This window comes from Lacerta agilis, chromosome 10 (genome assembly GCF_009819535.1).
Source record: "Lacerta agilis isolate rLacAgi1 chromosome 10, rLacAgi1.pri, whole genome shotgun sequence".
Lineage (NCBI taxonomy): Eukaryota > Metazoa > Chordata > Lepidosauria > Squamata > Lacertidae > Lacerta > Lacerta agilis.
Genome location: NC_046321.1, coordinates 10,290,944 through 10,406,883, shown reverse-complemented (window position 1 = coordinate 10,406,883; position 115,940 = coordinate 10,290,944). Strand labels below are relative to the sequence as shown.

The 115,940-nt window shown below is 45.4% G+C and overlaps 3 protein-coding genes across 5 annotated transcripts in view; 2 read left to right on the top strand and 1 right to left on the bottom strand.

The window, feature by feature from the left end:
• Positions 1 to 27,659: 27,659 nt before the first annotated feature.
• On the top strand, positions 27,660 to 47,449 carry LDHB (lactate dehydrogenase B). 2 transcript variants are annotated; one of them, XM_033161925.1, is made up of 8 exons: positions 27,660 to 27,907; positions 35,218 to 35,349; positions 37,343 to 37,460; positions 40,323 to 40,496; positions 41,379 to 41,552; positions 44,452 to 44,569; positions 45,610 to 45,733; positions 47,046 to 47,449. In XM_033161925.1, the coding sequence occupies exons 2-8, from the start codon at positions 35,224 to 35,226 to the stop codon at positions 47,211 to 47,213; spliced, it is 1,002 nt and encodes a 333-aa protein (XP_033017816.1). In that variant the 5' UTR covers positions 27,660 to 27,907; positions 35,218 to 35,223; the 3' UTR covers positions 47,214 to 47,449. The 2 variants fall into 2 exon arrangements, with proteins under 2 accessions (XP_033017816.1, XP_033017817.1); XM_033161926.1 differs by lacking the exon at positions 27,660 to 27,907 and adding an exon at positions 32,168 to 32,223.
• A 14,337-nt stretch (positions 47,450 to 61,786) lies between these two features.
• Positions 61,787 to 102,310, top strand: GYS2 (glycogen synthase 2). 2 transcript variants are annotated; one of them, XM_033162417.1, is made up of 17 exons: positions 61,787 to 61,965; positions 62,116 to 62,297; positions 72,067 to 72,248; positions 74,320 to 74,511; positions 75,790 to 75,975; positions 87,031 to 87,175; positions 89,962 to 90,079; positions 92,019 to 92,139; positions 92,880 to 92,986; positions 95,979 to 96,038; positions 96,321 to 96,399; positions 97,514 to 97,627; positions 98,611 to 98,737; positions 98,874 to 98,969; positions 99,931 to 100,094; positions 101,149 to 101,229; positions 101,915 to 102,310. In XM_033162417.1, exons 2-17 carry the CDS (start codon positions 62,177 to 62,179, stop codon positions 102,134 to 102,136), a joined length of 2,115 nt encoding a protein of 704 aa, XP_033018308.1. In that variant the 5' UTR covers positions 61,787 to 61,965; positions 62,116 to 62,176; the 3' UTR covers positions 102,137 to 102,310. The 2 variants fall into 2 exon arrangements, with proteins under 2 accessions (XP_033018308.1, XP_033018307.1); XM_033162416.1 differs by having other exon boundaries at positions 62,058 to 62,297.
• Positions 102,311 to 108,080: 5,770 nt separating this feature from the next.
• SPX (spexin hormone) overlaps positions 108,081 to 115,940 on the bottom strand; it is a 10,355-nt gene continuing 2,495 nt past the window's right edge. The window contains exons 2-6 of the mRNA XM_033162418.1: positions 113,348 to 113,428; positions 113,060 to 113,117; positions 110,163 to 110,225; positions 109,950 to 110,036; positions 108,081 to 108,212 (exon numbers count right to left, since the gene is read on the bottom strand). Of these exons, the coding sequence (XP_033018309.1) occupies positions 108,154 to 108,212; positions 109,950 to 110,036; positions 110,163 to 110,225; positions 113,060 to 113,117; positions 113,348 to 113,428 (348 nt within the window). The 3' untranslated portion in view covers positions 108,081 to 108,153. The remainder of the gene's footprint in view (positions 108,213 to 109,949; positions 110,037 to 110,162; positions 110,226 to 113,059; positions 113,118 to 113,347; positions 113,429 to 115,940) is intronic.

Below are 115,940 nucleotides of genomic sequence, written 5' to 3'. Positions count from 1 at the left end.
GCACATCAAAGTGGAAGTAGATAAATAGGTACCGCTCCGGCGGGAAGGTAAACGCCGTTTCCGTGCTCTGCTCTGGTTCGCCAGAAGCGGCTTTGTCATGCTGGCCACATGACCCGGAAGCAGTACGCCAATAAAGTGAGATGAACGCCGCAACCCCAGAGTCGTCTGTGACTGGACCTAACGGTCAGGGGTCCCTTTACCTTTACTGTTACATCAAGCCCAAGTTCTCAAATTCGCAACCTTGGCAAGAGTTTTTTAAACAGCTCTTTGCGTGTCATTAGCCACTTGAGGAAAACGCAAAACGCAATTCATTTTGTATCATGGAAGTCTGGCAGATCCCTATTCTTCTTTGCTAGATGTGTTGCCAAAGTGTTCAGGGCACACGTGGAAAAGAAAAGAGAAATTGTACAGTCACCAGCTAATATAAATTGTTTGTGTGCGTGCTCCCCATCGCTTCCGCCCGCACTCCAGCCATAGGCGGTTACAAACTCTTTACTGTAAGTCTGCTTTGACGTTCTTAAGAGATGCTCCCAGGAGGAGATTTGAGAGTGGGCTCCGTGCCTGTGACGTCTTCCGAGCGACTCTGAAACAACAGCGTGTTTCACCCGCATCCCAACTGACAGGCCGGCGAGGCCTTCTGACCTGACACCTTATCAATTTGCGGGAATGGCTGCACGGTGTGATTACATTTCCATGAGCTTATAAAGCCGGCCGAGCCAATCCAAAGCACCATTAATCTCCGGGGAGCGATACCGCCGAGGCAGGCCGCTTGTGGTGCCAAGCTTTCTACAAAAATAGATCACGGAAAGAGAATTGCTCAAGTAGGGAGCTGCCTTGCCCCCAAGTTATTAGGAACTGCTGGATCTGAGCGCAGCTCCTCCGTGTGGCGAGCCTAGGAGCTACGCATGGCACATTCTCTACTGGGGAATCATGCCACTTTCATGCGAAAATTTGTCACTATTTGCACCCAAAACGATGCTTGTCAAAGTTCTTTTTATTTTATTTTATTTATTTATTTTAATTTTATTTTGATTACCAGTCACTACAATCCGCGTTCAATAATCCATAGATATGGTATTGTACATCGGAAAATATATATATACATAAATTACAAACATTTGCAACTTCTTCTTTTTCCCCCAAAAGAAATTATTGGATTTTAATAACAATAATACACAAAACACAAATACATACACTACAAAAACCACACAAAATACACACAAACAAAACAATTATCCTCTTTATAATCCTACGCCTGGGACTTCCTCACATCCTCTCTTTGCGTTCATTTCTAATCTTCTTTAGTAACTTTGTAACATTGTAAAATCTACTTTCTTGCATCTAATCTTAGTCTTACAATTATAATCCACATATCTTAAATCCTAAATCTTATTCTTATCGAATAAAATATCAAATTCCACATCTCCACTTCTTTTATCCTCTCTTCACTTAACTTTGTTATGCTGTAGCCTATAATTCTTCTGATTCCAATTTCAAATATATATATAAAAAACACATATTGACAAAAACCTAATTATTTCTTCCATCTCATAGTCCGTTTCCCCTCTGGTGTCGGAGTACCATGGTCAGCCTTTATAATTCAACTTCACCCACCTTCCTCCCTTCACCCTTCCCTCCACCCTTTTCTCGATTTCCTTTAATCCATACTGTGTTTTCAACTTGCATTCCTTATACCTTTTCATCTCTTACTCTGAAACCTATAGTCCTTCATCCATTCCTTTTTACACCTCACACTTTAGTCTAGGCACATTAGCATATTATTTTTTGAACAGTATTTTTCTAGATAATCTTCATATTGTTTCCATTCATTTCTTAACTCTTGGTTGGATTGGTTTCGGATTGCCGCTGTTAATTTTTGCTGAAGTTAAATATTCATTTAATTTATTTAACCAATCTTCCTTTGATGGGGTCTTCTGTGCTTTCCAATTCTTAGCTATTACTATTCTTGCTGCCGTACTAGCATATAATTTTTTTTCTGTGGAATTTCTTGGTTTATTATTCCTAATAGATAGGCTTCTGGTCTTTTAGATATCGATAATTTTAATATCTTCTTAATTTCTTCATGGATCATTTCCAAAATGGCCTAATTATCTCACACGTCCACCACATGTGCATTGCTGACCCTACCTCCTTCTTACCTTGTAAAGGTTCACAGGAAATTGCTACAGGCTCCCGATCTGGATAGAGAACGTGTCAAGGATAAGAGCCCGGTAGATCCTTTTTTTCTTTTATAGAATAAAAAGTGGCCAGTTCTTTAAGCATAATTACCGTACTTTTCCGTGTATAACACACACCCTTGTATAAGACGCCCCCTATTTTTGGGGACTCCAAATAAAGAAAATGGCCCAGAGTTGTTGAGCTTTTTGGGGGGAGGATTGCCCAGAGTTTTACATCTTTTTTGGGGGGGATGACAAAGGTTGTTGAGGTTTCTATGGGGGGCAAATGCAGTAAATCACCAACCTGACGCTTAAAATTGTGTGCGTCGCTCACTACTGAAGGGGTTAATTAGCTAACATATATATTTACCTGAATGTACTGTTAGTCCAGAAGTATAAAAGAACTCTTTCTTATGGAGGCTTCTGCTGTGAACTTTGATCTGCATTGCACTCCTTACTGTGTAAGCTATGACTAAGAGTCTGGAGATAACAGTAGAAGATCAACCGTGCACAGAGAGGAACTGTCTAGGTCAGAGACAGATAGGGTGGCCTTGCTGAATTGCGCATGAACCAACTCAGGGCTAAATGTCTCTTTGCCTTATATGTACAACAGGAAATGTTCCTTATATGGACAAGAGGAAGATTCCTGGGGTGGGAAGATGAGCCATGGAACTGTCTATAAGAACTGTCTGAAAATTGACTTTTTTGTACTTGCTTGGATGTATGAACACCGCAAGTGCCTCTGCATGCAGAAAATAAATCTTTCTCTCTCTGAAGCCAGCAGCCTCAGGTGTCTTTTCTGCTTCCATGTTTTCTCACCGGGCGCAACCTTAGGAACCTGTAGGGGCAAATAAGGCTTCACTACCAATCACTCGCGTCAGCAAAACGCGTCTGCCCGATTGCCCGCAGCGGAAGGAAATCACAACCCAAACTGCAGCAGCGGCAGCAATTACAAAACAGCATTTGACACAGCAACCAGAGCATTAGCCAATACAAAAGAGCCTTTGCCGCAGCCGCCAATCGCGTACCAATGACAACCTGCAGCTCACGGCTGCAGGCAATCATCCGTCACCCCTACCCACTACCCGGGTATAAGATGCCCCCAATTTTCTGCCCTTATTTCACAGTATAAAAAACCCATCTTATACATGGAAAAGTTAGGTATTTATTTCAAAGCCTTAAAAAACATACAGATAAACAAACACACAACTTTCCATATACATCTAATGGCAGCTCTCTATTGAGAAGTTTGATGTTTTGCTGTGTTTTCATTATGTAAAGCAACATCAAACCTATGGTTACGTAAAACATACTCAATAAACACACGAGATGTAACCGGCTGTACTCTTGCATAAATAAAGTATACTATTCGCTGTGTCATATTATAGATTTCAACGGAAATAACTCATAAGGTTCAACGGAAAAAGCAGAAGACCCGGAAGATCAGTTCATTCTCTAATCAGTTCATGCATAAGGTCCACACATGTACTAGTGTCTATTCCACCTGTGTCTGTTCATAAAGTCCAAAGAATCCACATGGAGGGTTGTTACAGCTCCACAGAATCCTTTCACAGAGTCTAAAACAAGGATTTCCAAAATATTGACCTTGTATCGCCGTCCCGGGCTTCATCAGTTGTACAAATTCATATTTGATGTAACAAGATAGTGGATCTTATGGCATAGTAGTAGCTGCGGTCAACTTTGCATAATGGACATCTAAAGGCAGCTCTCTATTGAGAAGTTTTTGACGTTTGATGTTTTGCTGTGTTTTCATTATGTTGCAAGCTGCTCAGAGTGGCTGGGGCAACCCAGTCAGATGGGCAGGGTAAAAGTAATTTATCATCATCATCAAGAAAGATGCTAGGAGGTTGAACGATCCTTTGAAGTGGTGTTTCCTTCCCCCGACAATGTCACTTTTTCCTCTGAAGTGGTGTTTCCATCCCCCGACAATGTCACTTTTTCCTCTGAAGTGGTGTTTCCATCCCCCGACAATGTCACTTTTTCCTCTGCTGTTGTTTGTCATGGGTGATGTGGCCCCCTTCATGTGAGAGAGTCCATCCCTCCCCCTTTTCTTAAAACAGATCTCAAATAATAATTACTACCAGCCTTGTACCCACTATCGTTCAGGAATCTGGATGAACCAAAACCAGTTTTGACATGAGCAGATAAAAACAGTGTGACCCTGTATAGGGAAGCTTTTTAAGGTTTAAGGTTTTGTTATGTTTTTATATATGTTGGAAGCTGCCCAGAGTGGGCAACCCAGTCAGAGGGGTGGGGTACAAATAATAAATATATTATTATTATTATTATTATTATTATTATTATTATTATTATTATTATTATTCCATCCATCATCTTGGTTCAAAATATCATCCAATGGTATCCAAACCTAGGAGAAAACTGCTTCTTGATATCGGGAACCATCGTGCAAAATTTGGTTATAATATCTTAAGAGGTGTCCAAATGCACAGTGAACAGACAAACAACTTTCCAAAATATATAGTAGGTAACAACAACAACAACAACAACAACAACAACAACAACAACAACACGGGTATAGCAAGTGTTAATCTGTATCACAGCGACATACTCAAGGACAGAAACCAACAAGAAAATCAGTTCTTAGAACACTGGGTTAAGTTTATGGAATGAAAGAGTTCAGGACAGTGTCTACCATAAACTTAGTGACCATACTCGCAGATACCTTTCCCCCCTTTTTCTTTTTATTATGCCCCCACTTCTATACACCCCTCACTTTTTGTTTTTGTACTTGTTCATACTATTACAATAAAACAGATTGGCTCAGATAATCATTTATGGAACGGTGTCTAATGAGAACTCTACCATTCTTCTCTCTATTTTTGGCTTTCCACTATATAGGTAGCAATGATGAGACGCTGCTAAGATATCAGAACCACACGACATTACGAAACTTATATATGTGCGGGTTATGTGTTTTTGGGTTGCGTTCCACGCCGAACCTGGACGTACTGGAACGGGTTACTTCTGGGTTTCAGCGCTCACACATGCGCAGACGCGCCAAATCGCGCTTCGCGCATGCGCAGACGCGCCAAATCACAACCCGCGCGTGCACAGCTGCGACGATGCAGGTTGCGGACGCTGGGGGTTACGAAAGGCGCCTCCTGCACAGATCGCATTCGCAACCTGAGCGTCCACTGTATCATATATATATATGAGAAAATGCAAGAAGGAATTTCTTTTGCAGAACAAAGCATGCTAACTTTATAATGTCCATACACATGATCACCACCAGAGGTCATGAGATCCCTACCAAACAAAGTCTCTTTATTGATATTGGTGCTACTAAGACATTATGTAGCAATCCCTTCGTCTGATCAATTTGCGATGCTTCTAAACAGCCTGCTCATTGAGTTTTCATCCTGATTTGTTTGCAGGGAGATTAGACGACGTTGGCTATTGAATGAATATTTCTTCTGATTTTGTTTGCAGGGAGGTTAGATGAAGTTGTGTCTTGTGTTACCCCACACCTTCTAGTGCATCCCATCAGTTTCTTTAACACGCACACCATAAGCAGGTTTCTCGCACAAGACCCCCTATCCCACTATATATTTTGGAAAGTCGTTTGTCTGTTCGCTAAACATTTGGGCATCTCTTAAGCTAATGCAACCAAATTTTGCATGGTGGTTCTGCAGATCAAGAAGCAGTTTTTTTTGTCTATGTTCAGATACAGTTGGGTGCCACTTTGAATTAAGATGGAGAACTAAACCAATGTGCACCGATTTTTTTGTTTTGTTTCTTTGAACTTCGGATGAGTATATAGCTACAACTCTGCAACCTGAATTTGGGATCAAATCCCAGCTGAAAATTGCAGCGATATGAAGGAATGCTAAAAGTTAGCTTTGGAGTCATACAGGACTCTAGTTCAGATATAATTCTTAAAAGTGGGGTTTGTGTCATTCAACATATTGGAAAATAAACTTGACATTTCTCATTCTAAAGGGGAGCATCTCCTGAAATGCCAAATGCACAATTGAAATTGTCACTAATTGTATCTAGGTGCAGTTCTAGTTTAGAAACACATGCCTCGACTTTGCACTTGCGTGATTTTCATTGATGGATGTGCAGCACACAATTGCCATTCGCGCCTGTTGTGTGACGTTTGAAGTGGTCTTCAGAATGACGCCGGTGGCAGATGACTCTCCATTTCGCTGCCATTGAACAAAAAAATGCATGGACAGATTGTAAGAGTTATGTGAGCAGTGGCATAAGGTTTGTGTGAAGTCCTGAAAGATCTCAGAGCCAGGATAGGTGAGAGATAATATGCCTAATAATGCGTCAAGGGTTTTTTTTGCCCTTTATAAACCTCGAACACACTCATTGCATTGTTCTGCCAGGTTTTCTTCCACACAAAAGACGGCTTGAGATGATTCACCTGGGATTTGTTTGGGGCCTTTTGCTGTTCTTTTGAACTTCCTTCCCTGCGGCCGCTTGATTAGGCTTGCATAAGGAGGAAATGGATTGCACGGAAAATTCAGTGCGCTGCGAAACAATGGAAGTAATAATAATGATAAAAACAACAGTAAACCCAACGACAACCAACTTCTTCTCTAACTGATGATGAATTGGAAGACCAGTTGTTTATCTGAGCGCATCAGTAGATGTCACAAGAGTTGCCACTGCTAGGCTTGCTGTACAACAGGAAAATTCCTGACTTGTCCTGGTTTTCGGGTCTTAAAATGGCGTCGGGGGGAATTTTGCCGAACTGGCAAAATGTCAGGGAAAACCCGGGTGTATGGCAACGTGATGGAAAAAGCAGCAGAAACAGCTCCAAAAGTTTAAAATCACTATTGGGGAGGGGTTGTTTTCCCCAAAAGCTCAACAATTTTGTGTGTGTCAGGAATTTTACTTTTTGAAATATGGCAAGCTTAGCCATGGCGCTCTCTCTCTCTCTATCTCTCTGCCCTCACTTCCACATAGAATCATTGTGGGCAAACATTCTGTGACATCACAGCAGCGTGCATCATCCCAACCCACGTTGTTGTCTGTCAACCACAGCGGTTCAAGAACAAGGAAGAATCCTTGCACTTCTTCATTGACCCGTGAAAGAATGGAAAAGGCACAGGTTACTTAATGAAGGGGAGGATTTTCAAGTGACAACACCCAGCCTGGTGGACACCAGGATGCAGAATCAATCTAGATTGAAAGCAGCATGTTGAAGATGAGCAGGAACTTTTGCAGATTGAGAAAAAAAACTACATTTTTGTGCTACAAACAGGTTTGGCTGTGTACGTAGCAATAGTCAGCTTCCTACATTCAAGAAAACTGGGGCATCATAACTTGGCTGAATGACTGTTAACTCCCTTGCCCCGTGAATTATTCTCATTTCCGTTACTTCTGCGCACCATTCGCTTTGGGTTAGGGCAGCAATGCTACAGCTCAGGAGTTACTGCAGACCGCCAAAAGCAAATGTTTGCAGAGCACTTGCAGGCCCTAAAAACAGAAGGTTAACGTGAGATGAATGACCTTCTGGTGGAAGCCGTAATTGCACAATAATGAAATAGGAAAACTCATCCATGGTCTCTTAAACATCTAAGCTCTACAAACAAACACAGGCTAGAAGTGGCAATGGGGAACGGGGCTGAGCGACAGGTAGGGGCAATGATGCATACTAGCAACAGCTGCTGCTCCCAGCTGGTTCCCCTTGGTGGGTCAGGAAAGCTACTAAGCTCAAGCTACATTGTCAAGCATGGAAGCTGATATTCTGCAGACAAAACGATGAGCAGCTGCAATATTTATTTTATTTTATTTTTTAAAAAACAACACCTTCCAGTTGTGCCAGTGGGGAAGGGTGTAGCTCAGAGACACAGAATCTGTTCCACATGCAGAAGGCCATACAGTATCTCCAAGTAGCAGATCAGGGAATCCCCCCCATCTAGAGAACTATAATGCCCGAGAGAGCAAACAAAATAGTGTGTTAAATGGACCAGTGCTCTGACTCAGGACAAACTCATGGATGATAAGGCTCACGAGTAGGCAAACTAAGGCCCGGGGGCCGGATCCAGCCCAATCACCATCTAAATCCAGCCCGCGGACGGTCCGGGAATCAGCGTGTTTTTACATGAGTAGAATGTCTGCTTTTATTTAAAATGCATCTCTGGGTTATTTGTGGGGCATAGGAATTAATTCATTCCTCCCCTCAAAAAAAAAAAATAGTCCACCACGCCCCCCCCCCAAGGTCTGAGGGACAGTCGACCGTCCCCCCTGCTGAAAAGGTTTGCTGACCCCTGATAAGGCTTTTCAGTGACTACTAGCTACAACAGGTACTTGAGAGGGTGGTCTTGTAGTGAGGTTAAAGCTTACTGGGAAATGATTTATAATGAATTGAAAAGGATGTTCAAAATAACTTTTGTAAAACAAAACAACAACCCAGAAGTTTTTCTTTTGGGAATTATAGGGACAGAACTAAGCAAACAGTATAGAAATTTATTCATGTATGTGACTACAGCAGCAAGAATGCTACTCGTCCCTAAGTGGAAAGAAGCAGAAGTCCCAGCAAAGGAAGAAAGGTTACAAAAACTTATGGAATACAGTATGCAGAAATGGCAAACTTACCAGAAGAATAAGAAATCAAGATAATTTTTTTTATATAAAAGAATGGAAATGGTTTATTGAATATTTACAGACAAATTACCAACAGATAAAAACATTGGCAGGAGTATTGTAATAACCTGCAGTTTCCTAAGAGTATATATTTAAAGGAGATAATTAAATGAGCAGCTTAAATGAATTTGATATGCAGAAGATATTTAAAAAATAAATTTAAGGAACTGCAGAAAGAGGGGGAAGGAAATCAAACTTTGAAATGTTTAAAAGGATTGTAAAAGTAGTGAAATGTATAAGCCTGAAAAGTATAAATAAATTTTTTTTAAAGCAAGCAAACAGGTACTTGAGAGGTCCAGTGCCGATGTGAACCAGGCCTTCTTGGTTGTGGCACCCACCCTGTGGAATGCCCTCCCATGAGGTGTTGTCAGAGGACTGCCCTCGCCGGAAGGCAAGGAGTTGCCAGGGCTTTATCGGTATCGGGAGCCCTTGTCTCAGATGCTGAGCAATTCATCTTCATCCAGTGAGGGAGGCAGTGATCCCTCTAGTGGGGAGGGGGAGATGGGAGCAGGAAATAGGAGTCAGGGCTCTGACAGGGGAAGAGAGCCCTCGCACCAAGCAGAGGCTGGAGGGGAGGCACCTCTTCCGTCTCCCCACCTGCGCAGGGGGGGGAAAGACGCAGAGGGGGTAGGCGGGGGTTCCACATCCCGTGCCTTTTATGCTGGGCAAAGAACCGGAAGGGGTCATTCCCGGACTCTGCCGAAGGATGAGCTGGACGTTTTTCTCTTAGCTGCACTGTATATATTTGCACAATAAAGAAACTTAGTTTCAGGAGTTTCTGCGTCAGCCTGGTTACTCATGAGCAGCCACTGAAAACCTTACAGGTGTCAAGGAGATGAGTAACCATGAGACCTTTAGAAGACATCTGAAGGCAGCAAAGTTTATTAATGTGTAATGTTTTATTACGTTTTTATATATGTTGGAAGCTGCCCAGAGTGGCTGGGGCAACCCAGTCAGATGAGCGGAGAATAACAACAACAACAACAATAACCCATCAGAGTCAAGTATACCATTCTCATCCTCCACCCTATGCAAACTATATTTTGGCAACTTTGGCAACTCATCGTAAGAAAGTTTTGCATGGGCCCTTCCCCAGCTCTGTTTTTCTGTTGTTTAGCTTTTGAGCAACAACACTTCACATTTCCACCTAATTCAGTCCATACTGCCACAAATTTCAGTTCTAATGCAAGAGGCTAATGGACGGTGCCTTTGTGATGTCGGCAGGTTGCTGTGATATTAGAATGGGCATCAGGGAGGCTTGGTGCGTGTTTCACAATGGCATTTTACCCGAGCAAGAGTCAGAGACCAAGGCAGTTTCAGTTTCAGATGCGAGGATGCCAGAACTCAAGACCTCTTGCACGTGCACCTCAAACGATGAGTTATGGGCCCTCCTTATTCATATCAAATATCTCAGGGTCTTTGTAACTGCGCCAACACTCTGGGAAGGACGGAATATGTGAAACGAAAGAAACAGCCATTTTTGAGCCTGCAGATAATGATACACTTAGCCATTAATTTACTGAAAGCATCGTTTTTGGAGTCTCCCAGAGTTGCCGCAATCAGCAAAGCCAGGCGGCAAAATAGCCCCCGAGTTACAAATTGGTTGTTTCGGGACCTGTCGAAATGGCAAGGTTGGCTGCCATTAGCTCGTTTCTGAATTTTATTTCGGGGGTGGGGTGGGGAGGGGACCCAAACAGAAGATGCTTGCACCGGGTTGATTGCCTTGCCATGTTAACGAAGCAAATTTCACATGGAATTTAAGTGGCTGCCTAATGGATTTGTTCCCGTGGCCACGAAATGCACCCATATAATTAGGCAAAAAGGGCTTTGCAAAATATTGAAAGGATCAGTGCTATGACAACCCTTGTTTTCCATCAGGGCAGTGTGAGATAATACCTTCTTAGCAGCCAGCTTAAGGATAACAGGCTTGATTTCTGTTACGCAAGGGAAGCTGACATATGCTTGTGCATATGGGTATACGTAAGGATTCACAATTTCTTTTTCATTTCCCAGAATTTATCAAGAGAAGAAATGCCACGGAGCTTCAGAATTCAGGCCCAGTTCTCACTGAGATTAAATCCCATGCCTGTCTTGCATTCTTTCAGTAGGGGGAGCAGATTCACATGTTTAACTGCTACAATAAATTTTTAAAACGCCTCTGTGTTGAAAACAAGGTGCAATGGTGAAGACTTCTTCTACTCAAGTTAGAGACGTGAAGGCTTGAAAGAAAAACGTCCCCCCTTTTTCCTCCCAAAGCCCTTTGCCCCCTCAAAAAAAAGAAAGAAAGAAAGAAAGAAAAGAAAAATGTTGGACTATGACATACAGAAGGCTAGAGAAGCTTGTTTGCATCCAGGCAAACCTCCTCTGTTGTTTTTTTTTTTTAGAAGTCCGTGATAAATATGGTGAAAAACATGAAGAAGCAGAAAATGGTAACAGTAGCTCAGGAAATGAGACTGATTAAATTTCATAAAGTATTCACTGAGTCTTGTTTTTCCTTCTCTTTTCACAAAAACGAGTACTTTATGTTTGCTTGACACTTCATAAAAATAAAAATAAATCTGCAATTGTTGACTAAGCAAATTGTACTTTTAATATACCAAACATGACAACCTAATGTTGAACCAAGGTATACATGAATCGTTCTATGCTCTCGACGTAACGTAGTGACTTTCTAACTTTACAAGGTGCTGAAAATATTAGGTATTGCATATTTTCTCAAAAAAAAAAAAACCAACCCATTCTTTGTCATTGTCTCAACCCCAAGCCCTGAAAATGCAACAGGTGGGTTTTTTTTTAAACCATGGCTTCAGAATTTCCAGAAATTTTCTTCCCAGGCTTGAATTGCAGGTTTTCAATGTGTAGAGAAATCTCTTTGGATGGAGGTTCGTTCTGTCTTCACTTGTGGGGTGAAACGGTACAGCCCAAGCCACGCTTAGGGACATCTGTTGATAGTGCCATTATACAGTTAAGCCACAAGATGGTACTGGACTTAGTTGTATCTGAGAGCTGAGGAATTTCTAAATCGTGGTGGCCCTGTGTCCGGTTTGACAGATTACGGTCCTCAGTTTAAGCAGCTGTCTGGTCCTAAAGGTAAAGGTAAAGGGACCCCTAACCATCAGGTCCAGTCACAGACGACTCTGGGGTTGTGGCGCTCATCTCACTCTATAGGCCGAGGGAGCTGGCGTTTGTCCACAGACAGCTTCTGGGTCATGTGGCCAGCATGACAAAGCCGCTTCTGGCGAACCAGAGCAGTGCATGGAAACGCCATTTACCTTCCCACTGGAGCTGTCCCTATTTATCTACTTGCACTCTGACGTGCTTTCGAACTGTTAGGTGGGCAGGAGCTGGGACCGAGCAACGGGAGCTCATCCCGTGGCAGGGATTCGAACCACCGACCTTCTGATCAGCAAGCCCTAGACTATGTGGATTAACCCACAGCGCCACCTGGGTCCCAGGTATCTGGTCCTAGCTCAGCTTAAATATAAAGAACCCTCAGAAATAAGAGCAGCGAGAGCCTTGAAGTTATTTATTATTATTATTATTATTATTTATTAAATTTCTTTACCATCCGAGAATCACAGGATCCAGGGATCAGTCTCTACAGTCACTGCTGGCACTGCAACCTTCCATCAATTTGACTTTTCCCACAAAGCCACGCTCCTTCCTTGACTCCCGAGACAGACGGATGCCAGCCGATGTTTCTCCCGTGACCCTCTTACACTGTGCTTCCTTTACATTGGGGTGGAATAACGCAGTGCTTTTGTCTTTAAAAAAGTGTTTAGGGGTACAGTGGTACTTTGGTTCTCAAACACCTTGGTACTCAAACAACTTGGAACCCAAACACTACAAACCCGGAAGTAAGTGTTCCGGTTTGCGAACTTTTTTCAGAAGCCGAACACGCTCCGTTAAAAGTATTACGCTTCCGATTTGAGTACCACACTTCTGTTCTGAGCGTTATGCTGAGATCTGTCTGTTTTTGCTATGTATTTTGCATTTATGTTTTTGCGGCTCTTTCTATTTTGTTTTTGTGACTGTGTGGAACCCAGTTCAGCTACCGGTACTGATCGATTGACTGTGTGACTGCAGTACCTTGTTTATTGCTTTCATTTTTATGGATCAGTGGTCTCGTTGGATAGTAAAATTCATGTTAAAGTGCTGTTTTAGGAGTTGTTTTTAAAGGTTTGGAACGGATTAATGCATTTTGCATTACTTTCTATGGGAAAGCGCGTCTTGGTTTTGGAACGCTTTGGTTTTGGAACGGACTTCCGGGACGGATTAAGTTTGAGAACCAAGGTGCTACTGTACTCTCATTTTCCTACTTGTATTGAAATACTGCCCCTCAATGAGGCCAAACTTAGATTCAGAGATTGTTTAGGGGTATGCGCCCCCTGCATCCCTCCAGAAAATAAAGCACTGGAATAATGTAATGGCAAGGTAAGTCACATAAGTTACGAAAATTTGCCAAAATGGACAGCATGCCGAATAACATCGTTTTGGTGGAAGATAAACTTCAGCGGTGCTGCGTGTGGCAAATACAGAGTGGAATGGGAAAAGATGCCTTATAGAATCCTAGAGTTGGAAGAGACCACAAGGGCCATCCAGTCCAACCCCCTGCCAAGCAGGAAACACCATCAAAGCCTTCCTGGCAGATGGCTGTCAAGCCTCCGCTTAAAGACCTCCAAAGAAGGAGACTCCACCACACTCCTTGGCAGCAAATTCCACTGTCAAACAGCTCTTACTGTCAGGAAGTTCTTCCTAATGTTTAGGTGGAATCTTCTTTCTTGTAGTTTGAATCCATTGCCCCATGTCCGCTTCTCTGGAGCAGCAGAAAATAACCTTTCTCCCTCCTCTACATGACATCCTTTTATATATTTGAACATGGCTATCATATCACCCCTTAAGCTTCTCTTCTCCAGGCTAAACATACCCAGCTCCCTAAGCCATTCCTCAAAAGGCATCGTTTCCAGGCCTTTGACCATTTTGGTTGCCCTCCTCTGGACACGTTCCAGCTTGTCAGTATCCTTCTTGAACTGTGGTGCCCAGAACTGGACACAGTATTCCAGGTGAGGTCTGACCAGAGCGGAATACAGTGGTACTATTACTTCCCTTGATCTAGATGCTATACTCCTATTGATGCAGCCCAGAATTGCATTGGCTTTTTAAGCTGCTGCATCACACTGTCAACTCACGTCAAGTTTGTACTGCTCTCAACCCAGGTGTCACAGAATCCTTATGTCCCTAGATAAATGATAGTCCTGGTTATATTTTCTACAATGTGAAGCGATGAACCGGCTTTATTGTGTTTTAATTTTCGTTTCTTTGCTGCTTTAGGGTTATTTGGCTATTTTCTTTGGTGTTCCAAATGTGGGGGGGGGGGTCCATATGCGACTCACGACTACAGTGGCAAGAATGTTACTTGCCCAAAAATAGAAAGGAGAAAAAGTCCCAGCAAAAGAAGAATGGATACAAAAACTTACAGAATATGCACATATGGCGAAACTTATCCGGGGGGGAAATAAGAAATCAAGATAATAAAAACTTTTTATAAAATAATGGAAATGGTTTGTTGAATATTTACAAATAAACTATAAACGGATAAGAACATCGGTGGGATTATTGTAATAACCTGCAGTTTTATAAGAGCATATATTTAAATCAGATGAATAAATGAGTAAATTCATTTGGGTAGGCAGAAAATATTAAAAATAAGGAACTGCAGAAAGAAGGAAAAGGAAGTCGAATTTTGAAATGTTAAAATGATTGTGAAATTATTGAAATGTATAAAACTGAAATTATAAATATAATAATCATAAATTTTAAATATAAAAATTCTAATTATAAATTATAAATATAAATATAACAACAACAAATTTGGGTGGGTGTCCTCCAATATGCATCATTTTGTGTGCCTTCTGGTGGGAATAGTGACTCATAAATAAGCAAGCAATCTCCATTACACGCTCAACTTTCATTCTACTGGAAGCTTTTTCGTTAAAAAAAAAAAAACCTGTGGGAGTCCAGTCAGCTCAGAGCTGGATGAGAGCTGGAAAATCGGGTTATCTTGGGAGCACTTGGCACGTGACCTCAGCATGCACACTTAAAGATAACCTGGTCGGCAAGGAACCAGAATCCTGCAGCCCTACGTCACATAATTCCGGGACTCATGTTTGCTGTTCATGACATGTACGAAACGGCAGAGCAGATCGCAGGCAAATTACCCACTGTGTTAACCCAGAAATCACAAATGAGCGATTTCCCTCTAACTGGAGTCACCTAGACATTCTGCAGTTTGCCAGGCAAGTGTGCGAAAAATGCATATAGTGTGCATTAAAATGCATATATTTGTGGAAGTGACATACAAAAATTATCACATTAAGGAAAATTGCTGCACAAAAAAAATCAAAGGAGGCAAAACTGCATACAAACATGGGTACATTGTGATAATTTTGCACTATCAATACTGGTGTGTTAAATGTGGAGAACTATACCCAAGAATGGAAAAATCAAATGTTGAAACAGTTACAGTTAGGTAGCCGTGTTGGTCTGCCATAGTCAAAACAAAATAATAATAATAATAAATTCCTTCCAGTAGCACCTTAGAGACCAACTAAGTTTGTTCTTGGTATGAGCTTTCGTGTGCTACTGGAAGGATTTTTTAAATATTTTTTATTTTGTTTCAAAATTCAATTATTGAAAGAAAGTGAAAATGACAGATTTGCCCATCCCAACCCCCAGGTAAGCGATGCTTAGGACTGCGGTCTTACGGCGATGCATAGGACTGCGGTCTTACGGCACAATCCTACACATGCTTAAAGGTAAAGGTACCCCTGACTGTTAGGTCCAGTCGTGGACGACTCTGGGGTTGCGAGCTCACCTCGCTCTATAGGCTGAGGGAGCCGGCGTTTGTCCACAGACAGCTTCCGGGTCATGTGGCCAGCATGACTAAGCCGGAGTGGTACCTATTTATCTACTTGCACTGGCATGCTTTTGAACTGCTAGGTTGGCAGGAGCTGGGACTGAGCAACGGAAGCTCACTCGGCCAACCTTCTGATCGGCAAGCCCTAGGCTCAGTGGTTTAGACCACAGCGTCACCCCTACACATGCTTACTCAAAACTAAATATAATTAAAGTCAATTGGGTATACTCCCTAGAAAGTGGTATTAGGGTTTAGCTTTAAGCATCTGCTCAATTATCCAACGGAAATCAGTGGGCCTTAAAAGTGCTTAATTTTTGGTGGGGGGGTTACATATTGTTCTACAACCATCACATGGCTCACGCACAAATTAGTGGATTTACATTTTCCATGAATTTGTCTAAACCTCTTTCAAAATCTATCGAAGTTGGTGGCCGTTACTACATCTTGTGGGAGTAAATTTAATAAACAGCACAATCAGCAATCTGTTCTCCCCATACAACACTATCCCCCCCCCAAAAAAAGAGAAGAGATGATGATGACATGGAAGTGTGAAATGGGCTGAAGTCCTGTCCTGATTTTTGCAACAACCAGCTACCTTGGAACACCCAGGTGGAATCTACACACACACACACACACACACACACACATTGTGAAAATGCTTAAAAAAAAAATTTTTTTTTGAAAAATATATATTGAATTTGCCATAGCTCTCCATCGCCATCTAGTGTCACATCTGTATAATACACTTGAAACATTTTATTTGCAGCTGTGTAGCTCCCAGATTCTGTTATTAATTGGGGGGGGGGGGGCTTCCAGCTTCTCCACACACAATTTTATACACCTCTAATATGTCTCCTCTTACTTGCGTTTTCTCCAGACTAAAAAACCCCAAATGCTATAACTTTTCTTCACAGCAGAGTTGCTCCACCCCCTTGATCATTTCGCTTGCCCTTTTCTGAATGGTTTTTAGCTCTGCAATACGCTTTTCCAAGTGAGACAGCCTGAACTGTACACAGCCACGCCACAGATTTATATAACAGCATTGTGATATTGGCAGTTTTATTTTCAATCCTTTTCCTACGGATCCCTAACATGGATTTTGATGCACCCTGTCATGCTTTCTGTCCACCAAGCGCAGGGACGTACTTCTGGATAAACATGGCTGTGACTGCATGGTATGCAAGTTTTCTTACATCACACACACTCTGTCTCTGCTTTTTGTGGTTAAAAGGCAAAATTCAGACTGCTCTGAAACCAGAAAAAAATGAAAGAACAAACACATGGTCCACATGAAACTCGTCTTGAAAATGAGGGGTTTTCGCAACACTTATTAAAAGTCAAACCTCAAAGCTTTCCAGCTTCGTTACACCGAAAGCATTTTTCCGCATGACTTCTGCTACTTTTGTAAATGAAGCTTAAGTTCCTTAATGACTGGGTTGTGAATTTTCCCTGGTGACCTAGGAGCACTCTGGTTGTTTGAATCGTTGCTAGATTTCCTGATCAGTGTTCTTATGCGTTTAACAACACATGTGAGAAGCATTAATCTGCATGGTAAAGTGGAGGGTGGAGGGGAAGAAATGACACAAAAGTAGTTTGTGAGGTCCAGCTCTGAGGGCCTTCTGGTGGTTCCCTCCCTGCGAGAAGTGAGGTTACAGAGAACTAGGCAGAGGGCCTTCTCAGTGGTGGCGCCTGCCTTGTGGAAAGCCCTCCCATCAGATGTCAAGAAAATAAACGGCTATCTGTCTTTTAGAAGACATCTGAAGGCAGCCCTGTTTAGGAAAGTTGTTAATGTTTGATCTTTTATCGTGTTTTTAATATTCTGTTGGAAGCCGCTCAGAGTGGCTGGGGAAAAGAATAAATTACTACTATTACTGGTAGATTTTCAGGGGTGTGTGTGTGGAAAGTTTCAGGAGGAAACAGGCTGGCAGCGAAAGGGTTAAGCACCCTCCCCATTCCCTTTTCTTAAAAAAAAAAAAAGACCCTCCCTACAACTGCAGCAAGACTTTTGCTAGCACAAGGATGGAAGAAGGAAGAAACACCAACGAAGGGACAATGGCAAGAAAAATTGATGAACTTTGCTGAACTGGCAAAACTAACAAATAAATTGCATGAAAACGACAATTGGGACTTTAAAGAAGAATGGGAACTTTGTACAATCTATTTTAAAAAACAAAGAGACTTAAAATCACTGGCAGGATTTGAATAAACATACACAAATTTTATTAGTAGAACACAAATTTGAACAACAGGAAAATAAATTTTACAATTGTATAACATGCGGAAACAATATGAATTAACAAAACAGTTAAGGGAGCTGGGGGAAGTCCTAGGGGGGGGAGGGAAAAAGCATTATTGTTTGTAATGTTGATAAATTTTATGGATTTAAATTTCTTTTAATAATTCTTTTTTTAAAAAAGAAAGACCCTCCCAAAATTCACCAGGCTAACACTACATGCATAGGTTAAAACTACATGCATTTTAATATTTACTTTGGTCCCCATAAATATATATTTTATTGAATTTGCGTTATAGAGCAAAGCAGGATTTCTCCACCCTCGTTGACGGGCATGGTTATGGGATGCCCTACAACGGTTTCTGAAGGGTATTGTGTGAGCCAAAGCCTCAACGGCCAAGGTCGCATTCCTCCGGGAATATTTATAGCAGCGTTTCTGTATAGCTGGTCACAGGAATGTTAAGTACCTAAAATGCGCGTACAGGAAAACAAGGGCAGATGCTGTCATGAGCCAAGAGGCAGCTTGTGCCGTTTGCTTGAAGCTGTGCCTGATGGCAACATGGAGGTCAAGATGCAGGAAGGAGGCCAGGTTAGAGAGAAACCAGGGGCCAGGTTCTGAAAAATTATGGAGAAGACAATTGTTGTTGTTGTTTAGTTGTCGTGTCCGACTCCTCGTGACCCCATGGACCAGAGCACGCCAGGCACTCCTGTCCTCCACCGCCTCCCGCAGTTTGGTCAGACTCATGTTGGTAGCTTTGAGAACACTGTCCAACCATCTCATCCTCTGTCGTCCCCTTCTCCTTCTGCCATCCATCTTTCCCAACATCAAGGTATTTTCCAGGGAGTCTTCTCTTCTCATGAGGTGGCCAAAGTACTGGAGCCTCAACTTCAGGATCTGTCCTTCCAGTGAGCACCCCTCCCCACGATATATAAGGGTCTGGTGACTTCTGTTTCAGTGTATCTGAAGAAGTGTGCATGCACACGAAAGCTCATACCAAGAACAAACTTAGCTGGTCTCTAAGGTGCTACTGGAAGGATTTAATTTTGTTATTCCTTCAGAATGGATAGGTTTGACCTTCTTGCAGTCCATAGGACTCTCAAGAGACTCCTCCAGCACCCTAATTCAAAAGCATCAATTCTTCGGCAATCAGCCTTCTTTATGGTCCAGCTCTCACCTCCATACATCACTACTGGGAAAACCACAGCTTTAACTATACAGACCTTTGTCGGCAAGGTGACGTCTCTGCTTTTTAAGATGCTGTCTAGGAGACAATAGGAGATTCTAATTAAACCCTCAAGCCTCCCCATTTTAGCCAAAACATAACCCCATAACTTTCTAGGTAGTTGAGGCTGGAGCAACACAAAAGGTGAAGGCACTAGGGCACCTTATGCGGTTCAAAAGCTGCCAGAGCTTAAGAACGTAAGAAGAACTTGCTGCATCAGGCCGACAGCCAATCTCCTCCGGCCTCTGGTTCTCAAGAGTGGCCAACCAAGATGTGTGCGGGAAGCCTGCAAGCAGGACCTCAGTGCAGCAGCGCTCTCCCAGCAACTGGCTCTGCAATCTGTGTATAGAGGTCCTGGGCTGCCCAGACGACAAGACCCCCCTCTCGGCCTCGCTGACGTGGTCCAAAGGAAAGCAGAGCAATACGTTTGGCACCAGCTTGGTGTAGTGGAAATGCGGAAGACCATTTCGAGGAGTTAGGTGACATGTCTCTTTCCCTTTGACATCCCTGGTTTGAGGTCTGCTGAATTTGTGTTTCACACACCTGTAATAGTGGTTCCGTAGAAACATTACAGCATATACTTTTTTCCTGCCCAGCTTATTCGGCATCCCGGTCTAGATTTCTGTCCCACTTCTGATAGGACAGGCTGACGGAACCCAGGAGGCTAAATTAATTCATTTATTGAACGATGAGGAACCGAGTAGATCTCTTACAGTCGCTACATTTTTGATAAATGTCCTATCCCAGAAAAAGAGAAATGGGTCACTGCATAGTTTCGATACTTTAACTAATACCAAGTATCATTAAGAGGAAATTAAGTTATTAATCAACTCTTAAATTAAGTTTTAGCTGAATCCCTATGCTGTATATGTATTAACTAAATTGAGGTAAAATGTTGTTCTTGATGGGTTGCTTAGATTGGATATTGTTAAATTGCAGCAGCTGCTGCCTCGAGTTTTTTTTTTAATTGTCTTATGTTGAGTTGTTTTAAATTCTATGTTTTGTTCGCTTGTCTGATTTGTTCTTGATATGGGCCAATGGCCGTAATAAATTTTACTTACTTACTTACCTGGGGCTCCAGGCAGCTGAAGGGGAGATTGTGTAGCTCCTGTTGGATATGTTTTATTTTGTTTTCTGCATGCCTGCTGCTTATTTGTTAACCTTATGCAAATAAAACTGCTTTTCTTTCACCCACTGGTGTGCTTATTGACTCCAGATTCAGAAAGAACCCTGCCCTTGGCAGAACACTTGGCTGCAGGGGTTGCCGGAAGGAGGCGTACAAAGGCACCACCTAACCAACTTAGGAACTCCACTCTGGATTTGTGTAGGGTTTACTTCTTCACTACTCTAGTTTATCTCCCTTTAAGTTATCATTTTCTTGGGACTAGGACTCATTGCACTCAGTGGGGCTTCATGTTTGCCCATCAGCTTGTTTTGTAAATGATCAGCCGGACCGATTCCTGTTTTTCCCATATTATTTGCTCAACAACAACAAAGGATGTGATGGAGGCAGGGAGATGAAAGGTTCCGGTGGTGCTGATGTGATGTCAAGGTGAGCATTTCAAAACTGGGCCAGGTCATATTGCATATTGCAATATGCATATTGCCCTCTGCCACTCATTGGCTGCTATTAGGGAAACCATTTGCGTAGAATAACCTGTGTGACTTTTAACCTAGATTTGCTTTCTGTCCCTTCCTAGGGATGGACAGATCTGTCTGCTGCAGTTCTCTCGGCTTCTCGCTTTCCCAATCTTAAATCCAGTTCTCCACATTTCTGCAAGAGTTTGCCATTAAAAAAAAATTCCTCTGGAGATTTCACCAGAATTTTAGAGTGAATTTCTCATGTAAACACATTTTTTTGGGTATGGAGTTTGATGGCTGTACTTTTTTTTTTTTTTTGCAAAGCAATTTCCTGTAATATAATGCATTTTGTGTGCTGTTTTCACTAATGTATTTCATTTTTATGCACACTTTACCTTAGCAGATGCCTTTTTTTCCAAACATCCCAAAGTGTTTGTGTCTGGCCGCTCATATTTAAACAGTGGCACTCCCTGCTACAGGAGGCAGGAATGGCCACCAACTTGGATTGCTTTAGAAGTGGACCAGACAAATTCAGAGGATAAGACTATCAGTCACAATATCTATGTTCTGCTCCCACTATCAGAGGCAGTTGTTGGCATTGCGTGTTCTCCTTCCTAGAGAGCATGGGTTGCGGTGGGGGCCAGAAAATCCACCCTTCCAGACTGGGTTGGTTCTTAGTGGGTCGCTGTTTTGATTGGGGCATTTTGGTGTTGTTGGGGCTGAAGTTAATGTTGCAATTTGGTTGATGGACAGACAGAGGGTTTAAAACCTAGGCATGCCCTGTATTATTCCTCTTTGCTGCTTGCAACAGATCGCCCGCCCTCCCCTCCCTCGTTTTAGGCCTCTGCGTTGACCTTGCTATGCCTGTCATGGGGTCGTCTGCCGTTGGTGCAGGGGCCTGGTAGGAATTTTTCCAGTTGGCTGGTGCCTTCTGGTTTTCGCCTACTGCGTAGCAATTAGTCACAACTTGTAGGGTTGGCGGTTAGGCATTGGTTTCGTGTTCGTTGCTGGAGGGGTAAAGATTGGCTGTGTCTGCCCCTCCAATGCTGCTGCTGCTGCGTGGGAATTCCGCTAAAGGAATCCAGGGGCTCGCCATGCTTTTGTCCATATCCCCCGGTCGGGGGCCAGGGCCACGCAAGAGCCCCTGGGAGCATTTGGGGAGAGTCGTTGGGTCTGTCCCCCCCAGCTCCTATTCTCTCCCCAAAATGCTTTCCCTTACTGACGGTCGTCAGTTCTGTCCCCAGTGGGTCAGATAGTCTAAGCCAATGCCTACGCAACCACTCACATATCTTGTATTTTAATAAAGTTGTGGCCAAAATTTATGCCAAAAACCAAACCAAAATTAATGTTTCTGGTGTGAGTTATGTTACTGGAGTGTGGTTGGGGACCTCAACACGCAACCTTCTGTCTCAGGAAGATGTTCCCAACCCTGCAGTCAACTCTCATCTGTCCAACAGTCAAGAAGGCAGTTTCTGCATGTGCTGCAGAGCATTGGTCAGCAACCTTTTTCAGCCGTGGGCCGGTCCACCGTCACTCAGACCATGTGGTGGGCCGGACAATATTTTTTTGGGGGGGGGAATGAACAAATTCCTATGGCCCACAAATAACCCAGAGATGCATTTTAAATAAAAGGACACATTCTACTCATGTAAAAACACGCTGATTCCCAGACCGTCCGTGGGCCGGATTGAGAAGGCGATTGGGTCGCATCCGGCCCACAGGCCTTAGGTTGTCTACCCTTGCTGTAGAGGGAAATGAGGGGCACATGGGGAAGGTAGCCCATCTAGAAGCAGGAAAACTCTGGTCCTCAACATCTGCTGCCTGACAAGTTATTTTGCAATTAAAGACACCCCTCCATTTAATTTCCCCTGTTGAACCTGCTGTTCCAAATTCCAGCAATCAACCTGTTCTTTTTCACATTTGCAATGTTTGTTTAATTGACGTGTACAACATCATTTGGTGACGGTTATCTGGGGGCACAGCGCAACCTTTATACACACTGAACCAAGAGTAAATAACACCATCGCAGGAGGAAACAGGCAAAATGGAACACTGAAAAGGCTACATCTTTGGCGGATGTAGAAAGCATCATTTTTAGCAACAAGAAGTCTTGGAACAACAAGTCATGAGATTCTGAGAAACCCAAGAAACACACTTTTGAATTATTTGGAAGGATGTGGAAATCGCCCCCAATCTCCTAATAGCATCTCAAAACATTGACCTCAAAATGGTATTGAGGTCCCCATCTTCTGTCACAATATGAGATGACAAGGTGATGGTACAATAACATGCTGTGCTCATGATAAACAATGATGCAAGAGAACAAATTTTTGAAAAGTGGGCTATTTTTTATTTCATTTTGGTAGGAGAAATTTGAAGATGATATGTTCCTTGGAGTCATTAAAGATTGGATATAATACTGATTATGGCTACTTCCTTTTTTTTTACAATATGTGTTGGTTTTTTGGTTCCTCCCTTGTCCTCCTGATAGAGCTTATCAAAGACTTTGTGTCAAGAGATTGGTCTACAGGCAAGACCAGGTGGGCTAAAAAGATTGTCTAATCTCGAGGTCAGAACTGAACATCAGTTGGTTGGAGTTGGAGATCAATGCCTATTTGTTGTCTTGTCATGCCCTGTTTCTTGGGAGGGTGTGTCACTTTCCATCCCCAGAGAGAACCTCTGCACCTTGAATGTTCTTTACCGTCCATTCCTGTTCACTCTAGGCTTCCCTGCACTTTTGTTTGCAATTTCCCACAGGTGCCTAGCCCAAACCACAGTTACCCTGGGAAGCTGCTATTGTGATGCGTCAGGATGGCTGCCATTGCCTCACATGCATCACAAAGCATCTGTCATATAAATAATGAAAAGTCCAGTTCAGGACACAAGCTGGATTTGCGCAAAGGGGAGCAGGGGGGGAGGGACAGAGAGAGAGAGAAGAAGGAAAAAAAGAGAGGTAGGTTTGTGGTGCTCCATAAACTAGCCTAAACAACTGAACTGGAGTTAGGAAACCCTCAGATGTTGCTGTCTGGGGCTGACAGAAGTTACAGTTCAACAACATCTGGAAGGTTGTCTGTATTTGATAAATCTGCCCTTCATATACAGATGTTGTCCGAGTTAGGAAATCTGTGTCCCTCCAGATGTTTCCACCAGGTAGATGACTGGCCCCTGTGAGAACAGGATGCTGGGTTACGGTAAATGGGCCATTGACCTGATCCAACAGGCCCTTCTTATATTCTTATGACGTTGCTGGACTCTAGCTCCCATCATCCCTGACCGTGGACCATGTTGGCTTGGGTTCTGCTAGTGGCCTTTGTGTTCCTTGTCTCCTGCTGGTGGGCTTCCCAGAGGCATCTCACTGGCCACTGAGAGAACAGAATGATGGGGGAGAGCCTGGACTTTAATTCAGAATGCGGCAAGTGGACTGGGAGCGGCCGACAGGAACGTATAACACCAGTTCCAAAGGATCTACATTAGCTCCCAGCACGTTTCCGAGCACAATTCAAAGTGTTGGTGCTGACCTTTAAAGCCCTAAACGGCCTTGGTCCAGTATACCTGAAAGAGCATCCCCACCCCTATTGTTCTGCCCGGACACTGAGGTCCAGCTGGACACTGAGGTCCAGCTTCTGACGGTTCCCTCACTGTGAGAAGTGAGGTTACAGGGAACAAGGCAGAGGGTCATCTCAGCAGTGTTGCCCGCCCTGTGGAATGCCCTCCTATTAGATGTCAAGAGATGAACAACTATCAGCCCTGAGTGCTCACTGGAAGGGCAGATCCTGAAGTTGAGGCTCCAATACTTTGGCCACCTTATGAGAAGAGAAGACTCCCTGGAAAAGACCCTGGTGTTGGGAAAGATGGAGGGCACAAGGAGAAGGGGACGACAGAGGATGAGATGGTTGGACAGTGTTCTCGAAGCGACTGGCATGAGTTTGGCCAAACTGCGGGAGGCAGTGGAGGATATGGGTGCCTGACGTGCTCTGGTCCATGGGGTCACAAAGAGTCGGACACGACTGAACAACAACAACAAAGACATCTGAAGACAGCCCTGTATAAGGAAGTTGTTAATGTTTGATGTTTTATTGTGTTTTTAGTTGGGAGCCACAGAGTGGCTGGGGCAACCCCATCAGATGGGTGGCATATGAATACTAAAAATATTATTATTATTATTATTAGTAGTAGTAGTAGTATTCTTAAAACAAGATACTGAACTAGACAGACTGTATTGCTAAGGCCACTTCTAGTGATTCTTATATAGTACTTTGCCTGGGATTATTCATAAAAAGCATTCAGCTTGGCTTGTTTTCTCCTAATTTGAAACCTGGCTAGCAGGATAGGTTGATAGCAGTGTAGCACTGTTAGGAATCCCACCACAAGTGGGGTCACCATGCTTTGCACGCCCCCAGATTTCCCATGGGTGACACAGAACATGGGTTTGGATTTTGCTCAGAATCTTGTTCATCACCTTGTTTGTCACCAGGAAGGAATTTCCTCCCCCCCTTACAGTCAGATTGCTTAATGGCTCCGCACTGCCTTCCCCGGTAATTCTTGCTTGAGTCATCTGCATGCAACTTGCTTCGAGGCACCATACTGACTCTTCCTCTCTGCTTGCAGCACACACCAGAGCTGGATTGACCACCATGCTAAGGACTCTGCAGAGCACATAGTGGTGTAAGTAAAACTAAAGGTCAAAAGCTCTTGCAGGTCCTGTTGGCCTTGAAGTTATCTCTGCCTACCCAGCTGTCTTAAGCATGCGGAATATATATATTTCCAGTTGAATGCGGTATTGTATTCTCAGTTGTTTTCTGGGTTTTCTTCCCCGTTGCACCTGTTTTATTTTTTCTAGTTCTATAAGCATTTCTATCATCACTTTTGCTGTCTTTTCTGTGTGTTCATATTAATAAAAATTATAAAAACATATGAGGAAGTGCAATAAAGGAAAGGACATCTGGGCATGTGCAGAGTGCTTCTGCCGCAGCACTGAACATCTGCCGGATGTCACCTACACACTTGGAAGCGAGGCACAGAGAAATTTTCAGGGGTCTCCCAAATTCGGGAATCTTAACTTTTTTCAGAATCAAGCTCTGCCTACTCAACCTCTCATGACAGCATTCTTAAGAACAGTATAAAGGATTAAAAACAAAGGAAAAACCCACCCAAAATGCTTGAAATCCTTTGGAGATGTTCCCAAATCGATTGCCTACGTAGATGTGCCATACCTGCTCCAAGTTTTGCTGCTGTGAGCAAAGGCTCCAGCCAAACTGGCACATGAACTAGCTTTGCAGTGCGAAATTTGTGCCTGCTGTGGTTCCTGCAGTGGTGTTTATTCTCTCCAAGAATTCCCTGCATCCTGATGGCTGGTGCCAGGATTCTAATTTAAAGGACATTTGGGATAGTAGCAGTGCGGCTCCTCTGGGTAACAGGATATTGTAGATCGCCAAGAGGCTGGGCAGCTGGGTAGGGTCAGCCAGGTTTGGGGGAGAAACTTGCACAAGTTGTCTCTCTGCTTATCGTCGCAGTTTTCTTACTGCATGAAATACTGGCATATAAGAATGGGGGGGGGGGCTGCAACAGAACTGTGCAGAATACCAGTTTGGTGGAACATGATTCAGTGGAAGAACTCCCATGCACATTAAAAGTCCCAAGTTCAGTCTCAAACACCTAACTTTCATATGTGCAACCTTTTCCTCTGACTTGTTTTGATGTCAAGACACCTGTTGATTTCGGTCTGTTGCACAGATGTTAAAAAGCCCAACTTTCCCGAAAAAGGCTCTAGATCTGGAGGGTTGCAGAGGGGCAGGTGGAAGCATGCACTGGTAACTTTTTCCAGCCGGTTGGTTGGACCCTGGGTTCCTCTGCCCCCCCCCCCTTACGCTCACCTGTCAATCACCTGGCATCACCATGGCTTCAGGTAGCCCTTTTTCCTTTACAGCATGCCTTGAGTCCCAGCCAAGCTGCAAAGGGAAGGCCCAAGCTGATCCAAGCTGTGGTTAAATGTTACCACCAATCAGCTGATCAGCATGGACTTCCAGTATGGATTACTGCACTGCACTCTGCGTGGGGCTGCCCTTGAAGATGATTTGGAAACTTCAACTGGTGCAAAATGCAGTAGCCAGATTAGTGGCTAGCATTTAGAACTCATATACCCCGGCAGTTTGTTACAGGACTCAATTCAAGGTGCTCACACGGAATAAATAAGCCCGTTGCAGCACAAACTGAAGACTCTTGTGGCATCTTTGCCACGAAAGTTCCTGTATCCTTCAAAGCTCAAGCTATAGTAAAACGCTGCTATTTTCAACTGCCACAAGACTCTTAACTAGTTCCTGCCTCCAGAGGGACTAGCTGTACTGTTAGTCTGTTGCTGCAAAAGAGACACAAAGCGGGAGTCCTGTAGCATCTCAGAAGCCGGCAGCATTATTACGGCGCTCCACGTGGGAACTGTAGATCAGGGAGGTCTGCGCCTTTTGGAAACTACATTTCCCATGATTCCCCACCCCTGCTAAAGCAGTACAATATTGCTGCAACTGTATGGCGCAGGCGAGTTTATGAGACGCAGCCTGTGAAAATCGACGCCATAAATTAAAAGCGTCTTAAGGCACACACAGTATGTTTGTCTGCAACAGCCGCAGGCGGAGATCTAGAAGGCCTTTTCTGGCTTTGCCGGCGAGAAAAGGCCGGAATAAATAAATAAAAATGAGCCAGAACAACAAAGCTGCATTGTATGATCTGGCGGGGGTGCTGATGGCGTGAGCAGAGGCCCGGTGACCTCCCTCTCCTCCTGGGTGCAACCACCCACGTGGTCCTTTCTCTCATTTTTTATTTTTTGGCAAGGCGCAGGTGGAAGAAAAGGAAGGAATTTGGAGGACGGAGGCTGCGCTCACCAGCTTCACCCTTGGCGCGCCGTCCTTGAAGAGGATTGCGCGAGCCGAAGGGGCGGGCGGGGCTCTGGTTTCCAATCACAAAAGCGTAACCCGAGCAAAAGCGACGCGGAGCGGCTCCGGATCCGCCTCCTTCCCCTTGCCCGGCTGACATTGTCTTCTTTCCCCTCCTCCATCCAGGCTGTTCCTCAGCTGCGCTCCTCGTCTTCTCGTTGCTCCTGCTGCTGCTAAGCCGGTCGTAGGCGCACAAACAAACCCCAGAGGTGGGTATCACATAGCAAACGCACCGATCCTCTGCCGTTGTTTTTTTTTTTGGTGGGGGTGAGGAAGGGGTGGCCCTCCATCTTCTCCCCACCCCCCCAAAGCCTTTGGCAATGGAAGGTGGCCTCAAGCGCTTCAAATGGGTGGGGAGGGATCGGTGGGGGAGATATCTCCTGCGCATCGTGGCCTGGCACTCGCGTGTGCGTGTATGAATGTGAGAAAGGGTGTGTGCGGAGGTAAATCTCTTGCCCTCCGGGGTCTTGAGTCATCTCCCCCTCCCCATCTTTTCCTCCCGCTTTGCATCGTGTGTCCCCCCTCCCTTTTTTTTAAAGGTCAGTGCGGTTGCAAATATATATAGAGAGCTCATTTCCCCCCCAAAAAAACTCATCAAGGACTTACAAAAAACAAGAATGATGCAAAGAAAAGAGCGAGACTTTTTTCCCCTTTGCGTTGGAAAGAGGCTCCGGGTGGACGACCCTGCCCTGCTTTTTCTTTCCGCCCAGAGGAGCGGTGGTGGCCTAGTGGTTAGAGGCGCCCGCCCATCTTCCACTCCGCTTTTTCTTTTTAATCCCCGGGACAGGCTTGTTGCATTTTAAATGTTTGCAAGTTGCATTTTTAATTCTTCCTCGTAGAGGATTTCGGGCCGGCCTTGACTCAGCGGAGGAGGAGGAGGGGCCGGGCACAGAGGCAACCATCGCGGAAGACGCGGGGGAGGAAAAGAAAACTTGCTGCGCATCGCGGCGCCCCCCCCCCTTCCTCGTGCCTTCGCCGCGAGCATGTGCTTTGCCAAAGAGCGGGAGGGGAAGGGAAGCAATTAATTTTTATTTTATTTTATTTTATTGCAACAGCAGAATCCCCCTGGGTGCTTGAAATGGCTCTGCCAACTTGGGGTGGGATGCGTGCGTTCAAAACGGGGAGCATCCGCTGTGGAAGGCTGCTCACCCCCTTTTGTAAGAAGGAAGAGGCACCCCAAAAAATGAAGGAACGCAGAGGCATCACGTGCCTAGGCGGGGGGACAGCGAAATACGCACATCCCTTGCCTTTTCTTAGCAGAATCGGGTGAGGCAGGCGGTGGAAAGCGCTTCCCGCTGAGCGCCCAGGCCGGGCCACATCCTGCGCGCCGTTGGAGCGCAAAACCTCGCACGATGCAGCCTGCAAGGCGCGTGCGCGTACTGTGGGAACGGGTGGCCACGTGAATCCGGAACGAAGCGGGGTTGGCATCCTGGACCGCACCACTTAGGGTGCGGGTGTTGTGGCTGCCACAGGCCATGAATGCCCCGTCCTGTAACAAAAGCCTCCCTATCTCAGTAGCTGGGGAAGAGCGCAACTGCACTGCCCTTCCATGATGCTGCTAGTTTTGCAGCGTGAATGGAGGTTTATCTTACGTCGGGGTGGAGGATTTTGGGGGGTATATATGACCCCTGCACATTTGTGGTACGGTCCAGAGTTCTATAACTCAGAACAAGGGACATCAACGAGGTGCCCTCCAGATTATTATTTTTATTATATATTTATTTATACCCTGCCCCCCCCACTCCAGGCTGCTTATAGATAAAAATAAGACCAGCTAAAAAACAGTCAAATGTGGCTAGAATTAAAACTATGTAATCTATTAAAACACACAGCTGATTTCAGAAAAAAGAGCATGGCGCCATCCCGTTGGTTAAGATCAGTCTGCTCCCCAAAACCGGTTGGAATAAAAAGCTTTTCAACTCCCTGCAGGAGGACGGCAAGGAGGGAGCCGGCAAGATTTTTACTCTGCTAGCTGGGGCTGTTGGGAGATGCACAAAAAAACAGGGGAGGGCATGAGAGAGGTGGAAAATGGTGCAGGAATAATACTTATTGCTATCGAGCATAAAACTTAGGAACGAGGAAGGAGCAAGATCTTCCAAAGCCGCCAGACCTCTTTTTTGGTTGGAGAAAAAAAAAAAAGAGGAAGATAAGGATTGAGGCACCCCTTTGAGGCCTAGTTATTTTCAACTGGCTGAGAGAGGACCTGGGCAGTGGCTACTAGCCACAATGGCTGCTCTCTCCCATCCCAGTTGGTGGCAGTGCTAAATACCAGTTGCTGGAAACTGCAGGAGGAGAGAACGCTCTTGCTTGAAGGTTTCCCACAGGCACCTGGTTGGCCACTGTGAGAACAGGACGCTGGACTGGATGGGCCTTTGGCCTGATCCAGCAGGACCCTTCGCTCAGAGCTGCCTATACCAGCCTGTCTCAGCCTTGGGCCCTTAGACGTTCTTGGACTACAAATCCCATCATCCCTAGCTAGCAGGACCCCAGTGGTCATGGGTGATGGGAGTTGTAGTCCAAGTCCTGCATGGCAGGGGGTTTGAACTAGATGACCCTCGGGGTCCGTTCCAACTCTACAGTTCTATGACGTCTTGTGACCCAAGGCTGAGAAACGCTGGTGTGCACCGTTGGACTGCAACTGGTGGGTCTTGGACCAACAGATGGGCCCTCCATGTCTGGTTTAAGGGGAATCCTGGCTCTGCAAAGGCTGAAGACTACCAGCCTATGCCGAGGGCAGGCGGGGGGTGGGACATGAGTTTACAACCTATGGGGTACATTCCCTCATAGGCAATCTTCAGAGGGCCGCTTGCCAGTGGTGGAGGGGGCCAGAGGAAAAAAACTTTGGGTAGATCAACAAAGGTCATCCTTTGTACAGCAGGCCACATCCCATCCATGAAAAAATTAGACCAGGCTTCCTCAAACTCAGCTCTCCAGATGTTTTGAGACTACAATTCTCATCCTCCCTGACCACTGGTCCTGCTAGCTAGGGATCATGGGAGTTGTAGGCCAATTAACATCTGGAGGGCCGAGGTTGAGGAAGCCTGAATTAGACGGTTCTACAGAAGCACAGCTCTCCCCCAAGCTAAGAGGGATGGCTCTCTGCCATGGATGCTTTAGTTGAGATTCCTGCGTTGCGGGGGGTTGAACTAGATGACCCTCGGGGTCCCTTCCAACCCTACGATTCTGTCACAGTTCAGGGACACATCCCAGTCAGGGAGAAACATTCAAGGAGGGTGCATAGCTGGGCTGCTGAGAGGGGTAGCCTGTGGCAGAAGGGGGGGGGGGTCCTGAAGACCAGGCAGAGAGGTTTGGAGGGCCACATTTAAGAATAATTTGGCCCCTAGGCTGAGGTTCCCCCACCATTGCTCTCCACCGGCTGGCAGTGTTCTCCAAGGTTTTGGACGAGGGTCTTAAACTGGAGGTGCCGGGGATCAAACCTATGAGTTGGAATGCAAAGCATATGCTCTACCATTGAGCCCCCATCCCCCGGCCATAGTTTCCAGGACCCCCCCCTTTCCCACCCCCCTGAGAGCCACTGATCTGCATCGTATGCAACATGGAGATCAGAAATAAGCCTGGCTAGTTCAGCTGGTCAGAGCGTGGTGCTGATAATGCCAAGGTTGCAGGTTCGATCCCCGTATGGGACGGCAGCATATTCCCGCATTGCAGGGGGGGGTTGGACTAGATGACCCACAGGGTCTCTTCCAACTATTGTTTGGGTTCACGGGGGGCTCCCTTCCTGCTGCCTGTGGTGGAATGGTGCAGGAGAGATAACGCAGCCTTTGACTTCTCCCCCCTTCCCCGTTCCTATTTTGTCTGTTATTGTAGACTGTAAGCCTTTCTGGGCAGGGACCATGTCAGCTCCTTATGTTGCCAGCATGTCTTTGGTGCGTTAAAGCCAGTGGCAGCTCAGTATGAGTGACTTCACTTGCTTTCTTTACGTGTTCAGCACGTATAGCAACGGCAGCGGCAGTGACAGCGATAGCGACGGCAGTAGTTGGCCTCCTCCGTATCGGAGCCCTGAAGAGAAGGTAAGCAGGGAGAGCAGAGCAGCTTTGTATTTAAGTGGTTTCCTGGTCGCCATGGGCGATAAGTAAGTGTTTATAGGCGAGTGCGTGGCATAGCGTACAGGCGAATATCATAGTCACCAATCAGGGCCAGAGGAGAGGAAGCTCCTCCCACTAGAGAGCCAGTGTGGTGTAGTGGTTAAGAGCGGTGGACTTGTAATCTGGGGGACCGGGTTCGCGTCTCCGCTCCTCCACATGCAGCTGCTGGGTGACCTTGGGCTAGTGACACTTCTCTGAAGTCTCTCAGCCCCACTCACCTCACAGAGTGTTTGTTGTGGGGGAGGAAGGGATAGGAGAATGTTAGCCGCTTTGAGACTCCTTCAGGTAGTGATAAAGCGGGATATCAAATCCAAACTCTTCTTCTTCAGCAGCAGCAGCAGCAGCAACAGCAACAGCAACAGCAAAAACAGCAACAGCAGCAGCACTCTGCCCGCCTTCCACCAGATCCCAGCACATTAGTAAGTTTGTTTGTTTGCAAACTGGTAACTTTGGGGGGGGCTGATTTGCAATGCTGATGCAACTTTTTAAAAAGCAAACTTTACCAAACAGCATATGTATATTTAGTTAGTTTAATTAATTTATATGCTGCTTCGTATTTCAACAAACATACACCCCAAGGACCGCCTCTCTCCATATGAACTAACCCAGACTCTGTGTTCATCCTCTGAGGTCCTTTCTTGTGTGCCGCCTTCACGAGAGGTCCAGACAGGGTGGCAACACGGGAACGGGCCTTTTCTGTGGTGGCTCCCTGTTTGTGGAATGCTCTCCCCAGGGAGGCTCATCTGGCGCCATCATTACATGTCTTTAGGTGCCAGGCAGAAACATTCCTATTTACCCAGGCCATTGGGCTTTTAACTATTTATTCCTGCATTGCAGGAGGTTGGACTAGATGGCTCTTGGAGTCCCTTCCAACTCTACAATTTTATCGGTGGCCTTTTAGAAGTGGGTGGGAAGGTTTTGATGTGTTCCCCCCACCCCCCACTTGAATGTATTTACATGGGCTCTGTGTGTTTGCTTTCGCTTGGTTGGTTGTAAGTCACTTTGGGTTGCTTCGGGCAAGATAAAGCGACTAGCAATTAAATATGACAAGAGTTTATGCAACCAAACCTCTGAAAGCCAATAAAAGTCGTGGAAGAGGATGGAAAACGAAAAATGAATTGGTTAAGTCTGGATAAAATGGGCCAAGGACTTGGGCCATTTTATCGATATGGTGGCATGGGAAAAACTATGGAAAGTAAAATTGAAATTTATGGCATGTTATACATTAAAGGAAAACTACATGAAAATGATATGTGGGTGGTACCTGACTCCGAGTAAATTAGCCAAGACCTCGGCCCTCCAGATGTTTTTGGCCTGCAACTCCCATGATCCCTAGCTAGCAGGACCAGTGGTCAGGGATGATGGGGATTGTAGTCTCAAAACATCTGGAGGGCCGAGGTTGAGGAAGCCTGTATAAGACTGTGTCATATAAATGCTGGAAGTGGCAGCAGGCATAGAGGACCTTTTTTTAAATACGCGGTGGACTTGTAAAAAAGCAACAGGCTTTTGGGAAATGATACATAATGAATTTTAAAAGATGTTTAAAATCGTTATTTCCCTCCAAAAAGCCTGAAGCCTTCTTAACAGGAATAATAGGATGAGAAGGGCCCCCCCCCCCCCGCAAAGATGGTCAAATTGTTTATGTATGTGACCACAGCAGCCAGAGTTCTGTACATACAGAAATGGGAAGAAAGCGAGGTTCAAGGAAAAGAGGATCGGATTTTAACGAACTATGTGGAGGTGGAGAGATTGACGGCGAAAATTGGAGACCAAAGCGAAGAAAGGTGTATGGAAGAATGGAAATTCCTTTCGGACTATTTAAAACAGTATTCTAGCCAAATGAAATCACGAGCAGGTCTTGGAGTACCTTGGAAATTGGAACGGAATCTGTTCTGGAAGTCCGTTCGACTTCCAAAACGTCTGGGAACCAAGTCGCGGCTTCCGATTGGCTGCAGGAAGTTCCTGCAGCCAATCGGAAGCCACGGAAGTTGCGTCGGATGTGCGGGTTCCAAAGAACGTTTGGAAACCAGAACAATCATTCGGGAGCCAAAACGTTCAACTCCCAAGGCGTTTGAAAACCAAGGTATGGCTGTATAAGCAAGGGAAGGATATAAATGAATGCAATAAATGAATTATGTATAAGTACCAGCAGGAAATTGTTGGTGGAGAAACATCATGGCTGTAAGGATGGGAAGTCGAATTGCTAAGGAAAGGGTATAACGTGGATTGTGTGGTGTGTTAGCCTCCCTCACTATTAACTTCTCGGAGAAGTTTAAAAATATTCCTGTTTATACAGGCACGGACAGGTTTCTGTCCAAGGCAACCCTGAAATTATTAGTTTGAGAGCAGGTGGTTGCTTTTAGGAGTTTAAAACTTTTTTTTAAAGAAGTTTTAATTGTGTTGATACGGTTACCACCCTGGGCTCCTTTCGCGGAAGGTGTGAGTTTTAAATCAAACTAGGTAAAAGTAAAGGGACCCCTGACCATTAGGTCCAGTCGCTGACGACTCTGGGGTTGCGGCGCTCATCTTGCTTTATTGGCCATGGGAGCCGGTGTACAGCTTCTGGGTCATGTGGCCAGCATGACTAAGCCACTTCTGGCGAACCAGAGCAGAGCACGGAAACGCCGTTTACCTTCCCGTCGGAGTGGTACCTATTTATCTACTTGCACTTTGACGTGCTTTCAAACTGCTAGGTGGGCAGGAGCTGGGACCGAGCAACGGGAGCTCACCCCGTCGTGGGGATTCGAACCACCAACCTTCTGATCGGCAAGCCCTCGGCTCTGTGGTTTAGACCACAGCGCCACCCGCATCCTTAAATCAAACTAATAGTTATGTAATTAAGGCTCTGCATCTTCTAACGCCTTTTAGGCACCTCTGTACCGGTGCAAATTAACGGCAATGCCTCGAAAAAGTATTTGCTGGGCCAAAAAATAATAATCCTGTGTGGCTGGGCTAGGACCAGGGAGACGCTGCTCTATATCCCTGCTTAGCCATGGGCCAGCCATCATCTCATCGTGAGAATACAATGGATCAAGGGAAGAAGACCTGTGCATCACTCTGTCCTTGAAGGGAAGGCAGAACTAAAATGAAATGGGAAGGTACTCAAAGGAACAGCTGAGACTCCACAATTTGTGGCGTTATGCACCCACATGTTGAGAAACCGCTGGCAGGTGTTGCAAGTTTGAAGGGCAAACGTAAATGGGTAGAAATGAATTCGTCTGGTGGCCACGTGCTGTGTTTTGCCAGTCTCCTTTCAAGCTCTCCCTGTTTATTTCTCAACTGCATATTGGTAGGAACTGGAGTCTTATTTTGAAAGCACTTGAGGACCTTGCTTTGGTGTTTTTTGTTTTTGAAGAAGGTGGAAAGCGTCCTTTGTTCCATCTGGTTTCTCTTCTTCTTTTTTTTTTTTGCAGAAAAAAATGGCTTCGCTCAAGGATAAATTGATCACACCCGTGACACAGCCGGCCACCAAGCCAAACAACAAAGTCACCGTGGTAGGAGTCGGTCAAGTTGGGATGGCTTGTGCCATCAGTGTCCTGGAAAAGGTCAGTGTGGGTGTGTGCGTGTGTTTGGGTGGGATAAATGGCCAGACCTTAGTGCAAAAAAATACCGTATATTCCGGCGTATAAGACGACCCCCAACTTTTCCAGTTAAAATATAGAGTTTGAGATATATTCAACCTCAGATTTTCCACCCGGCGTATAAGACGACCCCCGACTTTTGAGAACATTTTCCTGGATTAAAAAGTAGTTTTATACGTCAGAATATACTGTAATAATGATCTGGTTAATAGGTTCATCCATGCAAGTGGTACCCAGGGGCAGAAGGATGATGGAAGCTGTCATCCAGCAACATCTAGAGGAGCAAGATGCAGCTTCTTCGGTTAGGAATGCAGGCAGCTGCTTTATGCAGAGTCAGACCATGGGTTGATCTAGTTCATTTGCACTGTCTGGCAGCGGCCTTCCAGGATCTCCGATGAGGACCATTCCCGGTCCTACCTGGAGATTCTTGGGACAGAACTTGGGATCATGCAAAACAGATGCTCCATCACCTTCCCTTTAAGTCAACTTCATTGTAAGTGATTAACTGACAGGGGTCAGCAAACTTTTTCAGCTGGGGGCCGGTCCACCATCCCTCAGACCATGTGGGGGGACAGATTATATTTTGAAAAATATATATATATATGAACAAATTCCTATGCCCCACAAATAACCCAGAGATGCATTTTAAATAAAAGCACACATTCTACCCATGTAAAAACACGCTGATTCTTGGACCGTCCCTGGGCCGGATTTAGAAGGCGATTGGGCCAGATCCGGCCCCCGGGCCTTAGTTTGCCTACCCATGGACTAATGGTTAGTCAAAGAGGGCTGACATGGTGACATCCAGGCATCATCATGCTCCCAGCTCCCACCAGCTCCAGCAAGCATGACCAATGGTTAGGAAAGATTGGAACTGGGACTCCAGAACCATCTGTTGGGCACTGGGTTGGGTGCCTCTAGGTTACTCCTTTTGCAGCAAAAGGGAAATGTGATGGGTGGGCTTCTTTAGAGATATAACAGCCAGTGTGAGGAACATACGGGTTCCTCCTGTTGCAGCTTGACTGTAACTCCCATTGTCCTTGATGGCTGGGCTCTGGTGGGAGTTGTGGAGCTCCAACAGGCTTCCCATCCTTGCCTTTGTAAGTTCCAAGGGCTAGAATCCACATGATTCGATTCCAGGACTTGGGATAGCTCAGTTGGTAGAGCATGAGAGTCTCGGGGTCATGAGTTCAAGCCCCATGTTGGGCAAAAGATTCTTGCATTATTGCAGAGGGTTGCAGTATATGACCCTTGTGGTCCCAATTCTATGACTCTATGAATATATATAGAGGTGCATGAAGTATATTCTTTTTTTTGTAATTAACCGTCAATTGGACACCTTGATGCTCAGCGGGCTACCAAATTTGCACGAATTTGACCAGGCTGAGCAGAGGCTCTGTGCTGTACAACTCCTCCCCTGATGATCAGTATGTGCACGGAGTCCCTTTTCACGTTAGCTGAATGCGTGACCGAGGTGTCATGGGCATCTGCGGTAGGAGAGCAAACCCTGGATTTAACTTAGCCCGAAGCAAATCAAGTCAGAACTCGTACCATTTTTTTGCTGGCGCGCACATGCACACACACACACACACACACACACAAAAACATATATACTTTTCCTCTGCTATAACGCAAGAAGGTTTGGGTGCTGTTTGGACGCAGGATAGACCTCCTCTAGACCTGTGATTAGAAATATCGGAAGCTCACAAACACTCCCTTGCATGAGATAAATAATTATACGACCTTGCTTAGATATCTGAAGGCAGACCAAGGGAAGTATCGGGACACTTTTAATGTGTGATGTTCCTCTGTGATGTTGTGTTTCTGTATATTGTGTTGGGAGCCTCCCAGAGCAGCTGGAGCAACCCAGTCAAATGGATGGGGGTACATCATCAACATCATCATCATCTTTCATATACTTAACACCTGTGGGGTTTTTTTTCACCTTCGCTGCCAGGGTCTCTGCGATGAGCTTGCACTGGTTGATGTCCTGGAAGACAAACTGAAGGGAGAAATGATGGACCTTCAGCATGGAAGCTTATTTCTTAAGACACATAAGATCGTAGCGGGCAAGGGTAGGTTTTATATTATATCTTACCGCCACGTGAGCCCGGTGGGGGAGAGCCGGACGTATGTCCTTACTCAGCAGGTCACATTGGGAAACATAAGTTTGAAGGCCACTTTCCCTCAGCTCCTTAAGAGTGGAAGGCCACAACTTGCCTGGTAGCCATAGATGATCAGAAATACATGCAGGCGAGCAAGGAGGAGAAGACCACTGTCCTCCAACAGTCTCCTTCATAAAAAAACCAAAAGAAAATACAACAAAAATACAACAAAAATCAACTGTATTCACTATAATCATTCTAATCCTTAACATTGTTAATTGACTTCCTCTTGTCCTCTCCTTCTGCGTTCACTGTAGAACATCGTTAGTAATTTCTTAACATTATATAATCATCATTCATGCCTTATCTTATTCTAAATCTAATTTCCTTAACAAACTTCTATCTTATTTAATCTTATCTATTTTCCCTAACTGTAGCCTAACATATCTTCTAGTTCAATTCTCAAATACTAATCTTCGCATAAGTTTTCAAATATTCTTTAAATTTCTTCCAATCTTTCTGTACCGCTTCGTCCCTCTAGTCTCGGAGTTTCCCGGTCAGTTCTGCGAGCTCCATATATTCAATCATTTTCATTTGCCAATCTTCCACCGTTGGTATCTCTTTAGTTTTCCAGTTTTTAGCTAGTAAAATCCTTGCAGCTGTTGTAGCATACATAAAGACTGTCCTGTCCTCTTTTGGAATTTCATAGTTGGCCATGCCCAGTAAGAAGGCCTCTGGTTTCTCACTAAATGTGTTTTTCAACACTTTTTTCAATTCGTTATATATTTTCTTTTTCTTTTTTTTAAACAGAGTTTATTAGCGTTTTCATAATATAACACAAACCCAAACCCACACCTACAAATACAAAAACAAATACAAATACACATAATGCCAGGATTCTTCTTCTTGTTTGTATACCTTACATAAAAAAAAAAATTCTAGTTCTGAATCTTGACTTTTGACTTCCCCCGCCTTTTCACCTTCGGTTTTAAATCGATATACTACTTTCTTAACATCTTTTCTCTATAAAAAAAAACTTTAACTTTAATTAAAGATAACACAATTATCTTGATCTTTCTATTATAACAAAAATCTTAACCAAATATTCTTATAAAGACTAAACTTATTTCTTCTGTCCTTTATCATGCTGCTTTTAACTTAAAATTCAATATCTCCCTACTTGTTTAAAATAAACTTATAATTAACAGACTTCACTCTCCGATTTCAGATACCATGACAGACCATTTGGAATATACATTTAATACTTCAACCCACTCCCCCTCTGTCCATTGTCTTTCTCTGTCTTTCACCAGAACCGGATCTCAAATTCTCTTCTTCTAAATGTCCACAGATCCAGGCAGCATTCACAACAGACCTTGCATCAAGCTTCAGGGTGTCCATCACTTCTTTTTTGGGCTCCTCCGTTTCTTTGTACCATACTTCTTCTTCTTGTAGAAATCTTAATTCCATGTCCCTTGCCCCCGAGCTCCCACCTCGGGGTCTGGATATTGTAAATTTTCCCGTTCCGGGGCTGCCACCCCCAGAAATCGGTTCCTTTTCCCGGAGTTGCCCAGCCATTTCAAACCATCCTTCAATCAATTCGTTATATATTTTCTCCCAGAAGTCTCTTACTTTAGGGCATGTCCACCACATATGGAAGAAGGTACCTTCTATCTGTTTGCATTTCCAACATTCTTTCCTTATGGAGCCACCTTTGCAGTTCCAATAGATTGTGAAAGGTCTTTATTTGTGGTATCCGCTGGGATGTGGAATTCCCCCACCCCATAGAGGTGCACCTGGCACCTTAATTATGTAACTTTTGGCATATGCAGAAGACACACCTGTTTACTCTGCCCTTTGACACTCAAGATGTGTGTTTTCAGGGCTCTACCTATTCCTGTAACTGCAACATATTCTAACTTTTTAAACTTAATGATAACCTACCCTGGGACCTACTGGTAAAGGGCCGATAATAAATGTAATGATAACCATTGGTTATCATTTTTATTTTGTACACCACTTCAATTTTTTTCTTTCTTTTTAGTATTATGTGTAAAATGCTTGTAAATAAATAGTGGCTTGTCCCAAAGTGTCCCAATGAACTTCAGGGCTGAGTGGGTATTTGAACCTCCCTTCCCCCTGGTTCCCATTTGACACCCAGCTGTTGGGCCTCCAGATGTTGTTGAACACCAGCTCCCATCAGTTCATCAAAACAAAATAAAAAATAAAAAAACTCCTTCCAGTAGCACCTTAGAGACCAACTAAGTTTGTTCTTGGTATGAGCTTTCGTGTGCATGCACACTTCTTCGGATACACTGAAACAGAAGTCACCAGACCCTTATATATAGTGAGAGAGTAGGGAGGGGTATTACTCAGAAGGGTGGTGGGAATGGGGGATTGGCTGATAGGAGTGGAAAACCTGTTGACGACTGCAGGAAAAAGCAAGGGGTGAGATGGCTAAAGATAGCTTTGTCATGTATAATGAGATAAGAATCCAATGTCTTTGTTCAGACCAGGTCTCTCCATGGTAATACCCCTCCCCACTCTCTCACTATATATAAGGGTCTGGTGACTTCTGTTTCAGTGTATCTGAAGAAGTGTGCATGCACACGAAAGCTCATACCAAGAACAAACTTAGTTGGTCTCTAAGGTGCTTCTGGAATGAATTTTTTTTATTTTTTATTTTGTTTTGACTATGGCAGACCAACACGGCTACCTACCTGTAATCAGTTCATCAGTTGGGGATGATGGGAGCTGTCGTCTGACAACTGGAAGGCCGCAGAATGTTGCCCTGGCTCCCGATAAACTTCTCGGTTACATTTTCGCCTGCAGATTACGCAGTCACCGCTAATTCCAAGGTTGTCGTCGTGACTGCCGGAGTCCGCCAGCAGGAAGGAGAGACTCGCCTGGACTTGGTCCAGAGGAACGTGAACGTCTTCAAGTTCATTATCCCGCAGGTTGTGAAACATAGTCCGGACTGCATCATCCTGGTTGTTTCGAACCCAGGTAAATTGGGCTTTCAGTTAAAGCAGCCCCCGTAGCTAGATCAGGGCCTTTTATATGTCTGAAATGTTTCTTGCACTCACTGCCAGTCGAGTTCCAGAGCCTGGTTGCAATTCAGACAAACCCAGATGCACAAGGCAGCCGCTTCAGTAAACAAGAAATAAATGTGGATCCTGGCATCCTCGCTTAAGCCAGCCTTCCCTCACCTCCTGCTCTGCAGGTTTCTTTGCGTTACAACTCCCCATCAGTTGCGGCGAACGTGGAAAGGGCAAGGTTGTGGTGGAAGGCTGGCTTAAAATTCTTTGCATTGATTGTCAGCAGGAGTTGCATCTTGAGCATTCTGGACCAAAAGATGCAGTTTGTGCACTAATTCCCAGAGTTCCCTGGGAAGAGGGATTTGCTGTTAAACCACTCTCGAAATTGTTGCTCTGTGAAGAAGAAGAAGAAGAAGAAGAAGAGTTTGGATTTGATATCCCGCTTTATCACTACCCGAAGGAGTCTCAAAGCGGCTAACATTCTCCTTTCCCTTCCTCCCCCACAACAAACACTCTGTGAGGTGAGTGGGGCTGAGAGACTTCAGAGAAGTGTGACTAGCCCAAGGTCACCCAGCAGCTGCATGTGGAGGAGTGGAGACGCGAACCCGGTTCCCCAGATAACGAGTCTACCGTTCTTAACCACTACACCACACTGGCTCTCTGTGAAGGCAATGGGAGTCACCTAACAACTCTCGGCACCCTTAGCAAACTACAGCTCCCAGGATTCTTTGTGGGAAGCCATATCTGTTTAAAGTGGTATCATAGTGCAGTGCAGTGCAGTGCAGATGGGGCCAGAGAGCTGACTCTTGAGTGCACCAGCCCCTCATCCTGTCTCTCCTCCTTTCCCCAGTGGATATCCTCACCTACGTTACGTGGAAACTGAGCGGGCTGCCTAAGCACCGTGTCATCGGCAGCGGTTGCAACCTCGATTCCGCCCGGTTCCGTTTCCTGATGGCTGAAAAGCTGGGCGTCCATCCCACCAGCTGTCACGGTTGGATCCTGGGAGAACACGGCGATTCCAGCGGTGAGCAGCGTTGTCCGAAACTTGCAGCGATCCCATAGGGCAGTGTTCTGCAACCTTGGGTCCCCCATCATCCACAGCCTGTTTGGCCGATGATCAGGGATAGGAATAGGAATAGGAATAGGAATAGGAATAATTTATTATTGGCCAAGTACATTTTCCAACATACTTGGAATTTGTTTCGGCTACATTGCAATGTAAACATACAGACACTGTTCCTCTCACAATACAAAGAAGTAAAGAAACCCCACCCATATTTTACCTCCCCTTAAGCTATACAACTACGAATTTAACAATTTAATGGCACAAGGGAAAAAACTATTCTTGTGCCTGGCTGATTTTGTATATGAAGTCCTGTAGCGACGTCCAGATGGAAGTAAATCAAGCAGATGATGACCGGGATGTAAAGGATCTGCTACAATTCTCTCTGCTCTCTTCCTTACTCGGGTAGCATAAATTGTCTCTATTGAAGGCAAGCTAACACCAATTACCCTTTCTGCAAGGGATGGTGGGAGTTGTAGTCCAATGGCAGCATCCAGCAACGCAAGACTGAAGAACACTGCTGGGGGAAAACATTTGAAGCTGCTGTATACCAAGTCTTTCTAAGCTAGCTCTATGTCTACTCCCAGGTCCTTTTGGGGCAGGGCAGGGGAGATGGTCCACTCTTGTGACTTGTTACACTCTTCAGAGAGGGTGGGGAACTAGAGCTGGGAACTATTGCTTCAACAATGACTGCTCCGACTTAAATTGAAGTTGAGACTCTGCCCCTTCCTGGTTCTGAGCCAAGCCCTGATCTGAGCAGGCGATTTCACAAGCTCGCCCCTCCTCCGAGATAGAGTCATGTGTGGCTAATTGGCAGTCCTGAAAGCTTTCTCCTGGTGTGCACAGACTGCTCCTGGAGGAGATGGGGGCAAGGGGTAAGATCCAGCCAGGGAAAGGTAAAGGGACCCCTGACCATTTGGTCCAGTCACGGATGACTCTTGGGTTGCGGCGTTCATCTCGCTTTACTGGCCGAGGGAGCCGGCATACAGCTTTGGGGTCATGTGGCCAGCATGATTTAAGTCGCTTCTGGCGAACCAGAACAGTGCATGGAAATACCGTTTACTTTTCCGCTGGAGCAGTACCTATTTATCTACTTGCACTTTGACGTGCTTTCAAACTGCTAGGTTGGCAGGAGCAGAGACCGAGCAACGGGCGCTCGCCCCGTCAATGGGGATTTGAACCGCCGACCTTCTGATTGGCAAGCCCTAGGCTCTGTGGTTCAGCCCAAAGCGCCACCCACGTCGAGATCCAGCCAGGAGATCAGTGAACAAGTGTGGAGTCCTCCAGCCTTGTGGCTACCATATCTGAGACCTCATGGTCACTGAGGGTCTTCTAGAGGAGGGTCCTGGTTCACCTGCTGCAAGGAGACCTTAGAGGTCCAGGCAGGGCTGACAGCTTCCTGCTGGGTACCACTTTAACAGGAAGTGCTAGAGATTGAAGCAAAGCCTGTTCCCCCTCTTAATTTTTTATTTCATGGGGAAAGGCCATAGCTCAGTGTTTGAGGAGTTCCCGGTTCCATTCCTTAGCATCTCCTGTTAAAACGTTGCCAGGTAGCATGTGATGCGAAGGACTCCTGCCTGAATCCCCGGAGAGCAGTCTCGAATCACGGGAGGCGAGAGCTGAACTTACAAATAATTTTTTCCTGTGCTTATTTATGGAGCAGATCTGCGCATCTCTCTTTTCCTGCCCAAAGCAGTTAACATCGAGCAAGGAAAGCAAACAACCCCATTGTTGGAAATAGTTCAAACACTGCCGTGAGAGATAAAATCAACTATAGCAGGGAAAGCTATATCCCTTTCCAATCAAGTTGGGGTTTTTTTCTAGTTGGACTTGTTGAGTTCCCGGTCTCTTTCTGTGTTGTACAGAAACACGTGCGTGCCTTTGGACAGTAGCCAGAACGAATAAAGTATTATTTATTTGAATGGTACAGAACATAGGAACATGGCATTGAAGTCAGAGCATTGACCTTAGCTCAGCATAACCTCACTGCCTGGCTGTGGCTCTCCAGGATTACAAACAGGGCATTCTCGGTCCTACCTGGGATCTTCTGAATGCAAAGGGGATGCTCAGCCTCTGATCTGTAAGCCCCAGTACATATATGAATGTAGGAAAGAAGCTGCCCCATAGCGAATCAGACTATTGGTCTATCTAGCCCAGCTCCCCAGGGGCTTCAGGCAGGACATCCCCAGCCCAATAGGATATAGAACCGTAGAATTCTGGAGTTGGAAGGTACCCCGAGAGTCATCTAGTCCAACCCCCTGCAATGCAGGGATCTCATCCATGGCAGATGGCCATCCAACCTCTGCTTAAAAACCTCCAAGGAAGGAGGAGAGCCCACCACCTCCCAAGGGAGACCGTTCCACTGTCAAAACAGCTCTCGTTGTCTGAAAGTTCTTCCTGACGTTTAGCCAGGGTCTCCTTTCTTGTAACTTGGATCTGTTGGTTTGGGTCCTACCCTCTGGAGCAGAGGAAAACCAGCTTGCTCCCTCTTCCATGTGACAGCCCTTGAGATATTTGGAGATGGCTATCATATCTCTCAGTCGAAACAAAATAAAAAAAATTATTTCCAGTAGCACCTTAGAGACCAACTGAGTTTGTTCTTGGTATGAGCTTTCGTGTGCATGCACACTTCTTCAGATATCTCTCAGTGTCTTCCTTTCCAGGCTAAACGTAACCCAGCACGCCAGGGATTTATCCTGGAACCTCCAGAACCTATAATAATAATAATTTATTATTTATACCCCACCCATCTGGCTGGCTTCCAACAAAATATTAAAATACAATAGTCTGTTAAACATTAAAAGCTTTCCTAAACAGGGAACCTAGCATAACCTGGGCTGTTTTATTCTTGTCGTTGCAGTGGCTGTCTGGAGTGGGGTTAACGTCGCAGGTGTTTCCCTCCAGCAGCTAAACCCTGACATGGGGACTGAACAAGATCCGGAGGGCTGGAAGAAAGTCCACAAGGAGGTGGTTGACAGGTAAGGTGCATTGGAGATGACCGAGGTTGGCAGATGCAACATCAGTCTTTACGAGGGTTGCTTTTTTTGAACATGTGTGTATAAGGGATGTGGGCAAGCGATAGTCTCGGCAAACTTGAAACCTCCAAAATCCATGGTCAGTACATTCATCACAAAAACTGTGAGCAGTTTTTTTAGTTCACTGGAGTACATAATCAGCCAAAATTGTTAATTCATAACGATACCTCCTGGTTCCCCCTGGCATGGAGAGAAGCGGTACAGGCTCCTCTGGGAACGACTGCTTAGTTGTTGCTTTACGATGAGTTTTTAAAGGGGAGGGACGTGACTCTGTAGAGGTTGGTGGTGCCCAAGACAGTCACCTGCCACCTCTAGGCCTGATACGAAGTGGGTTCTGAGCCTGGTTGGAATGGGGCCACACGTTTTGAGTGGAGATTTGGTTGTTCATATTTCAGACATGCACCATTCAAAATCTCGTGCCTACTAACTGATTTAAACCTGCTGAAGTTTCATGCACGTACACACCCCACACCTACGATTAGAGCAGAGGTGGGGAACTGGATCTTCTCTCTCTCCCACCCACTAGGGAGAGGAATTGCCCAGCTGCCAGTCACCTGAAGTCATAATGACGTCCTCAGAATGTGCAGGCAGAGACTCTTGCTTTGCAAGCCCTGTCAACCAGCTGATTGTCGGGGCTTGCAAAGCACTTTTCAGGTGGAAACCCCCTTAAATCCCTATCTTCTCTTTACCTGCCCTTCACAGGTGAGGGGCAGGTGGCTGTGGCTTGGCCAAAACAGCCTTGCAGGCCAGACAGGGAGAACTGGCAAGCCTAATTTGTTTCATAGGACAGACGTTCCCACCTCTGTACTAGAGTGTCTCCTCCTTTAGTGGGACTTTTCCTGGTACTAGTTCCCCCCAGAATTACAAATGCCATCATTTCTCTTTCTTCTTTCTTGCCATGACGATGTTTTGCTGTTTCCTTGCTATCTTTCACAACCACTTTATGTGGTCTAACTGGGCTTTCTGCGATGTGTATTTGGTAGTGCCTATGAAGTGATCAAGCTGAAAGGATACACCAACTGGGCCATTGGCATGAGTGTTGCCGACCTACTGGAGACCATCTTCGGGAACCTTTGCCGAGTTCATCCAGTGTCCACTATGGTAAAGGTAAGGAACGTTAATAGCTTGGTTGTGTTTCTGCCCTTTGCTATATTTTGTCCCTGCTTCCTGGTGGGAAATAGAGAAATGGGGATGAACAGTTCCCCCTCCGCCTTTTCATTTCCTGGGTGCTCAGTGCAGAAGATTTGGGGGATGCGGACTGCGTTTGCAGAGCAGTCTAGGTCGTAACAGCTGCATCATGGGTTAGGTTCCCCAGGTGCAAGGACTGGGTTTACTCAGTAGACTGGAATGGTGGTCTCTTCCGTAAGTATATTATTTCTGTATCAGTTTGTTGGTGGGACGTGTTATGGGACTGGTTGGCTGCAAAGGAATAGTGGGAGCAACCAGCTGGGGAAACCCCAAAGGAAGAAGGCTCAGAGCCCAGGAAGTGGTGGTGGGACCACAATGAGTGCTCAGAGGGAGAAAAGGGAGAAGACTGGAAAGAGGAGGTGTCAGAAGCTGAAAAGGTAACAGGGCTTAGTGAGCTGGGGGGGGGGGTCAGTGGCAGAGAGAAGTCCAGACTCAGAAGCAGGAGAGGAGGGAAGCAAAGATGCAGAGATGAGTGCAGTTGAAGATTCCTGCTGCAACAAACTCCACTCCCCCTTGGTCGCCCAGAACCAGGAGAGGCATGAAGGGGGAGAGTCTGTGACAGAGAGAGATCTAGAATCAGAGGCAGAAGCTGAAGCAGGAGAGGAGGGCGGCCAGGAGGCCGAGATGAGTCAGGCTGGTAAAGAGACATGGGTGTGTTTCCTCCTGCTGCTACAAGCTGTTCTCATCCCTGTTCTCCCAGAACCAGAAGGGGGCTGAAATGGGTGGAACTGTAGCAGACTGCACACAGGCGCAGTCTCTGATTGCTTGGAGAAAGTCCTGGAGAGGAGGGGACTTAGATGGCCGTGAGGAGGCTGGGACTTTGAGTCTCATCAACCGATTCATGGGACCAGACCTACCAGCGATGAGCTGCTGTGCTCATTAGGGCTGACATTTCATCACGTCTGTGGCGATTGTGTTTTTGCTAATAGAGTTAACTCCAACTTTGAATGGTGTGATTTACTGCTGGCTCGCTCTTTGACAGGATGTCGCTAGTGCACGGATATCGGAAAGGATTTACGACTAATTGAGCAGTATGTAAACATGAAACAAACAAATGGAAGAAAGGTCTCTTAGCTTAGGGTCACAACTGCTGTATCAACCCAAACTGGTGAAAGCCGCTTCCGGCCATGGAAGCCACCTGAGCCCTTCCCACTCAGGGCGAAGAGATTTGGCTGCTCGTGTTAAGAGGTATCTCCTAGTTTCCAACTTCTCTCTTAAATCTTCCTTGCAGGGCATGTATGGCATTGAAAACGAAGTGTTCCTGAGCCTGCCGTGTGTGCTGGGGTCTGTCGGCTTGACCAGCGTGATCAACCAGAAGCTGAAGGACGACGAGGTGTCCCAGCTCCAGAAGAGTGCCACCACGTTGTGGAACGTCCAGAAGGACATCAAGGACCTGTAGGCTTAGGAGGGCCGCCTTCCCACCAGTAGCAGCAGCAGCAGCAGCAGGAATGATAACCAACGTCCAAAGTTGGACCCCGCAATTTTGCGCGAGCCTCTCTAGCGTATCTCCGTAGCTGAGCTTCCAGTAATCAACCCCAAAACCGTACGAGTTTTCACCCACCACGGTTAAGATGTGTGCTTGGTGTAACGCAGACCTTTTCAAACTAAATAAAACCAGCTCTTTTGTGTGTGCTCCATTCTTGCAGTGGGTGCTCTTTTTATAATAATAATAATAATAATAATAATAATAATAATAATAATAATAATAATACAAAACCTCAGCATTCAGATTCTATGTATGTGATGACGGGGTTGGGGGATAGAATTCTCCAAACATCTACAATCCGGCAGCTTTGCATTTATTATTATCCGGGTGATTAATATTACAAGAAGATGCTAATTTTCTGCTTTTCTGTAGGGTTGTATGTGACTAACTCATACGAGTAGACCCGTTGAAATCAACAGACCTTGGTTAGTTAGTTAATTGAAATGTCTGAAAAAAGATTACTTTGCATGCAGGGAATGTCCCTAATTCACCAAGAGTTTGAGGCCCATTGGCTACTCTCACTTGGTTTAGCCGGCCAGTTTCTAGGAGCCACAGGTGAGAGCTGAGTTCAGGGTGGGTACCAAAGGTGGACAAACTGCCTCCGAAGGAACACTGTGTGTCCCCCACCAGATGCACTAGCCCTCCCCTCTTAACACCCCATAAAGCCCACATCGTACAAAGCCCTAAACACCCTAGGCCAGGCACCCCCAAAATCAGCCCTCCAGCTGTTCTGGAACTACAATTCCCATCATCCCTGATCACTGGTCCTGTTAGCTAGGGATGATGGGAGTTGTAGTCCCAAAACAGCTGGAGGGCCAAATTTAGGGATGCCTGGTCTAGGACTAGCTTAAGTCAGGAGAAGGAGTACCGGTAAGTTTAAAAAGTGAAGGACCATATTATCTCTGGCACTGGTCAGATCACTGATCATCTGGAGAAGCCCCACTCATATTTGTTTAGTTTCCATGTGAACTCTCGGCACCAGTATTTCAGAACGCTTCCCCCATTGATAGCAAACCGGCACCTACGATTTTGCTGTTTTGCTTCCTGCTGAAAACACGTTACGTTTCTTAGGAGTTTTTAAGAGAACTAATTTGATTCAGTGGTGGTCATTTGCTCTGTATTTTATAATCCTATGCTAATGCGGCGGCTTCATGCAGTGACATATTTTTATGAGTTGGCACTTTCACCAATATGACTCTTATTTCACCAATATCTCCCTACGATCCAGTAGCATATAAAGCAGAGAGGAAAACTGACAAACAGTGCGTGTAAGAAGAACAATCTGAGTCATTTCCTTCAGGATCTATAAATTGTCTCTGACCCTGTTTTTAAAAGGCCTGTCCGAACCTCAACAATGGTGAATTTCTGCCTTGTTCACTGCAGATAAAAGGGATTCACAAATGCTTGATTAGTCAGTGTCAAACTCCTGGATAGATAAAACAGAATTGACAGGTGGGGCGGGATACAGTTGTATTTATAAACTGGGAAAGAGAGGCTGTGGCTCAATAGTCGAGCATGTTTTGCATGCAAAAGGGTCCATGTTCAGTTCCCAGCATCTCCAGAAAGGGAAATGCCTGAAATCTTGGAGAGCCAGCCAGAGTTTTTTGATTTCTGCATTTCAGGGAGTTGGACCAGATGATCCTCAGAGTCCCTCTACAATTCTCCGATTCTGTATACAATATGGACATGACTGAACCAGGTGGGGCCATGGTCTGATCTAGTATAAGGCAGGGGTGAGCAAACTTTCAGCAGGGGGGTGGTCCACTGTCCTCAGGCCTCGTGGGGGGCCGGACTATATTTTTTGGGAGGGGGGAAATGAATGAATTCCTATGCCCCACAAATAGCCCAGAGATGCACACATTCTACTCATGTAAAAAACACCAGGCAGGCCCCACAAATAACCCAGAGATCCATTTTAAATAAAAGGACACATTCTACTCATGTAAAAACATGCTGAGTCCGCAGGCCAGATTTAGAAGGCGATTGGGCTGGATCTGGCCCCCAGGCCTTAGTTTGCCTACCCATGCTCTAGTCTAGATGGTTGCCCGTGTGGCAATGCGGCAGTCTGATTATTATTATTATTTTTTAAAATGAGAATATTTCAACTGAACAAAATAAAATAGAGACAGAAAGGGGGGAAGGTATATTATGTCACTGTATATGCCAAGAACTACAATTCTACATATGCTTGTCTAGTAGATAGGTATATAAATTTTATTGTTACCCAAATACATAGATGGTTACTTATAACCTACTTAAGTGATCTACCCCCTTTTGGGGGTTCAGGTCAAAGATGAGGTTTTTTTAGGGGAGCCACAGTTGTTCAGCTTCTTTGGGGGGAGCCAATAATCTACCAGTGATCTACCGCAGACATCCAGTGATCTACCGGTAGATCACGATCTACCTGTTGGACATGCCTGGGATAAGGCATCTTTTTATGCTCCTGGAAGGAGGGCAAAAGTCGGAGAGAAGCCAGTGCACATCATTCACGGTGAAACTAGGATTCCCACTTGCTTCATTGTAGATGAAAAAGTCACAACACTGGCTGTTTTCACATCCACACATCCATATTTTGACACAGATACACATTTTATTGTCAGAAAACAAACGTGCAGCAGCTTTTGTGCCATATTATAGCACACGAAAAAGCATTGTTGACAAGACGGCAAACTTGAATGTTGGTGGTGCTGGGGCCTAGTTCCCACTGAGGGTAAATTTAAGTCTTGACTACGGTAATTCATTCTACAGCTTGAATCTTTCTCCTCTCAAAATAATGGCCTCCACACTGAATATTTGTTGTCACAAAAGGGGTCCAGCTTAACTTTCCCCCCCGACCACCTCATTTTCTTACAGGAGGAACTGTTTTTCCTCGGTTTTGAGGAAGTTCTGCCACATAAGATTCCACATGTGGTCTGACATTGTGCAGCCCGGACAAAGGTTTTTCACCTCAGGGAGAACTAAGCCTAAGTCACAAAAAAAATAATGAATACAAGTAAATTCAAATGAGGTCTTCTTGGGTTTACATGGTAAATGGTGGGGGCTGGGCTAAATTCTCCACACCTGTTGAGTTTTACTACCAGGCCTGAGACAAGGCCTAAGGGATGGGTTTTCGTTTTGGTTCTGCAATCGAGCGGTACATAAATTTTATGAAATAAATAATTCACCAATGCTTAACAAATGACATTTTTCTCTGCCGTCCTTTTTTGTGGTGGTACTCACTGGTATGGTGTAATGCACCTGTGGCACTTTTATCAAGGTTTGGGGAGTGGCACCTCATTTTTTAATCAAAAAAGAGGCATAAAGGTATAGAATGGTTGCCATTTGTCCTGCTTTATAGAAGACAGTTGTCCATCAACGATTTCTTTGAATAGAAATTCAGGACTTCTTACTGTACTAGGGAGGTCTGCAACAGCCAGGTTACCTGTGTGTGCCCCACTTAAGTGAGAAGAACTGAATTTCTATTTAAATTACAGTGGATTTCCCCCCCCCTTCTAATTTTGCACGTCTACCTATAAATTAACTCGTTCAAATTTTGTGAATAGCTGTGGTAATGCATTTTCTCTTTCTCTCTCTCTCTCTTTTTTTTTTTGGTGATGTATAAATAGCCACCCAAGCAGAGCATCTCCTTCAGGAAAAACAACACGTACTCTGGAAGGTTTCGGTCTATTTTAAAAGCAGGACAATAGCCTCCTTCGTAAAGATGGCATGTAATTAGATGGACTTTTAAGTCCTTTTTACCTGACAAAAATTAATAATCGTTCCTTTTATGAGAAGAGGCACCCAAGCAGAAGTATATAACATTTTTGTTTAATAACTTCAGCCAGGGCCACATATATTCTGGGTTATTTTTAGGGCCAGAATTTGTAGTTTACCTGAATTGTTGGTTTCAACAGTATATTTTTGTTTTGTGTGTGGGGTTTTTAGGGCTCTTTGTGGGTGCATTAAATCGTTTCCCTAACCCAGTTATTGATACCTGTGCTACAAATGCCTGGCCCCGTGCCCCTAGGATGGATTTGCTTTGCAAAGCTTAACAACCTTCTCCCCACATCTCCCCACACAGCTCTATCATCCTGTCCAGTTTGGGTTTCAGCAGGGACTGCAGCATTTTGCTGCTGCTCTGGGGACCCAGTTTCCTGGTATCGGCAGCCAAGACGCCCCCCTGCCGTTTCCCGAATCGCAGTCCGAAAGGGTTGAAATTGAATTTGCTCCTGGTGAAGCGGAGCCTGCAAGAGATCTGGCTCTCGGTATCGCTCTCTTGGATGAGGTAGCAAAGGCTGGACGGGTCTGCCGGGTTGAGAATCTCAGGACCTCGGGCAGCGTGGTAAGAATTCCTCTTGGCTTGAAAATCGTTGGCTGGATCCACTGCGTCTAGGAGAAAACCCAGGAACAATAAGCCTGTAGTAGCATTTGTGGTTGAGTGGAATGACCCCAGTTTAGTAATTCCATGGTTGTAAGATCTGGACAAACAGAGGAGCAACTTATGTAGTCTAGCCTGCCCAAAGGTTCCGGCCTTGTTAGGCAAAACAGTCGGCCAAGCACGGGTGACTTGGGGCATAGCGTGGGTTGCTGGCACCCAGGCTGGGGCAAGTGTTGCACTCCCTGGTGGACTGGGCAGCAGTCAGTCCCTTCGCCGGCCAGCGTCTAATGAAAGGAGTCTCTCCTAGCAAACTAGCCACAACCTGGGATCACAGAAACGTGAAGCCAGGAGCGCTGTTGTGTCGGATCACCCTCCTGTCTCTGCAGTGCAGCATCCTAGGCAACTCATGTGACTCTGGCAGTGCTTTCCTTTCTTCCTCCTCCTCCCTCCTTGGTGGGTGGCGCTGGCACCCTCCCCCTCCCCCCTCTTGGACAGACCAGGGGTGGGGTAGACATGGGTGTCCCTTTGCCAGCCACGAGGAGAAGGTGTGATGGCCTGGGAGTCAGACTCTGATGCTGAACCTGAGGGATCCCAGCCTGCACAGGATTCCCTGCCTCCAGAACCAGCTGAGCCGGGGCCAGGGCTTGAGCCTGAAGGATCCCCACCTGTGCTGGATCCCCAGGTGCAGGCACCAGCAGAGTCTGCTCTGGCTCCTGATGGGAGGGAGGACCCATTGCCTGCAGGTGCTCCACTCCCAGCCTCTTCAGAGGAAGCTGAGGCAGCCCCTGGGTCCAGTAACCCACCAGCCTCTCCTGAGCTACAGAGGCTCAGGGCAGAGAGGCGAAGAGAGCTAAGTGCTTACAGGAGGAGTGCTCGCCTCCAGGCCCAGAGGAGAGGCGAGTCTCCAGAGGATCGGGGCCGCCCTAAGCATAAGGCCAGATAAAAGCCAGCCAGACCCAGCCCAAGTTGCATGAGCAACTTAGTTGCAAGCGTATGCTCAACCTGCAACCTTGTGCCTGCACCTGCCTTGGACCTTGACCTGCTCCCTGCCTCGCTCCCCGCCGGACTGACCTCCTTTGGACCCGTAGACCCAGGACTGGACTTGGACCTCGCTTCACGGACAGACCCCTGGGGCCAGCACAGAAGGAGGCACCACTACTGCCCCAGTCCCAAAGGCCCTGGCACAGCTTGCCTTCCCACAGCTCTGGCCTCGATGAGGGAACCTATCATTGGGGCACCTCAGAGGTCCCCCCCCACACACTCCATGCTACACCACTGACCATAGCGGCTAACAGTTGGGGAATGTTTCGGAAGGAGAGAATGGATTCCAATTTGGGCAAACCCACTCATCTCTAGTCCCACATTTTAGGGGGCTGCCAAGCATGTGACCAGCTTGCCATGGCCAGAAGTGGCAGGAGGTCAGAATGAGCTGACTTTTGTCCAGCAGCTGCTATGCCCTTTGGGTTAGGGTTAGATGGTCGAGAGAATAGAACACCCACAACACAGGAATAAGAGAGCCAGCGGAGAGACATGATAGACAGGACAGACAGATGGATAAATAAGATGGAAGCCATACCTGAAAAATCAACCTGCAGGATGGATCTGATGTCCCCGTGAACAGGTTTCCCCCAAGTCCCATTCTGACCAATGACTGCCAGCAGGAACGAGAAAAGCAAAAGCCTTACCATGTCACAGTCCTGATCGCAAGGGACGGTGAAGTGAGGAAAGGCGAGAAAGACAGAAGGCGAGTTAGTCACAAGCCTCTTCATCTTACCACATTTTGCAAAGGAGAAGAGTTGCAGCTCAGTGGTGGGTCATCTGCTCTGGGGCAGAGGGTCCAAGGTCCCTGGCATCTCCAGTTAAGGCTAGGAAAGACTACCTCCGTGAAACTCTGCAGAGATGCTGCCAACCAGAGCAAGCAATACTGAGCCAGATGGACCAATGGGCTGACTTGGTAGAAGGCAGCTTCCTGGGTTCCTCTGCATTCTGATCTTTAACTAAGGAACTCAGAGCCACGTACACGGGGAATCTGTGTATACACCATGGTATCCTCACAATGATCCTATGCTGTGTAGGTCAATCTGGCAAAGGCTTCTTTTTGTTTTGTTTTTGTTACTATTAGTATTATTTATATATGATGTCTTTGTTTTTATTTATTGCATTCCATTATTTTTTTCTCCCTTCCCCTCCCTTCCCTTTGTTTGTTAACACTGGGGAAAAGGTATGTGTGTGTGTTTTTTAAAAACTGGCAGACATTCTATGTGTTCACAGCTAAGCAAAGATTTGAACCAGAGACTCTGTTATATATTACACTCTTTTCACTATAATGGTGTGGTGCTCATAAGTTTTCAAAACTTTCCCAATCTTTCTTAATTGTCATCTGGAAAGTAGCTAATTCCAACTAACCATTAAACCACCTTGAATTCTCTCTCTGTTTTGTGTGTGTGTGTGTGTGTGTGTGTGTAATTTTGGAAAGGCAGGTAATAGACTGTAACAAATAAATAGCAATGCTCAGTGCTTTTTTCTAATAATAATAATAATAATAATAATAATAATAATAATAATAATAATAATAATGTTGTTTAGGGGTACTCTCAATTTTCCTACTCATATTGAAATACTGCCCCTCAAAGAGGCCAAACTTAGATTCACAAAATGTTTAGGGGTATGCATCCCCCCAGAAAAAAAGCACTGGCAATGCTTACAGACTTTTATCATGCAAAATGCTTCCCCTGCCGCATCTATCTCATTCATACCTGCAGTCATTTATTCTTATTATGTCTTTAGTTTTTGCATTTTTACAAGCGGCAAACAGATCGTGAAATGCTAGAGCAAAGTACACACAAAGTAAAGCGATGCATTATTTCTCTAACAGAACTTTCCCTAAAGCTCTTTCTAACTGACTCGAGTGTGAATTTGAATGAATGAATGAATGAATGAAAACAAATAAAGCTAGGGGAAAGGGCAAAAAGAATGGGAGAAATAGACGGAAAGATTGCACTAGAACGGTAAACAGAGTGCAATGAGCAAATCTCAAGGAAGGAAAGAAAAGGTTTTTGACAGAACGGATTGCAACAGAAAGTCCTGCAGAAAGGGAAGTTAGAAAATGCAAGAGACGTGAAATGTTGTAGAATATATGCAATTCCAGGATTGGCAGCTTGCCTCTGGAGTCATTCTATTCTCCTCTGGTGATCTCAGCGAATGCATGAAATAACATTCAGGAACTAATTCTGCCTTGAGAATTTTTGCAGTTGGTCCTTATGGATGCCAGATTCTTAGCACTTCAGAGCACAAGGAAGGAACTCACCTTAGTCAACGAGTATCCGCCTCTCTCCGCTTCTCTCTCTCGAAGCAGCAGCCCTCTGTGAAGAAGACTGTTTTGCCCATCCTCTTTTTGTAGGCTTCATGAAGCTGTGAGGTTCACACCAACCATGATTTAATAGCAAGAATAAAGTGGAACCCTCTTTTGCCCCCACAAAACAATCCAGCACCGATCATCATCATAACAACAGCGCCGCCTGCTGAACAGTGTTTGCAGTGCAGTAAAACTCTCGGGCTCAGCTGTGAATTCAGCTATAAGAATTCAGATATAACTCAACAGGACCAAGACTCTCATCCTAAGCAAACTTATTGTCCATGCTTGAACTCCTGTGTAGACGTACCTTCTTCTTCTTCTTCTTCTTCTTCTTCTTCTTCTTCTTCTTCTTCTTCGATCACTCGTAGCCAAGTAAGATTGTCTTCCATAAACGTGGTTTTAACAATGAGTCCGTAAGTGACTGTGGAGGCCAATTCTGGATCCACATGTCCTTCCACAGTGGGGACATTGGTTCCCCTATCAAAAACGACCTTGTGATGCACCAGCACACATTGGATAAGGGGCATATTTTGAATCTAGCAGGGACTGAAGGACCCTCTACTGCCCGCTGACTTGTTACTGCACAAGCTGTCAAAGGGCTCATGGACACATATATTCTTTTCTTTTTTAAAAAATATTTTTTTGGTTCATTTTCACTTTTAGCATTTATCATCATACATAAATCATAATCATTTTACAAATAGGATTCTCAGAATCCCCAGACTCCCCTCCACCCCTCCATGGTTTCCCCAGATATTCTTTTCAAACTGCATCATATCATATTCTCCATATTTTCATAAAACTCAATTTTTATCATAGTTCTCTCTTCTTTTAAGTAACTTTTAAAATTTCCCCATTCTTTGTTAAATTTATTGTCCTTTGGATCTCTGATTTTAAATAATCTCTTCTGATCCTTAGGTATTTCTGGACCTAAAATTCCTAGTAAGAAAGCTTCAGGGTTGTTGTTTTTTACAAAAGTAATTTTAAACATTTTTTTCAACTCATTATAAATCATTTTCCAAATATACCTTTGCTTTTTTACATGTCCACCACAGCTATAGCTTAGCCCCCCCCCCCCAACAAAATTAAAGGGAAAAGAACGGGATGTACATTTTCGAAATATAAGATAAAAAACAAATAAAATAAAACCTACATACAGCAACAGTGTTTTGTGTTGTGTAGGCTCCTATCTGATATGTGCAAATGGCTTTAGATACCTATTTGGTCCATAAATTACCATATAGTATATATTCAACACTAAAAACAGTGACAATTTGTTGTTGACAAAGGACAGCTGGACATGTAAAGGGCCCCATTACCGTCAGTAGTTTAGGGCTTCATGAAACCTAAATCGGGCCCTGCCACATGTGGCAAAATGTGCCTTCTTTCTCTTTACATTTCCAACATGTACCTGTAGCAGTTCTATACATTTTAGCTAGTTTAGTAGGAGTTAGGTACCAGGGAAACATCGTTTTCATATCGTTCTCTTTCAGCGTACCGCATGCTGTGAATTTTAAGTCTTCCCTCCCTCCATAACTTTTCCCATGATGCCAATTGTATATCATATCCAATATCCCTTGCCCACATGGGCACATATACTCTCACCCTTCGGCGCCATTAAATAGGACTTGAATGCACCTGCATGCAGAAAGTCCTGAGATCATTTCCCAGCATCTCCAGGTAGGGCTTGGGATGGACCCAGCCTGGAATCCTGAGAGCCACTGCCAGTCAATGTAGGCAGTGCTGAACTGAATGGACGAATAGTCTGGCTCGGTCCAAGGCAACGTCCTTTGTTCCTAAGGTTCGATCGCAGTTCAGAGTGTTTCTGTGAATGAGCCCTTCTTGCCTGTTTCTTGGTTCATCTTCCTGCAGAGGTCACCCGCCAGGACACTGTCGAGGAAGTTTGGGTCCAGAATACACCACTAGCATTTAATTTTTTTAAAAAATCCTTTGTATCCATCTCTAGCTTTCCCCCCTCCGCCTCCCTTCCCTTGTTTATTTGTTTGATGTCCTGCCAGGAGAATTGCCCCCAGATAACTTTTTTGTGACATATTCATTGGTGGCAACATTTTGCCCTATTGTGGCTTTTGGACTTTCTCTCTCCCTTTCTCTAATGAACCAAAATAATGATGATGATGATGATGATGATGATGATGATGATGATAATTTATTATTTATACCCCGCCCATCTGGCTGGGTTTCCCCAGCTACTCTGGGCGGCTTCCAACAAAATATTAAAATACAATAGTCTATTAAACATTAAAAGCTTCCCTAAACAGGGCTGCCTTCAGAGAGCTACTTATGTTTTTTTGTGCTTCATGATGAAATTGCTTCCACAGATCTTCTGAAAGTCCTGTTCCTATCAGAGAATTCCATAGGAAAGTCATTACCGATGGTGCTAGATGCACTTGGATGACATAAAAGGAATGCAACTTGGGAGCAGTGGAAAGGAGAGAATTAGGTTGACATCGAAAGCAGCTTGGCGTAAAATCTAGAAGTAATTTTTTTCGCCAGCCATCCTCCTGCAGCACGTATCTCAAGGCTCATAGGAACATCCAAATAAGCTGCTTGGTCCATCTAGCTCAGGTCTGTCTACACTGACTGGCAGAAGAAATTCTACATGATTTCAGCCCTACCTGGAGAGGTCAGGGATTGAATCTGGAAGTTTCTGCACACAAAGTCTATTACTGAACTACGGTACATCTGATCCTTCCCCTATAATTCAGGACTAGAAAGGTTGCAAGACTCCAGTGGTAAGGCAATAGGTTTAAATGGGTGTGTAGTGACCTCTGCTGGTGTGCCGAAGCTATGAAAACGCTCAATGTGTTTTCTTATGCATTTTGCATCAAGGGTACCTGTGTGACCTCTTTTATAGAGAGTATGGTGATATGGCTCCAAAAAAAATGGAGTATAAACACTGACAACTGGGAAACACTGGCCTGCGAGTGCTCCAGATGGAGAACAGCCTTTACCAAAGATGTCATGGGCTTTGAAGACACTCGAACTCAGGACGCAAGGGAGAAACGTGCCAAGAGGAAGAAGACACGCTTGGCAAATCCACACCGTGATCAACTCCTGCCCGGAAACCAATGTCCCCACTGTGGAAGGATGTGTGGATCCAGAATTGGCCTCCACAGTCACGGACTCATTGTTAAAACCGTGTTTATGGAAGACAACCTTACTTGGCTACGAGTGATCGCCAAAGACGAAGAAGAAGATGGCGCACTGAGCAAGGACAAAATTGGCGCCCCCTATCTGTGAGTAGGTGGTATTATTATTATTATTATTATTATTATTATTATTATTATTATTATGTGCCTCCTCAGCTCGACACCCTGTCCAGGGGAACCGCTTGCACCACACTAAATCTGGTGCATTCGAAGGGCTGTCTGGTCTAAGAGAAAGAATAACCCCAAAAAGGGAGGCCGAGGGCATAAATAACAAATAAACTTCTTCTTCTTCTTCTTCTTCTTCTTCTTCTTCTTCTTCTTCTTCTTCTTCTTCTTATTATTATTATTATTATTATTATTATTATTATTATTATTGGTGTCTGCTTGGGCTTTCTGCCCAGTATAACTATCCTTGGGGTGGAGGAGAGAGAGCCAGGTAGCTATCCCTCCACCAGCATGGATGATAGCATCTTCTCGTGGTGAATTTTCTTGATGGAAATGCTATGGGACCCTGTGTGGCATAGCAGTTAGAGCATGAGTTAGCAAACTAAGGTCTGAGGGCCGGATCAGGCCCAATGGCGTTCTGGATCCGGCCCGTGGATGGTCTGGGAATTGCTGCATGGATCGTCAGTGCGCGTGTTCTTTCCCTCTCCCTCCCTCTCGATCACACAACGCCACCGGCGCCTCCTCCCTCCCTCCCTCCTTCCCTCCTCCTGGCTTCTCCCCGCCCTGCCTAGAGGAGGAAGGGGGCTGGGCTTTGTTGGTGCCAGCAGCAGCAGCGCTCGAGCGGCCGCCATTTTAAGCAGCCCCTATCCGGAGCCCTTTCGCGTGCCGCTCATCATCCCTCCGCCACCGCCAGCCCCTGCCACTCGCAAGACACAGGTAAGCAGCCACCGGGGCTCATGGTGCTCTTGCATCATTCCCTCCCTTCAAAATATAGTCCACCCCCCCCCCCCGCAATGTCTGAGGGATAGTGGACCGGCCCCCTGCTTAAAAAGTTTGCTGACCCCTTGGTTGGAGTGTTGGGCTAGGATCAAAGGTCACCCCATGATCTTTACAGCCAAGGTCACCCCATGATCTTTACAGCCAAGGTCACCCCATGATCTTTACAGCCAAGTTTGAATCCCCACTTGGCTGTAAAGATCATGGGGTGACCTTGGACCAGTCACAGTCTCTCAGCCTAGCCAACCCGTAGGGTTGTTGTGAGAGGGAAATGAAGAGGAGGAGATCCATATGTGCCACCTTGAGCTCCTTGGGTAATAAATACGTAAAATAAAATAGAAATAATAATAATTTATTATTTATTACCCTCCCCCCCCCAGCCACTCTGGGCGGCTCCCAACAAAATATTAAAAGCACAATAGAACTTCAAACATTAAAAAACTTCCCTAAACAGGGCTGCCTTCAGATGTCTTCTAAAAGTCAGATAGTTGTTAATTTCCTTGACTTCTGAAGGGAGGGCGTTCCACAGGGCGGGCGCCACTACCGAGAAGGCCCTCTGCCTGGTTCCCTGTAACCTCACTTCTCACAGGGAGGGAACTGCCAGAAGGCCCTCAGAGTTGTACCTCAGTGTCTGGGTCGAACGGTGGGGGTTGGGGGGTGGAGACGCTCCTTCAGGTATACTGCACCAACACTTTGAATTGTGCTCAGAAACGTACTGGGAGCCATTGTAGGTCTTTCAGGACCGGTGTTATATGATTTATCCCCAATGTCATTTACTCAATCCAATTCTCACCTTCTCGTCTCTTCATATATTTTTTATTTATTTTTTATTTAGGATCAGGAGATACAGTCATGGATTTCAAGTCCGTGTCCTAAATGTATGCACATTTAAAAAAAAGAAAACAACTATACTCTGTTGAGAGTCAAAGAAAATATTATTTTACATCCATAGCCCACAAGAGGGACCCCTCTTCATTTAGCTTGCTAGCTATGGATGATCTAAGATAGAGTTGCCATATTTCGAAAACTGAAAATCTGGACACAAAAGTTGTTTCTGCATAATCTCAGAGAGAGAGAGAGACAAGTTTCTGAACTATTTTTAAGGTAATTCACCGAAACCTGCATCTGGATTTTCCTGGACATTCCAGTGATTCCCACCCGGCCACTGCTTCCGACGGCCGAATTCTGGCAATGTCCAAGAAATTCCGGGTGTATGGCAACCCTAATCTAAAACGGCTTTCGCCAACCTGGTTTCCTCCAGATGTTGTAGACGACAGCTCCCATCAATCTGAGTTGTAGTTCAAAACACCTGAAGAGAACCAGGCTGGTGAAGACTCGATTTCAGAGGTGGCATTCTTCCATCTCAGTTTTATTCCGGCTCTCACTGTCTGCGTCAAACCTTTCTGTGTGTCCTGATCTCCAGAGAACAACGGGACTGTTTCCTGTTGCAGTGGTTTCCAAGAAAACACTGGATCTATGGAGTTACTTCTTTTGCACCCTGATAAGCAAGCTGGAATTCAATGCATACCCTCCAACATTCCTCAGATGAAAATAGGGACATTTCTCACTCACTCCCTACTGACCCTCTTCGGTCCCCTATTTCCACCCCCCCTCCTCTCACCCTGCAGAACATTTCCTATCGGAAGAAGGGCGAGTGCTGCCACCACGACATTAATGAGACACAGCACACACACCTTCCACCATCCTGAGAAAAATCCCTAAATCCCGATTTTATTTTATTTTATTCTTCAGTAGATTTACAAAAAGAAAAGCACACAAAATTGGCACGCCTTAAGCACACACCAATAAATACATTTTAGAAAGGGGCAAGCTTAGATGGCATTTTTACAAAGCTTTTTTAAAAAATCAAGACTCCTTGTGTGCCACTTTCCTCCCCCTTTCTTCCTGCGCAGGGAGGCACTGCGCCCCAGGGCTGGTGTGTCACGCAGGGCTGTTCCTTGGGGGCCACAGCCTCTCCTCCTCACCTGTTCTCAAGTAGCCTCGTCTTTTGCTCCATGCTATGTCTACCATAGGGACGCGGGTGGCGCTGTGGTCTAAAGCACAGAGCCTAGGGCTTGCTGATCAGAAGGTCGGTGGTTCGAATCCCCGCGACGGGGTGAGCTCCCGTTGCTCGGTTCCTGCTCCTGCCAACCCAGCAGTTCGAAAGCACTTCAAAGTGCAAGTAGATGAATAGGTACCACTCTGGCAGGAAGGTAAACGGTGTTTCTGTGTGCTGCTCTGGTTCGCCAGAAGTGGCTTAGTCATGCTGGCCACATGACCTGGAAGCTGTACGCCGGCTCCCTTGGCCAATAAAGTGAGATGAGCGCCGCAACCCCAGAGTCATCCGTGACTGGACCTAATGGTCAGGGGTAGACCTATGTCTACCATAAGCAGGATACATTATGCCAAGATGGCAAATATATGTATCAGCTTGATTTGCAAAATGCATGCAAATCCCGTTTGCCTCGGCCTGGGATGTAGGTTTACCTTTGATTGCTGAAGTGCAGAATACCCACACCCCTGGGAAGAGTTTTGATCTCGGATTGCTCCACGTGCCTCTCTGGAAAATGGGGCAGGGCTCCAACTGCGTGGCATTAAGGCAGGCTCCTCCCCCCCTTAAGGCAATTCACAGCCCTTTGACTTATTCCTGAGTCTGGGGGCTTTCAGGAATGCTGAGCGAAGAGTCTGGTGGCGAGTCTTTATTACTGATCTGGGGCCTGTTCTTGCCCTCGCCGGACAGCTTGGATTTCCCCCCCTCCCCCTTCCAGCCAGCAATAACAGCAGCACCAGAAGCCTCTTCAGTCAAGCTTGGGGGATTTTGCTGAGCCAATTTAAAGGCTGGTGGGTCAGGCCGTTTTCTAAAACTCATTAGCTGTCCAGCTCTCTGGGCAAGTTTCGCTTCTTCTTGAAACGTCTTTTGGTTTTGTTTTCAGGCGGTGCTAAACAAGGAGATCCAACAGCAGGAGGAAAATATCTTCTTCTTTTTTTAAGGCATAAAGGCTGTAAGGACTGAGTTGTGCTGTGTAACCCAAGCGATAGCCCCGCATCACCAATGCCTCTGGTACGATCGCTCTCCGTCACCTCTCTCAATGGGCTTCCTCAGTGGGAAGACGAAGATCTCCCAGTGGAAGATTTATTACTCTTCGAAGTGGCTTGGGAAGTGACTAATAAAGGTTTGTACTCCTCCTCTTCTTCTTCATCTGCCTGTAAGTTACGGGTAGTATTTTACTTCTGGTTGCCTTAGCGCTGGAATCCGGGGAGGTAGAACTGGGGTTCCAATCTTCATTTGTTTGTTTTTAAAAAGTTTTCCAGACCTCATTGTTACCTATCCAATGATCGGCTATATATCACGAAACCATGAAAATTAAACCCGAACTGCCAAATATAATGCATAAATCAACAAGAGCATTTCAGACACTGTGGTTAAAACACACAGCACAGCAAAGCAGAACCTTTCAGATTCCAGCTTTAAGCCTCATCCTCATATGCTTTTAATTAAGGTATTGGAGATACAAAGTTTATATATTCTGGGCTGAAGCTGCAACCCTACATGTTATAAATTAAGGGTTGGAGAAACACAGTTAAAATATTAATTAACGTTTTTATTCATTAAGAACTGGAGAAGCCAAAGGTTATTTAAAGAGTAGTTCATCCTTTCGTAAAGATAAGGAGTCAAGGAACAGGTGTGCATTTATTTGCAGGAAGCGCGGCATTAGATGGGCATGTGTAACTAACTGTACGGGCCCACAGTGAATCTCTGCATGCCACAGTTTTTGCAAACAGGTTATATGGAATAGAAGAGCTTTAACCCACCTGAACATTCTCGCTCAATCTCCATGGGATTCTCAGCAGAAATATATTCCGTTCATTCCCAGAGTGTAGCTGAGCTGGTAAATTTTGTACAAATTGGAGTACAAATTGGAAATCACCACCATTTAAAAAAAGAAAAGAAAGAAACTGAGAACGTTGCAAACCTCTTCCCTGAAATTTTACCTTCTAGATGTTTGGGGACATACCTTGAATCAATTTCCCATCTTGGTGTTCCGTTTTCAAGTAATAAGTATCAAATGCATTGCTTTAGTGTTTATTGCCTTCCTTCACTTATATGAAAAGGAAACACATTGCCCATGATTGGGAATACTAGAAAACATTTAAATCTGGCGAATATTTTGTTTAGGCTCCTGCCTTCCTGCATCCCCCAATTTTGTTTCAATTCTGAGCTAACTTTCTACTCTGCTTGTGTGGGATGCTAGAATTTGAAAACAGGTTCAGATGCTGGTGGCTTTTGATTCTGTTAAGACCTGCTATTAACATAGAAGTGTACTGTATGTTAGGAGTCTGACTGTACTTATTTTGTCCTCCTAAATTTATTTGGCTAGACTTCCACTGATAACACTATTGCTCTATTATGTCCGCACATTAGGACACTTTCCTATTTGCACCCATTAAGCCATCTCTGCATTGGAATGATTGTTGAATTTGCCATAGTGGGGAGAACCAGTTCAGACAACCATTTGTTATGCAGCAAGGTCCGCTTCAGGGTGAATTTTCAGTTAAAACTTTGGCATGGCAAGTAGGGATGGGGGAAGAAATCCAATTTGGGTTGCATTTAAAGGTGAACCACCCTGATTTGCACTTTCCAAAACACTACCAAAACTGAAGCATGATGATCCTTGGACATTTGCACTTCTCCTAATTTGTAAAATGTAATGTGAACAAAAGGAGCTTGTGCGCTCTCTCTCTCTCTCTCTCTCTCTCTCTCTCTCTCTCTCTCTCTCTCTCTGTGTGTGTGTGTGTGTGTGAATGCATGATATTAGGGGAAATTGCTTTGCAGAAATGTGTAAATTGCATACAAAAATGTGTCTCTTAGGAGCAAAATCACAGTAAAACAACAATGAATTTTCATGAGTATTTTTTGGGGGGTGGGTGGGATGTGGGAATGTGGAGAACGGAAGAGTGGAAACTGAGAGGAACCGAAATTTACAGATCTGCCAATCCCTCATGGCAAGCGGGTCTTTTGAATTGCCATATATACGAACTCTCTGTGACTCACCATATTTCAAAGGTTTTCAGAGAAGCAATGAACCGCAATTCTGATGTGTGTTAGAGAATTTGCATGTCAACCTAACCAAAAATTCAGCTTATGACTTTACTATGAAAAGAAAAAGATGTGCAATTTGTGCCCCTCAAGTAGTCGCATGGCGGATGCTAGGCTTAAAAACTATGTTCTCTTGAAGCATTTCCCTTCTTTCTGAAGGATAAAAGTAGCTGCTCCTAAACTTGCACTCATCTACAATTCTGCTTTGCCACTTGTTCTCGTTTTTCTTGGATGCTTGGAATTAGAAGTGAGACCAATTTATTTCCTCAATTTCCCCAAATTTGTTTCCCTAATTTCTCATGTTTCCCAAAATGTTTTGTGCTGCCAATGCTCCACATCTTCCCTGAATATTTCACATTTTGGCGTATATCAATGAATATTTGATATCTGCAGTATTTGGCATTGTAGTTTACTTCAAAAATTGAGAACATTGGAGAACAGTCATATAGTATTTGATAGATGACATGCAACTGTATTTAATATTTGCTGTATATTCTGGCGTATAAGACTACTTTTTAATCCAGGAAAATCTTCTCAAAAGTCCGGGGTTGTCTTATACGCCGGGTGGAGAATCTGCAGTCGAGTATATCTCAAACTATATTTTAACTGGAAAAGTTGGGGGTCATCTTATACACCCAGTCATCTTATACGCCGGAAAATATGGTAATATTTCACCACAGATGGCAAGTGAGCTGCATGCAATGAAACCACAAGGATTTTAATTTATAAATTCCAAACTCAGAATGGCAAAAATTGCAAGTGTTGGCAAGCTTAGAATATTCGCAAATGATAATTTCAGCACTAGCTTGAATGGGTTTGCTAATGGGTGATGAAGGGTACGTTTGAAGGGCTTGTTTTCGCTTCAACCTTTGAGTGGAATCAAACCTGGTTTTGCATCCTAGGTAGGCACCCAAATTATATCACACTTGAGATACGCAAGCTGAATTTTGCACCGTCTCAGTACAATTGTGCTGCCTGTCTTTTTTTCCTGGAGGAGACCTGTGCCTTTAACAGTTCTTTTTTAAATGTAACGGATGTTGCCAGGAGCCATTCTGGTGCAGCGTACTGGGCAGAGACCCAACTTCAAATCCCTGCTTCGACACAAAAGCATAATGGGTAAACCCTGGGCTGTCAGGCTGTGAGAATAAACGATGGGCTTCATGGGCATTTCCTCTAGCTACTTAGAAAAGTTATAAAGAGATGTTCTCAAAGGCCAGGGCATTGTTTGTATTCCACAAAACATGCAGAGCCCAGCTGGGGAACGACCCCCCCCCATGCCATAGTGTAAATGAGTTACAATGAGTAAATGATTGACCTCCCCTCTCGTTCTCTGTGTGTGGCTAAAGGTAAAGATTTCAGCCGAGAGAGTAGTTTGTAAACACTGAAATCTTAACCCGCAGGAGGACAAATATTAGGCTGGCCTCTGAAAACACATTGTCAAGGGTTAAAATTCTTCTCAGAAGTGCCGGAGACCGAAAAACAACATGAAAACGTATTGGGGACTTACAATGCTCTTTGTGATCATAGAATCATTGAATTGTAGAGTTGGAAGGGACCCCAAGGGTCATCTCGTCCAACCCCCTGCAATGCAGGAATATAAGTGTTAATATATAGATAATAAGTGGCAATATATATAGGTTGAGCAGGAGGCAATCAAGCACACAGGCAACTTTACAGCAGTGCAGTAAGGCTGCAATTTATACTCATTTAACTTGTGGACATTCAGCTTTATGCACATGGCAAAACATAAGTTTAAAAATACCAAAGAGGGTGGAAAGGGGCAGGCATCTGGTGGGGGGGGAGGGGAGAGAGAGAGAGATTAGCAATCTCACCTGCCATTGCACCCAATGTGTTTTGACTGTAGGCAATTTTCGCTTCAGGCGTGATCCTCGCAATGTGACTGCTGAGCAAGTTGTGGGTTTACTGTACATACTGTATGTTGAGCGAAAGCAATAAGAATTAGCCATGTATATAAGGGGAAAAATGAGAGGTTTAACTTACCCATGTTATACGTAAGAGAAGAGGAGCAGAATTTGTTTATTTGGGGCCTGCCAAAGGTGATCAGGAATCAGTGGGTCTGCCGTCGCCATGAACTGCGCCATCGGCATAGACATGTTTGCCACAAATGCTTGGGATCGGGCCTCCTTGATGGTGGGATTTGGGATTTTTCTTTTAAACTTGCCATAAATGAGAGGCCTTTAGCAGCATTGCTGGGTGTCTCCCATTAAATCACAGAGCTGGATGGGGCTTGTTGGTAGGTTATAGAGGCTGCACTAGGGCACTATAAAATGCTGATGAATTTTCATGAGGACTTGCTTTTTTAAAACTGATGCATAATTTAGGAGAACTGAGAAGGGGGGGGGGAATCAGCTCTCCTAATTTCTGCATTACTTTTTTTTTTAATAGCAAGTCCTCATGAAAATTCACCAGCATTTTATAGTGTGGAGTTCTCCTAAATCGCACATCTTTGGATTCAACTTTTACCCTAGATGCACATCTTTGTGAAGCAATTTTTCCTTACACGATGCATTTTTGCACGCTGTTTTCACCAGCCTGTGCATTTCTTTCTGCATACTTTACCCTAGTATAGTGGACGCTTGGGTTGCAAACAGGATCCATGCGGAAGGCACGTTCACAACTCACAGCGTTTGCAATCCACATCGCCACTTCTGTGCATGCGCAGGTCGCAATCCAGTGTTTCTGTGCATGCACAAAGCATGATTTAGTGTTTCTGCACATGCGCGAGCACCAAAACCCAGAAGTAACCCATTCTGGTACTTCCGGGTTCAGTGCGAGCGCAAACCAAAAGAAGTAACCTGCAGCGTTCTCAATCTGAGGTATGACTGTACAGTGGTACCTCTGGTTACGAACGGGATCCGTTCTGGAGCCCCGTTCGTAATCTGTGATGTCCGTATCATGAAGTGCCGCATCTGCACATGTGCGTGATGTGATTCGGGGCTTCTGTGCATGCATGTGACGTCACCGCACGCTTCTGTGCATGTGCGACATGGCGAACCCGGAAGTAACCTGTTCCGTTATTTCTGGGTCGCTGCGGTGCGTTTCCCGAACGTACGCATCCCGCAGCATACGTAACAGGAGGTATGACTGTATATCCATTTTTGTGCGTGTTACTTCCCCAGCAGTTTCACTTCACCCCTGAGGCACACTCCATTGTCTCTCAAGACCAGGGGTCAGCAACCTTTTTCAGCCATGGGCGGGTCCGGACTGGACTGTTTTTTTTGGGGGGGTGAACGAATTCCTATGCCCGCAAAATAACCCAGAGATGCATTTTAAATAAAAGCACACATTCTGCTCATGTAAAAACACCAGGCAGGCCCCACAAATAACCCAGAGATGCATTTTAAATAAAAGGACACATTCTACTCATGTAAAAATACGCTGGTTCCTGGACCTATAAATGCGAATGGAGTCAAATCCCTCCTCCTCCTTACTGGCAGGTCACGTTGTATAATGTGGTACAGAATCGGCCACCTGCCATTTTACACCCCAGACAACCTGACCAGTGCTGCCCAATGAATCCTCTCCAGTGACATTGTTTTACCTGGTACATCACCAGTGTCTCACCACCTGTACCAAGCAAATCCCAGTCTGGCAAATGTTGTGATTTTCACTTAGACTTTCCCTGAGAGATGATTAGGGATGGGGGGGAAGGAATTTGATTCAGTTCACATTTAAAGGAGAACGTACCCAATTCATGCTTTCCGAAACAATTCGCAATGAAATTCGTCCTTGGAAATTCAGTTTTCTGAATTTTTGCTGTGAAGTTCCTCAGCGAAGTAATGTGCACCCAAAAATACATAGATTGTGGTAAAGTGTGCATTAAAATGTGTATATAACTAATGAAGATGACATCCAAAAATGTGTTGTGTTGGGGAAAGTCTGCTTTGCATTTTTATCATGGCCTTTTATACCCAAGAAGGCTTTCAGAGTGGCTTGCAAAAATCACTTCTGCAGGCTCACCATCCAAAAAGATACAGCGCTTGAGGAAAAAAGCAACAGGAGGGAGAAGGACAAAGCAAGCTCAAATTCATAAAGTTACACTTGCTTAATGCTACGCTGGTGTCCGTAGTGGTTCTGGCTGCCCTAATCAACAATATGCCCCATGCCCCCAGGACAGTACAATAATATTTACTTTAAAAGGTGCCTACCCACCGATTTCCAAATGCCGTGAACCACAAATAGAGGGGCAAAAGTGATTTTGCAGGGATAAGTTTCAAGAAACAGGAACTATTGATTTGAAAATAATAAGGGCAGCTGAAGCTCATGAGATTCCTTCTCAGTCTCATTTCTGGGCACTCCACGTGCTAGGATGACCAAGTCGGTTTTATCATCTTAGGGATGCTGAGCTCTGGTGCTGCATTTGGATTACTATCTCTAGCTGGGCACATGGGCTATATAAGATGACAGAAGCTGATCCACCAGGCACAGCAGGTGTGGAATGCGTCAGCAGAAAAATCGTGGCGAGAGGAGCAAGCAGACATAACTGTATGCCTGACTCGTTCTGCATTGCTGCGTGCCAGGCTTTGGGAGGGCAATGGTTTAAATCATCTCACTTCACGATATCTGTGGGTGTTAGCTGTGGTACCTAAATGGAACATCATGGTTCAGAGGCACTATACTGGAAGGAAAGCAGCAGAGGTGGTCTGTTGGTTGTTGAGCTCTACTTGTGAGCTTCCCAAAGGCATCTGGCCGGTCATTGTAGGGAGCTGAATTCAGGGGCGATGCTTCCATTAAGCAACTCGATGCATTTGCCTCAGATGGCAGACCCGGGAAGAGTGGCAGATCAGTGCCTCCCAACCTTTCCAAGGCCACCCAGGGCCCACCCACACCTTCCCTGCCACCACAATGCCACACTCTAAATTGGTAGCAGAAGGCTCCTGAGCCACTGTGACGTTGCCATGTCTGCAAACATTGTTTAGATGGCCATAGCAAAGTGTCCAGTGGCACTGCTTTGGGGATCTCTAAGGCCATTTCACCCCAGTGTCTCAGTCTGAGGAAGGACGCATGTTGTGCATGGAGATTTAGGCTGGCTCCAGACACGTGTTTCCTGGAGTGACTGCAATGGGAAGACAGACCTCCAAACAGGAAGTAAGTGCGCTGATAGTAGGACTGTTCACATGTAGCACATAGTCCCCAACTGCCCTGAAAATGCCAGGACCACCACAAAACCACCCTAAGCCATCGTGGCTTCTCACTATGTCATGCAGAGTCAGAAATTCTGCAAGCAGGGAAAGGGACCCGGGAAGAGCGGGGGAAGGAGGAGGCCTGTAACCACGTGGTGGTGCAGCGAGGCCCATGGGGAGGAGAAGGGTGGGGTGGCAGCTACTGCCACTGTTCTCCTCAGCTCCGCCAGCTGGTACTGCTCAACACATCAACAGCAATGGTGGTGGCAGCAGGAGCAGCCTAAGGGGTCTGGTTCACGTAAGCACACAGGAGCCCTTCAATGGTCAGAGCTGCTGACCAGAGAGACTACGCTGCTGGTACCTTGTAAACATCTGGCACGGGTGTCTCCTCTGGCACCCAAGGTGGGCTGATGGCAGCCTCAAGGTTTTATCATCTAAGGTTCCTGCGGATAACCAAGACGTTATGAGGAATGGTTGCGGAAGCTGGTCTGGAAGGGAGGTAGCTGAGAAGAAACGTGATGGCCATCGTTGAGTGTCTTAGGGGCAGTCACATGAAAGATGACACAGGCTTGTTTTCTCCTGCTCCAGAGGGCAGGACTCAAACCAATGGCTTCAAGTGACAAGAAAGGAGATTCTGACTAAATATCAGGAAGAACTTTCTGACAGTAAGAGTTGTTTGACAGCGGAACGGTGTCCCTCGGGAGGTGGTGGACACTCCTTCCTTGGAGGTTTTTAAGCAGAGGTTGGATGGCCACCTGTCATGGATGCTTTAGCTGAAATTCCTGCATTGCAGGGGGTTGGACTAGATGACCCTTGGGGTCCCTACAAATTCTATAATTCTATGATTTTATGATTTGCCGGTACAGTATTGTTAAATACGCCTCTTTGGTAACAGCCACTGGGGCAGCTCAGCCAGCCCTGCCCTTTCCCCGTAGTTCATTGGCAGTGTGAGGGGGGCACTGGTGTAGAATGGAATATCCATAATTTCATCTGAGGAACATTGGAATGTTGGTTCTCGAATGGAATCCATTCCGGAAGTCCATTCAACTTCCCAAAAACATTCGCAAACCGGAATGCTCACTTCCGGGTTTGCGGCGTTTGGAAGCCAAAACGTTCGAGCCGCAAGGAGTTCCAGAACCAAGGTATGACCGTATACAATCCACATACAATCCACATAATTGAGCTGTACATGTATACTGTTATTCACACATAATGTTCAGAGGGTGTGCAGGCTGTGTACCTGTGTGCACAACTGTTGACCAGATAAACAAGTATACAATAGTTTCACACAAACACTTTCACATTTGTTCAGTGTAATGCATGAACAAGCTTCCTTGCAAGGTATGGACCCCAACAGAACAGGGCCAACAGAGGTCAGAATTGTTGTGAAGGGGTCCAGGCAGAGATGGGAATGTTAAGGGAAAATATGCCTCTGTTTATGTGTAGAGAGAAGGCGAGAGGAGAGACTGGGGCTGCTTCCAGGTTACCTGTTTACTGACTGTCATCCTGATTTGTTTGCGTGACGTTTGTGGGAAGGTTAGATGGTGCCAGCTGTTCATTGAGTATTCATTCTGATCTGTTTTGTGGAAAAGTTATATAATGTTGCATCAAGCAATTGCTGCCCGAGTGCCCCACACTTTCCCCTGGTTCTGAGCCTTCTTGCCTTGGTGGTGGGTCAATGATGAAGGGTCAGAGGGAGAAAAGGGAGAAGACTGGGAAGAGGAGGTGCCGGAAGCTGAAGAGGTAACATGGCTTAGTGAACCGGGAGAGTCTGTGGGAGACAAGTCCAGAATCAGAGACAGAAGCTGAAGCAGGAGGGTGAGAAGTCAAGAAGCATAGAGGAGCCATACTGGGTGAAAAGTCATGGGTGTCTCCTGGTGCAAGCTCTCCTCCCCAGAAGAGGCATGAAGAGGGCAGAGGAGAGGTTGGCTGCACACAGGCACAGTCTCTGATTGCCTGGGAAAACCTGATGGGGAGGCAGTGGCTTTCAGCAACATATTTTCATGGAGGTAGACCACCGGGAATGAACTGCCCTGCTCATTAGGCCTGACACTCAGCCAAGTCTGTGGAGGTTATGTTTTGCTAAAACAGAGTTAGCTCCATCTTTGAACTGTGTGATTACTGGCCAGCGTGTTCCTGTGGCAATTGCTTTGCTGGAGAACTGCATTGCCAAACTCACGAGAAGTGTGAATTTAAAAGATATCTGTATTTTAGCTCACATATAGCTTCGGAATGAGCTTCGACATTAAATGCAAATTGAATTGAATTTCTCCCCTGTCCCTACATGCTGTGCCTAAGTTTAGACTGAAAAGTCACCCCAGGCAGACCTGGGCACATACGGTAATACATGGTTGTCTGAACTGGTTCTCCCAACAATGGCAAATGGAATCATCATTCCAACTCTGGAGGAAGGGATTAGTCGGTGCAAAGAGGATGTGAAAGCAATAGTGTTAACAAAGGAAATCTGGCCAAATATAATTAGGACAATGTAAGTATAGTCTCACCCATAACAGGCAGGTTAGACCTCCAGGAGGTGAATGTGAGGGCTACTCCTTTCAGAACATAAAATCATAGAATTGTAGAGTTGGAAGGGACCTCAAGGGCCATCTAGTCCAACCCCCTGCAATGAAGGAATCTCAGCTAAAGCATCCATGACAGATGGCCATCCAACCAATATAAGCTTTGCTTCTCCTCTCACAGTTGGTGGCATCTACACCGTGATCCAGACAAAAGCCAAAATCACGTTGGACGAATGGGGGGAAAACTACTTCCTCATCGGTCCTTATTTTGAGCACAACGTGAAGACCCAGGTGGAAGTTTGCGAGCCTCCCAACGGAGCCGTGAAAAAGGCAATGGAATCCATGAGAACCAGCGGGTGCCAGGTAAACGGGATTTCTCTCCTTTTGTTTCCTGAGGCAACTAAGCTGACTCACTCAGAGATTAGCTGGTTCCACTAATGCTCTTGTCTTTCTGCCTGACATACTGGTCTCGGTCAAAGTCGATTCATTCCAGGTTATTTTTGAGAAAGGGACCCGTTTATCCAATTACACGTTTTAAGAGTGCATTTATCTGGAAGTCTGCTTAATGGGATTTCGGCCTTTGGCTTTCAGTCCCCAAATAATGCAGTCAGATTTCTATAGACACAATATGACCTTATCTATGCCTGGCTGGATAAGCATGTAATTTTACCTACTATCTATCTATCTATCTATCTATCTATCTATCTATCATCAGAAAAGCTGAGAATGTATATGCAGTTTCATTTTAATCTCTTTCAATGAAATTATAAAATGTGCTTGATTGCGATTATTGCTGAAGTGTTAACGTCTTCCCTTCTAATAATATTTTTAAGAGCTTAGCATATTATATGAAGCATAATGTATATTTATGTGCGAGCGTGCAATTTTCTCAACTTTTTAAAAACTTTTTAAAAAACGTTTTTAACTATGTAATCTAAGAAAGATATCATTGGGAGCTGTGAGTAAGTACAGTAAATGTGATGAATAAATAAATTGTTAAACTGAGCAGGGCAGGTTGGACTGGAATTACTTGCCGTTCTCCACCACCCAGTAAACTTCGTGGCTCAGCCTTGGTGTGAACAGTTAGGCATTAAAGACAAAGTGAGTTTATTCAATATACGCGAGGGCCTCTCACACTGCAGGAGAGTTACCAATGCAGTGTGTTAACCCAGGGGAGTTGCCAGGCATTGTACGCCTGTCTTTTGTGTAATCGCAGCAAAAGGATCGAAGTATAGGCCTGGAATTTGTTCCAGTGTGGTGCTGTTTTGCTCATATAAGCCATATTTCTAAGGAACATAGTTCCCAAAGGCATGTTTTTTTTAATGGCTGTGCCAATGGTGTTTTGCAATTTGTTGAGGGCAGAGTTGAGCATTCGTATTGCAGTTGCTGCATCCATGCTGTCCGTAGTATATTTGTGGGCAGCATTTCACTGATCAGTAATGACATATTGCAAACTGAGGGCTAATTTTAACAGGACAGCATATAGCTCAGCGGTATAGAGTACATACTTCGGGATGCATTAAAAAACCCCAATTCAGCCCCCCTTTTCTCCAGGGAAAGGCATCAGGGAAACAAGGCTAATACGAAGGAGAGCCAGTGTGGCATAGTGGTTAGTGTGCTAGACTGGGGCATGGGAGACCAAGGTTCGAATCCCCAATTGAGTCACGAAGCTCACTGAGCTACCACCATGTTCACTAACTTGAGCTTTTCTTTGTTATCTACACTATCCCCCTGACAACTGCACACTTTCATTTCCAAATTAAACCCTGTGGAGGCACCTAGGCAGTTGAAATCTCAGGGGTGGGGGTGGCTTGCAAATTATCTCCTAATACATTTTGGATTTTAGGTAAAGGTAAAGGTACCCCTGACTGTTAGGTCCAGTCGCTGACAACTCTGGGGTTGCACGCTCATCACGCTCTATAGGTCGAGGGAGCCGGCGTTTGTCTGCAGACAGCTTCTGGGTCATGTGGCCAGCATGACTAAGCCACTTCTGGTGAACCAGAGCAGCGCACGGAAATGCTGTTTACCTTCGTGCCAGAGTGGTACCTATTTATCTACTTGCACCTTGACGTGCTTCCGAACTGCTAGGTGGGCAGGAGCTGGGACCGAGCAACAGGAGCTCACCCTGTCATGGGGATTCGAACTGCCGACCTTCCGATCGGCAAGCCCTAGGCTCTGTGGTTTAGACCACAGCGCCACCCGTGCCCCTAGTTTGGATTTTACCAACCAATAAATCCACCAATTTTATTGCACAAGATCAAATCAATATTATTTTGATCTGCTGTTGCAGAGCCCCTAAAAGACATGGGGCCCATAGACTGGTGCCTACTCTGCCTATTTAATGGTAATCTGGCACCACACACTTTCTTTTTATTTTACATTTATGTGCCAACATGGTGGGTTAACCCTAACATTTATTTATCCCTTTTATCAGGTGTATTTTGGCAGGTGGCTGATAGAAGGGAGTCCATATGTGCTGCTGTTCGATATAGGATCAGCGGCTTGGAATTTGGACAGGTGGAAAGGGGAGTTCTGGGACGCCAGCCAGATTGGAATTCCTTACCATGACCGAGAAGCAAATGATGTGCTCATCTTTGGGTCGCTAACTGCCTGGTTCTTCAAAGAGGTATTGTGCTAAGGTTTGCATATTGCGCCATGTACATCGTATGCTTACTCTCTTCATTCAGATTTGTAGCTGTTGGAGACATATGTCTCCGAAAAAATGTCAGGCTTCAGATATATCTGGTGGTCATGCAAATATATCAGGTTTTTGGAGCCAATATTTCAACATTATCAAAGAGATTAACAGAGGGAATCATACCTTTCAAACATGAAGCTCTGTTGCTGTGACGATTTGAATATTTAAAATATTTAAAATAACTCAATTTATTTAGAATTGCCATATTTCAAAGAGTGGAAAATCCAGACACAAAACATTTTTGCCCAATGTTGCTGAGCTTTTATTAAGTTGGGGGGGGGCAAATTTCTTGAAGGTTTTTTTGTTTGTTTTTTTGCAAAATCTCCAAAAAAATTGAGGTTTTAGAGCTATTTTTTAGGAAATTCGGCAACACCCCCCCCCCACTTCCAACATGGGTTGCCATACGCCCAGCTTTTCTCAGACACTTTTGCCGATCTTCGGAAATTCCGCCCAGATGCTAATTCCGATGGTCAAATCCTGGATATGTCTGGGAAATCCTGGACGTATTGCAGCCCAAATTTATTTATTATGACATGGGTGATCATTCCCAGCCCAGCATGAGCAAGGAATGATGGGAGTTGTAGTCCAACAACATCTGGTTAGGAACCAGACTATGTGTGTCTTCCCCCGCAGCAAAACAGTGTGGCAACTAAGGTCACAGTCTGAGGCCCTTTTACAGATTCTGCCACATTCAGAAGCAAGCTGGGTTTCTATGGCAAAAAGGTCCTTTTCATCTCAGGCAGCTGATTTTGGGTGTCATGAAAGGATAGCAAATAGTTTTAAAATATATTATTCTTGTAATGTTACTGCCAAAGAGAGGATTCTACAATTCTATGTACTAGTGCCTAAACTTAGTGTTGCATCCAGCTAAGTTATACTCAAATTAGACCCAGTGAAATTCAGGAACCTAAGTTAGCCATGCCCGTTCATTTTAATGGGTCTCCTCTAACTATGCCTAGTATTTGATACAACCCCATTACTTTGAAGTACAGTCGTACATCGGAAGTCGAACACCTTGTGAGATGAAACTTTTGGCTCCTGAACACTGCAAACCCGGAAGTGAGAGTTCTGGTTTGCAAATGTTCTTTGGAACCTGAATGTCCATCATGGCTTCTGTGGCTTCCGATTGGCTGCAGGTGTGCTTTTGAACGTCCTTCACTGTTTAAATACGGCTCAAATACCACTTTACTTTCTAACTCTTTCCAGCTCTCCGATCAATTTGAAGACAAGCCTAACATCATTGCCCACTTCCATGAATGGCAAGCAGGGCCTGGGCTGATCCTCTGTAGATCCAGGAAGATCCCAGTAGCAACCATTTTCACAACTCATGCAACCTTGCTGGGAAGGTACCTGTGTGCAGCGAGTATAGATTTCTACAACCACCTGGACCAGGTAAGGAAGATGACATTGTCTTGCATTCCCTTCTGACCACAAGTCACTGTTGGTTCTGCCTGCTATCTTAGGGTGGAAGTTACCTGATCATGGGGGATAGAGCAACACCCTCATAAGGCAAGGTTATATTATATTATATTATATTATATTATATTATATTATATTATATTATATTATATTATATTATATTATATTATATTATATTATATTATATTATATTATATTATATTATTATATTAATTATATTATATTATATTATATTATATTATATTATATTATATTATATTATATTATATTATATTATATTATATTATATTATATTATTACTATAGCAAAGCAACATCCAAAACCCTAATTAATCATATTATAAAATATTCTGTCCCTGTACCAAATTAGCATTAGCACTTGAATATTGCATTGAATATTTTCCAAAGGTTTGACTCAGTTCCAGTTACCACTCTATGGAATCTACTGTCTCTGTAATTTCCTTCCCCAAACTGTTAACAATGTCAACCTGTATGTTAAAGTTCCAGTTTTTGCATTTCCATTCCTCTCAAGTTGGTAGATAATTTTGCTGCTGACTGCCTATGATTATTGAACATAGAATTGTATATATCATAGCAAGACAATGATAGGTAACTGTCCCATATGCCACAATTTATTTGGTAGGCAAAAAAGCAGATTTCTGTTATTTTTGTACTGCATCATTGCATCAGTAAATATTTTAATAGTTCCACAAACTACTTTATGTCTCCGTCACTGGTTGACTTTCTCTGTGAAGAGCCAACAGAAAGTCTCAATTTTACTTTAAAATTTACCATTATGCAAAGCGAGGCTGCTGCCCATCCAGTAGATTGGGGGGAGGGGAGTAGCAGAAAGGTTTTGGAGGGTAGTGTGCCAAACAACCTGTCTTTCTCTTTCTAAGCTAGCTTTCTCCCATGCCGAATGGTGGAGTCTGCTACTCTGTCACCAGTATTGCAATAATAGGATGTAATTTTGCACTTTGCCTATCTTGGACAGAAAACTCTGCTAGGATAGAAAAATCAGTTGCATCTCTGCATCAGGAGCTGTAGTTGCAGTAGCACAGCTCTGGGGAAGACAATTCCAGGACTTGTTTCAAAGCAGGAGAGACAATGGGGTGCCAGGGGGATTGTCAGATCTCCCTTGCTCTGGGTAGTGAAAATGAGATGGCAACAAGGTGTTCTGGTTTTCTTGCGACAGATTAGTTCAGAGGAAGTGAGGGAATGAGGGAAATTAGCAAGGAGAGTCTGGGTCCTTCTTTCCTTTACTTTGATGGGGGTTCCTGCTTCAAACTAGCAGTTTAATGGTAACATTTCTTTGCAAGATTGTTTGCATTTATAATTAAAAGCCAAAAGGTTGCATTTCAGCTGGCTGAAGATCTTTTGTTGAAGTTTTACAAGTTGGATCCGTGCAGTCAGAAGAAAGCACCACTAAGTTCAGTGGCGCTTACTTCCAGGAAACTGTACGTAGGATTACAGTTATGCTTGTCCTTATACATTGCGGGTATGTACTGCTACTCTTTGGTGTGATGGTTATAGGGTAGGTCATGATGAGTTCCTGCACTTCAGACAAATCACTGCCAGCCCACTAATTGGGAATAACTGAATGGTCCAATGGCATGCAATGCAGAAACATGGCAGAATTTTGTGTACCCAGCATGTGCTGATTTGAAGGATGTCAGAGGAGTGTTAACATCATAGAGAAATAGACATTTTTGATTCACAGGAAGCTACAATTATTTATGCAGATAATTTCCCTCAGCTCACAAACTCATCCTTCACCAACATTGTGCCCTCCAGATGTCTTGGACCATAGGTGCCAACTCCCTGGGTGCTGAGCGCCCACAGAATTCCCCATGAAGGGGCTGGGGACCCACAAATTTCTGTACCAGGGCCATGAACGCTGCATGGCACCCACAGGCCCGGGCACCCACAGTCACAGGCCCATGTTGGCACTCCTGTCATGGACTATAGTTCCCATCAGCCCTAGCCAACACAGCGCTGATAGGAATTGTAGTCCCAAACATCTGGAAAGAATCAGATTGGAGAAGCCTGCACTGACTGTGATCTGATGCCACACAGCTTTGGAATATTAAGTCTGGAGAACTGCAAAGCCTCCAAGAATTCCAAATGTGTGGCCAAATATTAAATGGCTTGTTAGTGATCAAGTAAAAAACCCATTAACAATGGGGGGCAGGAAGAGCTAATGGGATTCTACAGATCATGGATGGCATCTACATGAATGGCTGATATTTAAAGGGTATTAATACAGGAAATGATGCCAGTTTGATTCTCTCCCCCAACCCCCGCGCATTGCTCTTCCACCGATACTTACAGCGTACTAAAGCTCTTTCCGACAAATGCTAACATTTAGTAAGAGATCAGCTGTCTTAATGAGGGCGTCTTTGGCTGTGAAAAGGTCACCGAGGCCCAAAAGCTCAACAAGACGGTAGGGTGGGAGGGTGGAAGCAGAAGGGTTGATCTCCAAAACACTCGTGACAAAAGACAATGCAGTTGGGCAGGTTCGTAGGAGATTTCCTTACCGCTGCCTCTTGGTAAAAGACCATTAAGGTCAAGTGAGTGATTTGTCCATTGCTAAAAGACTCCTGGTCCCCTGGGCATGCTAGTTTGCTTTGACCTTTTGGGGGGAAACAGACATTTCTCGAAAGGGCAGATCACTTCTCAATTTCCCGCTTCTGAACTCCAGACGTGTCACTATGGGCCTCACCGCTTGTCTTTTTAAAGACGTACTAGAAAGCAGGGTGTTCAATTTGCTTAAACAAATGCATGCTTTCTCCATCTGCTCTCAAAAGGGGTCAACGGAGGCAAGCTAGACAGGTGGTGGCAGCGATCGCCAGAGTATTTTAGTGGGGGGGGGGAGGGTCACAGACCAAACACGCTGAAAGCCTCACACATAAGAACCAGGCCAATTGCCCATCTAGAACAGCATCCTGTTCTCACAGTGATCAACCAGATGCCTCAAAGGGGAGCCTGAAAGCTGGATTTGAGCACAAGTAGGGTTGGAACAACTGATTGGTTCAAAATTGGGAAAGGAGTACGACAAGGCTGTATATTGTCTCCCTGCTTATTTAACTTATATGCAGAATACATCATGCGAAAGGCTGGACTGGATGAATCCCCAACCGGAATTAAGATTGCCGGAAAAAATATCAACAACCTCAGATATGCTGATGATACTACCTTGATGGCAGAAAGTGAGGAGGAATTAAAGAACCTTTTAATGAGGGTGAAAGAGGAAAGCGCAAGATATGGTCTGAAGCTCAACATCAAAAAAACTAAGATCATGGCCACTGGTCCCATCACCTCCTGGCAAATAGAAGGGGAAGAAATGGAGGCAGTGAGAGATTTCACTTTCTTGGGTTCCATGATCACGGCAGATGGTGACAGCAGTCACGAAATTAGAAGACGCCTGCTTCTTGGGAGAAAAGCAATGACAAACCTAGACAGCATCTTAAAAAGCAAAGACATCACCTTGCCAACAAAGGTCCGTATAGTTAAAGCGATGGTTTTCCCAGTAGTAATGTACGGAAGTGAGAGCTGGACCATAAAGAAGGCTGATCGCCGAAGAATTGATGCTTTTGAATTATGGTGCTGGAGGAGACTCTTGAGAGTCCCATGGACTGCAAGAAGATCAAACCTATCCATTCTCAAAGAAATCAGCCCTGAGTGCTCACTAGAAGGACAGATCCTGAAGTTGAGGCTCCAGTACTTTGGCCACCTCATGAGAAGAGAAGACTCCCTAGAAAAGACCCTGATGTTGGGAAAGATGGAGGGCACAAGGAGAAGGGGACGACAGAGGATGAGATGGTTGGACAGTGTTCTCGAAGCTACTAACATGAGTTTGGCCAAACTGCGAGAGGCAGTGAAGGATAGGCGTGCCTGGCGTGCTCTGGTCCATGGGGTCACGAAGAGTCGGACACGACTGAACGACTGAACAACAACAACAACAAAGGGTTGCCATATTTCAAAAAGTAAAAACCAGGACACCCTGAGAGTTATTGAGCTTCTTCTTCGGGTCGAGTGGGGGCAAGGACGATCCCCCAGGCATAACACAGGAATGTTTCCATCCTGTCTCCTCCATCAGCGATGAGCGTGCAGCTCTCCAGGGAATTCTGACAGCCTTCCCGACGTCGTACTATGACCCGTGCCTTGCAGACACCGGGCACATATTCAGATATCTTGCAGGGTAAAACGCAGATTGACTGAGGCAGAGAGGTGTGTGCTACAAACTACATTTATTACTAAGTATAAGGCAGAACAAAAGAAAACATGTCTCCTCTCGCTGAAGGAGAAACAATAAACGGAAACAGTGTACAGCAAACATTCGCTCCCGTGATTCCAACAATCTGTGGCATGCATAAACACAGTCTTGTGACTGCACAGTGAGAGGAATAGAAACCTAACACATTTTAGGAAAACCCCAGAACTGTTGAGGCTTTTTTTATTTTAGGAAAACCCGAAAGTTGTTGAGCTTACTTTTATGAAAATGCCAAAAAAAATGCAATTTTTCAGTTTGTTTGCCTAAGATCCAGGACAAACAGCCGCCTTCCGGGAATTCTCCCGAGGCATCATTTCCACCTTTGAAATCCTGGTAATGTCGGGGGAAATCTAGACATATGGCAACCCTACAGCCCAGCAGCACTCTCCCCTTCCTGTGGCTGGTATTCAGAAGCATTGTTGCCTTCAACTGTGGAGGCAGAGCAGACCCCACATGGCTAGTAGTCTTCGATGGCCCTCTTCTCCACAAATTTGTCTAATCATCTTTCAAAGCTATCTAGGTTGGTGGCCATCACTGCCTCCTGTGGGAGAGAGTTCCATCATTTAACTATATGTTGCATGAAGAAGTACTTCAATTTATCTGACCTGGAACTTCCACCGCAATTGGCAGAAGACTCTATCAAATCTTCTCCACATGTTCAGTGACTGTGAGGATTCACACTGGAAACACACCTGGCCTTTGGGCGAGGAGCATAAGGTCTGAACAAGGGGCACCTACCCACACTGAGCTGCTCGTGCACAGGTGCCCTAAAGCCCGCGTTCTTCAACCTCGATTCCCCAGATATTGCAGGACTACAACTCCCATCACCCATGACTCTTGGCTAAGATGGCAGAGGATGATGGGATTTGTAGCCCAGCAACATCTGGGAGCCCAAGGTTGAAGAACACTGTCTAAGCAATTGGAGCCTTCTGTGCAATTGAGGATCCTGTGACCATATGGAGGAGATGCACTCAGAGACCTGTGGCAAACACCCCTTTTCAGGCATTTGGACTTGACATATGCAGGTGATAGACAGGCAGGGCCAATGTGGCACAAAGGAGCCAGCACACAAAGTGGTAACTAGCTCTCCTGCACACGTTCAATGTACTTGGTGGGAAAGGTTCTGGAAGGGGCTAGATAGACTCATGTATGGGAACTTCTCCTGCACTTCCCCACTTCAGGTTGCAGCTGGGCGTGACAATATGGCAGAATTCAGACAGATTCTGGTTGAACTTGACAAAGACCTTTCTCTTCCACCAAGCATTTTGAGGAATCTTTCTGTTTTTATGATAAATGCATGCTTTTTATAGCGTTCATGTATGCCATTTTTTTTGCAACTTAGTCAATTAAGCAGCATTTAAATATCTGCAATAAAAATAATGAATGAACAAAATGTAAAAAAAAAAAGTGTTGGGAGCAACTATCTAGGCAGGCTGAGGGTGCTGCCCCCTTAGAATTATTCCGTAGCGCAGCTCAGGGGGTCTAGTAATTGGATCATAAGCCTTTCACTTCTAGGTCAGCAGTTCAGAGCTGTTAAAGACCTAAAGCCCATTAGAGGTTGAGAGAGCTATTTAGTGGCATATGTTGGATTGCTCCATTTCTTTTTCTCTGCCCCGCCCCTTGCAACCAAGAGTGAAGATTCAGTGGCTCTTCCAAATGACAATTAAGGAGGCGTTTGTAGGAAGAATATGGAAAGTGAGCAGTGAATGATTAGACAATGTCTGCCCACCTGTGTTGCTGTTAGCCAGTACAGTGGTACCTCTGTTTACGAACTTAATTCGTTCCGGAGCTCCATTCTTAAGCTGAAACCGTTCTTATCCTGAGGCGCACTTTCGCTAATGGGGCCTCCCGCTGCACACATGCCTCCAGCACGCGTTTTCTGTTCACGCCCTGGGGCAAAGTTCACAACCAGGAGCAGCTACTTCCGAGTTAGCGGAGCTCATAACCTGAAGTGTTCATAACCAGAGGTACCACTGTATCGTGTAACAGAGGCATGGAATAAACAATGAGGGGAACAATGTCCTGCTTATCAGCTTCCCAGAGCATGTTGCTGGCTGCTATTGCTCAGAGAATGAAATAGACCAGGGGTCGGCAAACTTTTCCGTCAGCGGGCCAGATCGCACCCATGCACATGCGCGCATGCATGCCGCTCTTTCCCCGTTGGCTTTCAGAGCCATGGCAGGGGAGGGGGAGGCATCTGCGGCTTCCTATTGGCTACAGGAGCTTCCTGCAGCCAATAGGAAGCCATGGCTGTGTCCCGGAAGTCAGTCCCCGCATGGAACAACTGGGGCAGAATACTGGACATATGGCAATCCTATGACAGGCAAACTCAAGCCTGTGGCAGGTCTTGAACCGGCAATCTGAGCTGGGAGTTTAAGGCTGTGTGCTTCCAACCATCTCTGGCCAAAGGATAGAACTGCAAAGAGTCTTAACCACTGTGTAAACCCTCTTTCACCAATAGTCTAGGCTGAGTCAGATGCTCCTCCCTCCCTCATATAAACGTTCCTCACTTGGTTTGAGAAACCAGGAGAGTGGGGGCTGATAAGCCAATGAACCACTTTGCCTTCCCTGCAAAAGAGTGGGTCTCTGACATATTTTTTTTACATGTAAGGTAGCTGTCATTTAGGCGCAGCAGAATTTGCCTCCAGTCACCTAGATAGACTTATGGCTCCTTGGTTCAGACACAGGATCTTTGCCTGTTCTTCACTTTAGGGGGGAATGTGATCATGTCCAAGCTGATCAATTGGCCCTTCAGCGCTGGCTCAAGCAGTCTGTGTTAAAAGTTAGTAGCCAGAGAGGGAAAACACGCAGCCAACAGAGAGATAAAAATGAGTGACAGAATCGTCACAATATGGCAGGACATCACTGCAGGCAGTGTTCGAAACTCCCATTGTTCTATAGGCATATTTTGCGACAGGGAATGGTTTGATCGATTGATTTCATAAAATTTATGCACTCCTTGATGGTAAAAACAACAGCACCTCAAAGAGGTTTACAAAAAGATAAAACAATAAAATGGAGAGAGAGAAATCACAGCCATACTTTAAAACATACAAAAAATATATATACTAAAACAGATTAAAATTACCTCAACTTTCTAAGTATCCAGTTAGGCTTGTCTAAACAAGGATGTTTTTAGCAGGCACCGAAAAGAGTACAGGGAAGGGGCCTGCTTGATCTCAAGAGGCAGGGAGTTCCAAAGTCCCATACTAAATGATTGAGTTCTTACAAATCCGGAATGGGTATTATATGGCACCTGCAGTAGTAATACAATGATTTTTAAATTCATTGTAAATTGCCTAGACACTGACTGGTGTTAGGTGATATAACAACTCCCAAGAGCACTCAATATAGTCAAAGGCTGGAATCAAGTGATCGAGTGAACCGCCAGAAAAGTCTACCCTGTTGTACTGTCTCATCAGATAAATTCCAGTCAACCTGTCCTTCAACTCAACGTAAGGCTATTAGAACCCAAGGCTCTTGGACTAGGCTGCCAAGAGGGAGACAATGAGATTTCTCTCCCAACCCTGCAGAGCGAGGTCAAAGGCTAGACATGATGTACGGCCTTGGCAAAGGGTCATCGCTGGAATTCATAGGGGAGGCAAATAATGGGAGGAGAAGGAATTGTCTGGTCTATAAATGGAGACCTGTCTTCTACGGATAAATAGGATTATAATGGTGCGCCTTGATGCCTAAGTCTGCTCAGAAGAAGCAACTGGCCCCCAGGATTAGGGATGATTGATAAATTCAATTTCTGTTAATTCCAGCGTGAACTGACCTGGTCTGCACCTCCTGCGCTAACAGGCAGATCGGAACCTGCCGTCTTCACAATACTATGGATTTTGTGATGCCGTTGTGGGCTCAAAAGGCACAGCAAAAGTGCATTGGGGCACATATTTTAGGATGGAACGTGTTTAGGACTGTGTATACAGAGATAAGGATAGAAGATGAAATGTGCATCTTCTGATAAAATAGTGATCCATCCCTTCCCACCCATTTAGGCCAGGAGCAGAGAAGCTGCAGACCATGGGTCAAATGTAGCTCCTCCCCCAAGCCTTTCTATGTGGCTTTGGGACGTTCCCCAAGCCACATACCCTCTCTGCAAGCCATGCCCCCACACCAACCTTCCTTCCCCATCCCCCTGAGTAATTTTGCCAAGATGGAATGTGTCCTGGAATTGTGATAATGTTCTTTGCTTGCCTGGTAGGGAGACAGAGACAGACAGAGAGAGAGAGAGAGAGAGAGAGAGAGAGAGAGAGAGAGAGAGAGATTTAACACCGCAATGGTAAGACTCCCATCCATTGCTCTTTCCACCACCCCCTGGCATGCTGCCTCTAGATGGTTGCCCATGTGGCAATGCGGCAGTCTGAAAAAGGTTCCCCACCCTGTGGAATGCTCTCCCATCAGATGGCAAAGAAATAAACAACTATATGACATTTAGAAGACATCTGAAGGCAGTCCTATTCAGGGAAGTTTTTAATGACTGATGTTTTAATGTATTGTTAATATTTTGTTAAAAGCCTCCCAGAGTGGTTGGGGAAACCCAGCCAGATGGGTGGGGTAGAAATAAATTATTATTATTATTATTATTATTATTATTATTATTATTATTATTATTAAATATTTCAACTGAACAAAATAAAATAGAAACAGAAAGGGGGAAAGAAAGGGGGGAAGGTATATTATATCACTTTCTATGCCAAGAACTGTATATGCCAAGAACTAAAATTCCACATATGCTTGTCCAGTATATGGTATATATATCGTATATAATAATAATAATAATAATAATAATAATAATAATAATAATAATAATAATAAATAATTTTATTTCTACCCCGCCCTTCCTGAGACTGGGCTCAGGACGGCTAACAACAAATATAAGACAATGATTAAAACAACTTAAAAAACAGCTTAAAAAGCAGCATAAAAAACAAACATCAGTGGGATCCCCAGGGCTAACTGGCCAGGTTAGTCATGCTAAGCCAGTAGGGAGACCAGGGAGGAATATTAATGTAGGTACCCAGAAGGGTTTCTTCAGAAAAAAAGGAAGGGGAAAAGGAATAGGGGATCAGGCTAGATTAAAGGCCAGGTGGAATAACTCTGTCTTACAGGCTCTGTGGAAGGAGGTCAGGTCCCGCAGGGCCCTAGTCTGGTGGGACAGAGCCAACACTGAAAAAGCCCTGGCCCTTGTGGAGGATAATCTGGTTTCTTTTGGGCCCGGGAACCTTCAACTATTGTTATTTGTGGACCTTAAGGTCCTCTGTGGGGCATACCAGGTGAGGCGGTCCCGTAAGTATGAGGGTCCTAAGCCGCAGTCCAGTATATAGTATAGTATATATACAGTATGTATAAATTATATACATGGGCACAAGGAGAAGGGGACAAGGAGAAGGGGACGACAGAGGATGAGATGGTTGGACAGTGTTCTCGAAGCTACTAACATGAGTTTGGCCAAACTGCGGGAGGCAGTGAAGGATAGGCGTGCCTGGCGTGCTCTGGTCCATGGGGTCACGAAGAGTCGGACACGACTGAACGACTGAACAACAACAATAAATTATATTGTTACTCAAATACATATATGGTTGTTTATAACCTACTTATTTTTTAAAAATAAATGCATTCCAAATATTCACTATACTTGTCCATACAATGTCTATGTCTGAAAGCAATCCATTCATAAGTTGTGAGTGTTGTTGTCATATCTCCAAACCGTTGACTTAAGGGGGCCATAGGTTTATCTTTCCAGTGTATCAATATCAGCCTTTTGGCCATAGCAGGGGCACAAAAGAACCCCATTAACATTGTCCAGTTGTCAGATTCCATATAGTAGGTACGTAATTCAAAAGAATATTTTGAAAATGTCAACTATTTCCACACAGTCGTGTTTATACAAACCAATACTTTCTCCCAAAATTTAGTAAGTGAAGGACATTATAAAAACAGGAGTTTCAAAAAAAAAGCAGCACTATCCTTATTACACTCACAACCACTCCTGATTTAATCAACTGTCTGTAACTAAAAATTGCTTCCCAGGGGGGGGGGGCAGAGACAGACAGAGAGAGAGAACTTACATAGATTTTGCATCAGATGTCATATGGCACTGGAGAAATTGAAGATCCTCTCCGCTCCCAATCTTCAAGCTGGCAATTAATGTCCTGGATAGGAGAGTTGTGGTCTGGAACGTCTCCCTGACCTTGACTTTGAGGGAACCACCCATGGTTTCCCAGCCACAAAAGATCACTTAAGACTAAGAGGATTGCAAGTCAACTGTAATCATTGACACCTTATTAGAGTTAAGAATTGGTTAACATTGTGGAGATTTGGCTTTTGCGGGTGGAAAATGGGTGATGACCATTTGAACTCTTAATCGAGTGCTCCGACATCTTTGTTGGGGTTCCACCATGTTTAATCTCCATGCCCTGTCGTCTTCCTTTCCTCTTTGAACTTTCTGTGTCAATGATATAGACTTGCCCAAGCACTCGTTGACCTCCTTTCTAAGATGCTCTTTAGAAGTTCGGTGACTTGGTGAATTAGAATTCGCCCAGAAAGCTCACATATTGGAGGTCGGGCATACCATCTCAGCTAGAGGCACTGTTTCTTGTTCAGAGATTTTCCTTTAAATGTGACCCACCCCACCCCCAACCCCCCAAAAACCCACCACTCTGGCTGAATAACTTGCCTGTACACTTAGGCCATTAGTGGAGGTAATCCCACCACCTGACAAGTAATTCTTGTTCCCCTTTTTGCCAACAGTTTGACATAGATAAAGAAGCCGGAGAGAGGCAGATATATCACCGGTACTGTATGGAACGGGCCTCAGTGCATTGTGCCCATGTCTTCACCACAGTCTCTCAGATAACGGCCATAGAAGCAGAGCACATGCTCAAGAGAACAGCTGGTAAGATCAAGATGTCGGAGGGGAACTGGTGCCGAACGCTTGCCAAGAGTCGGCAAGTTGAGTAAGGCTCTAGTTTTGCCACATCCTCTTCCCCGCTGAGTCTTAGAAGGCCAAGGAAGTTGGCAGGCAGTAACATCTCCTGGAGTGGCCAACTGAGGTTGGGGGGGGGGGGTTGCAATGCCCTGTTTGCCTTGATTTCCCACCAAGTAGGAAACTAACAATGTTCTCTGTGTAAAGCGCTGGTTGAATGAACTCTTTGCATATGGTTAAGCCCAGGTATATGGTGGTATTTCGTGAAGATGGAGAGGTAAAAAGGTAAAAGGTAAAGGACCCTGGACGGTTAAGTCCAGTCAAAATCGACTATGGGGTGCGGCGCTCATCTCGCTTTTCAGGCCGAGGGAGCTGGCGTTTGTCCACAGATAGCTTTCTGGGTCATGTGGCCAGCATGACTAAACCGCTTCTGGTGTAATGGGGCACCATGACAGAAACCAGAGCGCATGGAAACGCCGTTTACCTTCCCACCACAGCAGTGCCTATTTATCTACTCACATTGGTGTGCTTTCAAACTGCTAGGCTGGCAGGAGCTGGGACAGAGCAGCGGGAGCTCACCCCATTGCAGCGGGGATTCGAACCACCGACCTTCCGATCGGCAAACCCAAGAAGCTCAGTGGTTTAGACCACAGCGCAACCTCTAACCTTAAACAAATGAGGTTATTCTGTAAACTGGGATGGTTTTTGCCTGACGTTGCCCACCTCCGCAGCAGTGGTTGGTGGGAGAGGGCTGCTCACCTGACCTCCATCACCTGCATCACTGCTGCTTAGCAGGAGGGAGTACATCAACACCACCGCAGTGCAAACGCTGCAGGAGTAGCACCAGTTAGCACCACACCAACCTCCCCATCTGTCCCCCTCTACCTACTGGTAAGCAGCATCCATAAGGGCTGTAGGACGTCAAGTGAGAGCTGGTGCTCCCTCGCCCCAAGTGCTACTGCACTCCTAGATTAAGCTAACTAAAGGTGAGGCTGTCTCAAGCTTGCAGACCCACAGAGGACCCCTGTGTCAGAGATGCCTGACTCGGCATGTCGTTCTGCAAAGTTGCGTAATTTGGCTGTTGCTCAAAGAAGGGGTCGGTGATCCCTGCCACAGTAGATCATTAAGCCTGAGGTCTACCACAAGGGCATTACGATCAAAATCAGCTTGTGATTTGCAGAGTTGGGAGAACCGTACCTAGAGATACTGGGCATTGAAACTTGAGACCTTCTGCGAGAAAAATATGTCCTCCGTTGCTGAGCTTGCTATCCTTTCTCTCAGCGCTTGTCATACAGAGGAAAGCTATTTTGCACGTTTTCAAACAGAGTCCTGGGAAATAAGACTCATTATGCTGCTGCTGCTGCTGCTGATGATGATGATGATGATGATGATTTATATACCACCCTTTATCCAAAGATCCCAGGACGGTGCACAAGATTAAGAACATAATTTACAGAGCATAATAATACAAGCATCAGGGCTTTTTTTCAGCTGGAATTCTCCAGAACTCAGTTCCGGCACCTCTCAGGTGGGCACGATTGCCATTCTAAGAGAATGAGGGAGGTGTTCATGGTGAGTTCTGGCCAAGGGTGGAGGAAGGGGGTGCGGTGGGGGCGGGTGGCCCCATGTGTCACCACTGAGGGGGGGTTGACAAAATGGCAGGCGGCACTCACTGCGTGGCCTGCAGTGCACCCGAGCCACGCGTCTCTCCTGGGAGAGATGCTGTGGCTTTGGTGCCCACAGGCTCTGCGCTGCCCCCAAACGGTTGGCCCGCCACCTCCCCCTCAGCTGTAGGGCGGCTGAGTGGGCGGAGGCAAGCAGACTCCTCGGAGCATCCTGCAGAGCGTCCTGCCCAGGCTGGCCCTGCCCCTGGGCACGGGGCACACGCACCGCCCCAGACACCCGATCGGCTTGCTCTGCTGCTGCTTCTGGCACCTCCTTTTCTAGAAAAATAGCACTTCACAGCATAATAAAATAATCATAATAACAGTACCCCCCCAACACAAACACATTTAACAGGGCATAGATTATTTAATGGCCAAAGGCCTGGGTAAAAAAGGAATGTTTTTGCCTGGCACCTAAAGACATGTAATGATGGCACCAGATGACCGGCATTCAGAGGCATATTGCCTCTGACAGTGGAGGTAGAACTTAGGCATTGTGGCTAGAAGCCATTGATAGCCTCATCCTCCATGAATTTGTTTTTTTAAAAAAATCTTTAAGCCATCCAAGTTGATGGGCATCAGTGTTGAACCTCACTGCACATCCTCTAGCTATTTCACCGGATTGTAATAGACACAGGCCTGTGAAAGATGCATTACAAATGGCACAACTTGCTTTCTGCATCCCAACAGCATTTGCCCTTACAGTGGCCGCTCGCATTCAATTGGCTTTGAGTCCTTTGTTCCTGCGCTCTTAATGAGTGTCAAGTTCTGGGGGAAGGGGGGTCGGAAATACCCTCCAGTGACAGTGTGTCAGCTGGCTCTCCTGCTTCTATCTCCCCTTCCCCCTTCTCCTAACACTTCTCAACTCTGCTGTTCGCCTATCTCTGAGCTGTGAACTTCCTCGAAACCTTGCTGTAAATCAATGCTGCCTTCCTCTTCTCCTGCAGCATCAGGAGAAGGGGGTGATCTCCATCATTCCTCCTCCATCTCCCCCCGCCTTGAGTCCAATCCCTGACACCTGTCGAGAAAGATGTTCCTTCCACGTCTTTGAGACCTACTCAGCTGCCACTGCTTTCCTTCTTCTTTTGCCAGATGTCGTCACTCCGAACGGGCTGAACATTAAGAAATTCTCCGCTATGCATGAATTTCAGAATCTGCATGCCACCTGCAAAGCTAGGATCCAAGAGTTTGTTCGAGGCCATTTCTACGGGTACAATGTCCTGTTCAAAAAAGGGACAGTTGGGTTATTCCAAAATGTTAGGGTAGACCCTGTACCAGACACCCAAAATCCCATTCACAGTTTATCTGTGGGACTGGGAAATAGCCTTGCTGGCAGAGAAGAAGTACCAACTTGCAGGAGTGATTGGGGGAGCTGACATCACACGTATGACATCAGGACATCGGAGGGAGCTGGGGGGGGGAGCCAAATGCAGTGGCCACATGGCTCAATGGCCAGTGGCTCCTCCACTTACTCTTGGTGTTGCTTCGACCCTACTTCCCCTCCATGGCAGGGAGGAGAAGGAGCTGGCCTCTAGAGGCATGTTGCATTTGGCTCCATACTTTTGGGTCATCGGGAGTCCCAGCCCCTAACCCAAAAATATAGAGAGGAGGCCAAAAGGGTTTGGCCCCTAGGTACTGGCACCCCTGCTGGCAGGATTGCCAATGTTTGACTTCAAAGATCCTGGGATCTCAGGAAGGGTGTGGGTGGAATGTGAGGTGGGCCAAGGGGTGGATCCCACTGGACTTCATTAGGCCTAATGATTGGGGAGAGGGGATTCAATCCAGTTAACATTTAAAGCAGTGGTGTCCAAACTTTTCTCAAAGAGAGCCAGATTTGATGAAGGGCCGTGAGGGCCAACTGAAGGGCCAACCACAATTGTTGACCTATTTTTAGGATTGAAGTTGTTGAGGTGTTTTTTGTTTTTTTTAAGGATTTTACCCTAGGAAATAAACTGCCACAGGGGCCGGATCAGGCCCCTTAAACGGACTTTGGACATGCCTGATTTAAAGTCAAATGTACCCAATTCACACTTTCCAACACAATATTGGAACTGAAACGCAGCACATCGTCCAAAGTTCACACTGCTCCAAATTTTACATTGCAGTTGTCCAGCCAAGTGTACCAAAAGGATTCATGAGGGCAAAATGTGCCTTAAAATGCATAGATTGGTGAAAATAGCATATTAGGGGGAAATTGCTTGCAAAGTTTTGCCAATGAGTTTCTTAAGAGAAATTTTCACTAAGATGCTGAGAATTATTTTTTTAAAAAAAAAAAATTGCAAACTGCAGTGGAAATGTAGAAAGATGGGGAAAATGAGAAACTGAGAGGACCACAATAGACAGAATCGTCTATTGCTCTAATTATTCCAAAGAGCAGAGAAAAAATATGCAGCTTTAGTTACTGGGATAGAGGATTTACCAGCCTGCATTGGGGTCCCTGGCAATCCAGGAGGAACCCGCTTTGGCCAGATTTATAAACCGATACAGAAAACTTACTGTTTCATCAGGCTTAGATTTTGCTACATTAAGCGCTACAGAATATAGAACAATAAATAACAGCAACAGAGTGCTGTGACGGATTGGGTATATACGGCATGAGATAATCTTTCAGGAAAGACATTAGCTGTAATCTAACAACCTCTGGAGGACCATAGTTTACTCATCTGGGCTTTATGTTCTTATTGTTAACAAATGGCTATTATTATCTGATTAACAGACTAGTTCCATGCTTTAATGCACAGTTTTAATGAATAATTGAAATAAACAATGAAACAGTTCCATCCAAATGCTAAAAGCACCCATATTTATAATACACAGTAAAGTTAGGGCATTTAAAAGCATTACAAATAACGTGTAAACAAACAGTTTAAAAAAGCAATCAAGTTCAGGGAACTGCTTGCCCAAACAGGTGTATCTTCAAGAGCCGGCAGAATGCCAATGCGGATGGGGGCGCTCATATTTCAGCCAGGAGGGCATTCCACAACACTGGTACCATTGGTGTGTCTGTTGGCTAGTCAATATTCACGCAGCTGAGAGGTAGAACAGGAAATTTGCAGTGTCAACGACCTTCAGTTGGCAGCACAGTTTACCATGAGCCCTCTTTGATCGACCACTTGACCCATTTTACGTTTATTTGCACTTGCTTTCAGACATCTTGATTTCAACCTTGAAAGGACTTTGTTTTTCTTCATTGCTGGGAGATACGAGTTTTCCAACAAAGGAGCCGACATGTTTTTAGAGGCCTTATCAAGATTGAACTTCCTCTTGAGGGTAAGAAAGAATGCAAATTCATAGTGTTTCCCTTGCCTGCTGTGACTGGCAGCTGTCCTCCAGCTCCCATAGACAGAGCACATTGAATTGAGTCGGCATCTGTCTGTCTCGAGAGGGAATGGAAGAGTGCAAATACATTGCATGTGAGAAGGACCAAATACTTTAACAGGAGATGCTGGGGACTGCCACTGAGATTTTATGCATGTACTTTATGGGCCCCACCTCTTCCCAAAGCTCAACAAGGTTATAATACAGACTCCCATATGTATTAGTGCAATGGCTGTCTCAGATGCAGCACACACATAGTCAAATATGAGATGTATGGGCTAGGGGAAGGCTCATAGTGCAATGGAAAAGCATCCGATTTTTGCATGGGACTATCCTTAGGCCACACCCCTCACCAGCTCTACTTTACATCCTCCATGTGTGTTTTTGCCTGGCTGGACTGTGTCTTTAAACTCTGATAATGCTTCTTTCTTGCCTGGATGAATATTCATTGCTCTGTCCACTTTTGCCCCTTGTCACAGCCAACAGTGGCATGTGGCCCCATGGAAGGTGACCAGAATGGAATGCGGCCCTTGGTCTGAAAATGGTTTCCCAACCCTGGTGTCAGTGGTCTTTCGGATAACGTGGTTCCGAACCATTTAGGTCTTTAAAGGTCAAAACAAGATGAACAATAAGGGGGGGGGGACATTGCAGAAATCTCTCCCTGTTTAGACAGGCATCTTTTCTTCATTCAGGTGCACAGGAGCGATGTCACAGTCGTGGTGTTCTTCATAATGCCAGCAAATACCAACAATTTCAATGTGGAAACCCTGAAAGGCCAGGCAGTCCGGAAGCAGCTATGGTAAACATATTCCCCCCCCTCTCTTTTGGCGTGGCAAAGCAAAAGAGTTAATGACAGGAGTGAGCCAGCAGTAAATCACACAGAGCAAGTTGGAGTTAACTCTTCATTAGCAAAAACAGGATCTGCACAGGAGTGTCAGGACTAAAGAGCAGAGCAACTCATCTCTGGAAGGTCCTGCCCCCATGAAGCAGGAGCCGAGACTGAAGTTCCCCGCCTCCCCACAGTCACCTAAGCCTCCTCCTCTCCCAGGTCCTCTCCAAGCAATCTAAGACTCTGCTGGCGCACCTGTCTCATGCCCTCCAACATTTTTCCAATGAAAATAGGGACGTCCCATTCCATAATGATAATTTTACTATTTATACCCCCACACATCTTCCTGGGTTGCCCCAGCCACTCTGGGAAGCTTCCAACATATATAAAAACATAATAAAACATGAAACACTTCCCTATACAGGATTGCCTTTTGTAGGGTTGGGGGCCAGATAACTCCATACCCTCCAACATTTCTCCAATGAAAATAGGGACGTCCTAAGAAAAAGTGAGATATTCCGGGATCAAATCAGAAACCAGGATGGCTTCTCTAAATCAGGGATGTCCCTAGAAAATAGGGACACTTGGAGAGTCTGCTGTCTTTGCTCCTCCCCCTTCATGCCTCTCCTGGATCTGGGCGATCAAGGGGGGAGCAGAGCTTGTTGCAGCAGGAGGGGGAGGAGGCATCCATGACTCTTCACCAGCCGCATTCATCTCTGCGTCTTTGCTTCCCTCCTCTCCTGCTTCTGAGTCTGGACTTCCCTCTGCCACTGACTCCCCCAGCTCACTAAGCCCTGTTACCTCTTCAGCTTCCGACACCTCCTCCTTCCAGTCTTCTCCCTCTTCTCCCTCTGACCGCTCCTCATTGTCCCACCACCAATCCCCTGGCTCTGAGCCTTCTTCCCTTGGGGGTTCCCCTCTAGTTCCTCCCACCATTCCTCTGTGTCCAACCAGTCCGTGACAGTCAGTAACTGACTGGTTGATTCATGACAGTCCATGAGTGATTGATTGACTGATTCTGGTGTGTGAAACGGCTGGTGGGTTTCATGTTTGCCAAAAGGGTGAACCTGACCAAGTTAGGTCCATTAATTTCAGGAGGTCCGCTCTCAGTAAAATATAGTTGCACACCACCCAGTTTATTCTATGAAATATCTGGCAGCTGACCCAGGACTTGCTCAGGCTGTGGTTCCCAGCTTACGCTTATCAAATTGTGTCTAAGCCCACACACCTGGTTCAAGACCCAGATCTGATGCACAGTTTGCAAAACTAGGGTGAACCCCACTGTGCCTGCAATCATTAGGCAGGAAGGAGAATTTTGGCAGGAGGAGAATTGCAAGGGAGAAAAAAGTTAAGAGAAAGAATGGAACAGGGAGGAATTTGGCAAGAGGCAGTTGTGCTTCTGCATCACAGTAACTCTTGCTGTTTTTGGACTGTGTATCCAACTTGCACTAGGTGTTTTTGAGACTGCCGCCTTGTGGTCTGATAAAGTAACCACACCCTTCTCTTTTAAAGGTGTTCGAAATGAAACACAAAACTGTGTGTCCGATGCCCAATATCTCCTTGGGGAGATGCAGTTGTACGAAGTTTCCTCAGTGGGAGAGATACAGAGATCTCTCCGCAATAGGAAATACATTTTCTTCCCTTGCCCCACAGCTAATGTCCGTGTGTGGGGTGAAACTACAATTCTGGAAGGGCGGGGGAGCACATATGCATATGCAAACTTTATATGCACAGTCAAAACAAAATAAAAAATAAAAACAATTCCTTCCAGTAGCACCTTAGAGACCAACTAAGTTTGCTCTTGGTATGAGCTTTCGTGTGCATGCACACTTCTTCAGATAAGGAAGAAGATTAAGGTATCTGAAGAAGTGTGCATGCACATGAAAGCTCATACCAAGAACAAACTTTGTTTTGACTATGGCAGACCAACACGGCTACCTACCTGTAACTTTATATGCACGGGTACAAGCTTAGAAATATTTATTCAAATTAAACAGAAAAGCAATACCTGTCAACACAGCAGGGAAAGCTGCAGCCAGGTGGATCGGTGTGCCTTCTTAGTCTGCTGCCCTGGTCTCACTGTCAATGGGGAACTTCAGAGCCTCTCCTGTTTTTCCTTCTTATGGTCTGTTATCTTTAAACTAGACCTCGAGTAGAGGACTGTCCTTTGTAAAGCATGACACAGCCACCTTAGAGAGGCCTAGGGAGTGAGCTAAAGGCTGGCAGGATGTTGCAATACCTTGCAGTAGGTGATCTGGGGACAGTGGATTTGTGAGCTGCTAGGAGTGCTCGTGTTTGCTTACCTCCACCTGTGACCTATTGGCATATTTGTAAATAAAGCAAGTACAGTGGTACCTTGGGTTAAGTACTTAATTCGTTCCGGAGGTCCGTTCTTAACCTGAAACGTACTTAACCTGAAGCACCACTTTAGTTAATGGGACCTCCTGCTGCCACTGCGCCGCCAGAGCACAATTTCTGTTCTTAAGCAGAGTTCTTAACCTGTAGCGTACTTAACCTGAAGCGTACTTGACCCTAGGTACCACTGTATTACAATACGGATGTGGAGCCTGTGTCCCTTGCCGGACAACAGTTCCTATCATCCTTGACCATTGGCCATCTTGTCTTGGGTTGATGGGAGTTGAGTCCAACAACATCTGGAGGGCCACAGGTTCCCCACAAATTGCAACACACACAAAATGTCATAGGCACTCAGAGGAACACAACTTTGCTCACCCAAATGCCCTCCAAATGTTGTTAGATTCCTCCTCCCATCAGCCCCAGCCAGCATGGTCAATGGTCAGGGTTGATGGGAGTTGTAGTCCAACGTCTGAAGGACACCAAGTCGGAGGATGCTGGCAGAAAAACAGAAGCAGAGCTCAACGTGATTCACTTGGGAAACATTCACACAGGAAAAAAAGTGGATCGGAAGCCTTTAATGATGATCTGTTTCCCTCTCTCTTAGGGACACTGCGCATTTGCTGAAGGAAAAATTTGGCAAAAAGCTCTATGATGCACTATTAAGGTGAGCTGTCGTTCATAGAATCATAGAGTGGGAAGGGACCCAAGGGTCATCTAGTCCAACCCCCTGCAATGCAGGAATCTCAGCTAAACCATCCATGACAGATGGATTCAGGTGTCTCATATTTCAATGTAGAGTTATGTATTTGCGTATGAAGCCCTGGGCTAGTTAAACAATCCCAGTGTTGTGGGCCAGAGAGAGGTCCCACTTCAGAAATTTTTAATGATGTTTTGGAAAATGCTTCCCTTCTTTTCACAAAAAAGATCTTCCCTATTGCACCCACAGAGGAGAAATCCCTGATATGAGCAAGATCATAGATCGTGATGACCTCACCATCATAAAACGGGCCATCTATTCAACCCAGGTTAGAGGCTGGGGGGAGAGGGGAATCCTTTTTTTCTAATAATTTAATAGAAAGCATAAAATTTGTCTTATAGCCTAGCTCTCACTGGAGCAGTAAATCTATATACCATCAATATCATTTCATTATTTGGCCTTCGAACTCCTTGGCATAGAAGATAAACGGGGGGGGGGGGCATTAATTCCTGACCCTCAGCTGTACCAGTTCAGTAAGTTTGGTCATTTAAGCCAAAGGCCAAGCCTTGCTAAACCATTCTTTTTAAAAAGTTCCTTATTTTCTTTAAATGCTATGGGTTGTAGCCTGTTCTAGGCCTACTCAGAGTAGACCCATTGATGTTAATGAGCACAACTATTAATTTCTACTCTGTATAAAAAAAGGTAAAGGTAAAGGGACCCCTGACCATTAGGTCCAGTCATGGACGACTCTGGGGTTGCAGCGCTCATCTCGCTTTACTGGCTGAAGGACCCGGCGTACAGCTTCCAGGTCATGTGGCCAGCATGACTAAGCTGCTTCTGGAGAACCAGAACAATGCATGGAAACGCCATTTACCTTCCTGCCAGAGCGGTACCTATTTATCTACTTTCACTTTGACGTGCTTTTGAACTGCTAGGTGGGCAGGAGCAGGGACCAAGCAACGGGAGCTCACCCCGTTGTGGGGATTCAAACCACCGACCTTCTGATCGGCAAGTCCTAGGCTCTGTGGTTTAACCCACAGCGCCACCCGCATCCCTAGAATCTGTATAACTAAGTATTAATTTCTACTACTCTGAGGAGAACTTGGTTGGCTACAACCTATCCCTTTCCAAGGCCCATTAAGGCCCGCTGTGTGGCTTACAATAAAGAAAAACACAGCAAAATAAGATATAAATAGAAACTTTAAAAAAAACATCCACCCTTGAAACCTTAAAAGAGCATGAAATGAGTTCCCTAAAAGTAACCACAGAGGTGGTCAACTTCCTTCTGAATTCAAGCAGGTTCAGAAGGTTCCAAATAAAATGGGGCCACTTCAAAAAGGCTGTGGTGGTGTTTGGTGTTTAGACCCCATTGGCTACAAGCTTGCCTTTTTCGTGTGTTTATTTGAAACATGTCCCGAAATGCACATCTTGTTCCGTTGCAGAGACAGGGACTTCCGCCAGTGACAACCCACAACATGATCGATGATTCCACCGACCCGATCCTCAGCACCATTAGACGCATTGGCCTTTTCAACAACCGGACAGATCGAGTAAAGGTGCAACTCTCAGGGCTTTAATATATATATATATCCTGGACAGAGCACAAAGAAGCATTGTTTTCAGAAGGCAGGAGGGAATACATGACACTGTCCTAATCCAAGCCAGGCCATTGGTCTTTCTCTCTCAGTACTATTGCTGCTACATGAGTTCCTTTTAACTAGACCAGTCATTCCCACTGTTGAACCCCCAGACGGCAACCAAGGCAGCCAGTTTTAAAACAGGGGCTATATGAGGTCTAAACTGAACCCCAGCCATGAATCCTTAAGATGCCACAAGAGTCTTCAGTTTTCGCTGCAACGGGCTTATTTATTTAGTGTGAGCACCTTGAACTGAGTCCAGGCAGAAACAGATTATATGAGTTCTAAATTAAATGCTAGCTAGTAGCCTGAGTGCTGCATTTTGCACCAATTGAAATTTCCAAGTCGTCTTCAACGGGAAAGCCCCATGCAGAGCTCATTGCAGTAATCTAATCAGGAAGTTCCTTATAGACGCCAACCAACCCACATAGATCAATTATGCTGTCCTCCTGGTTCCTGCGTGTGAAGAGCAGCTGTCACTCATGTCGCAGGGCCGGATTTAGGTTTGATGAGGCCCTAAGCTACTGAAGGTAATGGGACCCTTAAATGTCCAGCTGTCCTTTGTCAACAACAAATTGTCCCTGTTTTTTGTGTTGAATATAGGTTATATGGTAATTTATGGACCTAATAGGTATCTAAAGCCATTTGCACATAACAAAATATGTATTTTATCAAAGTAATTGTTGAACTGAAATACAGTTAAGAAGAAGTATATTAATGATTCTATGATTCTATGATTCTATAGCTTGTTTAGCTCATACGTAAATCTGGCACTGCTCATGTGGGTTGTGTCTCTGCTGGACATAGCAAGGGACTGCTAGATTTGAAAACAACCCCCTTTTTAATTACACCTCTAAAGGCAATGTTTATGTGGGGTTTCTTCTTCTCATTCAACATTCCAGGTGATCTTGCACCCTGAATTCCTTTCTTCAACGAGTCCCTTATTGCCAATGGACTACGAAGAGTTTGTCAGAGGTTGCCATCTTGGGGTATTCCCATCATACTATGAACCCTGGGGTTACACTCCCGGTAAGCAAATGACAGACTTACTGGCTTTTACGGACTGTGGGGGGTGGGCGCACAGTTTCAATGCAGCCTGCTTCTGGTGTGACCCTGCAAAGTTGTACATCACTGTGAGAGTTAAACCTTCTTTGTCTTTTGGCAGCTGAGTGCACTGTCATGGGGATTCCAAGCGTGACCACAAATCTCTCCGGATTTGGCTGTTTCATGCAGGAGCATGTGGCCGACCCAGCTGCCTATGGTGAGGACATTGCAGCCATGGAACAGATTATTAATGTGCTAGGGGTTAGCCAGCACAGTGCATTTTCCACATGTCTTTTCCTAACTTTGAGAGATTGGGCTGATTTGGATGCAGGCTTTTGTGCTGCATTTTTGGTTAACATTTTTGGTTACAGGCTAAAAGGAGAATTCTCTGGATGCCTAGATCCATGTTTGGGGCAAGCACTTTTTGGTGAGAGAGCCCCAGCAGAGATCTAAAATCACAAAACATGCAGCAAAGTAAATCACGGAAATATAGACTGTTAGGCCTTTAAAATATCCCCTTCTAAGTTATTTCCTACGTTTCCCACTTCCCTTAGCATAGAAAAAGACCACACATTTGGTGAGTTAAAAATGCTTTACTTACAAACACTTCAAAGGTCAGATTCATGTTCTTTTCCATACAGCAGCAAGAAAAGATAGGCAGGGTGACTTAGTTTGAAAAATGGTAGTTTTCTAAATTATTTGCATAGAAACACAAAGATGGCTTGCTGACGCCACACGGTCAAAGCTTGGAGCCTCTAGCTCAGGCATCCTTACTGGAAGGGTTCACATGATGGCAGGATGGAGGAAAGTTGGAGAACAAAGAGTTTGGTAGTCCTTCCTCCCAAGGTGAGGGGATGTGACTTAGTTAAGCCTGGCAGAACAATTTACTCTATGGTCTTAACCCCTCCTTGCATCAATTAGCATTAAAGAAGTTGGTTATATGAGGCTGGATATATCCCACATTTTGGACCTTCCGAAGTTCCTCTCCAGTTTAAAAAGAGAGTGGGAGAAGAGGAGAGTTCAGATTGGCTCTACAAAGCACAAGCGTCTCCACTTGATGAGGGACGGGATTTTGCAAAGGTCATTATCATGCATAATGACAGATGCAACGGAAGCCTTCAAAGGCCAAAGAGCACCTGCAAACTCTTTTCTTTCCAACCTGGGTTTGTCTCCTGCAGGTATTTACATTGTGGACAGGAGATTCCGCTCCCCAGATGAGTCCTGTAACCAGCTGACGCAGTTCCTGTATGGATTCTGCCAGCAGTCACGTCGGCAAAGGATCATCCAGAGAAATCGAACGGAGAGGCTCTCAGACTTACTGGACTGGCGATATCTAGGCAGGGTACACTGAACGATTGCATGTGTATCATGCTCCCTGTTGCTTGAGATCAGGGGTTGGCGGCTTTGGCCTACTGTAGAGGCTGAATGCAGCTTTCCAGGCCTCTCTTATCTGGCCCTTAGGATTCTCCACAGGCCAGACCGCCAACCCTGGCCACACCTTTCATCAGCCCTACCTCTCCTCAGGTGGTTTTTGCCTTGCTTAAATGTATCCTTGAACTGCAATGCCTGACTGGGAGATGAAGGCACGTGTCTGTCTATTAATCTCTGACTTCTGATTGGCTGAAATGTAACCTAATGTGCAAGGCAAGAGCTACATCCATTGCTATGCCTGCTTTTGCATCTGGTCCTGCCCACCATGAGTGTGCGCGCACACCCACCCTCAGAAGATTGCTTATAAGGGGACACAACCCTCAGGCTGAAAAAAGATTCCCAATGCCCACTTTGGATTATTTGCTAATTAGTTTCTGGATGCATCAATGCATGATCAAGGTTCTGGAAACCAAGCCTTGTGAGGAATGGTTGAGGGAGCTGGGTATGTTTAGCCTGGAAAAGAGGAGACTGAGAGGAGATATGATACTGTAGGCACCTTCTAAAGGCCCATCACATGAAAGACAGAGCAAGCCCATTTTTTTCCTGCTCTGGAGGGTAGGACTCAAACCAATGGCTTCAAGTTACAAGAAAGGATATTCCAACTAAACATTAGGAAGAACTTTCTCACGACACGAGCTGTTTGGCAGTGGAATGGACGCCCCCAGAAAGTGGTGGACTCTCCTTCCTTGGAGGTTTATAAGCAGAGGTTGGATGGCCACCTGCCATGGATGCTTTAGTTGAGAATCCTGCATTGCAGGGGGTTGGACTCAATGACCCTTGGGGTCCCTTCCAACTCTACAATTCTACGATTCTGTGAATGACTGTGTGAAGTCATAGAAGTCATTGAGTTGTAACAAGGACACCATGTTAGGGCATGGTGTCCTTCTCACTCAGTTGTGACCATGAGAGGGTGAATGCCTGGGCCGCTAAGTTACACCTCTCTCTCTCTTTCTCTCTCCTTACAGTTTTATATGCATGCTAGGCACTTGGCCCTTAGTCGGGCATTTCCTGAAAAATTCAAGCTGGAACCCAATGCTCCACCAAAGGTAACTCCTCCTACATGTTATGCTTCAAGGGGCATAAGTCAGACATGAAGATGTCACTATTGGTCTGAGAAACAGGTGTTTCAATAATAATAATAATAATAATAATAATAATAATAATAATAATAATGGTTTCTCCAGCCACTCTGGGCAGCTCCCAACAGAATTAAAAGCACAATAAGACTCCAGACATTAAAAACTTCACTAAACAGGGATGCCTCCAGATGTCTTGTAAAAGTCAGATAGTTGTTTATTTCCTTGACATCTGATGGGAGAGCGTTCTACAGGGTGGGCGCCACCACCAAGAAGGCCCTCTGCCTCGTTTCCTGTAACCTCACTTCTTGCAGTGAGGGAACTGCCAGAAGGCCCTCAGGGATGGACCTCGGTGTACATTTTTTTTAATTACCGTATTTTCCGGCGTATAAGACGACTGGGCATATAAGACGACCCCCAACTTTCCCAGTTAAAATATAGAGTTTGAGATATACTCGACCGCAGATTCTCCACCCGGTGTATAAGACGACCCCTGACTTTTGAGAAGATTTTCCTGGATTAAAAAGTAGTCTTATACGCCAGAATATACAGTAATGAAAAAGTATTTTGGGTGGCAAGGGGGAGGAAGGACGTGTTTTTACATCAAGGGCCCTTCCTGCATCGTATTTATCCCTCGCTTCCATTTCTCCTGCAGACTGAAGGATTCCGGTACCCGCGCCCGCCATCGGTGCCCCCCTCGCCCTCCGTCTCTCAGCACAACAGCCCCCACCAAAGTGACGAAGAGCTCGACGAGGAGGATGAAAGATACGATGAGGACGAAGAGGCTGAGAGGGACAGGCAGAACATAAAGGCCCCTTTCTCCCTCGGCGCTGTGCCGGATGGGAAAAAGAAGCAGCACGGAGAATATAGGAACTGATGCAGCGCCCCCTTGCTTGTGGCAAACGGTTGCTGCCAATGCTGCTTGTACACACGTTACCTTAAAGTTGGGTACAACCTGATCGAAGTGTGGATGAATCCAGTGGGAGCTAGATGTCTGAAATACCTCGAATCCCCTGCCCTCTTTCCTCCATTATAAATAGTTCTGATGGTGCATCTCCCCCTTCCCTCGTTCTTTTCCCCCCTTTGGCAGTAGAAGAAGAAATTTAGAAGTGTGTATGAAACTGTATGCTGGCTTTTTTTAAAAGAACCCCTAACCCTAATATCTTGGCACTGAAGGAAAGGAGGGGGATCAAAATGCCCCCTATCACCTGCAAACTTAGCAGGGAAAGAACAGCTACTGTTCTTAGAGCTGCTACTCAACCTGCTGCTATTTTTTCAATTTGATGCGATGCAAGTGAATCCGGTTTGTCTCCTTCAGCTGCGGATACAGGGCCGGCCCTGTCATTAGGCAAAGTGAAGCAGCAGTTGCTAGAGGGAAAGGGATTAGGGGCAAAGCTTTGGACAGAGCTATGTGTCCCAGATGGCCTGCTCTGCTCCTTCGAAATTTATATTTCTGTCTCATTGACTGGGTTGAAGTAAGATTTGACTGCTAGTCTGGTCAGGTCCTGTACATGGAATTTGGGGGAGCGGAAAATGCATCTTGTTATTCGCCTCAGTCAGCCCAATGACTTGGAAGGTCCATTCACAGATTAAAAACCCCAACCCTCCCCAGTGGCATGGGAAGGGCGGGGCATAGAGGGCAGGCTGCCCCGGGTTCCAGGGGAGGCGGGTTGACACTCCCCACCCCTCCCACCACTCCCCTGCCGCCCGGCACCACGTCCATGCTTCTTTACGGATGGGGCAGCCCCACAAGCCGCCGCTGGCTCGCCGCGGGAGCAGCAGCGCCGGCCCAAATGAACTATGCATGCCTGGAAATTCCGGGTATGCGTAGTGCATCCAAGTTGGTGCTGCTGCTCCCGTGGTGACCAGGCAAGCCAGCGAGCGAGCGGCAGGTTGTGGGGCTGCCCCATCCGTAAAGCAGCACGGCCGGGCAAGCCCCACAACCCGCCGCTCGCTTGCCTGCTCGCCGTGGGAGCAGCAGCGCCGGCCTGGCTGCACTACACATGCCCGGAAATTCTGGGCATGCGTAGTGCAGCTGACGTGCACCGTGACATCACAACGCACGCATTGTCGCGTCCCGCCCCAGGGGGGGTGCATCCGTTCCGCCGCCCCGGGCAGCGGAGAGGCTTCCTCCGCCACTGACCCTCCCCCCATCAGTCCAAAGCTAGTTCAAATATCTTTTTGAGCACTAGTCCCTGTTACCAGAGAAGACTTCAAGCACTCTTGAAGGTCAATTTTCAGACTTCTTGCAATGAAGAAAATCTCAGCTTTCTGTCTGTTGTGGAACTCCCTTAAGAACTCGTCTGTGAGTCAGCGAGGTCCAAGAATCATTATGTATGTCTAATACATTCTTTTCAAAATTGGTAGCAGGCTTAGACCTGCTTATAAAAGTGAGGGGGGTTTTCTGTCTATCTCTCCAAAAGTTTTGTCTAACAGGCACAATCAATACCCAGATAGATAGATAGATAGATAGATAGATAGATAGATAGATAGATAGACTATTAATAAAAAGCAAAACTTGAAAATATCAAAAGCAAACACCAAACCCAGCATACAGCATTATTAAACATAAAGATTATGATTTGCTAGCTGTTTCCCAGCTCTCCGAGACCAGGTTGTATCCAGCTAAGTCATACTCAGAGTAGAACCACCGGAATAAATGTACTTTGCGAATTTCATTGATTTCAATGGGTTTACTCTGAGTATGGCTTAGTTGGATACAGCCCCATGTCTTTGTCTTATTTACTTGCTTTTGATGTAGTGGTTATAGGATGAGAGATATTTTCTTCCCAACAGTGGAGGGGGGAGGGGAAGAGCTTATAATAATTTAGAAATGATTGCTTACTTTTGTGAATGACTGCTGCTCCAGAGGGCAGGACCCAAACCAGTGGGTTCAGACTACAAGAAAGGAGATTCTGAGTAAACATTAGGGAGAACTTTATGACGGTAAGAGCTGTGGAATGGACCGTCTTGGAAAGTGGTAGACCCTCCTTCATTGGACAGGCTTTTAAGCAGAAGTTGGATGGCCATCTGTCAGGGATTCTTGAGCTCTGATTTCTGCATTGCAGGGGGTTGGACTAGATGACCATTGGGTACTACCCCTTCCAACTCTACAATCCTACGACTCAGAACTGAAACACCCGATCCCAAGAGATGTTTAAGCAGAAGCTTCCTTTCTTCTCCATTTGCTATACGTCCTCTTCCCACAGCTTCTCCATCTTAGAACCATGATCTAGAAATATTTGAAGAATCTCTTCCACAGCTAGAGATCCGTAAACGGAAATTTATTTAAGCTAAAATGTTTTGTTGGGGGGGGGGAGTCCCTGCTTATAATCATGCTGCTTATCCTGTATTCCAAAGAACTGTCATTTTCCGCCACCTTTAAAACAACCAGTCTAGAATTACTTTGAATATTTTGCTGTCAACCAGCAGACCTCAAAACATCTTATTTTTCAGTGCTTGCATACAGTTCCTGGCCATAATATGTCACCCATCTGAACTTGTCCAGATCCACAATAAATCACCAATTATGACTACTTTCTGATTGTTCTGTGAGAATTGGATGAACCAAAAGGGTCAGTGGTGTAGTTGATGCTGTTCTAGATTTGTTTATGGGGTCTGGATGGTGCATGTCTGTGGAAAGGGCAGTACATGCCAGTTTTATCCCCCAAACTCAACTATTTATGCTTACAATTCACAGGGAAGATTCAGAGCAGGGTGGGAAAGGGATTGGGAAGAAGGTGGGAAGAAAACAAATGCAGATGTTGTAGATCTCATCAGCCCCAGACAGAAAGGCCTGATGGGAGTTGTAGTCATGCAACATTTGAAGGGGCACAGGGCTTATTAAACACGGATTTGTCGATTTTGGTATAAAGGGTGGGGAATGGATGGTTAACTCAAAGGGAACATGCAGGAGATGGGAGCAGGGGGGGAAACCCCTTCTACCTTAAAGGTAAAGGGACCCCGACTATTAGGTCCAGTCATGTCCGACTCTGGGGTTGCGGCGCTCATCTCGCATCACTGGCCGAGGGAGCTGGTGTACAGCTTCCGGGTCATGTGGCCAGCATGACTAAGCCGCTTCTGGCGAACCAGAGCAGAGCACGGAAACGCCGTTTACCTTCCTGCCGGATTGGTACCCATTTATCTACTTGCACTTTGACGTGCTTTCGAACTGCTAGGTGGGAAGGAGCTGGGATCGAGCAACGGGAGCTCACCCCATCATGGGGATTTGAACCGCCGACCTTCTGATTGGCAAGCCCTAGGCTCTGTGGTTTAACCCACAGCGCCACCCGCGTCCCTTCCCCTTCTACCTTATCTCCCTGCAATTTGCTGTTTTAGGATACTTGCCGCCTGACCACAGTATCAGAAATGGGGAAACACTTTGAAGCATTGAAAGAAGGGGTGAAAAAAATCCGTCAATTTTGATTTCCGTTTCTCATTTTTCTCATTAAGTTCTTTCTTTAATTATTCAGTCCATGTGAAAATTCATACATTTCCCCCCCATACACATATTTTTGCAAGCAATTTTTTTCCTACCAGAATGCATTTTTGCACACTATCTGCACACTATCTTGATGAGTATAATTATTTCTGTGCTGATGTTTATTATTATTATTATTATTATTATTATTATTTTGTGTGGTCATTTTTGGGTTGAAGAACTGCATTGCAAAATTCAAATAAGTGTGAATCTCAATGGATCGTTGCGTTTCAGCTTTCTGGTTGGTTCAGGAAGCATGAAATGTGTCAGGTTCGCAATAAAATGTGAACCAAATGAATTCCCCCCCCCCCATCCCTATCAATGGCTACTAGCCATGGTTGGAGGCAGTAATTCAGGCTTCCTCAACATCGGCCCTCCAGATGCTCTTGGCCTACAACTCCCATGATCCATAGCTAGCAGGACCAATGGTCAGGGGTGATGGGAATTGTAGTCTCAAAACATCTGGAGGGCCGAGGCTGAGGAAGCCTGCAGTAATTCAAAGGCTTCTGAATCCCAGTTGCTGGAGGCGAGAGGGCTCTTGTGCTCAGATCCTGCTTGCTGGTTTCCCACAGGGATCTGATTGGCCACTGTGAGAACAGGATGCTGGACAGCTACATTAGTCAAGAAAGAGCATTTTGAATGCATTTTAAACCTGCAACACCAGATGGCGCCAGAGAGCAAAGAAAAATTCTAGGCAATTTTCCATAGCATTTTTTCCTATTGTTATAACAATTTAATTTCTGAGTTATTTATAGCATCCCACCCCCCGTGTGTAGATCCACCCTCTGTTTATTAAACATGCATTCATCTAGTTTCGCCATTAATAGTATTATTAAATGATGCTTAATCTGAGTTTATGCTTTTAGCTTTTTAATTGCTTTGCCTTAGGCTTCCGGTTAGGGCGAAGTTTGAGGCCAAAGGAACAGGTGAAGTTGTTTCCAAATTTTTATTAAATGATTCATCAGTACAGATGCAATAATAATAATTAGGTACAATATCGATTCTCTCCCCCCCCCCCCGGTCCGAAGGAGTTGGTTACAGCTCATGTTTAACTGGAATCGGTGTATTCAGCAATAGTGCTGAAAAGCTTACTGAACTGAGGAGCAACAAAATGCAAAACAGAAACCCAGAAATATGGAGGAGGCATCAATCATGCGGAACAACTACAGGCTAAACACAAGTTTCAATGCATAGTATCCACAGCAAGTGGATGAGGCTTAAAATCAGTAAGACGGCGAGTGTGCACTGACTTGGATAGGCATCCAAAACATTTTAAAAGGCTCTGAACTCTTTGCCAAACCCGTAAACTGCAAGGATGGACAAGAAGGGAAACCGCTTGACACACTTCCACATGCATCAGAGTTATCTGAATCCACTCAGTGCTTCCCACGTTCTGCTCACGTAGATCTGTACGCGTATAAGATCCCTTCACGTTACCACTCAATGTGCGGCTACTGGGGCGGGGGATATGTTTAGCAGGAAAGATCTTGATATCTTCTTCACATGTTCATTGAATTCATGGGGGAGCATCTGCGGGGGGGGGGACTCTTGTGGCCATGAGTTCCACAAGCTGATGATGCATTGGTGTGAAAAAGGACTTGTTTTTGTTTACCTACCCCAGAATCCACAGCACAGATATACAACCTGTAAGGTCAATGCTGTGTGTGTGTGTGTGTGTGTGTGTGTACACAGACACAAACACACATATTCATACACTTGAGGGCTTTATTTGGTTTAACAGTCATTCTCTCAGCCCAGAGAACCTTGGGAACTGTAGTTTTGTAAGAGGGGCTAGGGATCTCTAACAGAGAACGCTCAGCACACACACACCAAACCACATTTCCCATTCTTCTTCGGGAGAAGCCATGGCAATTGAATTTGTATAAACCAAGCCTACGCACATGCCATGTAGACACAAGCCTGCAGCATCCAAAATTGGCAACTACTGGTACTTCAGAGGAAATAAAGAGCTAGCTAGGCAACTGACCCCTAAGGATGAAATACTATTTTGTTACAAATATCCAGCTTTCATCACTTCCGTTACCCTGTCTTACTTACCTAGGCATGCATGACCAAGTCATTTTCAGCTTTTATCCTTCAGATATTTGCAAAACCAAAGGGTGGGGATAGGGGAAGAAATATATGATGCGTACGAAAGGCCCATGATATATATTATTATGAGCTGAACATTATAATAACAAATGCATGTAAAAATAGGTTTCTCAGCTGGAAACTGCCCTTTCATTGTTTAGCATTTATGCCACAGGGCGATTCAGAGGGCAGCTGAGGCCAGGCAGGCAGACGAGATGAATGGGAAACGTTGAGTTTTCTTCTTCTTCTTCTATGGAACATATTTTCTTTTTTTCTTTTTTAGTGCATGCAATAGGACGTTTTCATCTAAGCTCGAACACCTTTCACCAGTTCAGCAGCCCGTCAGCAACGTAGCCAGGCTTCTCCTCAGCATCCTCTTCGCCTGCCAGAACAAACAGTGGTAGCGTTCAGGAGAGCTCTGCAGGATGGCCTAGTAGATTATGTTTTAGTATTTTAAAAAATGCATGCCTCTGTGTCCCCTGCCCTGCCACAAAAAAGGCGGTTCAAAGCAGGTTGCAAGTCTCAAAACAAAACATCTGCTAAGTCATAGGAAACTACCTTCGGCTGAGTCAGTATTTTCTACATTGACTGGCACCTGTTCTCCATCCAGGTTTTTAAATGGTACTCTCTCCCAGCCCTATTTAGAGATGCTGGGAAACTGAACATGGGACATTCTGCATGCAGTGCAGATGCTCTTATACTGAATTGTCATCTTTCCCAAATCGAAACACGAGACTCCTTCGATGGACTCAGCGTTGTCAACACTGACTTTCTACATTGATTTCATTGGCATTTACCAGCAGACAATGGAGTACTGAGTTGCATCCTCAGCATACACATTTTTAAAAGCTGTCTGGGGACATTATCCGAGAGACAAATGGCTGTTTATGTTTCCTGACTCGCACATATCATTGGGTGGTTTTAATCTCATGGCAACAGGCACACATGCATTTTATGGCTACAGCAGGATTAAAGCCAACGGATCGCAGTGAAGGAACTGCAGGTAAATGTGCACAAGAAGGCCGCTCCCCTTCCCGGGGGGGGGTGTTGCAGGCAGACCACGTACTCTCTCTGTGGACAGCGGGGGGGGGTGTGGCAGTGCCCCCACGTCATAGGGGAGTCCTGGCTGTGTCACGCCCCCCGGCTGACCAATCTGGTCGGCCAGGGGGCATGGCTTACCACATTTAAGCAGCCGCACAGTCGGGGGTTCTCCCTCTTGGTTCCTGTCTCATGCCCTCCCTCCATTTTTCCATGAGTTCGACATCTAGGCCTTGCTATGGACTTCCGTTGGTCGCCTGTTGAAGGTTAGGAATTTTTCCACTTGGCAAATTAGCACCAGCCATTTGGTTTTCGCCTACCTCGTAGCAATCGTCACAACTTTGTAAGGTTTGGCGGTTAGGCATTGGTAAAACCTGCTTTATGGGAGGGGAGGTTGTGGCCATCACCTGCCCCTCCTCTTTAAGGGTATTCCGTTAAAGGGATCCGGGGATGTGGATCTCGTCTGAAACCCAGGTATGAGCTAGAGCCATGCCATGACCCTGGGGGAGCTCTCAGTTGATGTACATCAACAGGGCTCCCCCTACTGGTGGTTGACCCTTACTAGACCACCTGCGTGGCAGGCAGGAGTCAAATATAGTCAGTTCAGTTCCAATACCTAAGAAGAAGAAGAAGAGTTTGGATTTGATATCCCGCTTTATCACTACCCGAAGGCGTCTCAAAGTGGCTAACATTCTCCTTTCCCTTCCTCCCCCACAACAAACACTCTGTGAGGTGAGTGGGGCTGAGAGACTTCAGTGAAGTGTGACTAGCCCAAGGTCACCCAGCAGCTGCATGTGGAGGAGCGGAGACGCGAACCCGGTTCACCAGATTACGAGTCTACCGCTCTTAACCACACTGGCTCTCTCAATACCACTCGCATTCTGTAACCAATAAAGTTGTGGCCTCAATTTGCCCATTAACCTAAAATACTGGTGTCCATGTGTTTTATTATTCAACAAATGGGGGAGGGCTCGGGGCCTTGACATGGAAATGGGCCTTGCAAATGACAAAGGAGCGGCAAGTTGCTTTCGATTAGCAATAAGCTGCAAAAGCAAACTCCTGGAGCGAAATGAGATGTTACCTTCCTCATGCGCTTTTTGCAAGGATGACAGAAACAATGCCACAGCTTCGGGAAGAGTCAGAGGGTTTGCGTTTTGGCTCCGTGTTTCTGCAAAGACAAACGTATTTTCAATACACATTAGGATCCAATTTTACTAGGCGAAGGAACTTACATATTTTCTAAAAGTGGTGGTGGTGTCATATTTCAATCTGCTTCACACACAGCCATGCTTACCTAGCTGAAGTCTGTCATACAGATCCTTCCTCTGGCTCTCCTCTGAGATGAAACGACGGCCTTCTGAAATACAATGACAATGAGCTGAAATAGGTGGTAATTCTTGGGCAACATTTGCAGTCCCAGGGGTCTTCCAAAGTCCCATGGGGCTTCCATCCTGTGCATCCAGGGTGGTATTGGGCTGGCTATAAAGGTAAAGGTAAAGGGACCCCTTTACCAGTCATGTCTGACTCTGGGGTTGCGGCGCTTATCTCGCGTTACTGGCCGAGGGAGCCGGCATACAGCTTCCAGGTCATGTGACTAGCATAACAAAGCCGCTTCTGGCAAACCAGAGCAGCATTCGGAAAAGCCGTTTACCTTCCCACCGGAGCGGTACCTATTTATCTACTTGCACTTTGACATGCTTTCAAACTGCTAGGTGCGCAGGAGCTGGGACCGAGCAACGGGAGCTCACCCCATCACGGGGATTTGAACCGCTGATCTTCTGATCGGCAAGCCCTAGGCTCTGTTGTTTAACCCACAGCGCCACCCACGTCCCTTCCCATTCTACCTTATCTCCCTGCACTTTGCTGTTTTAGGATACTTGCCGCCTGACCACAGTATCAGAAATGGGGAAACACTTTGAAGCATTGAAGGAAGGGGTGAAAAAATCCGTCGCAGGGATTCGAACCACCGACCTTTTGATCAGCAGGCCCTAGGCTCTGTGGTTTAACCCACAGTGCCATCCGCATCCCTGTGTATGACAGGCTGGCTATACACAGGGCTACCGGTAATTCTCTAGCAAAAAAAAAAAAAGGTGCCAGAATTCACCATGAACACCTTCCTTGTTCTCTTATAATGGCAATAACACCCACCTGAGTTCCAGCTGGGGGAAAAGCCCTGGTTTTACATGACCCTGAATTCTGTTTGTGCCTACAAATATTTTGGCGCAGACATACTGCTTCATTTCCAATCAGCACATGCCCCATAACCTCCCGATGGAATCCTGTAATTTTTTTATACCACAAATGTTCTAAGGCTGTTGCTGTTTTGTTCCACTACGTTGCAAGAGAACATCTCAGGACAATAAGCAGAACAGTGTGTTTGAATCCATCACAAATTCCCTATTGTTGCACCAATTACATCTCACAGAAGATACCTGCAAATAGATGCCCCAGAACTGAGACCCCTCCAAGAGTCTCATGCAGTGTCAAAGAGTTTGGGAGGTGGGGAGTAAGAGGTAGGGGAAAGCAGGGAGAGGGAGAGAAAATAAGTGAGGATCTTTGGAGAGGTTTGGGGGGAAATAACAGCGTGAAGAGATTCTTTGCCCATTTTAGGAGAGGTGACTGGCACTAAGCAAAGGAGCTCAAAAGCTATCATACAGTAAATTTATAAAGCAAGGGACTCAAAAGATTTTGGAAGGCTCTGACATCCTGTTAACCTCTGTTATCTGGGAGTAAACCTCATTGAATTCAATACAATTTACTTCCTGGGCTGCTAGACTTCCAACGCCAATGTGGGATACTAGCATACTTGTCAGGCTTCTTCCCCCGCTCCCTTGGCCATAGATAAGCAGAACAAAGTGAAAGAAGCCTCTTACCAGTTAGAAATTTAAAAGATCTCAGTGAGAGAACAAAGAATCCATTCCTAGGAATGGCGGTGCTCCCAATTAAGGGTTCCACTCACTTCCTCCCTAGTCATCCATGTCACTACAATGTCTTGTTACGTGATCTCACAACCACCGTGCTTTCTGTGCTACCACCTTATCTGCTCTCCTTGACCTTGGGCTGAGCAGATGGATGCTTTCCAGCAAAAGGGAGTCTGTTAACTCCCTTTCTCCCAGTTCTCCTCCTCCTAGCTGTTCCCCACCCAGTACTTCCCAGCTTCTGCCTTCTGAACTATGTCCCTCTGCAAACCACTGTTCCAAATCCATACTACTTCCCTGCTCCTGGGAAGATTAGAGATCCTGATCAGGAGCAGGGGGTAGGCTCCCACCATTCCTCCTCAGTGCAGCCCTCCTCAGCATGGTCCCTGACAATACTCCAAAGACCCTAGCAAGGATGCCTCAGTGGAGTGCATGGAAACACAACTGTGTGCAGGAATCTTTGCACATTTTAGAAGAGATGTGTTTGACGTAGTGGAATCCAATGGTGTGAAGTAACTCCAGATGAGGTGGAGCAGCTGCTCCTTTGAGGAACCACTGAGGCCCACGAGAAAGGCAGAAGCAACAAACAGGATTCCTTCAGCTGCAATACCCGAGGATTTCACTGCTTAGACAGATCTCAGGACAGCAGATCTCAGGGCAGCAGATGCCCAGTGCATCCAGTTTAAGTCCTGGAGGGTCAAGATGGCCAGTGGGTCAGTGGACCCCTGAGAGAACCACGGCCCTTAGCCAGAACCCCACCTAGCCACTCTCTAGAGCCAAACCTATCTGTTGTTCCCAATTGCCTGATCCATCCCATTGAAGTTGGTCTAGTGCAGGGGTTGGCAAACTTACTGGGCCTTGGGCTGGTTCCTCCAGCGCCGATCATGTGGCGGGGCGGAGGGCAGGGGAGCGCATGCCCATATGCATGCGCACATGCTATTTCCGGCACACTTCCCGGTTGGCAGAGTGCTGGAAATAGCTTGTGTGCATGCGCACAGCCTCCTCAGATCCAGATGTGCACCGGAAATGACGCTTGCTATTTTCGGTGCTCCGCCGACCCACAAGTGGGCAGCCGCGCCGCGCCAGTAAGAGCGGGCAGCGGCAGTGGGCGGCGGGGTGTGTGTGCCGCGAACCAGATAATTGAGTCCCATGGGCCTGGCCATAGTTTGGAGACGTTTCCACAAAAAAAGAAAAAAAGAAAAAAGGATTCCCAGGGAGGAAGGACTCACTTCAAACAAGCTCCTTCCCAAGATAAATTGGAATGAAGACTTACGTGCACCCTTTAAATAGAGCATTGCTTGTGGAGTCCAGTTTCTTCTTTGGAAGTGATCCTTTGGAACAAAACAAGAAAGGGATGGTAAGGGGAGGGATTATTATTATTATTATTATTATTACACATGTGCACGGCACCCAGAATGTTGCCCAGAAGAGAATGTGGACCTGAGACTGAAAAGGGTTCTTCCCACCCCACCCAACTTAGATCATGCGCAGTTAAGCATGGGCTCCTGCATAAGTTTCACTCTGTACAACTGAGCCAATAGAAACCCAGGGCTGCCTTTACCTGAGGAGCACTCCTGGAAAAAGTGATGAAGCAAGCAGAGAGCAGCAAGGCCAGGGCAGTGGCCGTCCCCCGGTGGAGTCCCTGGAATGGGCAAAAGAGGCCAAGAAGACATGGCAGCGTTGTTATTTGTTTATTTTATCGCGTTTTTTATTTTTTTATTTATTAATTCATTAAATTTGCATACCGCCCGCTATTCAAAGGTCGCAGGATGGTTCGCTACATAAAGATGCAAAAGAAAAAACACAAAATACATAATAGAGCAAAAGGAAAACAAATCGATAATGCCCACCCACTCCCACAGACACATTTAAAAGGCCATGGAATCTTGGTCAGCCTGGTTGAAGAGAAATGTCTTCGCCCTAAAGAGATGTAATGAAGGCGCCAGGTGAGCCTCCCTGTTGGAAGAGCGTCTTGCAAACAAGGAGCCACCACAGAAAAGGCCCTTTCTCCCTCCAGACCTCACGTGGGGCAGACATACAAAGAAGGGCCTCATATTAGGACTGCAGGGTCTGGGTCAGTTCATTTGGGGATAGGTGGTCCTTAAGTTATTGCGGTCCTGGGCCATTTAAGGCTTTATAGGTCAAAAACAATACTCTGAATTGAGCCCAGAAATCAACTAGCAGCCAGTACAGTCAAGCCTAGTTTGAGTTACAGGTGGGTAGCCGTGTTGGTCTGCCATAGTCGAAACAAAATAGAAAATTCTTTCCAGTAGCACCTTAGAGACCAACTGAGTTTGTTCTTGGTATGAGCTTTCGTGTGCATGCACACGAAAGCTCATACCAAGAACAAACTCAGTTGGTCTCTAAGGCGCTACTGGAAAGAATTTTCTATTTTGTTTCAAGCCTAGTTTGGTGTAACATACCTTCCAACTTTTTCAGATAAAAAAAAAAAAATTGGGACGTGCGTCAACTTGAATAAAATATTGGGGGGGGGCAGATAAACTCTGCCCCACATAATCGACAACAAGACACGGAGTGCAAACACCATTTGAATGGCAATGTTCATCAACTGTGTGGGGAGCCCAGCCCCCTCAAATAGTCTATCAGGGGAGGTGAAGGGACCTCGGCCCCTAGGAGATGGTTCCCATGTTTCTAAACAAATATGCTTTTTGCAGGCACCAGAAGCAGTACAATGAAGGTTCCTGCCTATTATCAATAGGCATGGAGTTCCACAGATTGGGCGCCACCACAGTAAATGATCAATTCCTTGCAAGTGAGGAATGAATGTTAAGTGGCACTTGTAAAATGAACCAGTATTGCAAGCGTAAGGTATATCAGAGGTTGGAGGGCTGGAGAAATGGCAGCTTGCTCTTCCCTAGAGTATCTCGGAGTGAGCACCGTTGTGCAACTCTTGTCTCCGTCCCTCTATGTCAGCCCAAAATAACATCTGTCAAGCAAGTTGCACAGATCCAAATTGCACGGCTGGGGTCACTCCTTTGGGAGGGCTTGTCTAGATAAAAGGGTTTGCAATAGGTTTAAGTTAAGTTAATAACAGTGTCAACATTGGTTTATTAGCAATGCAATCCTATCAATGTTTACTTGGAAGTAAGCACCACTGTGTTCAAGGAGGCTTACTCCTTGGTAAATGTATATTTCAAACTGGGTTTGGCCAACCTTGTACGGGCTAGTTTGACCAGTCATTGAAGGTGCTTGCCTGTCATTCACCTGTTATCACATGACCAATTCATTCTGCAGTTATTAATGCAGATTTTCAGGTGACATCAAATGGTTTAAAACTTTAAGGGGAAATTCTTCCTTCACAGCAACAGGAAGAAGAAGAAGAAGAAGAAGAAGAAGAAGAAGAAGAAGAAGAAGAAGAAGAAGAAGAAGAAGAAGAAGAAGAAGAAGAAGAAGAAGAATTAAAGATTTGAGACTCACTATATAGAATCTCAGCCAAAGAAACATGGACCACTTTCAAAGGTGCCCCTCATTCATAGGACAGTAGATTTTAAAAATCACATTGAGAAGAGTGTTCTACAACAGTGTTCAACCTTTTTTGGGCGAAGGCACACTTGTTTCATGAAAAAAATCACGAGGCACACCACCATTAGAAAATGTTAAAAAAATTAACTCTGTGCCTATATTGACTATATATAAAGTAATTTTTCAATTTTTCCCACGGCACACCAGGCAACATCTCGGGGCACACTAGTGTGCCGCGGAACAGTGGTTGAAAAACACTGTTCTACAAAAATCATGGATGGAAGAGGCTAGCTCAAAATTCTTGCACAGCAGGGAATACCTACCATGAGATGTGGGTGTACTGTATGCATCACCCCCAAAACAAACTCTGGCTTTTAGCTATTTGAAAGCATGTGCAGATTTAATTGACTGAAGATCATGGGATTGATCAACCAAGACTTCTGTAAATGCATTACCAACCTAATATATAGCTATAATTCTACACATGCATCTATATCTAAATCGACATGCGCGTGTACATTATACAGTATATGCTTCCTGGACACAATAAAGCCAAATTTTACGTCTACCTAATTTTAGTGGCAGAGACATGGTTCCTATACCTGCCTACTCAAAGTCAGACCCACTAAGTTCAGTGGTGCTTACTTCCAGGTAAAGGACTGCAGCCTTAA

Bases quoted from the DNA above. Each gene is read 5' to 3' on its own strand.
- LDHB (XM_033161925.1), top strand. From the start codon at position 35,224: ATGGCTTCGCTCAAGGATAAATTGATCACACCCGTGACACAGCCGGCC. The intron at 35,350-37,342 runs GTCAGTGTGGGT...CTTCGCTGCCAG, and splicing joins CCATCAGTGTCCTGGAAAAG to GGTCTCTGCGATGAGCTTGC. The intron at 41,553-44,451 runs GTGAGCAGCGTT...TTGTCGTTGCAG, and splicing joins AGAACACGGCGATTCCAGCG to TGGCTGTCTGGAGTGGGGTT.
- GYS2 (XM_033162417.1), top strand. From the start codon at position 62,177: ATGCCTCTGGTACGATCGCTCTCCGTCACCTCTCTCAATGGGCTTCCT. The intron at 87,176-89,961 runs GTAAGATCAAGA...TTCTTTTGCCAG, and splicing joins CATGCTCAAGAGAACAGCTG to ATGTCGTCACTCCGAACGGG. The intron at 96,400-97,513 runs GTTAGAGGCTGG...GTTCCGTTGCAG, and splicing joins GGGCCATCTATTCAACCCAG to AGACAGGGACTTCCGCCAGT.